Source organism: Myodes glareolus, chromosome 8, assembly GCF_982192425.1.
Source record: "Myodes glareolus chromosome 8, mMyoGla1.1, whole genome shotgun sequence".
Taxonomy (NCBI): domain Eukaryota; kingdom Metazoa; phylum Chordata; class Mammalia; order Rodentia; family Cricetidae; genus Myodes; species Myodes glareolus.
In genome coordinates this window covers 31,877,690-32,021,415 of record NC_142033.1, presented here as the reverse complement: position 1 = coordinate 32,021,415, position 143,726 = coordinate 31,877,690, and the positions used below count along the sequence as shown (strand labels likewise).

The window sequence follows — 143,726 nt, the reverse complement described above, 5'->3', positions numbered from 1 at the left end:
TTTAATGATTAATGATTAACATGGGAGGGCTCAGAGTATTGAGGGCAGTGCCACCCTTGGACTGGTAGTCCTGGGTGCTCTAAGGAAGCAGGTTGAGCAAACCACAGGGAGAAAACGAATGAGTAGGGACTCCTCCAGGGCTTCTGCATCAGTTTCTGCCTCCAGGCTCCTGCCTTGCCTTCCAGCGGTGGCTTTCTTTGATGATGAACCACAATGTGGAAGTGTAAGAAAAATAAACCCTTTATCTCCAAGTTTCTTATGGTCATGGAATTTTTATCACAACAACAGAAACCCTCCTGAAGACAGCAGTTGTGTTATATGGGCGTGGATATGTGCATGCCAGGACAGGTGCTCTCAGGAGGCCAGAGACATCAGAGCCCCCAGAGCTGGAGTTACAGGCAGTTGTGAGCCCCTTGACATGAAGGTTAGGAACTCACGGAGGATCTTCCGGAAGTGCAGCAAATGCTCTTCACTGCTGGGCCATCTCTGCAGCCTCTGACAACATCATTTAAAAGTATCGCATTGTGGGCTGGAGAGATGGCTCAGTGGTTAAGAGCATTGCCTGCTATTTCAAAGGTCCTGAGTTCAATTCCCGGCAACCACATGGTGGATCACAACCATCTGTAATGGGGTCTGGTGCCCTATTCCGGCCTGCAGACATACACACAGACAGAATATTGTATACATAATAAATAAATAAATAAATAAATAAATAAATAAATAAATATTTTTAAAAAAGTATCGCATTGTGGTTAATGTGGTGGCAGAGGAGGAGGCAGAGGCAGGCATTGATCTCTATGAGTTCAAGGCCAACATGGTCTACATACAGACACTTCTTTAAATAATAACAACAACAACAACAATAAAATAAAGTGGCATTACTGCGTGGCTCTCTACTCTTCACTCTTGACTCCCCAAAAGAAGCCACTTTCAACTTTTACTTCTTCAGCCTAGTGTGTGCTTCTGCCTTTCTTTTCTGTTTTGATTCCAAATTTGATTTTATATTTATTTACTTATTTGTGTGTGTGCACACACGTGCACGCAAACACACAGCACTTGTGTGAAGGTTAAAGGGCAACTTGTCAGGAGTCCGTTTCTCTCTTTCCATCCTGTTGGTTCAGGGCATCAAGCGGAGCTCATCAGCCTTGGCAGCTAATGCCTTTTATCCGCTGACCCATCTCAGTGGCTCCTTCCCCCCATGGTTTATAGTGCTAAATTATTTGTCATTTTTAGATAGTATCTGCTTCATTCCTCCCTTGGATTGTCCTGCACAGATGTCCGTGTGTCACTTGCATAATTAGTCATATAGCAATTTCTCCTCTTTCTTTCTGCTAAGGTCATGACACGGACAGTTTTTTGGTTCAGATTCTCATTCCCAGTTGGATTACTGTGACCTTGTAAGTGGTGTTCACTAATGAGTGCTTTTGCTTTGGGGAGCTGGCAGAGTCGTTTCATGGTTCTCACGTGCTGGAAGACCCCCAAGCCCCTCTCCAGCCACCTCACTTGCAATCTAGCCTCTCACTTTTTCTTGAATTCCATGCTTACAATTCCTTGTTCGAGGCTGCCAGCCTCGCTGAATTCTAGACAGGACTGGAGTCATCTACTGCTAATGTGACATTTGCATGTGGGTCTAGTAGGCACCACTTAACTTGTCCACACAGAACCCTTTTACCCTTCTCCCCTCAGGAAATAGCCTGCCCTTTCCTCCAATTGGTTAGACTGTCAACCTTGGAATGCACCCCACTCCCTGGCTCTTCCCCCCTCTACCTACTTAAAGTAGTTAGTGTTAATTGTCAGCTCTATAGAATATAGTCACCTGGGAGATGGATCTTTGGCTGCAGGGAGATCAACTTGATGCATGAAGACCTATCTTCACTGTGCGGGGGGACTATTCCCTGGGTAGGGGAGCCTGGAGTGTATAAAAATGGAGACGGGGAACTGAGCAGTAGCATAGGCTCATCTCTCTGTGTTCATAGTTGTGGATATGATACGACCAGGAGTTGCCGCCTGGACTTCACCACTATGATTAACTGTACCTTAGAGCGTGAACTAAAACTTGGGTCTGAGCGTTTGAGAGGAGCAACAGGAAAAGAGTCCAAGACCCTCATCTCCGTAAACCCACAGAACTTTCTGTACACTGTCATCAAATGTATCCCACGTTCACAGAATTGAGAAGGTTCTACACTATAAAAGAAACAGCTGTGTAAAGAGACAGCCTACAGAATGGGGAAAGACAGTTTTGATAGCCATACATCTGATAGAAGATTAATATTAGAATATACAAGGAACTAAAAAAAAAAAAAACCCAGAGTAACAATGCTGCCAGGCGTGAAGGTGCACACCATTAACCTCACACTTGGGAGGCAGAGGCAGGTAGATCTCTACGAGCTCAAGGCAAGCTTTGTCTACACAGCAAGGTACAGGGATTGCACAGCGAGACCTTCTCAGAAAAAAAAAAGAAAGAAAAAATATTCAGAAATAATGTGATGTGGTGATTTCAATGAGCCGTCCCTACACTCGGGCATTTGAAGACTTGGTGCACGGCTGGTGCCCTGTTTGGGAGAGGTTGGGTGCTGCAGCCTTGTTTGAGGAAGTACGTCACCAAGGACAGGCTGCTGAATTTTCAGAGCTGCTCACCATCCCCTATGCACATTCTCCCTGCTTTGTACTCACAGTTGAGAATGTGACCCTCGGCTTCCTGTCCTTGCCACCACGCTGTCCTTACGTCTCACTCAGCAGCGTGACAACAGACTCTGATTGCTCTGGAACCGTGAGGCCAGAAAAACTCTTTCTTCTTTAGGTTGTCTTGGCCCCGGGGTTTCACCACAGCGACAGACAAGTGAGTTCTATCATTAGTAATAACAACAATAAACCCTAAATCACAAGAAATCAATAAAGGGGCTAAGAAAACAACAAAATGTTTCCAAAAGATAAAATAAATAAACAAGAGAAACTGTTAACCTTGCTAGTCATCAGGGACATACACATTAAAACAATATTGAGATTCTTCTTCACCTCAGTCAGGATGACAGCCATAATGAATACAAACAACAGCAAATACTACAAGCAATGTGGAGGGTCGGGAACTGTCGGACTCTGAAGTAGAGGCATGAATCACACAGCCACTGTGGAAATCAGTATGGCGGTCCCACAGAAAGCCAAAACTAAATCTACCCTATGACCCAGCTGTTGTATCCCTCGCAGGACTCCACGCCCACATGTCACAGAGATGCTTGCACATCAGTGTGCTGTCAGACTGTGATTCAAGAGCTAATGGGACCAACCTAGATGGCCAAACAGGGAGGATACAGTCCACAAAGCCATCTTTCAGCCACAAAGAAGAATGAAGTTGTGCTGTCTGCAGGAAAATGGATGCCACTGGAGCTAATCGTGTTAAGTAAATTAAATCAGGCTTGGAAAGACAAATAGTGCGCGTTTTCACTCATCTCTGGTCCCTAGATTTTATACACAGTCATGAAGACATAAATGGACACATAATGCAAAAGTATAAATAAAACTGCCTAAGGACACCAAGGAGACTAACAGGAAGTGGGAGGGGCGGAAACGGAAGGATAGGGGAGTGGAATCAACACACCGTATATTCTGGTATGAAAGTGTCCTTATGTGACACAATTCATGTCCAAATAAATTCTTCTATGAGGTGCCTCAGCCAAGGGGTTTTGTCACAATGTATCAATAAAATAATATGCATTTAAAATTCAACCTAAAAGGAGTATATTTAACCATTTCTCATCCCCACCCCCCACCACACACCCTGCCATCCCAAGTCCAGGACAGGGTTGACTCTCCCTGACATCGAATGGTTTTCTGCCCACCCCCACACTTGCCCCTTCAACAGTTAATTCTCTACACAGCAGCCAGATCTCTCCTTTTAAAGGCCAGGCATATCCTGTCACTGCTTGTTCAAATCTCTCCAGCACTTTCCTGTTTCCCTAAGACTGCTGCTCTGTCTTTGGTCTAATTGGCCACTTTCTCCTTCCTGCTCTGATCTAGTAACAGTGAGTGACTTCCTGGCTGTACCTGGGACCCTACAAGTTCCTTCTTACTTCCGGGCTGACACACTTGCTCTAGTGTCTGTCCCCACCCCCACCCACTGCAACTCCTGCTTCCTTCCTACGACAAAGCAGCATGGCTTGCTCTTTGATTTTTCAAACGTCTCACCTGTTCAGATGTCACCTTATTGCAGAGACTGTCCCAGATTAGTCCTCACGAATGAATGAACACCCTCTTGTGACTCTCTGTATACCTCTTATCTCACTTGATCTCTCCTCCCAATATTTATCACTGCCTGACACATTACATATTTATTTTTTGTCTGCTTTCTTCCCCGGGAAGGCAGGGAATGTGTCTGTCATGTGTATCTCCCCTTATCCAGAACCTAGAGTGTGCCTGGAATACAGACAGGACTCAATAAATATTTGATGATGGAATGAACTAATAACAAGTGTCAATAAGTACATGCATTCACCCTCCAGGGCGAAGCTGGAAGCAGATTTTTATATTCCACATTGAGTTCACACTCTCTTCCTGTTGCTTTCCCCAGAAGGCAGGCTCTGTGTTTGGATCGCTTTCTCTTCTGAGACGGGAGCTCCTAGGTGTCTGGCACAGGGCCACGCTCCCTAAAGTATTTGCACGACTGCACACTTTAGGGATTTCAGGAACAAAGGAGTAGAAGGACGCCTGAAGGTCACACGTGCTCATGTCTGAGGTGTGTTGAGGGGTGAACCAGTTACACAGGAGTCAGGAGATTGCACAGCTTCATGCAGTCACCGTTCTGAGTGTTTGCTGCTCTGAGCGAGCATCGTCGAGCGTCTTGTCACCCACCTCTCTGACTCAACACTTTTCTCTCCTGATGTCCAGGCTACCATTCCACTCACCCCTTCCAATTGATATAAAATGTTCCTTGCTCTGACCTCGGTGGAGTTGGGCAATGGCTGGGTCCTGGCATCTGCCTATTCGCCCTTCATCCCTGGACAACTGTTAAGACATATCAGGATGCTCTTTGCTGATGTCTGTCAAATTTGAAATGGGAACTCTGGGTGTTCAAAGTGAAGAGGGTCTTCATCTTTGGAATAACGGCCTCCCTGTTTCCAGCCAAAGAGAAAGGTTGGTAATTAGTGGGGTCCAAGGGAACCTTTCTAGTCTTTCTTAGTGCTGGCGATGAGGCCGTAGACCCTGGGCACACCTTCCCAATTTGTCCTAACATGGGGAACCATCGTTCTTAGAAACCCTGTGTGATGGCCCAGTTAAAGAGGGACAATGGTCTATGCATGAACTTGAGTTCTATTGTGTTAGTGCTGAGCAATTTAAAAACACGGGAGCCGGGGGAGCCAGGTCGTGGTGGTGCACACCTTTAATCTCAGCACTCAGGAGGCAGAAGCAGGCAGATCTCTGTGAGTTCGAGGCCAGCCTGGTCTGCAAGAGCTAGTTCCAGGACAGGCACCAAAGCTATAGAGAAACCTGGGGGAGGGGGGGGGGGACCAAAATAAATAAATAAATAAATAGATAGATAGATAAATAAATAAATAAATAAATAAATATCACACTGTGAGAGAAATGAGGCCTCTCTGGGGGTGGGTGCTCCCTCTGGCCAAGGAGTTGGGAGGTTGGGCTGTTTCTTTACAAAGTCAAGGACTCCAGCATTTCCTCCTAAACCCCTTGCTTTCTTTGGAATGAAAAGGTAGACTTGCCACAGTCGCTGAACCTCAGCCTGCTGTGTTATGCAAACACATCTGTTTTATGAGAAAGTCCCCTGGGGCCTTTTGCAGGAGGCCCTGGGCTGAGGTTAGAGGCCAAGGATCTGGGAGGGCCTTTACCAATTGATACAGTTTTGCAACAATCACTCAAAAATAGTGTCCTTTTGGAAAGCTGAAAGCTTGCAGGTTAAATCCAAGCTTGGGTGCAACCTACAAGAGGTAAAAGGTTCATCTTTTCAAATGCTACATCACCGCCACTCCCTCCCCTAAACGTACCTCATTTGCCCGCTCTAGCCTGGTGGTCTATGGATGAGCAGGCTGCCCTGTTCCGTGCCAGAAGACTCTATTGACTCCTCGGGGTTGGCATCCGCGTGCCCTCAGCAATTCAGGTAACACTTGGCTCTCGCCGCCTTCTGTTTTTCTGACTCCGGAGCTGTTGTATTCAAAATGCCCCAGTCGTACATCTGCAGGTTGAGTGTTTATTAAGAAGGGGTTTTAGGCTCAATGCCTGGAAAAACAAGCAGGGTTCCATGCCTTAAAAGGAACTCCCTGTGGCTCCCCCATACCTGTACCTGAGCAGTGACCTACTCTACCCTCATGAGGGGGGTCGTTGCCCAGAGTCAGCTTGCTGGGCAGCTCCCCTGGAGTCAGTTCATGACCCGCGTGGGGTGGGGTGCGGTGGGGGGGGCTGACCTCTGTATCCCTCCTAGGTGAGAAAGAGCATCTTTCTTTTCCCTCCCAGACTCAGAATCTTGCTAGAGATTAACTCTCCAACTAGGTGATTGTCTCTGGGCAGGTGTGGACTCCGCCTTTCTTAAAGGGCCTTCATTGCCTTCTGGCTTTTTTACGACGTTTTCAGAAACTCTTGCTCAGTGTTTTCACAGCTTCTGAACTTACATTCTCCCGCCCCCTCCCCGCCCCCTCCTGCTAAGTCTCCCCTTACCAAGGATGGAAGGCAGCTGGGCAACTTCTGCCTGCTGCCCGGTACAATACTGCCCAGCCCAGCTGCCTTGAAACCAAATAAACAAGCACTGTTTGTTTTTGATGGTGGCCAAGCGCAGACAGTAAAGACCCAAAGCTCAGGGGCTGCTGCAAATTCCTTTTCTAAAGCCACCACCAACTCTGGTGTGACCTTGACTTTGTAATACTTATCTCAAGTACTCAAGAACTTCAGATAACTTCCCAGGGCTATTTTGAGTAATACACATTAATTGGTTTAATCTCACAGTGATTACAAAACACATTGTTAAGGCAAAGCTTGAGCCACTCCAAGCGAATCAGCCTGATTCGTAAACAAATGGGCTAAAGGAGAAATGCCCACCTTGTGTTCGGTATTTTCTCCCATTTTCCCTTTTATTAAACTGGAGCTAGCAGGTGTAGGTGTGTGCTCTAAACGCCTGGAGTTTGAGCTCCAGAACCCACATTAATGTGGTTGGAGAAGAGAAAATGGACTCCATAAAGGTGTTAATACACACACATACATACACACACACACACACACACACACACACACACACCCTACCCCATTTTAGCAACGGAGACAGTGAGGCACAGCACAGCTCAGTAAACTCCCAAGTCTTGAGGCCAGGAGTCAGGACCACGGTGAGGCCATATTCCTTCATTTTCAGGGTTGCCCTTCTCCTCTCTACCTTAATTGGTCACCTGTGTGTGTTTGGTAGTTTCTCAAACCACTGTGAGAAAGTTTGTAATTCTATTCCAATAGAATAGAATTGGGACGGTTGGGTGACATGCTTTCTAACTGACGTTTGTTCCCGTCAGGTACAGTAACACAGACTAGACCATTAAATCCTGGCCTCATTATTAGGGCTGCTATTTCCTCATCACAACTGAGGCACAGAGATGTTCAGAAATTTTCCCGAGGTCACACAGCTATCCAGGGGCAGTAGCCAGCTTTGCATAAACCAGAGCTCATGCTTTTAATAAACATGCCAGATTAATACATATTAATTATATGTATTATAATTATACATATATTAATGTAATATATATTACATTAATAATAATGTTCCTCAGTGGGGTTGTGGTTACGTCTCAATAAGCTGATATTATAATTAATAGAAAATCAAGGTCATAACTACTGAGCCTTCTTTGCTGGCTCAGACCTTACACGTCCTTTAAAAGCTTCTATATTGAAGGACTGGGCCCTGTTAGGATATAGACTTGTCCCTAAAAGGCAGGGGGTGTTTTTGAAGGGCCGGATTCCCAGAAGGCATGGAGAGGTCAGGGTATGAGTTCCTGCAGCCCTCTTGGGGACAGAGGCTGAGAAGCTGGCTGTAACCCGACAGTGCTCAATTGACAGTGCCTGGCTCCTCTGTGCCCTGTGCTATACACACTAAGTGAACCAAATCTGCAAACCTTCCTGCTCCCTTCCCCACAACGTATAAAAGTCAAACTTTCCCTTTGTGTTGGGGAGTGACCCGGGACTCCTGGAAGGTGGGGGGCTTGCCCCGGAAGAGTTCTGAAGGCTTCCTTCTGGAGAGAGTTCTCTGGTCTCCTCCAGCCAGCCCTCTCGTGGTGGCTATTCTCTCTCTCTCTCTCCCCTCCCACCTCATTCTTTTATTTTGTTTTGTTTTGTTTTTGTTTTATTTTGTGAGACAGACACGGTTTCTCTGTAACTTTGGAGCCTGTCCTAAAACTAGTTCTTGTAGACCAGGCTGGCCTCGAACTCACGGAGATCTGCCTGCCTCTGCCTCCCAAGTGCTGGGATTAAAGGCGTGAGCCACCACCGCCAGGCTATCTTTCCTCATTCTTAATGAAGCGCCTCTCCAGGCCTTTCCTTCCTTTTGAGATCCTGTCATATTTAAGTCACCAAATATTGCATTGTTTCTGTCTAAAGTTTTTCCCCCCACTTTGAGGTCTGACTGTGGAGGAAGAGATGCTAGGACCATGGCAGGAAGAGTACAGCCTCGCAGACAGCTTTGCCACCATGCTGTGACTTTGATCTGACGCCAGGAGGAGGCTAATCCAGTCCTACTGTTCTAGCTAAGTGTAGCAACAGCAGCTCACACTTACAATCTCAGCTTTCAGGAGGCCAAGAAAGGAAGATTTTGAGTTCAAGGCTAACCTGAACTACTTAGTGAGACTCAGTTCCCACCATTCCACCTCCTTAAAAACCCTAAACCCTAGTGGGTGAGAATATGCCCTTCATCCCAGCACCTGGGAGGCAGAGGCAGGTGGATCTCTGAATTAGAGGCCTACAGAGTGAGTTCCAGGACAGCCAGGGACACACAGTGAAACTCTGTCTCAAAAATAAAATAAAATAAGATAAAAGCCAAGTCTCCAAAGAGCATAGAAGGCTTTAACGGGGGACAGATTGGGTTTAAATGCCCCCTGTGGCACTCATTGCCTCTTTATCACATGTCAAGGCTGGTGCCTATGAGTTTTCATATTATTGTCAGCTCGACACAACTAGAGTTACCTGGGAAGAGAGAACCTCTGCTGAAACATTTCCCAGATCAGACTAGCTTGTGGCCACATCTGTGAGAGATTGTCTTCATTAATGACTGGTGTAACATGGCCCAGCCCACTGTGGGTGGCCCCATCCCTGCACAGAGGGGCTGGCTGTGTAAGAAAGCCAACTGAGTATGAACCAGAGAGCCAGCCAACAAGTTTCATTCCTCCATAGGTCACACTTCAAAGTCCTGCTTGAGTTTCTACCCTGACTTCGCTCAGTGGGGGGCCACACTGGCAGTGTGAGCCAAATAAACCCTTTCCTCCCTTTTGTTGCTTTTGGTCTGAGCATTTATCATAACAACAGAAAGAAAACTAGAACAAAGCTTTTGTGTTGGTAAAATACAAATCGTTGGGACACAAGAAGGTAATCCTAGCACTTAAAAGGGGGAGAGGCCAGAGGGTCATGAGTTCAAGGTCATCCTCTGTGACATCCTGAGTTCAAGGCTCTGCTGGGCCAGGCTGGCTTTAGTGGTGTGTCCTATCCTGTTGGGTGAAAAAATAAACAGCTCTCAGGCATGTCAAGTCAGAGCTAGACAGTTTTTTGGACTCATTTAAACGTTCTTCAGGACTAACCCTTCATTTGTTTATTTTGGGTTAAAGGTCACTGTAAAACATGTTTAAGTATAGTGTCAGGATTTTTTTCTTCTGTAAGAAAGCAAACGAGCAAATATACTGAGTATTTTGATAAGACATGTTCATCACTCTCAGAACTCAGAGAACTCTCGGTGACTGAAGCCCTTGGCATTGAGGGAGTCATTTAGACATATCACACCCTTCATCTCCAGCTCTGTGAGCTTATACGCAATGACAGTCAGTCCACAGAGGCTAATGTCCCCTCCCAGTCCCAACTTTCCTAGCAGGAGTTAGAGAAAGCTTTCAGCCGTATGATGTTTGTTTCCTAGAGAAAACTCCAGAATGAGCAGATAGAGTCATGGGACTTGAGGGGAACCCCAGAAGAATCAGGGGCTCTGCAACCTCCATCCTTCTACCGCCTCCAGTGCTATCACTCTGGGTCGTCAACCATCACGGTAGATTCTTCCTATAGTGGCTGCAGCTTGTTCCCCCTGCCTTGGTCAGGACTGACCGTCCTCATATGTGTGTTCTGTACACGCAGCAGTCAGGGTGATATGTGTAGATTAGATCCTGCCTCCCTAGAGTGACAGGCTTTAGTAACTTCCCTTAGGTTTGGGAAACAACCCCCAGGCTTACCACACAGTCCCTGCTTGTCCTTCCAGGCTCTTCCATTGTCCTAGAGTTATAGAGGTTTTATCCTGCGCCTTCACTGTGAGAAAACTATGAAAACCTTATTATATTCTGATCTGCTTAGAAATGCTCTCTTTCCCCATCCCTCGCTCCATTGTCTCTCCTCTCTCAACTTAAGCATGGCTTCCTTGTGGATCGTCTTCCCGGTCATCCTACTTAAATAAGACTTCTGTTTTGGAAGCACGCTTGTTCTGGAGCTCAGGATGGCCTTTAGCCTGACACTTCTCTGCTTTAGTCTCCTTGTGTTCTTCATGTTTCTTTGATGGACGGCCCCATGATGACCTCACTGCCTATGCAGTCAAAGATGGCTTGAACTCCAGCCCCTCTTCTTGCCCAGGGTGACCTTGAGCTCCTGATTCTCCTGTCTCCTCTTCCCAAGTCATGGGATCACAGCATGATGCCTGGATTTCACATATTAATTAATTCATCTTTAAAATGTTTATCCCGCGCGCGCGTGTGTGTGTGCGTGTGCGTGTGTGTATGTGTGTACACGCACGCGGACGCAAGAAAAAATCAACTACTTTCAAATTTATTTGCTTTTTTCCCCTTCATCCAATTTGTTGTATCCATGGGGGATGGGGAGTCAACTCCTCATACTTTGTTGCCTCATTCTTTATGAATTCCACGAACACAAATGCACACTTCATCTTATGTGTTCTGATGCTGCCGTCTCTTCAGCGTCCATACCACTGCTTGGCACATGGCAAGTGTCACCTGTGTATTAGCTGCCATAGCAAAACTTCCCAGGTAGACATTTCTAAACTGACTGAGTACTAGGCCTACAAACCCACAGTGTAATGGTTCCTATGGGATTTGCAAAGTCTCAGGCTGCCAGTTCCAAACGTCTCACAGAGGTGTATTATTTAAGACTGCATAACTTTAATCCCAACACTTGGGAGGCAGAGGCAGGAGGATCTCTGTGAGTTCGAGGCCAGCCTGGTCTACAAGAACTAGTTCCAGGGCAGGCTCCAAACTACAGAGAAATCCTGTCTAGAGAAACAAAAAACAAAACAAACAAACAAAAAAGACAGTATAGCTTGTCTTAACCCACTTTCCAGGATTTGAAGCTTAAAGGGTTCATATAAAAATCCCAGTGTCCATTTTTCTTGAGAAGTTGGGATACAGCTATGTCAAGGCCATGTTGCCATATGATCTGATGGTCTGGGCTCCAAACAAGTCCTCTCTATTGGTTTTTGCTTTTGCTTTCCTTCCTCCCTTCTCTTTCTCTTCTTCCCTCTCTCCCTTCTTTTCTGCTTCATTTCTTTAGGCTTATTTTGATGCTGATGATCAAACTCAAGACCTTGTTTATCCTAAATAAGTGCTCTACAACTGATCAAATTTGCTTCTACCACATAGTGTTGTGGAATAATACCATTCTTCTACAGCCATCCTGAAAATTTTAGTGGAAAAAAAAAGACATTTTTTTTTTTGAGACTGAGTCTCACTATGTAGTTCCTGGAACTCACTCTGTAGACCAGGCTGACCTCAAACTCACAGAGATCCACCTGCCTCTGTCTCCTGAGTGCTGGGATTAAAGGCTTGCAATACCATTCCCTGCTAGTGGGGGATTTTTAAAAGCTAGATAAGTAAAGAATTCTATCTAAAAGGATCTCACAAATGAAGAATGAACTCAGAAAATATCTGTACAAGACTGAGATGACTGCAGGTAAGTCCTTCAGAGACTTGTGGAAATGCTGTCTCAAGTAGTACCCTCAAGTAGTGACAGGAATGAAAACAGCTAACCTTGATGTCTTCTGTGTTGAAGTCTGGACATAGAGTAAGACTTAGTTGATTTCTTCTTCTCGGAACCAAGCTCACTCAGTTCATAATTATTCAACAACATCACACTGTTAACTTCCAAAGAAAAGTGTGACCAGTACAAAGGCAATGTTTAAATCTTACCCCGGACCTTATCCTTGAAAGTTAGCAAACAACTGGTGTCTGACGAGACACATCTGACAGCTGAGGAACGGTTCGGGTATCACAGTAGCCCAAGTGTCATTCCCAGCGTCATCTCAATCAAGACCATCAACCCCACAATCATCATGATCCCTGTCACATCCTTCATCATCCCAACCAAATCCATCGTCCCACTTCATCACCTGCACCATTCCCAATATCACCCTCCCCCCACAGAGTCACCCTATCTTCATCCTCCTTATCCCCAGCATCATCCCCCATCCTTCCCATCATATCAGAGTCAGAAATTCATCACCTCCATCATTATCCCAGTCAAGCTCATCCTCCTCACCAGTATCATCATTCCTGCCACACCCCTTCATCATCCCAATCAAGTCCATCATCCCCACCATCATCTGCATCATCCTCCCCACCAGCATCATCATTCCTGCCACACCCCTTCATCATCCCAATCAAGTCCGTCATCCCCACCATCATTGCATCATCCTCCCCCCCACCATCATCATTCCTGCCACACCCCTTCATCATCCCAATCAAGTCCTTCATCCCCACCATCATCGCATCATACTCCCCACCAGCATCATCATTCCTGCCACACCCCTTTATCATCCCAATCAAGTCTGTCATCCCCACCCTCATCTGCATCATCCTTACCATCCTCCTTCTCCGCCCCACCACTGTTCCTGCCGTTGTCTCAGTATCACCATCATCATCATGGAAATTTGAGTTTTTAATACAGATGTTTGAAAATACCTCCCCCCCAATATAAAAGCAAATTGTTTATGCTTGCTAGAGAAGGGTTAGAGTTATATTTTTATCAGAAAATACTCTGGCTATGTGAATAACAGGGTGAAACTCAGAAGAAATGAGTTTGCTCCCAAGCAAATCCGCATCAGTTTCAAAATGATAATTAAGTTTATTGTAAGCTCTTTGCTTTTTGCCTCTATTCACTGGTGTTGGTCACTGTGGGAAAAGACACAGACCTGATGAGGAGAGAAGCATCCAGCAGTACTGAGTGTGATTTAGCCTAGCAATTAGATACATTTTTATAAGTACTAATTGTCCCTTAAAATAAACTGGAATGCTGTGAAAATGGATGTCACAGTCTAAAATTACTCATCTATTTTGAAATCTAATTCATAGCTTCCACTTAAATGTTTACAAATTATAGTAAAAAATAAGAACTATCAAAATTATAAAATGTTTAAGTATAATTTATGACAAATTTGTTATTCATGATTTAATTAAGTAGTTCTTTGCAGCTGTTCAGGTTCATGCCTGAATAAAAATATCTAATTCTCAGTTCTACTGAAAACCAGAAGTTTTACTTCACTATTTTTTTATCTTCTATTTTTAATCTTCAATTTTTTTTTTATGTGTGTGTGTGTGAGAGAGAGAGAGAGAGAGAGAGCGCGTGCGTGTGCAGTAGGGTCAGAGGACAACCTGCAGGGATCCATGCTCCCCTTCCATCATCATCATCAGGCCGGTCCTGGGGATTGAACTCAGGTCATCAGGCTTGGCAGCCAATGCCTTTACCCATCCAACTGACCCATTTTTTCCTTTAAAAGTCTGAGAAACATGAATTTGGGAAATGGAAAAATTCCTTTTTTTTGTTTTTGTTTTTGTGTTTTTGTTTGTCTTTAAAGCTGGGTCTCACTACAGAGTTTTGGCTGCTAGAACTCAGTACATAGACCAGGTTGGCTTCAAATTTACAGAGCTCCAACTGCCTCTGCCTTCCAAGTGCTGAGATTAAAGGTGTACACCGAGTCTTGAGGATGTATGTATCCCAGGTTAGCCTTAAGTTTGTTATGTAGCCCAGGCTAACTTTGAACTGTTGATTTTTCCTGCTCCCACCTTCCAAGAGCTAGCATTACAGGCATGCATCACTACCAGGCTTATGTGGTCTTAAATGAAATCCAGAGCTTTCTGGGTATTTAGAAAGCCCTCTACCAACTGAACTACAACCCCAGTCCATGGGAAGTAATCACTTTCAGGGTCTCACTATGTAACTCTGACTGTCCTGGAACTTATTATGTAGATCATACTGGCCTTGAACACAGAGATCTGCCTCCCTCTGCCTCCCTCTGCCTCCCCAGTGTTGGGAGTTAAAGGCTTGTGCAACCACTGCTTAGAAAACCTAAGTGGTTTTTTTACTGGGACAGGAGTAAAACTTGGATGAGGGTTGATCTGGGGTTTCTACATTCTCTTCTTAGCCTGGAGTGGACAAGCTTCACCTTGTAGGAATTTGCCTGTCTAGTTATTTATTTAGATCTTGTATATTTCCTAAGCTGGTCCTGAACTGCTAGGCGGAAGCCACGCAGGGAGCTGGAACTACAGTATTACCACCAAGTCAGGCTGACAAGCGTCTGCTGAAACTACTGATGTCCTTCGTTCTTCTGATTACTTGCTTCTTATTTGGATTCTAGAGATCCACATATTGTAGGGCTCCTTGGGTATATCTGATCAGTAAAATTAGGAAATTAATTGTCTAATTCTTCAGAATTTTTGACACATGATAATCTACTCATAATAGATCTGTCATTTTGCTTTCACACTCAAGTGAGACTATAATCTATAAATACCCTGAAAAGAGCCTACCATCCCCAGGTTGATTTGGTCCTTCTATTCCAATCATCTCAGACTCTTTGCCTAATCTAGTGTGTATGATCTTAAGAGGGACCAGCTGGGCCAGGCAGTGGTGGCACATGCCTTTAATCCCAGCACTCGGGAAGCAGAGATAAGCAGATCTCTGTGCATTCAAAGCCAGCCAGATCAACAGAGCAAGTTGCAGGACAGGCTCCAAAGCTACAGAGAAATCCTGTCTGGGGTGGAAAGAAAAAGAAAAGAACGAAAGAGTAATTGGCTATTGTGGAATATTATATTAACTATGTAAAAATGCCGTACATTTGTTTATGCTGTGGAATATTACTTTAATGGTGTAAAGATATGTTACTTTTTTATGTTGCATTTGTTTAATTATGTAAAGATGTGTTGCATCTACCTTGCCTGCCTAAGGCATCTGATTGGTCTAATAAAGAGTTGAATAATCAATAGCTAGGAAGAGAAATGGATAGGCAGGGCTGGCAGGCAGAAAGAACAAATATGAGAAAAATGATGTGGGTTTCTCCTCTATATGCTGTGATTACCATAAATGAATAAAGAAATTGTTTTGGACCTATAGCAGGGCAAAACTTAGCTAGGCAGGAAAAGCTAAATTGAATGTTGGGAGGAAGAAGGCAGAGTCAAAGAGAAGTCATGGAACCACTGCTGGAGACAGATACACTGAAACTTTGCTGGTAAGCTACGACCTTGTAGTGATGCACATATTAGTGGAAATGGGTTAAATTAAGATGTAAAAGCTAGCCAATAAGTAGCTAGAGCTAATGGGTCAAGCAGTGATCTAAATAATATGGTTTCTGTGTGATTATTTCAGGGCTGAGCTGCCAGGCAACTGGGAAACAAACAAGTAGCCTTCTTACAACAAATTGGTGCCGACATGACCAACTAAAATCCACTTAAAACCGGAGAGAATTTGGGAAGGAATTCTAGGCAAACAAAATAAAACAAAACAAAACAGAGTTAAGCACAGCTTAATGCCTGTCGTGATGCCATGGCTCCTTTAAGAGAGGTTTTTCTGATTCAGCAGTAGCAGAAAAAAAAGCTGCAGTTTTGAAATGCCGGCCATCTGGGTCATGCTACCATTGCAACCTCTGGCTTTTTAGGAGGCCAAGCATTTAAATGGGGTTTGTAGGCAACGTGATACAAACTGCTTAATGGCTCTACATGGACCTACTGCTTGCTTGGAACTGGGGCTATGTGCGTGGCTCAGAGGCAGCAAATAGCTCAGCCATGCTGGGCTGGGTGGGGCAAGCAGGAAGTGCCATATTTGCTCTAACAATGCTGCAGCTTAAGTTTTTAAGAAGTGCTTAGCATTTTAAGAAGTGCTCCTGGACAGTAAAGAATTGCAGATACACAATAGAACAGATTCAGACATAAAAGACCTCTAAATTGGATTTATTGGATAAATAAATGTATTAGATAAATGTACATAGGCTTGAGAGAGAGAAGAAAAAGAATATAGAGAGTTGGAAAAGAAATAAATTGTTTTAAAAAACAAAGTCTTTAAAGAAACATAGTACAGACAGTCATAGATTAAAAGGAGTAAAAAAAATAAGCCACATAAAGATAGAAAATTTATATAGATTCTAGATTATGTATATTATTATGTTTTCTTTGAATTTTTTGACTGTGAAGGCTAAGCTAAACCAACATATTTATCCTTAAAATGTCTTGATTTCAAAATATGGATCTAAGGATAAGTTGCTTTGGAAAAGAGATTCTTCTTTTGTTTCCACAGAAGATGAGAACCTGTGGAACAATTCCAGACTAATATGGTTTGATGGACCATAATCCCCCAAGAGGTCACCATGAACACTGCCAAAAATTACTTTGCCCAGCAAAAAGCAGGAAGCAGTTTGGAGAAGAACTATGCCCATATTCCCAAATATTGTTTATAAATGTTTCTTTACATTTAAAGGGAGATATGCTATAGAGATTTGCATTGGTATGGATCTTGGTTTATTTACAAATTTAAGGTTGATTTTGTTATACTGTATATATGTATTTCTGATCTTGATTAAGGTATTATGTTTGTACAGCTCATTTAATAATGTAATGTATAATTGGGAAATATAGGTTAATAGATAATCATCTATAATAATCAAACTTATAGTCATATTAGGTTTTCTAGATGTTCAGAGATATATTTCAGTTAGATAGGTATTCTACAAATCTTTCAAAGACCTTCATAATATGGCATTTAAAATGTTTTAAGAACGTAGGACTTTTCATGACATTGAGACACATCTGCTCCTGGCAGCACCAATTACTTCAAGAGGAAGATGGGAATCAAAGAGGCTCCTTATGCAGTTTGCTAGCAATTTGGGCAAGAAAACTGCTCTTGCCTGGACTTCTTGATGATATGCTGTGTGAACTGGACATACAGGACCCACAGAGAAATGACCACTGAACTTGCATAAAGGTGAGACAATCCTTCGGGGTTCCTGTTTCATGAAAGAGTCTGCTAGGCATCCTGCAAGACACAGAAGAACTTGACTAACAAATTGCCAATATAGGCAGAACTATCTTTGAAATTTCCTGCTTCTTGGAAAAGTCTACTGGATACTATGGGTCTATAGGCTGAATATGGATGCCCCAATGGTACAGAAGAACTTTGGGTGACTGTCCAGGTAGTGAGAAGTCTCTGTCAATTCTGGAGTTTTGGAAGTTGCTTACAATGAACTTTTTGTTTATTTTAGGTAATATTATATCCTTCTGGAGTCTTTGATGGAGTTGAAAAATCGTTATAGTTTTCCTTAGATATGATAAAAGATAAAGTAGACATAAATATTATAACTGTAATTCTTGCTTAATATCTGTTTTATTATATGTAATTTGACTATGTTAAGTTAAAACCTTTTTTATTTAAACAGAAAAGGGGAGGTGATGTGTGATTCCCTCTGTATGCTGTGATTACTATTAATGAATAAAGAAACTTCTTTGGACCTATAGCAGGGCAGAACTTAACTAGGTGAGAAAAACTAAACTGAATGCTGGGAGGAAGAAGGTGGAGTCAAAGAGAGAAGCCATGGAGCCCCACTGGAGACAAACGCTGAACAGAACTTTACCTGGTAAGCCACAGCCACGTGGCAATACACAGATCAATAGAGATGGGTTAGTTTGATATGAGTTAGCCAGAAATACACTTAAGCTATTGGCCAAACAGTATTGCCAATAATATGGTTTCTGTGTGATTATTTCAGGTCTGAGCTGCCAAATGGCCTGGAAACAAACAAGCAACCTCTTACTACAGAAAAATCTAGTCTTAAGAAGAGAGAAAATAAGAAGAGAACAAGCAGAAAGAGGGGGACATAGCTGGGGCAAGAAGTCAGGCAGTCGCCAGGCAGTCAGACAGGAGATGCAGTGAATGTAAGATATACAGAAGGAAAGAAAAGTACTAAGCCCTGAGGCAGAGTAGATAAAGAGAAATAGTTTAAGTTAAACGAGCTAGCCAGAAATAAACCTAAGCTAGGCCAAGCATTCATAACTAAAAGGAAGCCTCCATGTCATGATTTGGGCTTTGGATGGTGGCCCAAAAGCAAACATCCAGTAATCAGAAGACCTGGGCTCCAGGTACCTTCTTGTAACTGGCTAAGTGAAATCAGTTTCATCGTTGTGCTGCATCCATAAAATGATGTTGATGAGACAAATAAAATTGCCCATACAAGGATTACAAACTTGTGACCCCAAGTCTCACCCAACATGCCAATTGATTTTATCTGGGTTTTTATGACGTTTGAGTGTGAATTACAGTTATGTTCAAAATTGGGATATTTCACTTTTGAAAAATTCAGCTGTTTCATCTGCTCTCAGAAAGTTGTAAATTCTTGCCAGCACTTGGCCTCCCATTCTTAGCAGTGGCTGCTGTTTGGGTAAAGCAGCATTCACTACTTTAAAAAGGACCAGGAGCAGGGTTCTTGTATCACAATGCCCACAAACCTGCCCGTAGAGCAATGTTTCCTGCTTGGTGTCTGAAGTTGTTGGAGCTGATGACTCTTGTTCCCAGAGCATTTGCATGGCTACATTTCTTGGTCGTCAGGGTTATGCAGAGGGCTGAGATCTTTTCAACCAATCTGGCATCAGCTAAGCATCCTCTGTGGCTTCAGTTTCTACTTACTCTTTGATCAGGAGAGCCAGTTCCGCTGGAGCAGACAGAAGAGATCTGGCATCATCATGCAGCTTTGGACAACAGGTTGCATGCAGTTCCAGCAAGAGTAACAACATAACTAAACTGCCAGGTTTGTACAAGTTATAATGAAAATTATGTAGCACCAAGTCTAACATCTTTATACCAATATAATAATTGCTGTGTGGCTAGGGTTATGAAAGTAGTGGCTTTTCAGGTAAGACAAAAAAAAAATAGGGAATCTTTCAGAAGCATCATAAGCCTGGGGTAAGGATGAGGGATTTTACTTTCGATGCCCTAGAACTGAGAAAGTTGTTGGTAAATGAATCCTACTTCACAGCTACCTGAGAGATCCTTAGTCCTAGTTCCATTCTGTAATAAAACACCATGACTTAAATCAACTTGGGGAGGAGAGGGTTTATTTGGCTTACGCTTGCAGGCCACAATCTGTCATTGAAGAAAGTCAGGATCAGGAATCAAGGCAGGAACGTGGAGGCAGGACACGTAGAGGGATTCTGCTCATTAACTTGCTTTCTGGCTCATTCACTGGCTCATGCTTTGCTAGTCTTCTTGAACAACTTAGGACCACCTACCATGGGATAGTGGCACCCACAGTGGGCTGGGTCTTCTTAAATTAATTAATAATCAAGATAATCTTTCTTAGATATGTCCACAGACTAACCTGATCTATATAATTCTTCAACTTCTCCTCTCAAATGACTCTTGACTATGTCTCATTAACCAGAACACTGACCAAATCAGAGTGGATTTATCATACCTCTTCAGTCTGAATTCCTTCAGCATATGCAACATGCCAGGAGTGACCGGTACAGACAGTACATTGAGCTTTCCAAGGTTAGTGTGTCAAAAGCATATTTGATGAACATTAAGTTAAACAAAGCTGTTTGTGGATCTACAATTATGGGTCTGATGCTTTGTTTTTGTTTGGTTTGGTTTTTTGAGACAGAGTTTCTCTGTGTAGCCCTGACTATCCTGGAAGTCACTTTGTAGACCAGGCTAGCCTTGAACTCAGATATCCATCAGCCTCTGCCTCCCAAGTGCTGAAATTAAAGGCAACCACTATCAGACTGAAGTTCCGTTTTCTTTAAAATTCATATTTTATTTTATGTGTGAGGGTATTTGCCTGCGTGTAGGTTTGTGTATCACTGTGTGCCTAGCGTTCATGAAGACCAGAGGAAGCACTGGATCCCCTGGAACTGGAGTTACAGATGCCATGTAGGTGCTAGGAATTAAACCCGGGTCTTTTGGAAGCCTATGTTAATCACAAGTTTATCTCTCCATCTTCTAATTTTTAAAAAGATTCATTTATATTTATGTGTGCTTGTGGATATGTTATGACATGCATGCTTGTCATATATACATATATGTGTATGGAAGCCTGAAGAGGGCATTGGATCCCCTGCAGCTGGAGTCACAGGAGGTTAGGAGCTGCCTGGAATGGGAGCTGCCATCCAAATTCTGTCTTCTGGGAGAATAGCAAATGTTCTTAACTGCAGCTCCATCTCTCCCACCCCATGATGCTGTGTTTGAAAAGAAAGATAAAATTTGAGCCTATAAAATAGCAGAAGATATTTAAATATCTCTGTGTGAGGAAAATAGGCACTGTAACACACACACACACACGTAGATGTAAGGAAGCATACCACACATGTGTGAAGTCAGAAGACAACTCTCTGGATGGTTCTCCCTTCCATGCCGAGGCACGGTCTCTCTTGTTTCTGCTGCTGTACTGTGTATTCCAGCCTAGCTGGCCCACGAGCTTCCGGATGAGTCTCTCCACCTCGACTATCTCTGTAGAAGCACTGGGATTACGGCTATGCGCCACTGTGTCCAGCTTTGTAAGGGTGAGGAGTCAAACTCGGGTAGTCAGGCTTGAGGAATTTGCACATTTACCCACTGAGCCGTCTCCTGGGCAGCATCTGGACGCTTTAAAGTAGACTATTGTTGAGAGGTCAGCAGTGTGCTGTGGATAACTGGGCATGGTAGCATTGTGATTGGGCCTGGAACGTTGATTTGGTTGAGGGGTGAAGAAGTAAAGAACATTTACGCAGAAGACTTTGGCAATCGGCAACACCCCATCCAGGTCTGCCGGGACTGGAGCTAAAGCTTCATGGGAGAGGGGAGAAGTTAAAAGAAGCAAGAACTGGCAAGAAACGAGGCTTTTAGACAAAGCAGAAAGGTCCCAAGTGTCAAGGGTCCCAAGGCACCTAGACATTATCTTTAGATAAGAGTGAATTTTTTGTCCCTGCTGTTAAGACTTCCTTGCTATGATGCAATGCCTCCCTCCCGTAACTGTTAGTCACAATAAAGCCTTCCTCCCTTAGAAAAAAAAAAAAAGAGTGAACTGTTTAAGGTTTTTGAGCAAGGCATCAAAATTATCACATTTTTATTTTAATCAGACAGCTGTCACCACGGTGTCCAGCATTCACTAGAGAGGTGAGGATGATTGGGATAGGGAGAGAGGGAAGAATCAGTTATTTTGAAGTTTCTAACCTGGGCTTGTCATTATCTTTGATCTTACAAAATGCAAAATATTGATTAATTTCTATTTTGTTTAATGGCATTCTTGAATGTGAACTTAAGGGTAGGCTTCAACAATACACCTCCCAGTAAAGTGATTTTTCTTTCTTCTTTAATTGAAGGGATAGATATGGGAGGGGCTGACTGTGTACACGTAGACTGAGCATGCTAGGTAATTCTTAGCCACTCTGCTCTAATCCTAATCCTCAAATCATTATTATTTTCCAATTGAATTTATAAGGTTGAGGCATAGCTCAGTTGGAGTAGACTTGCCTCTCCTCCATACATAGAAGGTAAGTGGAGGTAGATAAATATACAAAAAGAAAGAAAGAAAGGAAGAAAGGAAGGAAGGAAGGAAGAAAGAAAGAGAAAAGAAAAGAAAAGAGAAAAGCCAGGCAGTGGTGAAGCCTTTAATCCTAGCACACCAGAGACAGAGGCAGGTGGATCTCTGTTAGTTTGAGGTCAGCCTGGTCTACAGAGCAAGTTCCAGGACAGCTAGAGCTGTTATACAGAGAAACCCTGTCTTGAAAACCAAAAGAGAGAAAGAGAAGAAAATATACTTCTTTGATAAACCACATATCAAAAACTAACCACATTTGTTTAAGGATTGAATGAGACACGTGTGATGGAAAGTACTTTTCCTCCCTCCCTCCCTCCCTTCCCCCCCCCCCTTCTGCTTGTTTTTGAGACAAGGTTTCACTTGTCTCCCTAGCTGTCCTGGAAATGGCTGTGTACACCAGGCTGGCTTCGAACTCACAGAGATCCACCAGCCTCTGTCTCCCGAGTGCGGAATGGGAAACTCTTAAGCAATCTGTAGTAGCCAGTGAGCAATCCGACTGTGATCGGCTATGGGGAAGTAAATGAAGCAGGACTCCCTGCGGGTAACGACGGAGTGTGTTCACATCCTGCTCTTCTCTGTACTGCTGAAGCTGGTCATTATACATGGAACCTGTTTCAGCCGGACAGAAACAGGTGATCTGGGAGTAATGTCTAGCAATGACTGTCCTTTGAAGGAAAAAGAGAGCTCCTTAGTAGAAAATAAAATCAGAACTGTGTGTAGTGTCTTTTGGGGGTTAGAACTCTGCTCTGGTAGAGACATCCCTTAGATGTCCACTTCCTATGAATATGCAAAGTGACAGTTGGCAAGGGATATCGAACTGTTTTATGAATTTCACATAATGTGGGTCATTCTTTCACCAGTATGCACAGCTGGAGAAAGCAGTGAAATCTGGCATGCCCTGGAACTTTTTGAGTTGTCAGAAGGAAGGGGACATGGGGCAGAGATGTGGGTATTGAGTGAGTGGACCAGGCCCATGGACACTGCTCAACTTCCCACGAAACACAGGACAGCCACAAAACATCCACGGCAAAGGAAAGACTGAACTTGATATTTCATTATCTAGATAATACTTTTATTATTTTGGAGAACTACTCATGAACTCCTTTATGAATATTTTTATTAAACATTACTATTCCTAATTATAGATCAATATTATCTTAATAAAAATAAGCTAATGTCAGGATGTTTTAGTTGGGAAAGGTGGCACAGAGTTGACATTTTCGCTTTGAATCTAATTTCTATTTATTATTATTTATTTTTCACAGGGATGGGAAAATATATTTTGAGCAAAAGAAGGCAGAGTTGAAGTCATCTGCTGCCAAGTCCCTAGAAGGGGACGTTGGTGGACACGAGGAAGGTGTCGTGAAGAGGCATGTTATTTAATGTGAAAAGCAAAGACTTGGTCAGAGGTTGCCTGCTTGTGTCCACACACAGTCCATCCCTAGGGTGAGGGCTCTGGAGTCAGCCAGCTTTGGACGCAGGATACTCTGCTGGCATGAGGTTCAGAGTAAGTTTCTTACTGACCTTGTACCTCGGTTTTCATATCTGCAAATAAAAACAATAATCTTCAAGGTGTGTGTACATGTGTGTACGTGTGTGTACGTGTGTGTGTGTGTGTGTGTGAGAGAGAGAGAGAGAGAGAGAGAGAGAGAGAGAGGAGGAGGAGGAGGAGGAGGAGGAGGAGGAGGAGGAGGAGGAGGAAATTCGCTAACAGGAGACTTCATCACCTTTGAAACTGAAGGTGCTGGGGACAGACAGTTCTTTGCAATAGGTGACTGTCCTGTGCTTTGGGGGAAAGTTGAGCAGTGTCCCTGACTTATCCACTCAATGCCTGTATCCGCTCTCAGTTCCCCTCTGTCCTAGTCCTGGCGTTTCAAAATGCTCCAGATGGATTTTCCGAGTGTTCCCTGAGGGACCAAACAGCCCCCTTACCAAACCTCTGACTTTGGGCATTGATCTTGTGAGACAGGTAGGGGTAGTGCAAACCTTTCATGCCAGCACTCGGGGAAGCAGAGGCAGGTGGATCTCTGGGAGTTCAAGGCCAGCCTGGTCAATGAAGAGAAACCACGTCTCAAATAATCAGAAAGGAAGAAAAGAAGAAAGAAAGAAAAAGGGAAAGATTGATCTGGTACATAATAAATGGTCAAAGAAGGTTAGTTGTCACTGTCATCTTTGGTACTACTTTCAGGAGCAGCAATTTTGTCCTCACAACAACCTTTGCTCCTTTTGTTGGAACTCATAAGGCTGCGGCAAAAAAAAAAAAAAAAAAAAAAAAAAAAAAAAAAAAAAAAAAGTCAAATGCAAGAGGGAGAGAAAGAATGGCCTGAAAAGTGTAATCAGCTCCCAAACACTTTCTCTAAACACAGTGATTTTCTCTCCTTCTTTTGTGCGAAGATAGTGACCCTGTAACCCTGTCAGCCACCTTTTGGATGCTTCCCAACATTTCCCGAGTTTTACCAGGTCCTGCAGCTGCCTGAGTAAAGAGAACCTTGTCTCCGTCCCGAGCTCGCTGTGTGAGGACGGGACAGACAGCCTGGTTAAATCACTAGCGTGCTATTATCCAAGTTTCGCTCTGGTGAGCCAAGCTGTCCTCGAATGTAATTTCCGTGTATTTCTTCACCTCTCACCTTCCTCCACAGTTATTACTTAACCCACTGACCCAGATAGCTGCTTATTAACATTTAATACATGTCGAAGTGTTAGTGGGGCTTTGAACAAAACACGAAGAAGTTTCTGATTTGCTTTCAACTCGCTGCCCTTGAACCGTTACACGAGTACATCTGTAAAATTCTGCCCTGTCATGGCTCTAACCAGGGCGTATATTATGAAGAAGTATCAGGCCCTCCCCCACTCATGCAAGCTTTCATTCATTTAGCAGATAGTGATGAGCTTCTATTGTCATGGCCATGTGACAGAAAGGAGGTCACAGTGCAGACTCGCAATGCAGAACAGTTTATTCTGCTGTTGCTGGTAATGGGGGAGGGAGACCAAATGAGCCAAAGGCACAGCCATCCAAACAGATCCTAGGAACCCCTAATCCTATCTTCAGGGCTCGGCAATATAATTAAGCCTGTCTTTGGGCAGGCTGGTTTTGTGTCCACTTGACACAAACCTAGACGTATCTGGGAAGGAGGAAACTTGGCTAAGAAACTGCCTCCATCATATTGGCCTGTGGGCAAATTTGTGGGGGCATTTTTTGATTAATGACTAATGTAGGAGGGCCCAGCTCACAGTGGGTGGTGCCACCATCGGGCTTGTGATTCTGGGTGGTATTAGAAAACAGGCTGAACAAGCCATGGTAAGCACTGTTCCCCTATGGCCTCTGCTTCTGTTCTGTCCCTAGGTTCTGCCTTGAGTTCCTGTCCTGACTTTGCTCGAAGATAGACCACAATCTTTGAGGTTCAATAAACTCTTTCCTTCCCAAGTTGCTTATGAGTATGGTGGATGTCATAGCAATAGAAACCCCAAAGAAGACAGTTCCTTGCGTTTAAACATCAAATGAAAGATGAACGTGGTGATACACACCTGTGAACCTAGCACTCGGGAGGCTGAGGCAGGAGGATGGAGAGCTGAAGGCTAGCCTGGTAATTTACATAGTAAATTCAAGGCGAACTGAACTTCCCTTCCTGTTCTCCATCCCCCAGTTTCACCCTTTGAGCCAAAGAGGAAGAATGACGGTTTGGTGCATCTCCTTCCCGTGAGCCTGTAGGACAGAGTGATTCTTTTTACTCCTAGTCAAAGCCTGCTGACTTGTCCACAGTTCTGTGGCATCAGCTTAACTTAGCTTAGAGCCCATTTAGATCACCCTCCACATACTTACATAAACTCCTTTTTGCTTTTAACAACTCAGGCCATGAAACATACTTGCTCTTCTCGTAGACAAACACATCATTCTTATTTACCAGGCACAGACAATCTCTAAACATACTAATAAATGAATCTTGAGAGGATGAACGGCGAGCTACAAAGACAGAAAATTTGGTCCGTGATGGAGAGAGGGAGAAAATTACTTGCCACAAACTACATTAAAAAAAAAAAAGTGCCTGGTCACCTGAGGTTAGTATATTCAGAAGGTAGAGATTGTTTCAAGCAGCCAGAGTGCTGGGTTACAAAGCTTCTCAGTGTGCAAACAAAAGAGCACCCTAGTCGGCTTCCCTGAGCAGGGCTGGCTCTCGCTGGCTGGTGTAATTTACCTCCCAGTCACCCAGTGCTCTCCCATAGCTCTTGTGGGGCTCCAGGCTGTCTGGGAGAGAGGCCGGCTGGCTCCACAACCCTGGGGCTGCAGTCTGCGATGCCGACTAAGTTTTTGTGTTACTAACAAACATTAACTTATTTTTTGGTGTTGTTGAACTCTTCGGGGCTACCAGATCCTCCTAGATCACTGCCTCGCTTAACCTGTCAACCTTTACTGCTTTTCATAACAATGCCCTTAGAGGACAATTGGAGTGCAAACAAGGCTGGATTTAAGGTCAGAAACTGGCGTTTAAATGTCTGCATAGCTGTTTATTAAAACAGATAGACTTTGACCAAACAGCTTATCTTTCCGGAGCCACAGTTCGTTACCATATCTATTAAACGGAGCGAGGAAAAGATGTCTCTGCCATGAACTGGGTGCTCAGTATATGCTGGACACAGCCGGATCTCCGCACTTTGTAGAAATTATTTTACTCGTGTGACTGTCGTCATAGCCTTAGGAGGTGGTTAATGTCCTCTTCTCACCCCATTTTACAGACCAGAAGACTGAGAGGTAGTAAGGGCCCAAAGTTATGCTGCTGGCAGAACAAAGAGCTCAAAGGCATGCTCCAGGTGTGAAGAGGGATAGACGGAGGATGGTGTCCACGGCCCTTCTTTTTAAAAACCTCTTTCTTATGATAAACTCACACATAAAAACACCACACCGCTAAACTAAAGCAGCCACACAAACACACTCTTGCCCAACTCCAAACTCTAAACATCTCAGTGAACTTCTGTACAGTTAGAATGACCGCTCTGAAGGCAAGGAGGGTTCTACACTTTTACTACCAATTACATTTTTATAGACTTATTCAACATACACGGAAGGAAAGAAAGGAAGGGAGGGAGGGAGGGAGGGAAGGAAGAAGAAAGGAAGAAAAGAAGGAAGGAAAAAACAACCCACTAATGAACCCAGCTATTTTACTCCTGGGCACATACCCAGAAAAACTCCATATCTGAACAGAGATATTTGGACATCCATGTTTATTGTTGTTCTATTTATGACAATAAGGAAATGGACATCTATCAACAGATGAATGGATCGTGGAAATGTGGCACATATACAGAATGGAATATTATTCAGTGGAATAGAAAAATAAAGTCTGTAGAAAAATGGATGGATTTAAAGCGTGAGATTACTCGGAAATTTCTAAGAAAAAACATATTCTCTTCATATGTGGATCCTCCACTATAATGTATACATGTTTGTACACCAAAAGGATGAAGACATCGGTATATTGTAGCCTTTAAAAGAGACCAGTAAAGGGTAATATTAGATGGTGAGGAATTGCACAGTGTAAGCAGGTACGTGAGTCATGAAGGACGGCAAGAAATGAATTGTTTTCCTAGTTCCAAGCCTATCATAATTTTTTTCCTTTTATTTCTAAGCAGATAAAGGTTCACTCTATTTTAATGACTGGTCTATGTGATCTATTACCAAGGTCACTAAGTACAGACATGAGGGAGATAATTTAAACACATGGAAAACAGTAAATTTGCATGCCATCTTGCTCAGAGACCACGCTAACTTTCTCTGTACTGTTTCAGTTGTAGCAGAGATGCTGCTGAAGCGAGCATGGTCACTTCCCTTCCTTCCTTCCTTCCTCCCTCCCTCCCTCCCTCCCTCCCTCCCTGCCTGCCTGCCTGCCTTCCTTCCTTCCTTCTTCCCTTCCTTCCCTTCTTTCTTTCTGTATGGATAAACTTACAATTCCTCCTGAGATTGAGCTGGCCAGTGCAGAGGTGATTGGTCGACACTTCTTCTGTTTAATTTTCCCCTAGATGAGGACTGCTAACATTTTAGAGCTGAATGGAACCTCAGAGAGTGTCAAGGACAAACCTCTCAGTTTCAGGCAGGATGATTCTGGACCCAGAGCAGTCAGGGGGCTTGGGTGCAAGCAAAGATTTAGCTACCCACATCTGATTGTTCCCATGGCTTTCTCCGTTTGGTCAAAAACCACAATTTTAAAGATCCCACAACCATTTATTTTGGATAAAGGCAAACATCACAGTAATATATGTCCCCCAAGGCCTCCCACACAGCTTCAACTACCACTTGGCTAATCTTGCTCCATCCGCATTCCTCCCATTCTGTACCTCCTTCTCCCGTCTTCTTCTCACTAGAAAATTTTGGAGTGATTCTCGAGCATCAAAATACCTTGTCATAAGCACAGTATACATCTTTAAACTGTAAGGTCTCTGGTTTTAACGTCAGTACCATGCTATTATTATACAGGGATAGTTAATCTTGACTTTAAATTTGACAGGATTTAAAATAGCCTAGGAGACAAATCCCTGGGCAGGTATTTGAGGGTGTTTCCAGGGAGAATTAACTGATGTGGGCTGGGGTCCAGGCTGAATAAAAAAGGAGAAAGTAAACCAAGCAGCAGCCTTTATCTCTCTCTGCTTCTTCACCCATTGATGATAATGTGCGAGCAAACCTCCTCAAGTTCTTCTCTGCCTTGACATCTCTGCTAAGGCAAACTACCCCCTTCAAACTGTGAGCCAGCATCAATCCTCTCTCCCTTGTGTTGATTTTGTCCATGATGCAGCATCTAATAAAAAAATAAAACAACAACAACAAAGTTTTGGAGGTTGGAGCGATGGTTCAGGGGTTGTTAAGAGCACTTGTTGCTCTTGGAGAGGACCTGGTTTCAATTCCCAGGATGCATAGAGGGGGTCATACCCATCTGTAATTTTAATTCTGACTCCTTTGATATTGAGCACACATGTGGTATTTAGGTACACATTCAAGCAAAACATCCATACACATAAAATAATAATCCAAAACCAAAAATAAATCAAAGGAGCTGGGAGTTTGGTGGCTCATGCTTTTAACTTCAGTCCTGGAGGGAGGCAGAGACAGGTGGATCTCTGTGAGTTTGAGGTCAGCCTGGTCTATATAGTGAGTTTCAGGACATCCATAGCTATATAGGGAGACCCTGTCAGGAAACAAACAAGTAATATAGAACTTTGTTCAAAATCACCAACCATGATTTCAAATTGTTTCATTTGTCACAGATTAAAAAAAATCAGTTGTTTTATAGTAAGTGAATATGGAAATCTTTCTCCTCCAGCATTCGATGCTGTGGGGGATATAGGGGTGATGCTTCAAAGTGGTCCTGCCCGCTGGTTCTAAGCAGTTTCGTATGAAGCTGGAAACAAAACCATAGTGCACCATGGTGCAGAGTCAGGCAGCCCACAGAGAGGCTATTTAGGCTATCAGGGTCCCAAGACTGCTCTGCCATTTCCTAATCAGGTGACCTGTGAATGAGTGCCTTCCTTTCCTCTTTGGCTGTGGGGCTACTGACAGACCTGCCTGAAAGAACTGTGTTAAAGAGAAGTCTTGTAGTACGGGCGGTTGGATCCGTCCATGGAACTTCATAATTACTCAGGAAGCAGAAAGGTTATATCCATGACGGGTTATGACCTGTTAATCAGTCCTGTAGGTGATTGCAATAGGCAAGCCTCTCTGCGGGCTATGTCACAAAGAATAGCACATAACCTTTAATTCATGTCATTATTATAATAATGATGATTTGGAGCAGGAATTGCCTTTCGTTGTTGCTATCATTTTTTTGCAAACAGTCTTTCTATGAAGCCAGGCTGACCTGGTATTTTCTATGTATCCGAGGCTGGTTTTGAACATCCAACGATTCTCCTTCTGACAAAATAGCAGTGAGGCCCCTTAAGGGAAAATGGCTTCCTTCTGGTCCAGAGAATGAACTCTCTGGCCTGGGTGGTGACCCAGAATTCTAGTTGCCTAAAGCAGTGTATTCATCTTAAGCTAAGCTAAAGAGACGGGAGAAATAATTAGCCTGTTAAACGAGACAATGTTCTTTTCCTTCCCAGATTTTCCTTAGAGCCACAGCCGCACTGCTTTCTCTCTCTTTTCATTCTTTTCTTTTTAAAAATTTATTTATTTTTAGTTTATGTACATTGGTGTTTTTGTGTACAGGTTTATCTGTATGAGGGCATCAGGTCCCCTGGAACAGAAGTTAGAGACAACTATGAGCTGCCATGTGGGTGGTGGGAATTGAACCCAGGTTCTCTGGAAGAGCAGTCAGTGCCCCCCTTTCTCTTTTTCCTTTCTCTTCCCTTTCCTTTTTCTTTCTTTCTTTCTTTTTTTTTTTTTTTTGTGTTGAGACAGGGTTTCTCTGTAGCTTTGGAGTCTGTCCTGGAATTTGCTCTGTAGACCAGTCTGGCCTTGAACTCACAGAGATCTGCCTGTCTGCCTCTGCCTCACTACCCTTGTGCCATCACTACCCAGCCCCTGTTTTTTTGTTTTTTTTTGTTTTTTTTTTTCCTCTCTCTCTTTTCTAAGCATGCTTTCTTTAACACTTGGAATTTCACTTTCTCTGAGCTCCTCCCCACAGTGTGTGACTAACCGCCTTGCCTTCCTGACTCACATTCAGGCCCTTTTCTGTCTTCTCTCCATTTTCCTCTTCTACGAAACTGCTGGGTTTTCAGCTTGCCTACTCTGGGCTGTGTTTTTGTTTCTCAGCTCAAATAAGATTGTCCTCGACTTTCCATTTGAATTTGTCCTTAAATTCTTTTATTAATGAGACTCCTCCAAAGGGAACCCTGATTTCCTCAGTCACACTATCTCAGCCTCCCTGGTGCTGGGATTACAGCACCTCTACACTAAGCTTTGCTGGGAATTTTCCTCCCTCCCTCCCTCCCCTCCTCTCTTCCTCCCTTCCTTCTCTTTTTTTCTTTTGGACACAGTTTCCTGTACACCCCAGATGGCCTTGAACTTGTTAGCAAAGAACAACCTTGAACTTCCAATTCTCCTTTTCTCTTTACCCTCTGTCCATTGTTTAGGATTGCAAGTCTGTGCCTGCACACCTGTGGTCCATGCTGGGTTAATGCCATGTCAAACCCAGTGTTTAAACCAAGACAGTCAAGCCCTCTGCCGACTGAGCTAGCATTACCTTTATCAGTTTTTAACAGCTGTGTGCATATGTGTTTGTGAATAGCCTATGGGACCGGTCAAGGAGGTTGTGTAGGTCAAAGGACAACTTTCTCCAGTTGGTTCTTTCCTCCTACCTTTATACGAGTTCTGAGGATCAAACTCAAATTGCCAGGCTTTGGGGACAAATGTCTTTGACTGCTGAGTCATCTCTCAGGTGCTGAAAATGCTTTCCTTGTACAAGCCAATGCTACAGAGACTGAGTACAGCCAGCTCTAGGCAGAGATGGGAAGCTTTCAGCCTGTTTAGCCCCAGTTCCAAGATGTTTGTTCCCACAGAGGCTCAAACCTCAGAAGAGAGATCGTGATTGACACAGGAACTCCAGGTGGTATCTGCCTGCAATGCCAATTAAGACTCAGGAGGCTGAGGCAGGGGGACCTTGAGCTGTAACCAAGCCTGAGCTGGAAAGTGAGTTCCAGACTCTCCAAGTAAGATCCTGCCTCAAGATAAAAGAGAATAGATAAACAGTTCTCAAAGCAATGGAAAGCGGCAGAGGCATTGCTGTGACTCAGGACAAGGGGACTGCCACCAGAAATATCCCAGGATGGATGATAAATTATGCAACCACCCCACCCACAGCCAATGCAAAACATCTGGCTTGTTTGTAAAGATCACAGTTTACTCATTTCCCCCCCCCCATTCACTCCATTCTCTTGCCTCTCTTCCTAGGGCCATAAATAGCCCCACCCCAGCCACTTTAACCTCCGGAGCCTGGGGGCTGAAGCCTGGGGATGAGCCCTGAGCTGAGAGGCTGCATCTGGCAATGCTATGCTAGGCTCCAGCATCCAGCCTTTTCCTTGGTAGAAATAGTGTCTACCAATTAAAAATAAGAGGTAGACCCTAGCGTGAGTTAATCACTTGCAAGTTTTCGGAGCCGCTCAAAGTTTGCAGACAACTGTTCCTCCCTGTCTCCCACCAATCAGGAAACCTGGTTGATCTGGACTCTAGTTAAATACATATTTACTTCTTGTATTTACTCAACCATTTGAGACTTGCAGACTTAACGTGTTTCTAACTCCTGTAGCAGCAGCGTGACTTCTTTATTGGATGAGAAGGGGACTACAAAACGATGAAGAGGTTATGATATTTACTGTGCAATTAACCTAGATTTAGATTACATATAGTTATCAAAATAATAATGAGGGTGCTGACATTGGATTTTCTGGATACAAAGCAAACCCTGATGAAAATTTTAAAACTCAAAGAAAATGCACTAGGACACATTGTCAATAATTCAGTTTTGCAAACATGCGATGTCTATTAGGTGCGCAGGCTTTGTTTGGGTAAGCCTTCTTGTGAGACCCACAGTTGAATTACAGTGTAGTTTCCTCAAAGGGTTGTTACTTAGTGGAGAGAGTATGACAAGGTTACAGATAATTCTCATACAAGCAAAAAAAAAAATGTATGACCTAAGTGGCATCCCAACCAGCTGTGGAGGGGATTTATGAACTCTGAATGTCTCTCCTCTCTGCAGGAGACAAGGATTTAGATAACGGGCCCTACTCTTGCTTATTTCCTTTTCTCCGGAGCCTATGGGATCAAATCCAGGCCAAACACAGGGCAGGCAAGGGCTCTACCACTGAAAGAAATCTCCCGCCTCAGTTTTACTTCTAAAAAATATTTAAGACAGCATGTCACTAAATTGTTCAGGCTGTAACAAAGATCAGCCTTAAGTTTGTGGTCCTCCTGGCTCAGTGTCCTAAGTAGCTGGGATCATAGGCCTGTGCTACTAGGTATAGCTTTTTAAAGAAACACACAAAACCAACAGCAAAATCAAACCTGTTTGAGCAGTACTTGGGATGCAATGGTGTGCACCTTTAATCCCAGCACTAGCGGGGCAGAGGCAAGCAGATCTCGGTGAGTTTGAGGTTAGTGTAGTCTGCTTACAGAGTTCCAGTTCCAGGTCAGCCAGGTTCACGCAATAAGACTTCATCTCAAAAATAAATAAGTACATAACAGGAGATAAATATAGGAAGCTCCCAGGAATGAGCAATGTTCATCGTTGTGATGGAGCTCTCTCTCTCTCTCTCTCTCTCTCTCTCTCTCTCTCTCTCTCTCTGTGTGTGTGTGTGTGTGTGTGTGTGTGTGTGACTACAGGGTGGTTTGTATTTTCCAGAGACAGGGTCTTACTAAGAAGTGTAGGTTTGTCTAGAATTCACAATCCTCCTGCCTCTAATCTTTGGAGTGTGGGTGTGAAAGGCGTGTTCCCCTTAGCCTGGGTATGACTCTAGGCTTTCTGATATTGGACATCTGGTGGGCGGCAATGCTAGGGAGGGAACTTAGACCCTTGCTCATGCTCCAGCCTTGGGCCTCCCTTTTCATTTTTTCCCTATTGCTCAGTCCCTTGTGGTAGAAATTCTGTCTCCACACTCAGTGTAAAGTATGAGAGCACGTATGTATATTCACCTCAAACTTCCACATTGGGCTGGGGGTGTTAGTAGGTTGATAGTGGGCTTGTTAAGCATGCATGAAGTCCTGGGTTTGATACCAGCAGGGCATAAAACCGGGTACCATAGCATATACCGGGAAGCTGAGGCGGTAGGCTCAGAAGTTCTCAGTTTGTCCGGGGTTACAGCAAGGGAATGCAAGGTGATGAAGTCGGTCTCTCCAGGGGTCCAATTCTGCTTCAAATCTTCTGCAAGTCATTAGGTTACCTCGTGCCTCAGTTTCCTCATTGGCAACATCAGAAGAACAAGGGCACCTACATCTAAATGTTTCAATGAGTTTATCTGTAAAATGAACTTAGAGTTGTGTTAGGGATTGTTGAAGCTTGTCAGGTTTTCTGGTTTTGTCCTGTGTGGCCTTCCTAAGGGGTATGGCATGGCTGACAGACATCTTTCATGGAGGTCACCTTTCATTACAGCTCCTATGTCTTTCTGATCCTCTCCCACCTGCCAGGCCACTTTCTATCTGCCAAGGACAGAATTACAACAGTTTATTTAAAAGTTATTATTATTATCATTATTATTATTATCATCATTATTATTATTATTCTCTCTCTCTCTCTCTCTTTTTTTTTTTTTTTTTGAGAAAGGGTTTCTCTGTATAGACCTAGCTGTCCTGGAACTCACTCTGTAGACCAGGCTGACCTACCTTGAATTCAGAGGTCCGCCTCCCGAGTGCTGGGTTTAAAGGTATACACCATCGCCGCCTGACTTAAAAGTTATGTTTATTTTATTTTATTTTTTAATATTTATTTATAATTTACTTATTATGTATACAATATTCTGTCTGCAGACCAGAAGAGGGCATCAGACCTCATTACAGATGGTTGTGAGCCACCATGTGGTTGCCGGGAATTGAACTCAGGACCTTTGGAAGAACAGACAATGCTCTTAACCGCTGAGCCATCTCTCCAGCTCCGTTATGTTTATTTTAGACCGTTTGCGTGTGTGAGAGTGTATGATGTATGTGTGTATGGGGTGGAGGATTGCTTGTATACCGGCATGCGTAAGCCACAGTGTACACCTGGAGGTCAGAGGACAGTTGCAGGGGGTCAGTTTCCTCTGTCTGCATTTTTGAGGCAAGGATTCTCTGTCTCCGCTGTGACTTGCTTTCCAGGCCAGCTGGTCCATGAGCTTTGGGGGGCTCTCCTGTCTCTACCTTTGTCTCACTTTAGGAGTCCTGGGACTACAGATGCATGCCACATCTCCAGCTTCCTTCTGCGGCTGCTGTCAGGCTCCCACGGGAATGCTTTGCCTGTTTGGGCGTCTTGCTGGCCCTATTTTTATTTTTCGTTTTGTTTGGGGAGCAAATGCAGGTTTTGTGAGCATATGAAGGTTTTCAACGGCTTTCCTTTCAATGCTAGATTGGGGGCAACACAGAGGTTCATAAAAATCAAATAAGTGTTCCAAAGAGCTAAGACAAGGAGGTTTTGTTTTATGGACAGAAAAAGACTGACAAAAGCTAAAAATAAAAATCAGGATTGTCGTTCCAGTGTTACTGTCCCTCCAAGGTAAAGACAGGAAGTCAGAATGGTAGAAAGCGTGACTAGTGTAGATGGCTTCAGGTTATCTTTGTATGATGGGCGTAGAGGGGACTTCGTTAACGTGGCTGAAATGATCGTACAGAACTTAGATGGTCACCTAGTTGCACTTCCTAAGGGTCACACAAACAGCCTAGCTCAAGTCTGGTAATGTTGGAATTTAGCACGAGTGACTCCATTTTAACTTTTTAGTATTGTCTATTGGCAGAGTCTAGTCCAAAACAATGGCTTCCTGTAATTTTCATTCAATATGCCTGTCCTTTCCATGTGGGTAACTCCCTAAGGAGACAACATCTGCCTTTTGCCATCCTCGTCATACACTCAACGGAGTGAGCTCAGCCAGAGCCAGGCTGCAACTGCCTCTCTCTGGGGCTCCCGTGCTGAGCCCCAGGCCTGCATGTCTGGCTGGGTGCATTACGCTTCTCACTACTTCCTTCCAACTGAGTTGTCATCTTTTAACTCGTCCTTCCCTGAGCTTCCTCACTCCCGTGACAAGAGTTCCTTAGCGACTGTGTGTCCTCCAGGGAATGAAGGTCCTATTTTTTGACTTATGAAGACTCTTGTCTCCGTGTGGTCCACGGCCTCACCTATAGGTCCTCTTTCCCTCCTTGTGCTCTTCCTCCTGTTCTTCACCTCCCACAAGCTGTTTCTTGCCTCAAGCCCTTTGCAGGAGGGCTTCCCACTGTTTGCTCGCTAGGTCTCTCCCGCTCTTTGCCCTTGACCTCTTCCCAGTCCACAGGATCCAATGGCTGCCTCTTTGAGGTCTCTTGAAGTCACAGCACGCATGATTTAGGTGCTCCTTTGGCTTCAAATATCATCCAGTGGGTAACTATTAGAAGACATATCAACGTAGTTCTTGCCACGCCCACGCGGGTTCCTTCTTCCCCTGTCAGTTTCACGAGGTCAGCATCTGCGTTTCAACTAACTTTGCTTTCCATGCACCTGACGCCTAAAATTGTACATTTGGCACGCCAAAGTTGTTCATACACACTGCATCAGGGACCATCCTCACAAAACGTGAGGTAGGATCATTCCCAAGAAGGCAGAACCACCCCTAGGAAAGTGGGTTCTCCTTGAGCCATGCTAAGGAGATAGATGGAGTAATTATCCTTTTAGTAAGAGAATGTACTTTTCCTTAGCTGTCTGTACAGGGTCACGGACTGGAAGCATCGTAAGTCTACCGGAAAAGCATTGCTTTTTTTTCTTTTCTTATTTCTTCCTCTGTTCTAAGAACGCTTTCCCTAACACTTTGGGCTTCACTCTCTAGCCCCACTCCCTACCTTGCTGCCAAGTGCCTGGTCCCACACTGACTTAACTCAAGCAGCAAGGCTTTTATTTTCTTTCCCTTTCTCATCCTTGTCCCTGTGACAGCAGCCAGGATTTACAACTTGCCTCCCCAGGGGGTGGTGGGGTGGGGGTTCTTTTAAACCCTAATAAAAGTGTCCTCAAGCTTCTCTCTGAGTCTGTTCTTAAGTGTTTTTTTTTAAATTAATGAAACTAAGAACCCCTAGAAGGTACCCCAGATCCCCTGGTATCATCTGGTGTTCCCCCAAACTTCCTGGTAGCATAGCCTCTTCCCTTCTAGGATTCACCTATGAAAATACTCAGAGGCAGGCAAACTTTACCAGGATGCTCATCAGCAGAGTAATTCACAGCAGCTAAAAACACCAGGGAAAATGCAGAAATGAGGGCTGGAGAGACAGATGGCTTAGTGATCGAAAGCACTGGCTGTTCCTCAGAAGGCTGAGGGTTCCATTCCCAGCACAGACAGCAGTTCACACAGGTCTGTAACTTCAGTTCCAGAGGATCCAGTGCCTTCCCCTGGCTTCCCTCTGCGCTAGGCACACAAGCAACACACGGACATAGACAGGCAAAACACCCATACACACGAAATCAAATGTATTAAAAAAATACAGAAATAACTGAGTGTCTAGAATTGTGATGCAACCATACAATTGTACATTGTGCTGACATTTTCGGTTATGTTTCATAGAGTCCTAAGTGATATGAAACAACATTCATATCACTTCAAAGAAACATGGACTGAAAATTAACAAATGCAGTAAGATCTTAAATTACACAAAGGAAAAGCCACACGTTTGCAGAAGATGTTCGGGGGGGGGGGACATTAAAATGAACTGTTTGATGTTGACAACTTGATTTATTTTCGATTTGTTCTTTCTGATTGTTGGTATTTCCTAAATCATCTACGTTTAGAATCAGAACTTTTTATTAACAGCAAAAGGCACATGTCTACAATCCCAGCACCTGTGAGGCAGAGGCAGACAGATTAGTTCAAAGCTATGCTCAGCTACACATAGTGAAGTCTATTTAGACGTCTTGGTTCTGTGAGCTCTAGAGTAAACATTGTTTACTATAACTCCTATGTAGACCAGACTGGCCTCGAACTGACAGAGTGGACTGCCTCTGTCTTCAGTGTTCTGGGATTAAAGGCATGAGCTACCACGCTGGGCTCAAACATCTTATTTGTCCTTCCGATGAAAGACCTGCAGTTTTCTTTGGGCACATATCCTCTACTATTTTAGTCTATAGAATATGGGTGAAGTAGACTGCCAACCCCAGCTACATTGGGGAATGGGCATATGAAACAGAACCAGCCAATCATTGATTTCTTTTTCTTTTTCTTTTTTTTTCTTTTTTTGAGACAGGGTTTTGCTGCATCGCACTGGCTATCCGAAAACTTGCTGTGTAGACCAGTCTGGCTTCAAACTCGACAGGAATCTATCTGGTCCTGCCTCCTGAGTGCGGTCACCACGCCTGGGCCCAGGCTCTGTCTTCTATCCCTCTGCCTTCAGGGATGAGCAGGTGACTTAAGACTGGACAGTGAGACTCAGTCACTACTTTTATTTTTACTTCTGTGTTTATTTATTTGAGACAGGGTCTCACTATGTAGCTCTGGCTGTTCACTCTGTAGACCAGGCTGACCTCCAACTCAGAGATCTGCCTGCCTCTACCTCTCCCTAGTGCTGGTATTACAGGCATGTACCAGCACTGCCGCCCAGTCACTACTTTTATAGAAGAGGATGATGGGGCAGAAAAGCTGTGCCTCCATTGGCAGGAGGAAGCTGTGTGTGTGCCCAGCAGCACACACACACACACACACACACACACACACACACACACACACACACACTCACCACCACCTTTCAAATCCTGACAGCATTGAGTCCTTGGATGCAAGAAAGTCTAAAATGCAAGCACTCCTGAGCCTTTCAGGTTGTAAGCACCAATAAATTCCCTTTCTTTGTTTGCTTGCTTAAGTCAGTGTGAAATGCCTTCCCGCCAGCTGCAGTCAATAGTCCCTCACCAAAAAAAAAAAAAAAACGACAGACAGTGAAATATATATATATATATATATATATATATATATATATCACAATCATGATAGCGTCTATGGCTGTCACAAAATATAGCATAGAACTGACCCATCGATACTGTCTGAGCAATAAACAGTCCCATCTTTGAAATGTTCACTTAGACAGTGCTCATCTATAACACAGTTCATGCCCACAGGCCTGCACTAATAGCGCCTTACACGTGTCTTCGTGCAGTACAAAGCAGGCAGGGGGTGCTGCTGGAAATATCTAACAACCCTAAAAGCACAGATACTGGAGGCTTTCCGCTGTGCTCAGCATTCAACCTGTAATTGCTGGATCTAAGGAGATGTGAGGCGTCTCCAGAGTGGGTTGGAATAGGGGGGCACTTAGGATGTGTTTAGGGGCTGGCTTAAAAAAAAATCAGTACAGTAAGATTTCAATATTCTAGCAACCAGCCAATATGGCCTTGTTGGAGTGTACTGGCTCAACATGAGCTCCCTTCTCAGATATTATTGTTTCTTATTCGAGAGGCTGTTTTCCCTGTTGCACTGTGAATTCTTATAGGCAGGGATTTTTGTGTTATTAATTTGTGCATAGGTCTTGGTGCCTACAGGCAAGTCCCGGGCATTCAATAATGTTTGCTGAGTGATAAATTCGAATGACAATTGAAAATTCTGTAATTCTCCATTCTGATTTTATTTTTCCCTGATAGCGATTTCTTGCGTGGAATTAGATTGCAGTATGCTTTCTTTCCACCACACTCCCAAAGATGTTATCCTCTCTAATGTCAGCTGATTGAAGAAGAAAATCATCATTTTTCTCTCTCATGCAAAATGTTGATATTTCAACTCGAGTGGCTTTTTTTTTTCTTAACACAAAATGGATTTTAGAAATAAATCAAGATCCCAGAAATTTAGGATTTCTCTTTTGGGGTGGTATCACTTACCTCTGCTATCCTAAGAATAAAGTGTAGCTGGACGCCTCTCTGCAAATGTATGACTGGAACCATCCACTAGGACCGTGAGCATGGGCTCCCACCTTGATCCCTAAGAATTGTGATAATAAGGCCACGTCTACTAATAATGTGCCTAGCTCCTCCTTGCTGTCCAATAGGCATTTCAAAAACTGCTTTGAATGAAGGGACAAATAAAATGGTTTCAGGAGTGGCAGTTATATGCCTGGATCATTTGATCATCCTCTGGTACTGACAAGTTTTAAGTGGATAGCTTTAAAAAAGTATTTTCTTAAGCTAACGTAGGACCTGCCAATATCCAAAAGGACAGCTTCAAAATTAAATGAAGTCAGAGAACTGGGAAGTGATATATCATTCTTGATGATACTCAAAGAGGCCACATGTGTTTAAATTGTTTTTCTTGATGATTATCTCCCTTTTTTCCATTCTTAAAAAATGTTTACATATTACCTATCAGCTATCTATCTATCTATCTATCTATCTATCTATCTATCTATCTATCATCTGTCATTTGTGGGTGTGTGTCTGCCCCATTTCTCTCTCTTAAGCGCTCTGTAAGGGTGTTTTATCCATTTACCAGAATGCCGGTGAGACCACTCTGGGCACTTGTCACCAAGCTAGACAACTTGAGTTTGACTTCCAGGACCTACAGAGAAAAGAGAGAACACACTCTTGAAAGTTGTTCTCTGACTTGACATACACATGTGACAACTTCAATTAAATAAATTAGTAAACTAATTAAAATTAAGAAAGTAGTAAAGAATATGCAGGGAAAACACAGTTCCCAGAGGAAGGTCTTAGAATGAGGCCTCAAACTCCAAGTCTCCCCACTATTAGGTGTGTAATCTTGGGTCACTTTAAGAACTAAAGTAATAATCATTTATCCTCCCTACTTCACAGAGTTAATTGTAAGCCTGGATAATGGGGTACAGAACTATAAAAACCCACTACAGGGCGATTGTTACCATCCACCCACAGATAGCCACAGTGACCACAAAATGCTCCTAAGTAGACGCTGTGTTAACAGGATTACTTTAGGAGCTGGAGAGAGACGTCACTGGCTAAGAAAGAAAGAGTTCAGAGCAATTGGGCTCCCAGCACTCACAAGGTGAGTCACAACATCTGTAATTTCAGTTTCAGGGCATCTGATGCCTTCTTCTGACCTCCCTGGGCACTAGTCACACACGTGGTAAACACTCATACAAATTTTAAAAATTAGATAATTATTTTATTTTTTATTTCACTTCTATGGATGGCCAGAACAGAAGAGAGGTGTGGGGGTGGTGGTTGTGGGTGGCATGGGGATTGGGGTAGGGGGTTAGATTTAAAAAAAAAAAGAGAGAGAGAAAAGTCACCCAAATGCAAATGGGCCTTAAAACCAGTGTTTCCAAAGCTAACTACTTCGCGGGGAGCCTCTCCACACTCCACTGGCCCAGTTTCCACAAGTCTCAGCAGGAGCTTAGTTGGGCGGAGGTCCATGCTGGCCAATAGAAATCAGCTGTGTTCTTACAGGTTTCACAGCAGGTGGAGAAACTGAGCAAGAAAAATTACTTAAACGTGGGCTTAGCCTTTCATCGCGGTGCGGGGCGCCACAAATAAATGTGGCCCCTTTACTAGCAGGAACGGAGAACAATGTAGGGGACCCAATTTCCTAATCCTTTCGCCCGGTAGTCCAGACACTTCCACTGCCGGCGGAGTATAGCCTCTCCGCGCCGGACCGTGTTGGGGCGGAGGGGAGGGGGGACCCCTGCGGTTGTCCTTTATTGTCTAGGGAGCACCTGCCAGGTGGCTGGCCGGTGCCAAATGCGCGCGTGGCGCCAGGCTTCACAAAGCGCCGGCAGCACCTGCGTGACCAGCGAGCGGCCTGGGGCTGGTGGACCACTGGTGGAGGGAGAGTACCGGGAGGAAGAGGATCCAGGACGGAGGGGCTATGAGTGCTCCAGGTCTCCGAGGGCGCAGTGACCCGGGATCAGCAGATCCCGAGAGTCCGGGGCACCAGGCAGCGGGAGGGAGCGCGACCCGGGCTGGAGGAGGGAGGGGCGTGGCCGCGCGCTGGGGGAGGGCGCTGGAGGAGGGGCTGTCGCGCGCCGCTAGTGGCTCTGGGGGCTCGGCTTTGCCGCGCTCGGTGCACTTGGGCGAGAGCTGTAGCCGAGAGAGGATCACAGAGTCTAGCGCAGCCACCGCGATGAGAGGCGCTCGCGGCGCCTGGGATCTGCTCTGCGTCCTGTTTGTCCTGCTCCGTGGCCAGACAGGTGGGAGAGCGCGGCAGGCAAGAGGATTGCACCCTCCACCCCGTGGGTGCAATCCTGGGTCCGGAAGGGGTGCCACCAGCCGGGGTGCGTTCAGAGTGGTGACTGTTGGCTTTTCCTCCGCCTGTGCGTTACAGCCCGTGCGAAGGTGGCGGGCGGCTGCGGGACTCTGTTGGCCGCCTCGCTCACCTGCGCCAGGAGCCGGCAGCGGCGGGCGGTGGAGACCTGGAGCCGAGAGTCTTCCGGGAGTCGGGGCTGCCGGCGAGTTTGGCGATGCTTTTGTGCCGGTTGAGCCCGGGTGGCAGTGGCGGGCGGCCTCGGGCTTCGCACCGAGAGAGTCCTCTTTCAGTGCGAGGCGCGGTCACGGTTTCCTTTTGTTAAAAGTTGCGTGTGGGTGACCGGTGCCCGTGAGAATCAGCCCACGGGTCCCCGGACGCGCGCCGGGCAAAGTTGGAGAGCCGTTCTCTTTACACTGAGACCGCTGCCTTCCCACCGTGGGCGCTCTTTGTGCACTGGGTTGGGGACCCAGCCGCAGTCACTCTGGTCGTGCGCGGAGCCACCCGCGGAAATGAATCTCGGGCTCGCTTGTGAACCCCCCCCTTTTTTTTGCACGGGGAACACGCGGCGTGCGGCTCTGGGGCGGGACCCCGCGATCCTGTAGGTGGCGGCTACAGGGACAACTTGAGCCAGGCGTGTGGCGAGCAGCCGCTAGGTTGCAGACTTTTTCCTTTTGTAAATCTCGTGCTAAAGGCTCGCCCCTCTCTGCAGCCGCACGGTGTTCATTGCTGCCACGCGCCGGGGAGCTGCTGCAGCCTACGTTGGCCGCCAGCTTCTGGGAAGAAGAGTCCTCGTGCGGGGACGCAGCTGTTCTTGCCACCTTGTGCGCACAGTATGAGGAACGAGCCAGGCCGCCCCAGCTTTGGAAACCCCTGGTCTCAGTGTATGAGCCTTGTAATCGCAGGTGGCCGTTTTCTTTGGGAATCCCGAGATCTAGACACCCCCTCCCACGTGATAAAACCATCCTCTGGCCGCATGGGGTGGGGTGAGGGGTGAAAGGGTGAACTTCGTGCAAATCTCATTTGTTTCTTCAAGTTGTTAGGAAAACCAGGGTACCTCTGCACGGGAACTTGGGTCTCAAGGTGGAAGAGGATCTGCAGGCTCCTGGAGCTCCTTAGCCCTGCCCCTTTTTGCCAGGTGTCGCTGGTGCACTGCCTGTGCGGGTCGCCTGACTAGTCCCTGAATCCTTGGTTTCTGCCAGGTCGTTTTCAAAACAAAACCCAGAAACCTTTTGAGGTTACCCTGATGCTATAGGTTAGGGAGAATCTGCGCGCTGGGATGAAGCGCCCAACGGCCAGCAACGCTGTGACCTGTTTTGGAGCCTGCCGCTGGTTGCATTTTCCAGATCCCACTCCCCTGATGCTTTTGAAAGGCCCGGGAGGGCTTTCCTGTGGGGGAGACCTTGCCTCTGAACCCCTGTGCCAGAGGAGGGGTCTCCAGGAAACACAAATGAGTGTCTGGATTCCTAGACATATTTGACCGCTTAGCCGAAAACGCCCCCAGCGATCTTTACACGTTCCACCTTGCTCCGCTTTAGACAAGGTGGAACACCAGAAAGATAGTTCCCCTTTAAAAGCTGAAACGACTCAATGATTTACATCTTCCTTCTGATTAGTGTGTTCTGACCAGTAACTTTCTGGCAACAAACCCTTGCTCTGCCCCTCCAGTTTCAGGCTCCCTTTCCAAACCTTACAGCCTCCTTGGTTCTGCACTCTTGGGTGGGTCATTTGAATTCGGAGTGGGTGGGGGGCTTCGGTTTCCCTGAAGGTGCTAGGAGATATTACATCATGAAGGATCGTGGTCTAAGGGATGGTGTGTGTGTGTGTGTGTGTGTGTGTGTGTGTGTGTGACTGTTCTCCTGGCTTAGCAGGAAATCCTTTTGTGTTTTTGTTTATGTTGTGCCCTCCATTTGGAGGGCTAGCAAGTGCCTGCTCTGTAGTAACCCCTCCTCCTTCCTGGGCATTCACAGCTTTTGGAGCTCAACAGGATGGTCCTGAAACAGTGAATCAGACCTTTCCCCTTTCCTGCAGGTGCAAGACCCTAGGCATTTATGCACCTGGCATTCTGGCTTATGATCCTACTGGAAATAATCGGATAATTCTGGAATAGAGAGAGCCCAGATAATTCCACTTTCCCCACCCATCCACACATTCTTTCTTCTTATGACGTTTTAAATCATGCACAGCGTGCCTTTGCAACATGCTTTCTAACGTGCCTTAAATATCATATCATGAATGTGCTTTGTGCATCCGTGGGACTTTATAATCAGCAAATGTCTGCCAGGCCCCGCGCTGAGGGCTTTCTCTGCTGTTTCCCTATTTAGGGGGCCCAGGAGCTTGGGCCACTTCAGCCTCTACTATTTTCCTATTGGAGAACAAGTTACTTACCCAAAATAATCAGTGAAGGAGCCTGAGCTCAGCTCCATATGCCCACTGCGTATCCATTTAAACAGCTTGCCAGAATTTGCTGTAAAGTAAGACACATACAAAATTATTTAATGAGTGTTTACTATAAGCCCAGCCCTGTTCTGAGGGTTCGGGGACACAGGACTGCTGATTTTGGTAAGAGGGAGGGCTTCAAGCTACCTGTCTTAGAACATTTTGGTTAGTCTTTTCAATTTAGGTGAGTTAATTTGCCAGGAGGATTCCCTGTATAGCTTGGACAGGGGCATTTGAGTCTGTTGTATGAGGGGTTGGAGGAGGGGTTAGATGGTCCCATCTAGTTAGGGTTCCTCAGAAAGGAAGATAAGTTATCTCTAAAATGAAGTTGAAAACCATTCCCAGCCCCCCTCAAATAAAGATGATTATACTGTTATATATTTGTCCCTGATAACTGGCTTCTTAGCGGTCATTTACTCTGGCCCAGCACAGTGAAATACAATGACCATTTACTGCACTCCCAGAAGAAATTCTCCTCAGAAATGTGCCAAGTATTCCGTGGACTCCCTTGAGTGAGCTGAGGTTGCAGGAGTTGTTTTGGTGACGGATTTTGCCATGGTTGTTGACAGTCCTTAGAAGTTACTCCTAGGACTTTGACTCATTACTTCCAGCTGATTAGAGGACACGAGGAAATGAGCAAACCAGCCAGGGTGTCCAGAGACGATGTCTTAGCTGGATCTAGGGTAAGCCCTTAGAAGTGTGTGTGTGTGGGGGGGGGGGCACAGTCTCATCTCTCCAGGATGAATTCGGTTTAAGAGTTGGCGGGCGGGAGTGTGGGAACTGCTGTAGTCATGTGTGGTAACTTTTCCAAAAGTGGGATTAAAAGACATTTGTAGGGATCCAAATATGCAAAATTTCATATGCAGCTTCAGCAGTACCAGTCGCTATTTTCACGGCTGCAGTTCTGGGGTGAGCAGAGCTTGGAAGGGAGTCAGCGGTAGGGAAACGCTTGAATCGAGGACAAATCCAGCATGGATCTTGCTGAGCAGGAGAGACCTGGGAGCAAGCCTGGCCCCCTGACTTGGATTGCTGCCATCGCGAGGTGTGTGGTTCATCTCGGACTTCAGTCTCCGACAAATGAAGAGTTGTTTGAAGCCAGTAGCCAGCTCATAGGCATGCTTGTTTGGCTGACTGGATGCTTCTAGAAAACATGGAAGATGATTCCAACAAAATGCCCCAACCTGATCATTTCCCATCCCTCTTATGCATCAGCTTTCATTTTGGCCGTGACATGTGTTCCCATGCACACCTTGACAGAACGTAGCGTTTACGTTCAGTTATTTAGGGCAGATGGCATCAGAGTTCAGAGCTCCCTTGCTGGAATTGACATCCCGATCTGCCACTTACCCACTGTGTGATCAGATACCAGATGCTTCCCCTCTGTGGGGGGAGGGGCGGCGGGGTCAAGGCACAAAGGCTGGGGATTGATCACAGGAGGTTATGAAGGTGCTTAGCATGGAGCCCCTCTCAGGAAGTGGGTGGTCCCTGCAGGGCTGGGATTTTATAGCCCTCTCGGCTAAGGTCTCTGATGGGGAAAAATGCAATTGTGCAACTGGCGTCAAACCAGATGGCTTTGGTTGCTCTACCTTTTTGCATTTTTTTTTTATTAAGATGAAGCTTACTCATTGAATGACTAGGTCTTTAAAAACATCTGCCCATGGTGATGCGTGCTGCTTTTCCTGGCTCTGTAATTGACCGTACCTTGGTCCCTTGACTTTCCACCAAAGGGCATACAGAGTTTGGGATAAAAGTTTAGGGAGTGAGAATCCAGGTGAATAAGCTCCTCCTCTGGTCTCTGGAACCCTTTTCCTTACGTAAAGTGGCTGTGCAAATATAGAACCATAGGAATTTTCTGGAGGGGCTTTCCTGGAATATCTCCCCGGAAGTGCAGGGATCTTGTAAACTTGCTCTTGGCTAGGTTCCGACCCACAGCGGGCTGGAAACCATTGCTTTAACAGCTCTGCCAGTCACTGGACCACGCTTTGAACACAGGCAAGGCTAGAGAAGTCTGGATCAGTTTAACGAAGCTTATTTATCAATCCCTCACTGTGTCCTCACCGGGACAGTAGATAGGAGCTTGGGTGGGGGGGACGTGCTCAGAGTAACACGGTGTGTGTGTGTGTGTGTGTGTGTGTGTGTGTGTGTGTGTGTGTGTGCAGATGCGTGGTGGGTGGGCAGCGGTTTCAAAGAGAGGTGCCTCAAGTCTAGTTGGGCGGGTGTTATTAGCACTGACCAGGGGACTGTGGATCTCCACATAGGAGATCTTTCTTTGAGATAAGACTGAACCCCTCAGAAGGGGAGCAGAATATCTATAGTTGTAATAGTTGGAAGAATCGAGAGAAACGTGGAACAAGATGTTCGGATCTTGCTTGAGGATCACCCAATCTTTGGTCAGATGGCTGAGGGTAAGGAAACAGAGGGTATAAAGGTAGAAATGTGGGTCTCCTGATTAGATTAGCCCAAGGAACAGGATGTGGGGATGGGGAGGGGAAGGGAGTCTATTTAGTGTTGAGCTAGGTCCAGATTGTGAGGAAGGCCTTGAAGGCCAGGCCAAGGTGAGCTTGTCTGGGAACAAGGTCACCAGTCCAGGGCCACCTGCTTTGCCTTCTGTTCAGTTAAGCACAGCTTGGAAAACAGTGCCCTGTCCTGCCCCCAAACTTGGGATAGTCTTACTATAGGCAGTCAAGAAGAAGGGAGAGTCTTTTTAGTTATTATTTTTAAAGTAAAATTGTATGTCCTAAAATTGACCACGTTAACACTTTGGAATGCACAGTTCAGGGGTATTGAGTACATTCACATTGTTATGAAACCAGCCTTATCGTTCATCTTGCAAAACTGAAAGCCGGTACCTACTAGAGAGCTCCTCCCCACCCATCCCCCTGGCTATCACTGGCTCCGAACTGTGTTCTGTGTCCGGTACTGGTAAACCCCACAGTGTCTGCCTTCTGGTTGGCTTGTTTTAGTTACCATAATGTCCCCCAGGGGGTGGTCTTCTGTGTTGTGTAAGGCCAGAATTTCATGTTAATTGTTTGTATTTTTGAAACAGGTCTTTCCATGTTGACCAAACTGGCTTCTTAACTCCTGGCCACCTTGCCTCCATCTCTCTGGTGCTGGTGGCACATGGCACATGCCATCACCACACCTGACAGGGTTTCCTCCTCCTAAGGCTGACTAGTATTTATGCTATCATATGTATACTGTGCCTGCTGTTTCTCTATTCACAAGCTGATGGGCACTTGGATTGTGTCTACCTTCTGGAAATTGTGAATGATCCTTCCGTGGCGGCTTTGGAGGAGCTTTTATTTGTAAGGCTGCCTCACCTCAGAATGAGAGCCCTGTGTTAATGGAGAGCTGTAGAGACGAACAATTCATTTAGGTTCTTGGGTGGTATTGGGCAAAAGGGATGGGAAGCCCTGTGCGTTAGACATATTCTAGAAACAAGGAAGAGTGCCCAAGAGACTGAGATGGGTAAAGATGGCATCCAGTTGACACTACCTGCCAGCCACCAAGCCTTGGGAAGGATAGTTGGAGTTCGGCTGGTGTAACTGCCTGGGAGTAATGGTAGATGTGGGGGTCACAGGACAGGCCGGGAGTGGGCTCTTTATGGGGAAGAGCATGGTGACCAGCTTGTTCATTCATCACCTCTGGGTTACATTTATCGGAAACTCAATTTCACAGACACAAAGTTTGATATCAATGAAATTCTTTTTTTTTTTTTTCCTTTCCGGGCCAGGTCCATGTAAGAAAGAAAATGAAACCCCATAGTCTCAAACTCTGGCTCAACACTATTATGAAAGGATTTGGGGGATTATAAAGAATTCCGTGTTAAGTGTGCACCGGTCATATGATGAAAAGAAAGATGTCGTGAAAGGAACTGTCCTGTGGGAAGGTGAATAAAATGGATGCTTTGGGTGGAGATGCAGACAGAGCACTTTGGGAAACAAGGACTTTGAAGGCAGCTTAGAGAAATTGGATTTATTAAACCTGGCGACGATAAGGTGAGGGAGGTTTAGCGACTGTCACTCTCAGAGTATTTGTAGTCTGTGACAAGACTGTAACAAGCTGTCAGTGGGCATGCATTGCCCTGGAAGGAGACTGGGATTGTTTTCGGAAAAACAATTCTTTAATTGTGGGCTGAAAAAGACACCACAGCTGGCTAATGGATCTCCTCAGGAGATAGGAGGAAAGCCAAATGTCGTTTTGGTATGGTCCCATCCCGCCTAACTCAGCTGGCTCGATGTCCCTTTTATGGTCTGCAATCCTCGTTACGTAATTTGGAAACGAGAAAATAAACTGGCCTTGCTTGTTTCCTCACCCCGTTGGTGTGGGGTGGAGAATTTCTCCTATGTGTTGCGTGGACTCACAGCTTTTGGCTCTCTGGAAAACAGCCGGTGAGGAAGCCACAGCCTAAAAATAGGTTATTGATCTGTTGGGGTAGGTCACCTAACCACAGAGTAACTTGTGCCGTGGAGTGTCAAGATAAGGGACCTAAGGAAGCCTGAGGTCTAGAGAGATCCATCCCCACCTAAGGATGGTATGCTGTGGGGAGGTGGTCTGTGCTGTGGAATACCCTGCCCTGTGGCTGGACAGAAAGCTCAGCCGGGATGCTCAGTATCACCTTCCTTTCCCCTTGGTTACTCAGGGTGGGTTGCTCCTTCTGTGGCTTACCCACAACCCTTCTTTCCCATCTGCCCTTTCCCTTGGGTCATTTCCCAGTCGTGGTTCAAAGTCATACATTAGATCAACCCAGAATCTGGAGAAAGGTGGTAGGAGCCGCGGTGGGGCTCACCAGCTTTTTTTGGTCAGTAACATCATGTAAGAATGAATGATGGTGTGTTAGGTGGGATTCCTGGCTCTCCACGGGGAGTTCAGGGCTAGGGAGACCCCCCCTGGAATGTCATGTGTCAGGTTTAGTTGGCGGTCTGGTCATGTGCCTTACAATTGGGTTGGCGGAGAAGGCATTGCTCTTGAGTAGAATGGTGGGTCCAAAGGCATTTCAGGGACCTGAAGTAAATCTTGAAGAGGGCTGTGATTCTGTCAAGGTTTGAACAGCGAAAGTTAAGTGTTGAGTGAGCCAAAAGGCTCCCACAGGAAGAAGCTCTGGAGAGTGGCGTACAAGGTGATGTGGGCTCATCTTCAGGGCACCTGGATTTTTCAGAATGCTTCAGAAATTGAAGCATTTCCCACAATGCCATATGTGATGAGATTTTTGGAAATGAAATCTGGTCAAGTAATTGCCTATTCAGAGAAATAACTTTAAAAAATGGAAAAGTATGCATCTCGCTTTTGCATGTGATTATGTCTGTGTGTGTTTCATGCAAATCCAGTTCAGGTATGAACTGTAAGTTGTTTTTAAGTCCAAGGCTAATTGCACTCCACCTTTTCCCTCCCTGCCATCCTCTGCAAGGCACTGCCAGCTGTGGTTCCAAATATCTGAACATCTGACAGTGCCAGGAGGTGACTCCTGTTGTTCATTCGGTGACAACGTAAATCTTTAGGGAAATGAGAAAGAAGGTATTCAACAGGCTTCAAAGGCTTTTTTTTTTTTAAAAAAAAAAATGTGAATTCTTTTGAACTAGCAAAACCTGGGATGAGCAAGACCTTGGAAAGGTCTCTGCATGGGCCGAAACACATAGGTTCTTTCCAGATTCTGTGGCTACTGCTGCTGCATTAGAAGGCTCTTAGAGCCAGGCAGTGGTGGCGCACACCTTTAATCCCAGCACTCGGGAGGCAGAAGCAGGCAGATCTCTGTGAGTTCGAGGCCAGCCTGGTCTACAAGAGCCAGTTCCAGGATAGGCTCCAAAGCTACAGAGAAACCCTGTCTCGAACCCCCCACTCCCCAAAAGAAAAAGGAAAAATAGAAGCTCTTAGATCTACTGGTGGGCCCTCTCCCAAACAATATTGGAAAGAGGGCTAGGTCTCCTGCGGTCTGTATACCCAGGAATGAACACATTTCTGGGTATATGGACTGTATTTTGGAGTTCGGGAAACTATAGTTTCCTTAGGACCTGACAAAGAATGGTGGCTGTAGTGGGCACAGTACTGTCACATAAGGGAAGGTGTAGGCCTTTGACACTTGCCTGGGAATAATCCCTCACCTTGACCTAGTAGGGAAAAAATGAGTATAAGAATGAAAAAGAGGAGAAACTTGTCTCCTTTGTCCTTGTCTTTAAGTTGTGAGGCAAAATATCCAGCTTGCCTCAAGTGACTTGGAGTGTTTCAAAGGATTAGGAAATGGGGGAGGGGTCCTTCCAAATGTTCTGAAACTACCAGTAATTTGAAAATAATAGTCTACTCTTAAGCCGAGAGTTTTTTCTCTGTGTTGAGAACAAAGAACCAGTGGTCACAATGGATTTGCCAGTCACTGTGTCTATTTGGAGGAGCTAAGCACGGAATGGAGTCCAGTGCATCTATTCGATTCAGGGGGGAAACTGTACTGGGGGTATTAGAAGTGTTCAGGGTTGGTGGCATTGACTGTCATTCTACCAGGCCAGCGTATGCCTAAAAGTGGTACAGAACTGAGAAATTAGACAGGTATTTTAAAGGTGCTTATTGGGTCGTAGAATATTTTAAACGCATTTCTGTTTCCATCCTAATTGTCACAGTGTAGATTTCCTTCATAGTTTGACTCCACAGTGTCTCACTATGTAGATCAGGCTAGCCTCATAATTACTATGTTGCCCAGATGGACCTCAAACCCTCCATCTTCCTGCCTTGCCCCCCCACAAGTGCTGGCGGTATAGGGATGTATGTGCCACATTACCAGCTGTGGTTTTCTTAGTATGAAGGCATTAGAATAGCTAGTAATGAATTTGTCCTTGAATGTTCTTGTATTTATTTTTATATATTATGTGTGTTTAATGCAGGGAAGTAGTAGGTACATCTTGAGCTGGACCGGAACCAGAAAGTACCATTTTGATAGAAGAAGACCTCCCACCCCTCCACCCCTCCCTCCCCCGCCCCAGTTTTAAAATAAGCTAGCATATGTAGAAGGGGTTTTGAGTTTTTTTCTTCAGATCTGAATGTGTTGCCTAATTTACATTTCAGCATTTTCAAGGGACATTATTTTAAATGATCATCCAGTTTAGAACCCCTGTCTTCTAAAGGGGCTGGGCGAGTGAGGTGCCAGCAGGCGAGGGGCCCCTCCTGACACAGGGAGTGCATGACAGACAGCCACACAGCATAGTCCCGCTGACTGGCACAGCTTCATTCTGTTGTATTGTTCTTGTTTGTTTGTTTTGTTTTCTGAGACAAGATTTCTCCATATAACAGCCTTGGCTGTTCTGGAACTCACTCTGTAGACCAGGCTGACCAGGCTGGCCTTAAGTGAACCCACCACAGAGATCCGCCTGCCTCTGTCACGAGTGCTGGGATTAAAGGCGACCACCGCCCGGCTATTGTATTGTTCTTAAATTGAAGTGTTGGGTGGGGGATAGCGGTGAACATCCTTGACCTGGGGCCTCTATTCTAATGAATTCCTTTGCTCTCAAGAGCCCAGAAAAGCAGGGAGGGGAAAAGAGTAGAGAAAACCTTTGAAGGCCTGTTTTACAAAAATCCATTGAATTTAGACTTAATGACCAACAGGTTCTGGTCAATGACGGAACAAACAGAGAAAGGTCACAGAAGGTGACTGTGAAGGTAGGAAAAAGATGGCTGCTCAAAGATGAGTGGAGGGAACAACAGGCTTAGGGACCAAGTGGGCGGGGTTTTTTGGTTGATGGGACCATTACCTTGTCAGAAAGGACTGACTACCCACTGAGTTCTGTCCAGTAGTTTGCCATTCTTGATTCAGCTGGAACTCATTTGACAGAAGCAGAACTGAAACACTGGGCCAGCCCTCACCTTTAGGATTTGGGGGGCAGATGTACCAGCATTTCGTCCGTACTGCCAACCTGGCCGTCCTGATCCCGTTCAGAAAATGTGGGCTTTATGGGGGGCAGATACACCAGTGTTTCATCCGTACTGCCAACCTGGCCGTCCTGATCCCATTCAGAAAATGTGGGCTTTATGAGGAAAACTGTATGAGATGATCTGCTCTCTGTCAGGTGCGCCCTTCTAGAGAGCGCCAAAAAAAAAAAAAAAAAAAAAAGCAAAAAAAAGTCGACGCTGGTGGTGCACGCCTTTAGCCCCAGCATTCGGGAGGCAGAGGCAGGTGGACCTCTGAGTTGGAGGCCAGCCTGGTCTACAAAGTGAGTTCTAGGGCAGTCAGGGCTACACAGAGAAACCCTGTCTTGAATGCCACCCCCACCCCTAATTAAAAAAAAAGGAAAAAAGAAAGAAGAGAAAATCTGGGGCCCCAGTGAACTGGGTGTTGAGACTGTGGAACCAGGGCTAGAAGCTCCTCCCTGTCTGCCCCGATGGTGAAGATCTGGCCCTTGTGGAGGGACCTAGGGACAGATGATGGTCTCCCTCCGCTGGAACTGGGAAGGACGCCTCTGAGTTGAGGGTTTTAGGGAGGAAGCCTGAGGAGCTTGATGTGTGGCATCAAGCTATTGACTATTGAATAAAACCGCTGGCTTCGAACATGCACACATGGGTCCCAAAGTCAGTTGTCTGAATCGCCTGTTCAGAGTTTGAATCTTTTGTCATGGGATAGGACCTACTGTTTGGGGTGAGCATTTCAGGGTCTGTGTTTAACTAGACCTTCGTTCCTGCTGTTGTGGTTAAAAAATATAATGTTGCTGGCATGTTCCCCGGGCGGCTCGCAGAGCAGCCGCTAGTCCGACAAGGACGGCTGTGGGTCCCTGCAAGATCCCCAGGGTGGCAGGCTGGTCCCGCCAGGCGGCCCAGAGAGCAGGCGGGCGGGTGCGGCGGGTAAAAGACTTAGAGGACATAGTAAATAGACGTAAGGCTAAACATAAAGGTAAACATTTATTACTTAAAGAAGAGGGAGACAGAGAGACATGGAGACAGACATAGAGGAGACACAGAGAAGACACATGTGCACATGCCGAGAGAGGGGGACAGAAGAAGGGGTTAAGATGGCAACGACAAGGTCAGAAGTGGCTGGGAGTGGGCGTGGCTTGCCCTTAAAGGAACCAAACCAAAAGAATAACACCCGCTTTCTGTTGCAGTGATAGGATTATGACCAAAGCAACGGGGGTAGGGGGGGTGGGGGGGGGGGAGGAAGGGGTTTATTTTGCTTTCCTGGTTAACAGTCCAACATCCAGGGAAGTCAAGGCGGGAACCTGGAGACAGGAACTGAAGCAGAGAGGATGGAGGAGTGCTGCTTTCTTACACAGCTCAGACGCAGCTACCTAGGTATGGCCACACTCTCAGCAAGCTGGGGCTGCCGCCTCAATTGCCCATTAAAAGCCTTGCAGACAGATATCCGCAGGCCAGTCCGATCAAGACAATTGCTCTGCCTAGGTTTCCTCTCTCTAGGTGATCCTAGGTTGTGTCAAGTTGATAATAAAAACTAGCGAGTATAACCGTGTTTAAATTTATTGTCACTTGTCTGGGAAAGAGCAAACACATTTAAAACAGCAGCCGGAAGCCTCTGATTTGTATTGCTCCCTGGCCTCTTTGAAAACCTTTCCTTTCGGCAGCCATTTTTGTTTCAACACGGAGGGGCAGACATTAATTTTATGGTTGCATTGTTGCTGGCCTTTTAAGACATTGTTTTATGCAACCCAGGCTGGCTTCAAGGTAGCCAAGGATACCTCAAACTCTTGGTCTTCCTGCGCTCAGCTCTCAAATGTTGGGATTCCAGGTGTGTGTCACACCACATCTGGCTAACACGTTTTTTTGTTTTTGTTTTTGTTTTTATCAAAGTGACATTTGAAGGACAATGTTGAGTAGAGAGCTCTCAGATCCACAAGAGCAGCTGATCATTCGGCCTTGCCCCTTCCCAGTTCATCTGCTTGTCCCTGTGAAGCCAGATTTCATCTATAAATGTTTTCAGTACATAGCTCTAAAATACTGATTCCCTTTTGGGAACAATAATCGTATCATTTCTGATCATCTCATCCCATCCCAAGCCCTCGACATAGGGGAGGGACACTTTATTTGAACTGGAACACGAATCATGTCTCTACCCTGCGGTGGGGTATTCACTTTTCCCCTGTTGAAGTAAGTAACATGAAGTTTGTAAATGTTGGACTGAATTGAGAGCAGGCCTCTGTTGGGAGGTTTGCCCTGCCTTTGCTTCTTGGCGGGGTTCAGCCTTGCTCTCCCGTGGAAGGGGTTGTGTGTTTGCCCTGTCAACGTCAGTCACTGGGAATTATGCTGATTGCATTCCTGCCACAATTAGCACGTTTCAGTCCCCGCTTCTCCTGTAAATTGTTGATTGAGTGGTTCGAGCATGATCAGATTTTGTTTTTAAAGAGAACCCTGGGTAGACAGGGTGTTCGGTTTTTTTAGATGGCAATAATGTTCTTCTAATAGGCACCTTTAGGCAGATACCTTTGGTAGCGTTCTTGTCTGCTTTTTCTGAGAGCTGTTTTCTGTTCATCTCCTACCATGAGTGACATTTAAGTTAGCAGCTAGTCTGCTCCCCGTGCCTGTTGTGCCAGGAACTGGGGATTTGAAGGAGTAAGTACCTGTTTTGCCCTCAGCTGATATCTGTTTGCGGAACTTGCTCTCTTCTGTTTTCCAATCAACTCTTGTCTGACGCGAGCTCACCTCTTGCCCACCATCCCTTACTTTTGGCTCTGCAGGCCGGTGTGCACCTGGTGCTGCTGGCGGAGGTGTTCTGTGGAGCTCCTCTTTCTGAAGGGATGCGCTGGCGGCTGTCCCAGCGATAGGTTCTCTGTAGTCTTTATTCTAAAGGTCAGATGTCTGATAGAAAGCCACAGCCATCCTGTCTTTGCTCAACTGTCTTGAGTATTTTTGCTGTACTGTCTCTTTTGGTCATGAAGTGCTGTCAAAGTCAGGAACACTAATCTGGTTTTCCTTGCCTGTGAGTTGGCCACACATTTACCTTAGACACCAGCAGGAATGCGTTCTTTTACCCGTTGCAGGACAGTAGTTTTAAGTGTTGGCTGCTGGGGTTGACTTTCCCCGAGATGTGACTGCTCCCGTGATCTATAATCCCAAGCGTGGCTTTCATTTTTCCCTCCCTGAAGACTTGTCAAAGATCAGATGTGTTTGTTCTGTTCCCCAACGGCTCCAGAGCCACCAGCACGTATATGCTGGATCTTCTTTATCTTCTAGACCTACTGTTTGCTTGGGAATTCTTTTAGTTCCTTTATCATTTGTTTAGATTCAAATCATTCTGTTTGTCTGAGATACCCTGTCACCCCCCCACTCCTGCTGCTTTCTCAATCTTTAAAACACACACACACACACACACACACACACACACACACTGCCCCTACCCCCCACCACTGACCCTACCACTACTGTTGCTGCCACCACCACCACCAAAACAAAACAATCTAGGGTCTTTCTGTATGGTCGAGGATGGCCTCAAGTTCTGGATCTTCTGCCTCGGCCCTCCAAATTCTGGGACGACAGGAAGGGCCACACCGTATGTCCTCTGTGACACATCTGCTTGTATTTGTTCTTGTGTTCTGTATTTTATTTCTGGGTGGTTTTTTTTTTTTAGTTCTTTCATGTCCACTTTTTAAATCTTCATTTTTCTCAGCACCCTCCCAAGTTTTAAAATGATTTGCTTATGTGTGTGTGAAAGTATATGCACATGTACATGTATGCACACGCACATGTATACTTTTGTATTCGCCATGTGAATGAGATCAGAGAAGGGCACTGGGTGTTCTCTGCCTATTTACTCCTTTGAGCCAGGCTCTCTTCCTGAATCTATAGTTTAGGTTTTCTCAGCTAGACTGCAGTAGGTCTCAGGAATTCTTTTCTCTCCTTCTACCCTCTTTAGGCTGGGATTGCAGGTGTGTGCTGGGTACCAGCTGTCACTTCTCTAGAGGCTGTGGGACCTGGGAGAATGGAACTGATAAAAGAGGCGGACTTAATTCTCATGCCATAGCCAATTTGATTCAGAGAGTCTCAGGCATTTATAAGAAAGTCACATGGGTAAAATTATCATAAATTCAAGCTGTATCTATCAATCACAGGGACAAGATCTGGCTGTGTTTACCTCCTGAGTGCTAGGGTTAAAACCAAACTTCACTATGCTGGTCTTCCATATGTTTTTTTGTTGTTGTTGTTGTTGTTGTTGTTGTTGTTTTGTTTGTTTGTTTTCGAGACAGGGTTTCTCTGCAATTTTGGAACCTGTCCTGGAACTTGCTCTGTAGACCAGGAACTAACAAAGATCCGCCTGCCTCTGCCTCCTGAGTGCTGAGCCCTGAGTCCTGGGATTAAAGGTATCACCACTGCCCGCCTGTTTTTGTTTTTTTTTGTTTTTTTTTTAAGGTAGGCTCTCATGTATCCCTGGCTGGCCTCGAACTCACAATTTAGCTGTATCTGGCTTTGAACTCTCGATTCTTCTTCCCTCACCTCCCACATACTGGAATTACAGGTGTGTGCCAGCAGCTGAAAGATTTTGTTTTCTACACTGGAGATGCGTTTCCTCTTTTGAGTTTTTCTCTCTCCTACCTTTTGAAGAGGGCAGGTCCTAGCTATCTGCTCTTGTAACCAAATGGTCTTTTGTGCCTGTGCCCAGCCCCTCTGTCTAGGCCTTCCTTCCTTCTCCTTGTCCTCATTCTGTTCATCGATCCCCTCCCCACCACTGTCTTCTCTTGTTGGGCTTCACCTGGGGTTGTTAGTTGGTAGGGATCGAACCTCCGTCCCATCAGAACTCTGCAGCACATTGGACTTAGTACTTCCCCGCTTCCCCTACACTCATCTCTATTGGCTCTTCTCAGAGTAAATAGTGACGAGCCATGTCTACAGCTGGTCGCTTGTCCCCACTCTGGCACGCCACACACCAGCTCACACAGGGCTGTGACGTCATACTCTGGGTGCCCTGCCCACTGGGTCACACATGGCTGTGATGTCATCTAAATGGAGTATGGATTCTGCTCTTCTACCCAGTTTTGTGATTGAGATTCAGCAACTCGGTTACCACCCCTGAAGCCAAAACAGCTCCGGGACACCAGAGCCCCTTTTTACCGTATAGTTTGTTAATTTTTGGATTTGCCAAGCCTGGGTCAAAGTGAAATATTAAAAGCCTTGCTGCTGCCTTTGCAAATACAATCTTCTTTTAAAGTACAATTTAAAGACATTTGTCGTGAAGACGAGTTGCGTTTGTAAACTGTCTGGAAAGAGATTAGTGTGCAAACGTACTTCCTAGCCTCTGACATCGGCTGTCTAAGCGTATTGTTTACAATAAAACATAATGGTGGAGGCCACCAAGAACCAGGAAGCTCATTACTGAGCTGCTGTCTTTGAGGAACATTTGTAAGAAATAACTCGTTGTGCCATTGGTCCACCTGGGAATTCTGAAGGAGAGAGTCGGTTTGTAGTTTTCAAAGCATTAAAGCCACATCTATTCTTCTAATGCCATCTAGTAAAGATATCATTGCCACCTAATTTAGGGTGCCTTTTCCTCTCCCCCCAGTGGAAAGTGTTCGAGTATTTCTAATTGTAGTTATTTGAAAAAAAAATGCCAGCACTTGAAATATTAATTTAAATTTCCAAAAATTACCCAATTTTCTTCCTCCAGCGTGAGTTTCAGTTGATGAAATCAGTTGGTGATTGATTTCAATCCCCATATTAACAGGTTTCTAGCCAGGCGTAGGGGTGCATACACCCCTTGCACGCCTTTAACCCCAGCACTTGGGAAGCCGCGTCGGTCAGGAGGATCTCTGAGTTCGAGGCCAGCCTGGTCTACATAGGGAGTGGCAGGACTAAACAGAGTCTGTCTCAAACAAAAGGAGCTCCCCCACCCTCAGGGATGGCCTATTCTAAAGCTGTGTTGGAAACAAGGGACATACTGGAAGGGTTTGTTATTGTTTATTGTTGATTTTTCTCAGTTCTGGAAAACAGATCAGTTACAGGCATTTTCTCCTGTTTCCTACAGGCACTGAGATCATATTACACTAGGGGCCACTCATTAAGAATTCCTTGCAAAAGGGAAGTGGGCTTAATGTGTTGCTCCGAGAGAATATCACCCCAGAAAACTTGAGAAAAGTGAACACTCATTAAGCAAATTGACCAACAAGCATCCTGATGAGTGTTGGATCAAATTTGAATACCCCCAATTTTGTCCATTAGCGTGCTTTTAAAACCAATGCGATTGTTTGGGTCTGATTATTCTCTATTTTGTGCATTTGAATGGAGAATGGCTATAGAGTTAACTCTTGCAGGGCAAGTATCTCATTAGCAATGGAGGAGAAAATGGGGACTGGTATCTGAGTAACCAAGGAATGCTTGGTCTTGGTCCGTGATGGGAGTTCAGGCCCCGGTGTTAACAGACCAGCGGGATGGGGTTCTTCTGAAAAGTATTTTCCACACAGCAGCCAGGCTCCCTTAGAGTTCTCTGAGGAAAACACCCACGAAGGTTCTGTTTCTCCAGCAGGCAACAATTGCTCCTATTTGCGAGAGGTAATAGTCCTGTGCCAGCACAGCCTGTGGAAGCGACCCCTGTGCTCCTTGATACACCAGAATGGGCTAGGAGGCCCCCAGGGCGGGAGGCACAGGACTGGGTGCCAGGCCCTCTGACTCACTGAGCCAGATTGAGGTCTGATGAGCTGCAGAAGATGTCTTCGTCACCAGTGTCACTGTTCTGGAGTCCTGTAGCTGTGACTGGTGCATTCTGCAACATTTCCCACTTGAAAGCTTGGGGATTTGAGAAATCTGTGCGCGACTGGCTGCCAAGGCTTGTCAGGGGGACCCAGCGCGAGGCCGATTTCTAGGTGTAAAAGCCAGGCAGATTCGCTCACTCAAGAAAATCTGTTTCTGCAGGTTTGACTCGAGTTTCAAGATAGCGATCCTGGTGCCGTTTCTTGCAACGCTAATGTCCCGAGTCTGGGTTTCTTCTGCTCTCTGTCTGACTACTGTGTAGGGCAGGGGGTCTACCGGTTCCCCAGTTGTGGTCAGGATCAGCCACAACAGCAGCCCCTCACGCCAGGTAAAGATGCCAGCTCCCGCCTCGCCGAAACCTGCGGTGTTGGCTGGGTGGGAGCATGGCTTCCCAGTCCCTTTAACCAGCCCATCAGGGGAAGCTTTTGCAGGCTGAAGACTGAGAACCTCCGACTAGGGGTGTCGGAATTGTTGAGCCTCATCTCAGCACGAAGCTCAGGGCCTCTTGAGTCCCTTGGTGTTCAGACAGGGTGCAGTTCTCAGTTCTCCTTCTGTCAGCCTAAGAAAGATAGATAGGAGTTTCAGTTAGTCCAGACAGGAAGGCAGAAAGCTGCCGCACTGAGGAACTGCGCAGAGGGTTCCAGAAACACGCATGCGCGATGCAAGAGGAGACGCAAAGTCCTTTCTAGAGGTGATATCTTCAAAGGATAAATAAGATTGACACCTGCCTTGACTCTAAGCTTTCAGAGACTATACGCCCAGTGTTCCTCACCTACATGGGGGACTGCAGATATCCCCTTGGGGGGCCTGGTTCGCTACTGCCCTCACCTACATGGGGGACTGCAGATATCCCCTTGGGGTACCTGGTTCTCTACTGTCCTCACCTACATGGGGGACTGCAGATATCCCCTTGAGGGGCCTAGTTCTCTACTGCCCTCACCTACATGGGGGACTGCAGAGATCCCCTTGGGGGGCCTGGTTTGCTACTGCCCTCACCTACGTGGGGGCACTACAGATATCCTATTGGGGTGCCTGGTTCTCTACTGGTACACCTGCCTCCTCCTTTGCACTCCAAGCCCCTTGACTTCCATAAAGGCATGTGGCTTCCTGCCCTCTGCTCACTGCCTGGTGCACAGAGGAAACAGTGCTTCTTCCTGGCCTCCTGATGCACCTCAGTTTCCACCTCCTGCCTCTCCCCTTGTTCTTCCACCCCTGGGGTGGGTCAGGTCCGCTCGCTCATGCTGCCCGACTCTTCACACTTATCACAGAGTAATTATACAGATGTATAATTATTGGTCTATTACCTAACCAGGAGATAGTATAAACTGTCCCGTGGGGGCGGGGAGGGCTTGCGCACTGTTGCTCCAAGGGCCCAGCACATAGCAAGGCTTCAGTGTGATATTTTTGGATGAATGAATGATGGGAATGGAGGCGAAGTTCAATCCTCACCATTATTTTAAGGACGCCCGGATTTAAGACTACATAACTGTCTGATTTTGCTGAATTTTAGGAAGGCTGGCCCAGCTTAATTGGCAGTTGGCCCTGTTGCAGTAGCATCTTCTTGCTTGGTTTTCAACTGAGTTCTGGCTGTGTGGGGTACCCAAGAGAGCAGGTTCTTAAGTGTTGTCCTTCAGGGACATGACAGAAGGACAAGCTCCCCTTGGGGATGACATGGTCCAGGATCAGAGGCCAGCAGTCTGCACTGGGCAGGTGTGCTGGGAAGACTTTCATTGAGACTAGTGCTGTCTTGTCTCCCCCAGGGCTTCTGAGCACCGCTTCTTTCTTTCTACACAGAAGGGGTGTCTTATGCGTACCACACAGTAATAGAAGAGAGACATGCAGGGGCTGGAGAGATGGCTCAACGGTTAAAAGTGCTTTTTGTTTTTCTAGAGGAATCAGTTGAGCCCCAGCAACCAGCTCTGATGCTTACTACCACCTTAGCTTCAGGGGAGAACCACTGCCTTCTTCTGGCTCCTGAGGGTGTCTGCACACAGACAGACAGACAGACACACATATATCCCAGAGACAGACAGACACATACACAAACAGACATAGACATACATAGACACAAAGACACATGCAAATAAAAATGAAGAAAGATACAATTCCTGGCATTACTTTGTTTTGCCCTGGCTCAAACCTTGCATTCCATTCCCTTCCTAGAAGGTGACAGCTTGTGAGCCCAGCCACGCAGAGGCTTGGGATGGGGCCTTTGTCTAAGATAAGAGAGCCAGCTCCGTTGGTCTTTATGTGAAGAGTTACAGTAACATTCATGCACACCATTCACAAAGACAGCATCCTCTTACGCCTGGGCTTTGAGGATAGTATTTCAAGATGTATAGAGTAGAAGTGCCCATAGGCTCATGGCAGTCTTGCTTTGGGTAGAGAAACTAGTGACCTGTTGACTATTTGAAAATTGTCGGGGTGTGTGTATGCATTTGCACTGATGGCCCTACACGCTCTGTTTATGCAATGCTAAGGATCGAACCAAAGGCCTTTTGTGTGCTAGCCAAACACTCTGACACTGAGCTACACATAGTAGTCCCCTCAACATACTTTATAACCTGTTGTAAATTCTGCTTGATTTGAGTAAATTTAGGGCCAGAAACTCAAGCTTTTAAGAATCGTGTGACAATAACTATTGTACATAGCTGGCTGGGGGCAGTGTTACCCTCAGAGGCATGTGGTTTTGGTTCCTGTGTCCTTTGTTTCAATGGTTCCATCAGGTACCACTCCCCCCCTAATCTCAGCACCTTCTGGACCGCCTTTCCCCCACCCGGTCTTCCTACTTGTCCTGGGCTCAGGGAGTGTTTTCTTCCAAGTGCCGTCAGGTCCTTATCCTCTGGCTGCCACATCAGTGATGGCAGCAGCGTCGCAGCAAGAAATTTTGTCAAGCATAGGTTCTTAAAGGATTATGTGCATGGCTTCCAGACATCGCCACTGAGGCCTGGAGAGGCCAGTGGGCTTCCCCAAAGCTTCATTGCCTTGGCTTGGGGTCCCTGTGCCTGGCTCTAAGACCCTACTACCTGTGTCACACCGTATTCCTGGGGTGTCAGCTGCTATCCCAAGCTTACTGCACCACCAGCCACTTACACCCTTTGGTCTAGACTTTAAAAAGTGCTGTATGAAGTCACCCAGTTGGACCCCCCACCCCCGGCCTGTTAAGGTTTTTCCTTATCTGGGTAGGGTGAGGTGGATAATTGCAAAGGCCCAGAGACGCTGCAAGGTAGGTGCAGAGAACTCCGGGCTACAGCTGCTAGCTTTTGATACTTGCTTTTTTTTTTCTCTGAAGCTCTGAAAAGCATCTCATATGCTGGTTTCCTGAGCACATGCAGGCCACCCAGGCTGCCTCTGCCCTTGACTAGAGGGCTGTTCTCCTTCCTTCTGGGAAGGACCAAGAAGGGCGCTTCAGGTTCCTTAGGGAGCCCCTTAAATCCTGTACCTTCTGCGCAGGCTCCCTGTCTTCCTAGAAATCTCTCTAGCACCAGCAAAACAGATTCTCTTCTTTGGCGAGATAACAGGAAGGAGAGAGGAGATGGGCTCCCCAGTTGGTTCCCCGGGGATTCGACCTGGCCTGTGGTACACTGTTGCCTCTCCAGGAATTGAAGTCTAGTGACAAAACAGTTGCCACTGCCGCTGCCCCCTTTCTCCAGCAACTGCCTCAGATAAAACTTCTTGTCGGAAACAGTACTGCTTTCATCCCCGCTTCTGTGAGATGACATCTTGACAGTAGAAATAGAAGGAAAATTTCCTGTTTGCTCTAGTGTGTAGGAACAGGGAAGGTACAACTTTCCTTATTTGACAGGTCCCTGAGAAGTAGATTTTAGAGTATATTTATGAGTAAAATGTATTGACTTACCCATTATGAAGAAAATTAGCATATGCATCTAGTTAAGTCAAGTATAATTAATTCCTAGCATCTTTCAAAGCTAGAAAACCAGAGAGGCGTTTCCAGAGTGTTGATCATAGTTGAAAATGCCTCAGGGAAACCATCCAAATGTCAGGATGAGCGCAGAAGAAAGTGTGGTGCGTGCTCGCAGTGGAACATTATTCAGCCTTGAACAGGGGTGTTGTCCCGACGTGCGACGGTGTACGTGGGTCTCTGTGGCATGACGAGGGAAGCGTGCAAGTCACAGGGGGACAAATAGCGCCTGAGGAATCTTACTCAAGGTACCTAGACCGCCACATTCGGGGAGTGGGAAACTAGGCTCATGAATGTGACAGAGATAGGTATTGAGAGTTACTGGCTAGTGGGCAGCGTTTCTGACTGAGAAGATGAAAATTTTTAAAAACGAATGACAATAACTGCCTAACAATGCAAATGTACTTAATGCCACCACTTACAAATGGTTAAAATGGTAATTAAATATTATGCATATTTTAGCTAATAAGTTTCTGAAACGCCCCAGTTACCATATGCATGTACATATGTATGTGTATGTGCGCACACACACACACACACGAACGTGTGAAAATGTTAATCGTTTCTTACCTAATGTCTCATTTGACACCGTTCGAACTTGATGCTGTAGGATTGGAACTAGAGCCTAGGGTCGCTGATGCTTTATTTGCCGAAGTTTGTTAGTCACCCCTTACTTTCCCTCCTGGGCCTGCAGAATTCTGGGACTCCTGAGAGAACTTAGCATGCTGGGAGGATGCAAGCGCTACCGTATCTGTGTGTACAGGCCGCTCCAGCCACAGTGAATACAGAGCACTCCTGACCTGGATCTATGCAGGCGCCTACATAGATAGATGCCTGCAGGCGTGGCCGTGCTGAGCTGTCTGGGGTGTGGCCGACCCTTGCCTCTCTTCCTGACCCATCTCCTGCCTTGTTCTCTGCTGTTCTTTAAGGAAGTTGGTGTTGAAAGAAGGGGCTATCCTCGAACACCATCCCCAGCCCTGGCTGAACAGATGGCCGGGCCCCTTTCTCTGGTGTTTATTAGAGGCCGCTCCTAGCACTTCTTATCTGGTTCACATTTCAATAAACACTTTCCAGAAATCCAAACACGGAAACCTACACATTTCCAGCAGGGGCTGTGCTGGGTGGTAGGTTTCCCAGTGAAAATGGGAACGCGCCTTCTCTTCCCTCTGTGATGCAGCCACGTTTGTTGACCTTGTCAAACCCGGGGCTTATCTAACTCCCCAAAGGCCAAGTCCATGACTAAGGAGCCTTTCCGCCACCCCCCCCCCCCCAGTCTTTGAGTGACTCTGAGATGGAGTTGGGGGTGGAGGGTAGGAGCCCTGCTTCCTCAGACGCTCAGCTGGATTTTTCTTAGGATGAGTGAGCGGGGATTGTTTCAAAGGAAAATATTTTCCTGGGAAACCCTGTACTTCTGGTAACTGTGTGTTTGGAAGAAGTTCTCAAAAACAAGAATCTTTGCTGGAGTGTGGGTGTGAACAGGAATTGCTGATTTGTGGCCTTTAGTTGTGCCACAGGCATCCGAGGACCGTCTGTGTCCAGCCCCTAAGTCTGTAAGGAGAGTTCTTTAACTCTCTACCCTTTTGGTTCTAAGTATTTCATTATAGGTCTTGGGCTTAAAAATAAAACTTTATATCTATCTTTAATTTTATTATTTTATTTTAAAAAAATACTTGATTTTTTTTTTTGTATACAGTATTCTGCCCGCGTGTATGTTTGCAATCGAGATTGCTCTATAGTGAGATTGTGCAAAACAGATGGTTGCCACCATGGGGTTGCTGGGAACTGAACTCCGGACCTCTGGAAGAGCAGCCAGTGCTCTTAACCTCTGAGCCCTCTCTCCAGCCCCTTGATTTTTATTTATTTACTTTGTGTGTGTGTGAGTGTGTGTGTGTGTGTGTGTGAAGGCATGTGTACGCCACAGCACGTATGTATGGAGGTCAGGAGAGAATTTCCAGAGTCCATTCCTTCTTTCTAGCCTGTGGATCCCAGGATTGAATTCAGCTCATCGGGCTTCCGGCAAAAGTTCCTGCTGGCTGAGTTGAGCTGTCTTGCTAGCCCCCTGGAATTTTAGGCAGACACCTTAACAGCAGCGATCTAACTTTCCTGTAGTGGTGGGGGCTTTGAGACAAGGTCTCCACAAGCCCAAGGTGGGCCAGGAGCTGGTTGAGGTCAGGGATGACCTTGAACTCCTGACTCTCCTCAGCCTTCAGGCCTGTGTGCCCGCTCCAGCATAAGAAGTCCTCAGGAATCGAACCCAGGACCTTTGGTGTATTAGGCAGGCTTTACCCACTGATCTACTTCCCCAGCCGACCCCAGACTCTTAGTGCCCTTGAGACTTTTGAACTTTAATTCTTGGGTCCGGAGACTTGGGTCAGTACAATTCAGAACATCTGGGGGTCTCCACCTGGGGCATTCCTCTTTATCCTCCACTAGCTGCTTAAAAATAAACAGAAGCGATTAGGTGTTTTATTTACATGTACAAATATTAAATCACGTCGAAAGCAAACATTTCCCATTTTTTGCTCGTGTCCTTCATTCGGTGCAGAGCTGTTCTGAATACCACAGCGTCTTTGTCAGTTTCTTAGCAGCAGCTGAACACGTGACATCTCTTTGATCTCGGGTGTGCTTCTCACGAGGCACAGGCAGCCTGAGGGCATCTTCTTTGCCACCGGAGAGCTTACTTGGGATTTTGGGGTGGGACACGTCCCACTAAGATGAATTCAGTACACAGCGGAGTGGGAGGTCCGCTGGGGGTGTATTCGCCAGGAGGCGGGCACAGCGGTGCCCTCCTCTAGTTCCTACTGCTTAAGAGTAACAGAGATGAGGAACTTGGGGGGGGGTGTCACCTCAACTCTAGCATTGAAGACCAGCCTGAGCCACATAGCGAGATTTCATCTCAAAAGATTGAAACAACAACCAAAACAAAGCCCCAGACTCCCAAAACCAGATAAGCAAGGATACACGGACATTACAGGAAAGGCAGTCTATGAGCCCTGGGCTTGTCTATGTGGTGAAGGCAGAAACTGGGGGAGCTGCTGAAGCCAACTTCAGTTCAGTTCCTGCTCTCAGCAGCAGAGGCAGGAAGGGACCAAGCTGCAGGTGGATCCCCATGGCCCAACTTCCCCTGTAGCAGAGCAAGCAGGTTTAAGGGAGGATGGAGGGGGTGGGCAGCCTCTTAGCCCTGCCTCCCCAGACCAAGGGCACTCCTGTTTATCAGGGATTTCCTTCTCTAGTGCTGGAGAACTATGCTTCTTCCAAGATCCTTGAGATTCCCCCCCCCCCCATCTCAGCCTCTTAAACAATGGAACTGCAGGCAGGATTGCCCCACTGTGCCCAGCTCCCTGCTATTTTATGAAATCTGGGCAAATCAGCCAGGTCTCATTGTCTGCTGTTATTTCTCCACTTGGACTTCTCTGTAGGATGCAACCGGGAGGCCCATCTCCCTTATACCGCAGATATTTTCCTGAGAAGACTGGGTCCAAACATAGTGCCTTACCCTGACGTTCGGCCATCATGGGCTCCAGTGTCGCCCAGCCTCCTGCAGCAGAGCCTGGGAGCCACCCTCTCCCAGCTGTCCCTGGTGTGTGTCCTCCATTTGCACTATCCGCATGAAATGCCCTGGGTTGGCACTCTCCTCCCTCCTTCAGTGGGAGTCCTGTCCTTGATATTTTGGCCTTTGTAACCCACCCCTTACCCTAATGATTTCACAGATAGCCCTAGTTACTATTTGGGCTAGTAAGAATAAGTGTGTCGCTGACCCTCGCCACTAATCCCGAAAGCTTAGCCACACATCGGTTCAAATGTCCCTGAGTCTGTTTTTCTTCTAGTCACTTGACACTGCCATCGTCCCATCACAGAGGCCTAAAACACGTCTTGTTTCTTCACTGCCAGGGCCAGCCCACCTGGAGTCCCCTCAAGCACCTAGATATACCCTTCTCACCTGACTGTCCTATAGACGGCTCATTCTCAGGCTGCTGGCTTAGGCGCTTCCCTTTTTCTCAGCTGGCTTTGTTCTAGTCCTGTTCCTCAAATGGCCATCCGGGCAGGCTCCTCACCCCTCCTGTGGAGAAGCAGGCTCGGAGCACTCGGGCTCCTTGTTGCCTCTCTTCCCACCCTCAGCCTAGCCGGGAACTCGGAACTCTAAGGAACGCCTTTCTGATTGTTGTTGCCGCTCCATTTCTCAGACCATTTCACTTCAGTGTAAACATCCCTCAAGTTACAACAGTATCAGCACTAATAAAATCATGAGACGTTTTCAATGTATTTAATGAATATGCTCAACCTCTCAGACATCTAGCTTAGCCTATCCTGTCTGAGACTAAGAACTGCTGGTAGCCCACCCTTGGGCAAAATAATCTAGTACAAAGCCTGTTTGATTTTCAGTAACAGTAACAAAGAATGGTTGTTTATCTCAGTTGGCAGAGTCCTTGTAAAAAGTACCTTGCTAATATCCGAAGCCCAGTTTCCTCTGAGGATCACCTCTGAGCCCTCCTAAGGTGAAAAGCCAACCCTGGCTAGCACTGCTGCCAATACAGACTTCATTGTATGGTAACGACCTCTGGCTGTGAGCCTGCCTCCTGCCCGTTGAGGTGCCCATGGTGTTTCCTTGACCCTCGGCATTCCCCTATTAAATGGAGGGGCTGAGTTACTGTTGGTCTGTGGAGACCAACCACAGCTCACACCTGTTGTGTTCATTTCTGGCACGCCCACTTTAGTGTGTCTTTCTCAGCTCTCTTCTGCAGACAGGCTCATCTTTAGGCCAACCTTGACATACACTGCCGAAGGAGCTGCTTTTAAAAATACCCTGCCAAGATGCCTTGTTATTTCGTGGGCTCCGAACTGACTTGCAAGCGGCTGCATTTCTATTGCTTGAAACATCACAAATTTGGCTCGTAAATCTGACAGACTTTGTACAACCTCTAAATATCCTACATCTAAAAGCTAAACAAATTTACGTTAAACCAAGGGGTTGTTTTCAAGGCCCGGACCTAGCAGCTGGTGTCAAAGTTCATTTACAGTATTGTTGGAACCTGTGTGACCTTAATGATGAAGTCTACCAGTACTGTTATCTTTGTGTTACTGGGTTAAATGTTACTCAGAAAGTCCTTTGGGGAATCTCAGAGTGGGGTGTGTGTGTGTGTGTGCGCGCGCGCATGTGTGCACATGCTCAAACTTGACCAGGAAGATAACTTTGAGAGGTAGGTAATCCTTAGTAGTTTGGGCATAAAGTAGTTTGTTTTATTTCAAAGTGTGCGCAGCCCCCTCAAGTACATTGTATTTAATTTTTTATTATGCAATATGTAAAACAGTATAAACAGGTAAGATTAATTTGCCACACATTGGAGCTGACCTTAATGAAACACGAGAGCAAACACACTCACCGTGATGTGGTCATGGATGGTGCTTTCAGTTAGCAGCCCCTCTCCTAGATGCGCCTTCTCATTCCCTGCCCTCCTCGCGTTTACTGAGCACCTTCTGTGTCCCAGGTCTCTAAGAAACTCTCCAGGCCCCAGAGACAGACAGCTGCAGGCTGTACTGGAGGCTGAGAGCTAACTGCTGAGGTCCTGCACATTCCGTCCCTCCCTCATAGGCGTAGCTGATCCTGAATCCCTGCTTTGAGAAGTTGCTCTCTGCCTGAGGCACACATGCCTGATTCCCCAAACTCAGGTGTCATGGCCGCTTCCCCTGGAGACGTCTTTGGTCTATGGGGCAGCGTACCAGTCTTCATTCAGTCTGTAACCTGTAGCTCTCTCACCTCACACTGTCTGTTCTTTTCATATCCTCTGTCTCCTACACAAGGCTCTGGGGACCCCACCAGCAATGAGTTTTAGTTATGTAACAGATTTGGGCTTAAGGAGTTGACCTCTGCGTAGTGGCGTGCAGATTGTTCTAGACCCTGCATGGCCTGTGTTTCCCTAGCGTGTAGGTGACCCAGAGTCACCCTACTCTGGGAGTGGTTCAAAGGCCTGTATGACATTCACTGAGCCCCTCCTCACTGCCCCCAGTGGCATTCTATTCCCAATATCATCTTTGTGAGGTCTCCAGGGTGTTGTGGGTAATTACTAGGCTCCTTCCATCACGGTTCTTAGCCGCTATATTCCTATGGGGCTGCCAAAGTATGTCAGAAACAATATGACACACGCATCATTAGCTTTTGTTTTTATTATAGATTGTAACTAAACAGTACAGTACAGAAACTGAGGAGTAGCTGAACTACAAGGTGGAGGCTCTGTCTTCTCCTAGCCTACTTCCCCAAAACCAGGCTAGGCCCCTCTGCATGGGTTTCCTTCCCAACCATCATTTTACCTGGTTCCTTATATCCACCCCCAAAGACAGAAAGACTACGAAATGACTTCTCCACTTTTAACCCCAGCTAGAAATCCAGGTGTTGCCAAGATGGTCCTTTGTCCAAAAATATGGCTCTAGAAGTCAAGGTTAGTAAGAGCCAAGTACTACCGCAGGGACCAGCAGACCCCAGTAGTCTATAAGGATGGTTTTGTTCATTGACATATTGTAACAAATGCCTTAGACTTTTTTTTTCCCTTAAAAAAGAGGGAAAGTTGGCATATGGCCTGCTTACTATATCTTCAGTTGGAGGACCGAATGCTTTTGAGCTGAGTTTTCAGGAGCACGCTGAGTAGCCATCCTTGCTGTACCCCAAATGCAAGCTCTGTGGATTCTAGCCTAGTTCCCTCCCAAGTCCTCCTCCGACATGCTGAATGTGGCCTGCAAGCTGGAGGCCCTCTCTAATCTCAATCTAATCTAAACGTTTCACCCACGTTAAATCCAACAGTGGGTCCGCCAGCAGAGGTACCTCCTACAGTTTCCGTTAATCACGAGCCTTCAGCTGTTTCCCCCCTTACACGCATAAACACATTTTGTGTGTGTGTGTTTTCATAACACGTATTTCATGCACGTAGTAGATACATCCTAAGCAGGCACATCCTAAGCAGGCAGGGATAAGACCTGTGGTTCAGGCAGTGGGAGTGGCCGTTGGCTACACTGGGGCACACATGCTTTGGGCTCCAGCCTGTTATGGGGTCAGCATGAGCTACTGGGTCTCTATCTCAGAGTGAAAAGAACCTCTGATCCACATTGGCTGCTTCCTGGAAGGGGCAGTGTGAGCATAACTGGGTGGAACAACGGCCAAGGAGGAATTCAATGTGTTTTGCTTTTGTCCGATTTAAGCCACACTGTGGGGGCCTCAGCAGGCTCCGCAGGAGCTAGAAGTATTATTGAGGAAAGATAGTCCTTGTTGAGAGTTTTTGCTTGTCTCGTTTTATTTTGATTTTGTGTTCTGGTTTGCTTGTTTTTTGAGGCAGGGTTTCTCTGTGTAGCCCTGGCTGCCCTGAAACCGACTGTAGACCAGGCTACCCTCAAACCCAGAGATCCGCCTGACTCTGCTTTCCAAGGGCTGGGACTGAAGGTGTGCGCTCCCACTGCCTGGCTTAATTTCAGGTTCGACATACGTGACATAGAGTGCGTTACCTTAAATTATCTAGTTCAGCTCTGAGGAAAGCGAGTACACGGTGTGGGTCGCTCCCTTTTCCTTCTCATTCCAGGGCCTCTTCACCCTCCCAGACAGGGCAGCAGAGCTGCAGTCTCGGCCTCTTCATTTCTCCCCCATCTCCAGCCCCTAGCAACCTCCATGCTACTTTCTGTCTGAGTTGCCCTGCTCCGTGTGCTTCATGTAAGGAGGCCCCCGCGTCCATCTGTGTCCTCCCGTGCTGTAGTCTGTGCCAATGCTTTGTCCTTCTTTACAGCTTACTAATATTTCATTGCACAACCACCCCACGTTTCGTTTTGTCTTCTGGCAGACAGTTGTGTTCTTTCTGCCTTTCGGCTCCCCTGAGTGACGTTCTGGGTGTTGCCATCCGGTGTGCTCGAGCCCCTGTCTTTAGCTGCCTTGACTTTGGACAGATTTTACCCAGCTGATAGGGAAGACCTGCAAGTGCGTTAAGTCTGCGAGCAGAGGCTGCGCTGACATTTCTTTCGCACTGGAGTCTTTTCTTTGCTGTCTATTTATGGGTGCCCCCTCCCCCGCCCCCCGCTGGTCCCTAGGGTGGAGAGGCTCATCATACGTCATTTTCTTTTGGTTCATTAACACGCTCAGGGACAAGAGAATAACTCTCACCGCTCTCCACAGCCACATAACATTAAGGAAGTATCACACTTGGTGACACGAAAGTCCCGCATAGACAAAAGATGGCCAAATCGACAAATTGTTGGAGGCTTGCTGAACAGCAGGTATACATTTCAGAATGCATATCTCAGAGTGGTTTCGCAGCTCAGCTCAAGTTGTGTGTGTGCGTGCATGCGCGTGTGTGTGAGTGTGTGAGTGAGTGTGTATAATGGGTTACCCCCCACCCCCACCCCGTGCACAGAGGTCGGAGAAGGACCTCAGGTGCTGTTTTTGCTGTTTATTACCCACACGCCTGAGACAGGGTCTCTCACTGACCTGGGGCTGCTGTCTGGGCTGGGCCGATCAGAGAGTGAGCTCCTGGGTTCTCTCTGCCTGCCAGTCTGGAATTACAGGGACACTCTTTCATGCCTGGCTTTTTATGTTGTGCTGAAGATCCAGACTCGGGCTCCTGGGCTTGTTCTGCAAGCCCTCCTACTCGAGCATCCCTATAACCCTGGAGTAGCTTTCTGAGGGGTGCTACTTCGCTGTGGATCTCTAGCTTTCTGAACCTGAATCTCTGTTACTTTTATTTATTATTATTATTTTTAGAGAGGTCGTGATGACAACATTGAAGATAGTTTGGAAACAAGGCAATAAACATTACCTTCACTTGAGCCATAATAAAACTATTTTTATTTTATATTGTTTATGAAGGCTGAACTTACAAGTCATTTTTTGAAAATAAAACCCTGAATACTCCTAGTGGCAGTTATTTTTAAATTTTCACGAAGTGATATAAGGCATCAACTAAATTTTTGGATTAAATTTGCTGTCAGCGTCCGAAGCATGCATTTTCCATTCACTGGAACTAGTTCCTCCCTCCCTCCCTCCCTCCCTCCCTCCCTCCCTCCCTCCCTCCCTCCCTCCCACTTTCCCCTCCCTCTCTCCCTTCCTCCCTCCCTCCCACTTTTACACGGGAGGCTACATATTGGAATATAAGGAACTGCAACAGTAGCCTCTTCATTTGTTGCTACCTCCTCTTTTCTTCTAGAATGTTCCCTAGGCCTCCGGAAACAGTCCTCACTGCTCCATGTCCTTAAGCAGGCTGCACCGTTGGGGTGTGAGGCCTGATGGCCCAGGTAGGCTCTGTCACCCCTCTCTGGTTGCTGGTGCTTAGTAGCATTTGATGGCTAAAATCCCTGTTATTGTTATCCTGGGCAGAGCCTTTTGCTCTGGGGTGACCCTTTGCGTGACACAACGGGACCACAGTTGCGCCCTTGGTCTGGATTTAGATAGGGATCGAAACTGATGATGCACACGTAAGCCCGGAGAGCATAATTTGAGCCTTTCTCTCCGGCGCCTGCCTTCTGTCCCCTTCTCCAGAATCTCCGCCTTCTGTCTGCACATGTGCGTAACTCCCCTGCGTTCCGTACTTTGCAGACATCTTTGCCTGTGCGTTTATTTTTTTCTCTGTCTCCTGCCATAAGGAGATCTCCACACTTGAAGCCGCCTGCCCTGGAACAGGCAGAAGTTCCACTCCATTGTGCCCTTGAATTCCAGGAGTCTCTTAGGTTGTGTGTGTGTGTGTGGTATCTTGTTGGTTTGTTTTGTTTTTCGAAACAGGGTCCTACTGTGTAGACCAGGCCTCAAATTTATAGACATGAGACTATCCCTGCCTCCCTTGTGCTGGGATTAAAGGTGTGTACCTGGCTAGCTCCCTGGAGTTGCTTTGTCACAAGACTTACAGGACTTGTTTCTGGTCTATGCCCTCACCACTTGGTATCTACCTCAACCCCACTTTTTTTTTTCCTGGCACTTTCTACAGCACAGTCTTGCCTTGGCCTCCCTTCACTCCCATACTTCCCTTCCCTCCCTTCTCCCTCCCTCCTTTCACCTCCCCCCATCACTGGTGATTTAGCAACAGTTACCACAAAACCAGTCTTTTCATGGCTTTCCCACCTGCTTTTGTCTGGTAGGACCCTTGTTTTTATGGGTTCCGTCCTGAAGCCATTCCTGTCCAATGTTAATCCTGCAGGTTGAACCAGGCTTGCACCAAGGTGTGGGGGCTCTAGGTGGTCTTCCAAGCAGCCCCACAAGGACTCTGGGCACCTCATACATGGGCTTTCTGGAGGCCCTTTTCCCTCACTGCCTAGTCTTCTGCAGTCTTGGCTTCCACTTTATCTGATAGGGCCAAGGTCTGGCCCACCTCTTTTTCTTCAATCTAAACTTACAGCTGTATTTCACTTACTCTTGTACTTGAAGAGAGTCCTTTCAAAACATTTTTATTTATTACTACTGCGTGTGTACACTTATGTACTTTCAGAGGTCAGAGGTCAGCTTTTGGAGGGGGGATTCTATCCCTCCACGTTTAGTTCCGATGGTCAGGTTTCCCTGACAGTGCTTTTCACCCTGGCTTCTGGAGCAGAGAGCTTTTTCCTTAACTCTGAAATGTGTGTCAAACCATATGCCGTGCCGATGTGGACTTTTTGGGCATTTGGTTGATCGGATTGGAAGCCAACATATGTGGTCTAATCTGGAAGGTGCGGTCATCATTATTACCTCGACATTTGGAGCTAGGTAGATATTTATTTCTGTGAGCATTGTCGTGTAAGAAGTATTGTGTGAAAATAGGTGAATTCCAAAGCTTGAAGAAAAATGGAAGGATGTCTTCCTGTCATGTACACTCTTATTTTTGACTGACTTTTTCACAGTTATATACACACACATTATATATGTGTATATATGCGTATGTGTATTGATCATACCTGCCTGCTGCTATATATACATATTTATCATACCTGCCTACGGCTGTCCTGTCTCCCTCTCTCCCTTTCCTCTCAGCCTCCTCATCCCTAGCCACCTTCTCCTTACACAAAGTCTTACTTGTTTTGCCTTTGTGAAAACTTTAATGTGAGCTTTAATGTGAGCCGCGCTTGTGGCTCATCTCCTTAAGTCAGGGCAACTTACCAGTGGCTACCCCACTGAGGAATAAGTCATGTCCGTGCTTCCCCAGAAGGGTGAACAGGGGATCATTGTTGTTTCTGGTTTCCATGGCTGTGGTTTTTAGGGTGAACATGAGTGTTGTAGCGCCATGAGGGTCAGACCTTCATCAGCGCAAGCCCTGTGCGCGACTGACCTGCAGAAAGGCGCGCGTCCAGCCCGGCAGCTTGCATACCAAATGTGACCCATAGGACTAATTGAAGGCTGCAGAAAATAACTTCATAGATGAATTTAAACTTTAGACAGAATTCCCTTTTCAGCCACAAATAGCAGGGCTATTTTTATTGTAGAGTACACAGAAGATGGAACTCAATATTAGAAGAAATGCTTTATTTCGCCAAGACAGCTCACACTCAACACAGTCCTTGTTTTTCTTGGCAGGAACTTCCCAGCCATCTGTGAGTCCAGGGGAGTTGTCTCCGCCATCCATCCAGCCAGCGCAACCGGAATTAATCGTCGAAGCTGGTGACACAGTCAAGCTGATGTGTGTCGACCCTGCCTTCGTCAGATGGACTTTCGAGACTGTCAATCAGATGAGTGAAAAGAAGCACAATGAGTGGGTTCAGGAACAAGCCCAGGCCACGCACACGGGCAAATACACGTGCATCAACAGTGCTGGCCTCAGCAGCTCTATTTACGTGTTTGTTAGAGGTAAATGCTGGCCTTTCTCTGTTGCCATGGCATAGAGTGTCTAGTACTCTGTTCTTACTTTCAGGTGACAGGTAGGGTGACCAAACCACAGACAGATTTTTCCCGGCTGGTCCTAGAAGACCTAACATCAATGTTTGCCTTTGCTGGCCTCCCTCATCTTTTGTTGCGCAGTGGCTTTGAGTGTGGCCCTGGCTGGGGGTCTCCAATGCCATAGCTGGATTTCAATCTGGTTAGCCCATTTGTCCTGGTTCTTGGAGTCAACCCTCAGAAAAAGTTAAGCCCTTTGGGAAAATTGCATTTTAATGCCTTGAGATACTAAATATTCCCACTTAGTAAAAACACTTCAGGGAACCAAAGGCCTCCAAAGGCCTAAACAGACTAGCACTTCAAAAGACTTGGCCCACTCTTCAGGGAGTAAATTCCAGAGAAACATCTCAGACAGCTAAGCATCCCTTATCAGCCGTATGTTATTTTGGAGTTGGCTCTTTTTAACAGTTACAACCTCTTCCAAACAAAAGACGAAGAGATGAGACTTCTGTTCCCGTACCTTGCTTTCTAGACAAATCCAGCAATCTCTATGTGAGCTTTTGCTGTGATGTCAGAGCCCAAAGGGCTGTGTCCTTTGGGTGACGTTAAAAACAAAGCTAACGACAGTTTAAGAGACAAGACGGCAGGGAATGAAAGCCTGGTCCTAGCACTGGTGGCCTTGGTACCGGGCCTGTCGTTTAGAACGTGCTTGCGGTTCTGAGCAAGGAGATGTCTTTCTTGTGCCTGGGAGATGTGCTGCCTAGCCTGGCGCCTCCGTTTCTCACTGTGGTCTTTAGATAAGATGAGCAGTCTCCCTTAGGGGATTGTTAGGGAAGACACAATTATATAAATCTTAGCATGCTCAAACAGGGGTTAATAAAGCTGCCTCGGAAGATTGCCACGGAATTGAGTGTGCCTCTGCCTGCTTTATCAGTTGCCCTTCCTTAAGTGGGCAGCTGAGGAGACCTGCTTACCTGATAAGCCACGGTTTAGCTTCAGGGTTCGGCTCCGAATTGTTCAGCCCACCCCCAGCTGCTGGTGACATTGGATGGAGAAGAAGGTGTTCTGTAATTTCCAGGCGGTAATGACAGGACCATTAGGCCTGACGGACGGGCTGCATAGACAAGCGCCTGTCTGAGGAAGCGGCCAAGTTAGCTGGAGCAGAGCTCACACTGGTTCTTCACGCTTAGACCCTTAACCGGTCTGTGACACGGTGAGGAAAGTACATGGCCCTTGTTGGAGACGACACCCTGGTGACAGAGAAAGTCTAGGGAGAAAACCAGCTGTGGCTTCTGATCATAGTCTGGTCATGAAGGTTTGATTATTTTTTTTCCCCTTAATTAAATGATAAAACGAGTGTATTTCGGTGGCAACAGATTCCGTTTCTGTGTTTGTAGCATTTGATTTCCAGGTGGAGAGGATAATTTTAAGACAGAGCTTCAGGGGGTGGGATGCTTGCTTAGTGCAATGAGTGCTCGCTACCCAAGCTTGAGGACCTGCGTTGGATCCCTGGTGCTCCCACAAAAGGCCAGTGTGTTGGAGGCTGGAGAGGCAGCACCGCCTTGAGGGGCACACGCCGGTTTTACTGGGGACCCAGTTTGGTTCCCAGCACCCACACTGGGCAGCTCACAACCATGTATTAACTCCAACTCTAGGAGATCTGACACCCCTTTGAGTCATCAGTCTGCATGCACATACTTGTAAATTCAGATTTAGAAAAATGGAAAGCCATTATGTTATGCAAGCTTGTAATGCTTTAAGCCTTAAAAATGTTTTCATGTGGTGGTGTACGCCTTTAATCCCAGCTGAGGCAGGTGGATCTCTTTTGAGTTCAAAGCCATCCTTGCCTATATTTGCATTTCAGGCCAGTATTCAGGTCTTACTAGACCCTGTCTAAACAAACAGAAACAGTGTCCACGTCCAGTCACGCAGCCGGCTGACTTTTTGTTCTGCTTCACAGATCCTGCCGTGCTGTTCCTGGTCAACCCTTCCTTGTATGGGAAAGAAGACAATGACACCCTGGTCCGCTGCCCTCTGACAGACCCGCAGGTGTCCAATTACTCCCTCAGGGGGTGTGATGGGAAAACTCTCCCCAAGGACCTGACATTCGTCCCAAACCCCAAGGCTGGCATCACCATCAAAAACGTGAAGCGCACCTACCACCGGCTTTGTCTCCGCTGTGCTGCCCAGCGGGGAGGCAAATGGGTGTTGTCGGACAAGTTCACCCTGAAAGTGAGAGCAGGTATGGTTGTCTCTTACATCTTGTGGGAGATGGAGACCCTGCTGCTGCCGCAGGCCTCTCTCTGCCCTCTTAGCCTAGGGCATCAGGACAAGCTACAATAGTAAGATTACCAGCTTCCAAAGTAATGCCATTTGTGAGTTCCTCCAGGGCGGCAGGCCCATGGCTGCTGCTGGCTGAGAAGGACACTAAACTTGCTGGTTTAGGGTATCTCAGAGTGACAGCCTCCTTGTGACAAGTGTTCCCGCTCAATGGAAAGATTTAATTTGAGAAGATTAGTCAACAAGGGGTTTATTCTTTAATTTGCTGTGGACAAGTGGCTTGTTTTTTCTTTAGCTGATTGGTTCTGATGCATTCCCAAGCCATTCAAGCTTGAGAAAGAAAGTGCCCACGGCCTGTGGACCTTAGCTACTGCGGGGTCACACCGAGCCTCTCAGTAGCCGAAAGATGAGCAAGGCTTTATATTTGAAGTTATCTAAATCAGTATCGCTTTGGGATTCAGCTGATGAGGAGAGTTTTTTTAACCCACTTTTGAAAAGCTGTATTCATTAAAATGAAGGAAATTTTAATTATTTAAAGCCTGAAGTTTTTAGAAATAAGCAAGGTGTGATGGTATAATACATGGGAAAGGTACCCATTGGCTAAGAGCGTATTTTTAGCTGTAGGCGAGGTCCTCAAGAAATCATCCAGTGTGTCCCAGGTAGAGTTTAACTCTGCTTCACTATGCTAACGTCTTCCACGTGGCTGGAAAAGCCAGCAGTATTTAAGATCTAGTGGCCATTCCTGTCTTTTTGATTCAACATGAATGGATATATGTGTGGGATAAATGACTTAATTGGTAGTGTATTTAGATGTGCGAGCAATGTACATAGGTTAGCATGTATTGTATTGTGTTTTATATTTTATTTAATGATATAATGCAAGCTATCTACAGTCAAGGAAAAGCAAATTTGGGCCTAGAGAGGTGGCTCAGGAATGAAAAGTGTTTGCTACTTCTCCAAAAGATTCCAAATCTTGAGCGGCTTACATCTGCTCCAGCTCCAGGGTACTCTACACCCTCCTTTGGGCTTTCTCAGACACCCACAAATGGCATATACTTACACACAAACACACACACACACACAAACAAATAACGAAAATAATTTTTTTTTAGAAAAGAAAAGGGCCGTTAAACTAAGAGAAGTTAAAATTCATGCTGTGTTGGAACCACTGACTTCAGGCAGATATTTTTTCTGATTCTAGCCATCAAAGCCATCCCAATTGTATCTGTGCCCGAAACAAGCCATCTCCTTAGGGAAGGGGACAGATTTTCAGTGACCTGCACCATCAGGGATGTGTCTAGTTCCGTGGGCTCCATGTGGATAAAGGGAAACACTCAGGTAAGGAACTTTGCTTATTCCTAGTGGCTTGTGGCTGTCCCTGTGTGGGAGATTGTACAGATTCTCTAGAAAACGGGCTCGCAGATGACTCTACTGGCGGACACGACATGGCTGTTAGCAACTCCCCTTTGCTGCTGTTTGCCTGTATATATTACAACATATGCATTTTTATTATTAATTCTCACTATTTTGAGAAAAGAGCGGACACTAGCCTCAGGTTATTACTTAATCCTTTCCTTTCTTTCAAGGAAATTCAGAAACAAGTCAAATGAATAACTGTATACCTGCTTAGGCCAGATGATAGCAAGCGCTTCCAAGAACCCTCTCTCCTTCTTGTGGCGAATAAATGGTGTGATGTGTGGCCCACAAGGCTCTTCTGAGCCCCGAAGAGTGGCCAGGGATGGGGTTCTCCCTTCCCGCAGCACGGGCTCGCTCTTTCTTGGAGCCTGGTTACCTGAGATTAAGTTGCTAATGGCCTTCTGTTTGTTTTAGTTGCTATTAATAAAACGGTTGTCGTTAATGTGAACCGTTTGGACGCGCTTATGTTCTCATTCAGTTGACAAATTCATGTTGAATGCCTACTGCATGTCAGATTCGCTGTGTTGGGTAAATCTGTTTATCTTAAACAAATTCTAGCCAGATACTCCACCCGCCCATCTCTCTTTCCTTCAGTGCTAAGACTTGAACCCAAAGGCATTATTATGCCTGCTAGGAAGGCAAGGGCACTGTCATTACAATTTTAGACAGTTTTATTTGGATATTTCTTTTTTTTCCTGAAATAACTCAATAATAAGCCTTTTAAAGCGCTTAATTTTCCCAACATTTTGCATTAAAATTCCCATTGACTGAGTTTCCTATTTTTAAGTAATTTTCGTAGATGATTCCCTAGCCCATTCACATATGGGAATGTGAAATGAAAAAAAAATACATTTCATTCCTCCTCTTCCTCCTCCTCTTGGCCAGTGTTCAACATTGACAATTTCATGCCTGCATAAAGAGTTTTGTGCTAAACGCATAACCATGGTGATCCGCATAATGACGGTATTTGTTCAGTCCTTGATGGATGATATCTTGCTTCGTCTATGAAGCCTGCCACTGGCCTGGAGAATGGATTGTACTGGAGACCCATTCTTTTAAACTAAGGACTCAGAGAAGCAAGTTTTAGTTTTTAGACCATCTAATGTAATAAAAATAATAGCTTCTGTATGGATTTTGGGCTAACCTTACAGAGCACAATCCCATATTAATTGGCTTTCTATAATTCTTGATTTCAGATGAGAGAACAGTTTAGGCTGTGTGTGTGTCTATTTGGAAATTAGCCCTGTTAAGATGAGAAATTCAATTGCCCCAGGTGGTTTTGCTCTGAACCACGTTTCCCAGGAGCCCTGCATGCCATTCCCAATTAACCCGCTGGCGATGCTAGCTGATTCTTTAGTGTTAGGAACTCTTTGGGGAGATCCCAGTGTGTGCCTCCAAGGGTTAAAGCAAACCAAATCATGTGCAGACAGCATGTAATGTGTGACTTGCAGATGGGGCTCTTGGCTCTCGGCCAGGGTTCACCAGGAATCTTTTATTGATCCTTTGGCATAATTTGGAATGCTGTTACCACTATCAGATTATTTTAAAAATCCATAATATTTGCTCCTGACCATTTAGAGGAAGTTTCACTCATGAGAAATGGAAGCTACAATGCAATCATAAGATTAGCTGTGATTATTTGCTCAAGTGTATGTCTTGGGGTCTCTGTGGTGGCTGTTGATCGGCTGGCTTTCCAAATGCTAACGTTTCTATTCGCTCTTACTTCTGAGCTTGGTGGTTGCTAAGTTGTGGTCTTTGACCTGAGGTGTTGCTAGGACGCCATTTTTGATCAAGCTGTTTCGTTCTGCCCTGACCATCTCAGAGTTTGTGCTGAGCGCCCTTTTGGGGACTCTCTGGCCCTAGTAGGGAGTGGTGTCCCATCTGCTCCTTGTTGTCACTGGCTTTGGAGAGAATTCAGAAAGAGTGGCCTTAAGGCCATCATGAGGGTGGCTCATTTTGTTTTGATAGTGATCCTATGTGGGAAAATGACAGCTTCCCCCCCTCACTTTTATAAACACCTAGAAGGAATGGCCTGGAATCCACAGCTGTCGTATGGGAACAGCGTTTAAAGCACTATTGTTAGCTCACACCTTTTAGAAGCAGAGGCCGAGGCCAGCTGTGTCTTTGACTTGATCAAGAGCTCACAGCCAATTAATGGCCACATAGATTCTCTTTTATTAATCCTTGGGCCATCAACTTTTATGTATGCTTATTTTAATGTCATAGGATTCCAAACCTCGTGGGCTGGGCGTCAGCTCCGTAGCAGAGCTTTGCCTGTGTAAGGCCTTCAGTCTCCATGCCTGAATAACAGTTCTTAAACTATGATTATACGAGGAAGAAGAAAGGCATTGTCTGTGTTTGTAGTTAGCAATGCTGTATATATAATGGAAATGTAATGTGACCTTCACAGGCCATTTAAAATTTCCCAGGAGACAAATTCCAAAAGCAAGTGATTTTAATGTCATATTTGACTCAGAAATAAGAAATACTATCATTTCTTACTAAAATTACCATAAAGGTTATTAATGTATTCTGCATCTTAGATAACTCTAAGTAGCCAGAATCTAGCATATCTTATATGTGGACTCCCAGCTGCCACATTTGGAGTGTCCTGTGGTCACAAGTGGCCAGGTAGCCTGTGTGTTTTCCATGTTTGTTTCTCTTGTCTTTTCCCCATGTGCGGGCCTTTTCACTTGGTTGCAGTTTTAAGATTAGTGCTTGTTCGTGATAGCTTCTCACTACTGTAGCCCAAGCTGGCCTTGACCCTGTAACTGTTGGCCTGTCTCAGCTGCTAAATGTTGGCTCTACACAGGTGAGCTACCCTGCCCCCTCCTGTGCCAAGTAATAAAAAAAAAATTCTCTCATTTCCTAAGCAGTCATAGTCTTCACTGTGACATCCAGATTATGGATATTCATGTCGTTTCAAGTGTAATGCGGTCACATCCTGGAACTTTTGCCGTGTTATGTCCCTTAGACACGGATGATCTGAGGACCTGTGGGTCCTGCCAGGCTCCTTTCCAACATTGTTCCCATTACGAGCACTGGCCGCCGGGCTGGCCGCTGGGGCAGTGTAGCTGGCCATCGCCCTTGCCCTCGTTGCCGGTAGCAGCCCCTGCTTGCTCGTGTTCTTTAGTGGCTGTTTCCCCATTGTAACAGCGACACGCACTGTGCGCATGGCAGCAAATGTGACCTAGCGCTGGCTGCCTGTGGTACTTCTCATGCAAACATCTCTCCTTGTGTGGTCTGCAGCCAGATCACAAGGGCAGAAGCCATGGTCCTTCCTGGTCAGCCTGCTCAAATGCTTTGTGATGTGGTCTTGTATGTGTCATGTGCCCCGTCTCTTCCGTAGTTCAGAAAATGTGACTGGGCTGATTAACTGTGGTGAACCTCCAAGTCAGCTGTACGTGTTGTGATTCTCATTTCAGTTTTGAAGAGACTAGATGTTAATACAGAGGTTATGTTTCCTTTCAGTCCCTAGATGAACACATGAAAAGGTAACAGGAAGGATCGGAGATGGAGCTCGGCCGAGCCTGCTTGCCTCGCACGCATGCGTGTGAAGTCCTGGGCTCAGTGCATAGCACAGCATATACTGTGCCTGATAGTAGCATAGGCCAGTGATCCCAGCACTCAGGCGGAGTCGGCCAGTGATCCCAGCACTCAGGAGGAGTAGGCCAGTGATCCCAGCACTCAGGCAGAGGTTCTAGGTCATTCTTGGCCACATAGGGAGTTAGAAGTTACCCTGGGCTATCTTGGGCAACATGGAGATCCTGCCTCCAAAGGGGCAGGGTCGGAATTGTTACTATGACGTAAGTGTGCTGACTCATTATGAAACATCAGTATTCTGTAATAATTCTTCCATGGGGACGACTAAAATCTAATACTGCAGAGAACTTGGAATGATTTTTTTTCTCATTTTTTCCCCAATCATTCATAATGACTATCTTTCAATATAATCCTGTGATATGAAGGGTTCTAGTGACAGGCTTGTCACGATGCCTTATTATTCCTCCTCAGTAGTGTATAATGAATGCTAATATGGAGAAGTTAATTGCTGCTATTTTTAATTTAGGAAAGATCTTGAATATAAATTATATGGTAATCTTTGATTTTTTTTTCCCCGCCCTTTCTGAAAACCGCAGGCTAAAGCGCAGGTGAAACAGAGTAGCTGGCATCGGGGTGACTTCGATTATGAGCGCCTGGAGACACTGACTATCAGCTCCGCAAGAGTTAATGATTCTGGAGTGTTCGTGTGTTATGCCAATAATACTTTTGGATCAGCAAATGTCACAACAACCTTGAAAGTAGTAGGTAAATATCTCTATGGGAATGTATAAATTACCGGCAATAGTGAGAGGAGAAATTGCTAGATAGTTTCCTTTTTATGCAAATGGGATTCTAAGAACTGATTCGTAGAATTTATTATCACCGAATGAATGAATGAATGAATATTATCCCTGGAGCCTCTTGCCAGGAGAACGCCAAACCAAATCCTACCAGTTTGCCCCAAAAGTCAGTGGAGAAAGGTCTCTGAAGTTCAGACCTGTCACCCTGTGCTCCCACCTTCCCCTCCCCCAACAAGCAAAGCACACGCTGACTTTGCCCCCACACTGTAGCCCTTGCTGAGGGATATGAGCCTGGAAATGAGCATAGATGTTCTTTGTCAGGCATCAAAGATGCATAGAGCCTGGAAGAGTTCTCTGTCTTCCCGTACTTTGTTTTCGTTGGTTGTCGGCTTTAGTCCCTCTGTGGTCTGACTGAATTGGGCTTCTCCAGCCTCTTTTGCTCTTCTCCCTCCCTGCTCACTGTAGCTTGAAATTCATCATTGAGGCCTTCAGGAAGGCGGGATTGGTACTGGTGAGCATTTCTTAGAGCAGGTCCTCTCTCTGCCCCCAGATGCTCAGCACAGTAGGGTTAGCGTTGGTCTTCCCAAGGCTAGAAACTCCACAAGTGTTTATTTCCCAGGTAGCTGCTCTCAAAGAGAGGCAGCACATAGTGGGTTCCTTGTTATTTTTTGTTTTACCCAGACCAGTAATAATTATCTCAAAATTATTTTATTCATAGGTTTCTTCTTTCTTTTTTTCTTTCTTTGGTTCCTATGTGTTTTTTAATTGTCCATCTTTAATGTAATTGAATTGTAAAATTATACACACACACACCTTTTTCATGGAACCATTTTCTTGCTACTTGCTTTGGATAGCCCACATGTAGCGCAGTGAGCTCATCTTTGTAAGCAGTAATAAAGCGAAGCACTGTTTGTTTTCGTCTCTCTTCTTTCCCCACCCCAGATTTCAGTAATTTACGGAACAGAGCTCTGTGTTTTTTTTTAACCCCCCCTTAGTTATGTCATAAAAATTTGGTGTTTCTGCCCAAGTTCTAATGGAAAGTCTCTCAACAGACGAACACAGAGAAGATTCTCCGCTTATAATTATAGAGCCGTCGCACAGAAAGTGTGCTCCTCTGTCCCCAAATGTGATCGTGAGCCATTTATTAATTTGAATAGAGGGCTATGCTTTTAAAATATTAAACTCCATAAGCACTAATTTGCTAAGTTGATTAGGGAGCATGTTGATATATCCTCTTCAGCTCCAGAAAGCAATTAGGAAGGATGTTTTGAGCATATTGTAGTATGTAATCGGATTTTAAAAATCCATTCATCAGTTTCCAAGAATTAGAAATGTGTGACTGGAAAGCCAGCCCCCGTGGCTGTGAAATCCGAGTCTGGTTTTACCGTGGGTTAGGAGTGGGTCATAGTGGGACAGGAACAGGAAAGGACAGGGGGTAATGCTGTAGGGACTAGGAGTGGGGTTCGGATCCAACCTGCGATGGGCATCAGAGTAAGACTGTGGGATCCTGCTGACTTTTGTTTTTATTCTTTAATATTTAGAATCGTGTACAGTGAAGGCCCACAACTCATGTTGCAGGGCTGCATCCAGATCGTAAAAAGCTTATGATCACGAAGCAAATGAGCACACCTACCATCTCCCACAGTACCTTTTGGTCATTTTTTTGTGGCAAGAGCAGATGGAATCGGGCCTGGGTTTGGGTTAGGGGCTCTGCCACTTGCTGTCTAATGACCTCCAGTTTTTCTCGGCAACCTCCAGCTCCCACAGCATTGGAGATGAGGAGAGGCAGATTTTCATGGGAGTGTCTGACACAGCGTTTGAACCTGATTGGAAGTTAATGTGCTGCCAATTTGTTAATAAAGGGGTACCTGAAAAAAGACTGAATGAAACAGTTTGCTTAGAGTCCCTTTTTATGTTATAGTACCTAAGGTAGAGTCTTAATAATTCTTACGTTATAGAAATGTAAAGCTTCATACTACCACACAACATCATCCTATTGTGTTAAATCAGCCATTGTTAGTATAGCGAAAAACCCCAACCCAAGCAGTTCAAAGGAGGGAAGATTCTATTGCTCGCGGTTCCTTCTGGAGACTTGAGGCAAGTCTGGAGCATCATGGTGGGAGCAGGAGGTGGAAGAGAGGCAGAGAGATGCTCACGAAGGACCAGGCACAAGACAGACGCTTCAGAGACATAACCATAATGACCCGTTTCCTTCAAACAGACCCTTCCCCGTTCCATTCTGCAGAAGAGTTACCAATGGGTACCCATTGATGAATTTAGACCCCTCATGATCCAGTCACTTCCAACAAGCCTATTTGCTAGCAACTAAGCCTTTAACATATGGGCCTTTGGGAGGAATATCCTTTATAGTCAAATCATAACGCCAATATTGAACAAAGTAGACTATAGAAAACCCAGGACCACTTACATATTTGCTTCATGGTAACTATGATATTTTTTTCATTGTGCAGTATCTGGTTATATGGCCCTGTGATACAACGTTTATTCTTTTAACATAGCAAGAGCTAACAATAAAAAAACCCTGCTTCGTCTTAAAGAGTGACAGAGTTCATGCTGCTTGTGATTCTGATGTTAGGACAGAACCAGTTCCAACTCCAGTTTGTTTTTTTTTAAGATTTTTTTTCATTTCACCCTGAAAATAATCCCTTTTGAATTGGTTCAGTAGCTAGAGGACACTGGAACAAGCCAGGTTTTGACTCTGAACCTAGAGGCAACCAGAGAGCATTAAAAACTGCAATGACTCTCAAAAAGCCAAAAATAAATAAATAAAAAAATAAAAAAGGGAAAAAAACCCAACTGCAGTGGCAGTCTCTTGTGTATATGCAGATGATTGCAAAGTTAGTGAAAGTTTACAATTAATTTTAAGCATTTGAAAATGAAATAGAATAAAATTTTAACTTTAACTCGATGTAGCTGATTTTAAGGATTTGAGTATTTTGCTTATTTTTGTATCTGGGTTTTCATTATTCATTATACATACAGTTTTATTCATGTTCTCATTCTCTCTCACTTAACATGTATAGAGACTCTAAAAAAAGAGGCCATTCTTGGCTTCCCCTAGACCTGTGTTCGAAGTTAGACTTCGCTTTATGTTTTCGGATCCAAATCTAAATCATCAATTTCATCTCTAAATTAGAGATAACAAGCATTACCTATAAATTAGAGTTATCTCTCCATCTCTAACCTGGAGCTGGGGAGATGACTGAGTGGATAAGAACACTTGTTTTGCAAACCTCAGGAAGTGGAATTCAAATCCTCAGCACCTACATAAAAACAACCAAGCACAGCTGTGCACGGCTGTAGCCCCATAGTGGGGGACAGAGATGGGCAGTTTCGCTGAAACAGTGGGTCTCTGAGGGAGTGGGAGACCTTGTCTCCAGGCACCAGGTTGGCCGGTGGGGAGGGAGGCACCTGAAGTGTTGGTCTAGCCTGACGGGCGTCTTTAGTGTTCATGTGCATGTACCATACCCCCAGACACCAAACATGACATACATACATGCAGAGAAAACCTATAACCTGCTTTTTATCTATAAATTAGAGGTTGCAGCTCTGTGTTCCAGAATGACATAATGTCGTAATTATTAAATAAAATGTGTGCTAAAGTGCCCGGGGCAGTTCTTGGCCCATAGTGAGCAGCCCCTAAATGGTGGCTATAAAAATAAAACGGGGCAATTAGTTTATTGCTCTTTTTCAGGCTGGCTCTTGGATTGTTACATGGCCATTTCTAAGGCTGCATTATTTACTTCACCGATGTTCTGTCATTTCAAGAGTTATCGTCACCTGTACAAATAGCACTCTGTGCATCTCTAACCCATTTTAAGAAGAGTCCTCAAATGGAAATTATAGGATTTAGACTTAAAAATAGATAATTTAAAAAAAGAAAATCTCGATCGCTAACGGGTTCTGAGAAGAAGCGTGCCAGTTTGTCGTGTGTGGGTCTCTGCGCTTCTTTGAACACACTTGAGATTCTTGGGTTTATTTTAAATTAGTTTTGCTATTTTTAATAAATGGAAAGTGCTCTCCATATTTTAATTACCGGTTTAGCTAAACCTTCTTCCTCCCATAGCTGTAGTTTAATGACCTCTTTCCCATTTCCTTAATTCAAGTTTGCCCTTCACGATATTCTCCCTTAAAGTTGCTTACTTCTTATGCTATCCCCCCATAAGAAGTAAGAGTCCGGTTTTCATGTTAAAATGCTGTCTTGACTGATGGGCAAATCCTTCTCTTCAGATACACAATGATGTTTTCTGCATCATTTTCATCATACATTAGAGCTCACACTAGCCTTGACTCGGTGGTGGTACTTTCTTGCTACGTTTGTAATTGTTCTGGGTCTAGGTGGGGGATATTTTAGTAAAACACCCTAGGCCTTGAACCTCATAAGTGTGGAGACAGTGACTGAAGAGGACCTTTTAGGGAATTGCTAGTGATGCATTATACAAGGCAGGGACTTGGGTGTGTGCCTCTTCTCATCCAAGGATGTAGTGAAGAGCAGGAGGAAGGCAGTGGCGGGCGCACATCTTCCTCCCTGGTTGCTCCGCAATGCTGGGAGTGATCGTATTTGTAATCTTAAAGTGACATGTGCTCCTTGTCAGTTGTGAATATTGATGGCTGTCTTATTCTGTCACAATCAGCTAAAGGATTCATCAACATCTTCCCCGTGAAGAACACTACGGTATATGTAAACGATGGAGAAAATGTAGATTTGGTGGTTGAATATGAGGCCTACCCCAAACCTGAACATCAGCGATGGATATATATGAACAAGACCTCCCCGAACAAATGGGAAGATTATCTCAAATCTGACAATAAAAGCAACATCAGGTAAGAAAGGGACTCGGTCCTTCTCTCCCAGCTACCTTCCCAGGTCCTGTTTTGGTGAACACACATGGAAAGATGTCAGATTAGAGCCACCTGTGTCCTCAGCCGAGGATTCCATTTTGTCGTGGGTTACGATGTTCACTGCACACAGGTGTATGTATGCCAACTCAGTTTCTCATTTGGAAAATGGGGGTTACTCTTCTATTAGTTTCTAAGGGTAACCCAAAACAATGGCTATCACATCTTCAGGACACACTAATTCTCCTTAGGAAGAAAGGGATGTTAGTATTGTTACTACTTTATTAAAACTCTGAGGGTAACTGGATTATTAAGTTTGGGCCAGGCGATCAATGACTTTTCTTTGCTATCAGATCTCTTATTAGATCTTTGACATATTATAGTTCCAATAGTGGCAGTAATGATGCGTTGTGTGCTTTCATTTGATTCTATCATTTTTGCCTGACCTGTCTCAGCATAAATCTTAGAGGGAACACTTAATTTATTTTTAAATGGAGTTTGTTATTGTGTGGCTGTGTAATGATGCAGCGAGTGGCCCCATGCATCCCTAGCGTGTCCCAAAGCACGCGTGAAGGTCAGAGACCCTTCGGAGTCAGTTCTCGCCTTCTGCCTTTTCCATGCGTTCCCGGGATCAAACTCCGGTGCTCATATTGGAAGCATCTTCACCTACTCTTCTCACTGGCTCTGGAGCACTCTTAATGTCCCCCATTTTCGTGCATGAGGAAACCAAAGCCCAGAAGGGTGACCTGAGGTGACCAAGGTCAAATGACTAAGAAGAGGCTGGTAACTGGGTGGGGTTTGTTATTTGTTATTTCACTCAGGAGCTGTTGCCTGGTGGGTGAATGCAAGTGAGAATGGGTAGGGCTAGCCTGGACTCTTGATGGTTGGGCTGAAGAGGGTGGAGTTGGGGAGCATCTAGTAGGAGGGGAGGGGCTGAGATGAGGAATACCAAGTAGGAGAGGAGTGGCCAAGTTGGGGGAGGAGTGGCCGAGTTGGTAGCTACCCAGTAGGAGAGGCCTGGTTGAGGTGAGGTGTGCTTACATTGTAATCTTGCATGCATTTGTTTAGAAAGGAATTGCCACAGGCTCAGTTCCCGAGAAGCTGGGCCTGAGACAGGAGTCAGTGGCGTGGGATTTCTGCCGAGAGAAAACTGAGGGAACAGGAAAGCTGCTGAGTAAGGACCTTAGGGAACTCTGAACTCAGCTGCTGTACCTGGCCATTCAAGGGGACCCTTGGGTGAAGGTTACAGATGTGAGGTGTGCTGAACTGCATCCCACAATGGATCCGTGGGCGCATGGAAATAGGCCCGGATAGAGGCACAGGGCAGAGAGAGGCACCTCCACACGAGGTTGAGATTAGGAAGTTTGATCTAGTGGCAGTTTGTCTACTAAGTGGTGGGAAGAGAGAGCAGGGGCACCGAGCAGGGGACGCTGGTCATGGTCTTGCACGGCTGATCCGTCCATCTAGAGCTCACACTAGCTCAGGGGTTATACGGTGTCCCACCTTCACAGCCATCTTGTAGGTCCCTGAGTAGAGCAGATACTTGAATAACAAATATTTCCAGGGACCCTGGGAGTCAAAGGAACACAGCATTATTGACAGAAGCAAGGCAGGGTGACAAAGGGTGGAGGAGGTTGTCATTATGTGGATCCCAGGGCCTAAGGAACTGACGTGAAAATAGAGGGTGTGTGCAGGCTATTGAGCTAGCGTGTCCCAGGACAGAGTTCAATCTACGGAGTGGGCAGAATAGGAAGTGGTCACGAGGGTAGCCTGAGACAGGTAGGAAAAGGCTAGCCTACTGCTGTGTCTTCATATGCAGGCTTTTGTCTCCAATGCAGTGATGTGCATGTCTGTGTCAATTCAATGATTCATTGATACTTTCCCCCTAATAGGCATCTCTTTCCAAGTAGAAACAGCGCCAGAGACTTGCACTGTAGGACAGACTGCCCGCAGGGGGCTGATTTATTGTCCTTCCTTGGCAGGTACGTGAACGAACTTCATCTGACCAGATTAAAAGGCACCGAAGGAGGCACTTACACCTTTCTGGTGTCCAACTCTGATGTCAGCGCCTCCGTGACATTTAACGTTTATGTGAACAGTAAGTAAATTGCAGGACTCCTTATCTTTTTATTTGGGGCGATTGCACGCAGCAGCTCGTGTGTATAACAGCTGCCGAGCTGCGTGTCTTGTGTGCTGTGTAAATAATGTTTCATGATAATTTTGACCTTAACAAAGACCTAGTGGTTTGGTGGTTGGAAGAGAAACCGATTCCCTGTCCTACGTCTCACTGGCTGCACGACCTTGCAGGAGTGGTGTGAATTTCCGAAGGCCGCCTCTGAAGTAAACAGAGGAGCCCGGCGAGGCTGACATTAGGAGTTAAGAGAAAGTGTATGATTATTGATTGTGGAGCTGGAAAGCCAGATGTTGAATGGGAGCTGGGATTTGCTGTTGGGTGGGGGAGAGGTGCTCTTAAGCCCTGACATGAATTTTTTCTTCCCAGAGCGTTCTCTCTTCGGGCTGTGATATACCATTTATGTTTAGATTGTCCGCCCACTAAGATCAATGCGATATTGACCCAGCTCAATGGGTCATCCCTGAGTACTTCAGGAGTACCGAGGGAGCAGACCGCAAGTGGTTTGGTGGGGGGCAATTGCCTGTCGCCATGGGAACTCAACACCAAAGTCCTGCACTACTGTGGTTCTTAGAGAATATCTAAGCAGAGGTGGAGGCCAAGTTGACAGGAGCTTGCAGCTTCTGCCAAGTGAAGGGTTTCTTCTTGGCTCTGTTCTGGGTCCAGCCTGCACGGACAAGGAAGAATTATACCTACCAGAGTGTTCCAGAAGGTGGCCCAGTAAACATGTGACTGGGGGGGATGTTCCCATGTTAGTTACTTATTACAAGAGAATGGAGAACAAGCAGCTTGAGGGAAGGGGTTTTGGGGTTCATGCTTGTGGGGAATGTGCCCATCTTGGCAGGGAGGGCATGGCTCTGGGGTTAGGTCTGTGGGCAGTAGGAGCTTGCAGATTAACTTGTTCACCTTATGACTAATCAGGAAGTAGAGAACTGAGGCCGGAAGCCAGTCAACAACCTTCAGTGGTTGTAGATGGTAGTGGGAGTGGGAGGGTAGGGTAGGATGAAGGGGCACGTCAAGGGTGAAGCACGATTAATAAAAATTCAGAGGGAGAAATTGGGGCTCAACATGAAGGTCAGAAAAGCAAAACAGCCAGCCACTGGCTCTTACCTCTACCTCAGTCTGAAATGGTGCCACCTCCAAGAATCTCAGAATGAGATGGATTGAGAGCTGTCTCCCCATTTTAAAATCCTCTCTAGGGCTGGGATTAAAGGCGCGCACCATTGCTGTCCGGTTGCTATGGCATGCTGGTGTGGCAACTGGGATTAAAGGTGTATGTTACTGCCGCCTGGTCTATAAGGCTGACCAGTGTGGCTGTTTTACTTTTCTGATCCTCAGGCAAGTTTATTTATTTATTAAAATACAAGTGAAATGCCACTGCACGAGGGGAGCTTCTTCCCGCCCCTGGAACAGGTTACCTGCTATGTTTCACATATATTTATTCCTTTTGTCCCCGCCTTTCTTGATAGCAGGTTGGGTGGGGTCAGATCCATTTGTTATTGAAGAAGGGAGGCGACTAGCAAAGTTCTACTCTGGACTGCTTTTTCTTGCGATCTAGAGTTGCGTGTTTGTGTCACCGTTTCTAGAATTGTGTTTCCCGATTAAGATGTCGTATCAGTCAGGCTGGCTGTTCTAAAGGAACAGGTCTGCTAGACCACACACACACACACACACACACACACACACACACACGCATGCTTGCACACATGCACACACACACACGGAATTATTAGGCTGTCTAACCCAATGTCGTTTGTGTAGTCCAACAATGGCTGTCTTGCTCAGTCTACCAGGCTGAGTGGCTCAGCAGTCCCGATCTGGTACAGAGGGCCAGGAGGATTCCTGGAGAGCCCTGATCTTCAGTCCTCATTGCCGTCCTGAAAGACCCAGACTTAGGGTGAATCTTCCTGCTAAGTCATCTGGTCAGGAAATCCCTCTCAGGAACGCCCAGCAGCTTGGGTTTTAGTGGATTCCTGAAGCAGTCAGGGTGACAACCAAGATGGGCTCCACAGGCATCAGTACTCATTTGAGCTAAGCTACATGGTGCCTGCCTTTGATCACAGCGTTCTGGGAGGTGGAGGCTGGTAGATCTCTGCGAATTCCAGGCTAGTCCGGTTTAGGCAGCGAGACCTGTCTCTAGCAAGGAAAGTGTCACATGCCAATGACTAAGTACTTTTATGTTGCTGACCTTCCCAGAATCCCTGTTGATTTATGCTCTACCTCCTTGAAAAGGGATGGTGTGTGGGATGGGGTGACTGATCCCAAACTCTGGACCCCAGAACTCCACCTTTCCAAAGGAAATGTTAATTAATATTTCTGTTCCTCAGAACAGTTTTGATTATTTGGTATCTCATTGGCCCTCAATTCAAATATTTCTAGATTAATTCAGATGTTAATCAAGAGAGCTTAATATATTACACATGGGCAAAATTACCTACTTCTGGAAACCTTAATATTCAACTAATTTAAGAGCCGACAGTAGGCAAATCAGTATCTTTGCAAGCATAATGTGGAAATTGTTCATGCAGACCTTGATTCTGGGTGTAGTAGGCGCCTCTCACCTACCTGCTCCAAGTCCTGCAATCCATTGCTGATCAATACTTCAGAAAATACAGTAAGAGCTAGTTAATAGAGAAACAAAATAAAGAAACAGGTGGACGGCGCATAAGGCTTCGCCAAGCTTCACAGGTATGAGAAACATTGTGCCAGGTTGCTCCTTTCAAATTACCGCTTGTGTATTCCTGTGCTTTCCCGCTGTGGACCGGGGGCAGCAGATCATAGGGGAGCTTGCTCCATGGAACCCATCGAGAAGCTCATCCCGTTATCTTTTTGCCTGGGCCTCTCGACCAGAGGGGCATTTAGATAGATGACTCTTTCCCAGAGTATCATCTGCCACTTGGGCATGAGACACTGACCCAGCACGTTTCTGACTTTCTCTCTCTGGTGGCAGAATTGCTGTCCTTTGATTTATGACGGTGCCTGGTCCCACCAGGCAGGGTCATTTACAGTCAGGTCTGCTGGGGAACACCACTGACTTCCAACATGATCCGCCCCCTGTCAGGAGAGCTCTGGTCTAGGGCTGGGCTCTCCAGCAAGCACCTTGCCACTGGCGGAACGCCCGCCTGTTTCATCCCGCCTGTTTCATTACTCCGGGTGTGTGGAGCTCCGTGCCAGGGGCTCTGCTCTCTCAGGTTAAACTCCTCAGGAAGCCTTGTCATTCAGTTCTTGCAAATGCTAAGTTGACAGAAGCCATTCATTTCACTCACAAGGCACATTGGATTTACAAATGGCTTTGACGGTGAACAGAGCTGTTCAAACTGTCCACCTCTTGTGAGGCCTGTCGCGATTGCTGTTATACTTGACAGTATTATGGGTTAGGTTTCTTTCTTTTTTAGTTCTTTGCAGTGGACTTAAAATCAAAAGCTAAAATCAAGAGCTGGGGATGCTGTTCAGTTGGTAAAATACTTCCCTATTGTGCTTCAGTTCTTAGTATTGCATAAAACCAAGCCTAAGCACAAGGCGGGAGGGTCAAAAGTTCAAGGTCATTCTGAGCTCTGCAGTGAGTTGAGGCCAGCTTGAGCTGTGTTTGAAACCAACCAACAACCAAACAAAGCTGTTTTAAAATCGGAACCCTGTGAATCACTGGTGTCCATTTTGACATCCTAGGGTAACGATGACAGTTATGGCTAATGCTATGCATGGTTTCTTCTGTAAATAAGCTTAGCCTCCAGGGGGAAAGGAATTATGTACTGCAAAAATTAGAATTAATAAAAGTCAAGATAATAAATGTGCCGGGTTAGTACAGGAATTCAGGCTACTTAGTGACACTGGCGCATAATTGCTTACAAGATTCGGTGCTAAGAAATGCTAATGTAAGTCCTTGAATTGTCGTGGTCGAAATTCTTGAAGAGTCCATTTATTTGTTCTGAGATTTTCTCATGTCGATTTCAGTATAGTTAGTGTGGGGGGCAGGGGACTAATGCCGTATATATGAGACTTGGAGTTATCATAAACACAAAATAAAGTCACACTCTCCCCCCCCATTGAATTTCATTATTATAAATCCTCTTGGGAGTGCTTACCCAAGGTGTATGTAAAAGTCAAATTCTTAATTCTGAAAAGTTTGATGCCCTTTGGGGAAAATGGTGATGTGTTTCCCTTACAAATGAAAACTGGGGGAAGCATATCCTTGTAAGACCCTCAAACTTTACTCCAAAGCGCTACTCTGTTAGAGGCTACCCTTTCCCAGAATTCTCTCAATACTGGGGAAAATTTTGTTGGCCAGGTGTGTGGGTAGCCTGCATGGCTTGCTTCTCTGGAGCCTCTGGCAATGGTTACCACACAGGTCAGATACTTAGGTGTTGGTCAGGTGAAGGAAATGAAAGACCAGATGCAGACATTCAGTTGAACGCATTCGCTAGACTCTTGGGATTTGTTTCTCTCATTCCAAGTCTGTACTTTTTGAATAAAGGACAGACTTTCTAGTGGATTTCAAAAGGCAATCAGCAAAACAAATCTTTTTATAAATTTATTTTGACTTTTAATCTCAAGTATCCCTGTGAGTCTTGGAGTTATTTATATAGTTATTGGAGAAAACGATGCTTGCTATAATGTTATTGTTCAGACCTGTGAACATCATCTGATAGCCAAATATGTGGTCTAAAAGGGTCATGGATAGCTCTTTCTCCAGTCTTAGGAGTTTCCTTCAGTGACAAACTTCAGCCATGGAGGAGGGCTACTGAGGTCCACAGGCAAGGGGCCAGCAAGGGCTCACCTCCCTCAGGGCACTCAACAGAGCCGACTGGTGGTAAGCTAGACTGGAGCCCACAGGGATGGCTGGACTACACCACATGGACACTCTGCACCACCAGCAACTTCACTCCATTCGTGGAAGGGTGCTAACAGGGCGCCAGAAGCAATTTAAGAAAATGCTCAATAATGGATTATTTCTAAATCACTGCATCAAATAATTAACATCTTGCTTGGTGCTCACGTGATTATTTATAGATGCTGAAGTATGCCCAAATCAGCCAAAGTAATAAATCACCCGAAATGAAGCTCCTTGATGAGGAAGTTACCCTTTGACCGCATTTGCGAAGCCCAGTCTGCTTTTGATGTGTTTTGGGTTATCAATAGATAGATCCGGTTACAGATGGCGAGAGCCTCGCCTCGGTAGAAGCAAGCCCATTTGCCAACAGCGTAGGTGGACCTGTCAAGCCAGCCATGGAGATGGCTTCAGACCGCCTGCCAGCCATCTGGGTTGTCCACCTGGCTGGAATCTCAGGGTCTTTGTACCAGTGTGAAAACAGGAGTGGCTTCCTGGCTTCAAGGGACTGTGCAATTTGGGGGCTTGGCGTGAGTCTGCCCTTGAAGAAGGCTCCTCATGGAGCAATGAGAGCAAAGCTAAAACTCTTTCCAGAACTGGAGATCGCCTCCCACCCCTTAGCCACGTAGAGTCTATCTCTGCCTTCCTTCTCTTCATTGATAGATTTTGGATACTGGAATCGAAGCCTAATGCTTCTGCAAGAAGGACTCTTGCCTCTGAGTCGCATTTCCAGCACCCCTTTTTTCTATTAAAAAGGGTGTAAGATTTTCCAGACAAGTAGGTGTCTAAACCAACATGCATTTCTCTGGGGTTTTGTTTCAAAGGGCTTTTGCCTTTTAGAGCTGCTATGAGGGTTGCTCTTGCAGTCAGTAGCTGGGATTCTGAAACAGTAACTACAGCGGTCCTTCATGGAAGTCCTGACTATTTACTTGCTTCTCAGAAGCTGTGACCTTCCAAGGTGACTGGAATGTAGTTGGGGCTTGTAACTTTGCTGTCTTGTTCCAAGAGGAACTTTCAAGGGCAGAATCCAAGCTTCCAAACTGAGCCGTCCCTGAGGGCAGGGACTTCCTGTTTTCTCACTGGTAAAGGACCCTGAGATTCCAGCCAGGTGGGCGACCCAGATGGCTGGCAGTTGGTCTGAAGACATCTCCATGGCTGGCTTGTCAGGTCCACCTTCGCTGTTGGCAGGTGGGCTTGCCCTGTGGTTTATATGCAGGCTGTTTCACAATGTAGCTGAATGTATCTGCTTATATGTTTTTAAATTCAAGCTTTTCTTACCTCAGAAGTTACACTTGGTAAGCCCAGGAAATGTATCAAGAAGTAAAAATGAAAAACAAATTTTATGCTTACCATTTAAGAGGTTTTTTTTTCCCAAAACAGTTTTCCCTGTTTCTCGTTATTAATATTCCTTATTTATTATCTTCTTCTAGACTGTGCATGTGTGTGGATGTGGGTATGTCTGTCTCTCTGCCTGTCCGTCCATCCGTCTATCTCTCTGCCTCTGTCTGTCCATCCGTCCTTCTGTCTGTCTCTTTGTCCGTCTGTATGCGGCTGTCAGCTGGATACCCTTGCAGAGCATACAGATTTGGTTCCCAGCACTCACATGGCGGCTCACAACTGTCCATGACTCAAGTTCCAGGGGATCAGTTGCCCTCTTCTGACCCTGTACAGACACACACTTGGTACACATATGTGGTACACATATGTACATGTAGGCACAATAGTCATACATGAAATAAAATAAATAAATCTTAACAGAAATGAGGTTATGCTAGCTCATATCCTGGCTTTTCAATGCTAAGCACAGATGTACTGAGAATGTCTTTCCCAGCCCTGCGATACTCTTGCACAGACTCCCTTGGTATCTCCACGGGCCTTTCATAACTCCTTTGAGCCCACGTCTGATACCGTTTTGAGACATTATACAGTACGACGGCTCTAAAATGATGAGACTGGGTTTTGAAAGAAGCCTGTCTGGAGTTTCTAATCATCTTGTTTAATCTTGAATGAGTGACCTTGCCCAAGTGCCTGGAAGTTATGAAATCGCCATCTGTCATCAGGCTTCATGTTCTTCGGTCTTCCACACGCTGTCAGATCCCAGGACCGTGCGGAATTAAGGAATCGCTCTCAGGTTGTCTTTCGAATGGTAGTCAATCCATCTAAAAATAGTTGCCGGTCTTTTCACATTAATCTATTCATAGACCTCATACATTTATGTGAGATCTGGCAGTACTTGAATATGTTTTTATTGTCTCTTAAACCCAGACTGAGTAATGTTTTGATGTCACTTTTAAACAGTTGTTTTAAAAAGCTATGTAAAAAAATTAATTTTAATAATTTAAATGTTTATTTAAATTCTTTTTTTTTTGTTTTTAAACATTGTGCCCCAGCGCTCACACACATTCATCCATCCATGCCATGGCGTGAATAGAAAAGTCAGAGGACAGTTTTAGGGAGTCAGTTCTCTCCTTCCCCATGTGGGTCCTAGGGCTTGAACTCAGGGTGTCAGGCATGGAGACCAGTGCCTTTATTTACTCACTGAGCCATCTTACTGGCCCCCTGTGTGGCATTATAAAATCTCTTCAGAGAAAGAGAATCTCTTAGGTACCAGAAGGGCTATAGATGTTGAACTAGAAGGGAAACAGATACAGAAGCGAGCCATTAACATAGAGTTTGAATCTCTTTTCTTCTGAATGAAAGGCAGCAGTAGAAGTACTTCTAAACATCTTTCTCCAGTCCTAAGCTGCCACCATTCCTTTCCTTCATATATCTCTGGAGATAATCGGACCAATGGGAGTGTCTGTGAATGCCAAACCCCTGAGAGAATGCAGTCACCTTCCTAAGCCCCTGGGCCCTTTATTGCCTATGTGGCTCCTGTGGTCCAACCGCTTCTTCCTAATTAAATGGTGGGAAAGCCAAGAAATGGATTCAGTGTGTGACTGTAAACCTCGGTGCCGATGCCCCCTGGCTCTTCCTGACAGCTGCGTGAGTGGTCCTTTTATAGTGTGGACCTTCTGCTGTGTGGAAATTTCCTTTTCATATGAGCCAGGTGTGTTTTTACATCAAATTAGCCTTGTTCGTTTATAAATGTATGCAGGGTCGCCTCTAATTCAGTGGGAATTTAAATTAATCCAAGAATAGGTACATAATTTTGCTGTGGGCATTATGTCAATATCCTCTGAATTATGTGGCAAAATGAATTACCTACTTTGCAGAGTAGAAAAATGACATTTCAACCCGTGCCTGTGCGTCTTGGCAGCCTGCATAGCTTCGTGATGGGTGTTTGGGTCCCCTGCTCACATCTGGACCACACAGCACTGAGGAGCCATGAATTGAGCTCATTGAGCCTGGCTGAAGAAGGCTTTTTCCAAGTAGAGACATTATTTGGGGCTTCCATATTGAAACCAGGAGGGGTTTTATGTTTGTTTGTTTGAATTGTGTATGCGGCACCATGCATGTGCGTTTGCATGTTCCCATGTGTTTGCACATCCAGGTGGACAGGTGTGAGAGGCCAGAGGTTAAACATTTATTTATTAAAGCAAGGTCTCTCCCTTGAACCTTGAGCTTGCTGATTCAGCTAGCCTAGGTAGCCAGCAAGCCCTGTCTTGGCCTCCAAGTACTGAGGTTACTGGTGGGCTGCGCAGTAGGTGCTGGGGCTGCGCTGTAGGTGCTGGGGCTGCCCAGTAGGTGCTGGGCTCCCAACCTCAATGATCCTTTCTTAGCTCTTGTCCAGCAAGCGCTTTACCATTGAGCCATTTCCCCAGCTTCTAGGGTCTCGTTCTGGTGGCTTTTCAGAGCAGGGATTCAGAAAACTGGGCTCCCATGTGGCCACTAGGTTTGAGCAGCCAGCGATCCAGAAAAAAAAAAAAAAAATTAAGTAGTTCGAAAGGTCAGAAGAGTTTTGAATAAAATAAAGAATAAAACTCATCTAGTTGGGGATACCACTTCATTAGGGTGGTGTTTTGTACTTAAAATGGGTTCTGTGTTTTAAATAGATGGGTATAGGAGACCATAGTTGAAGGTTTTATTTTTGTTTGTCCATCGAACCGATCTCTGTTTGAAAATGCCTATTTTGGGGTTGGTGGTGTACGTAGATCAGTTTGTAGAGCTTGCTTATCATGCACGGAGGTGCCCTGGGTTTGATCCCCAATGTAAATAAGTGTGGGGTTGGACTCCTGTAGTTTCAGCACTCTGAAGGTGGAGACAGGAAGATTAGAAGTTCAAGGTCATCCTTGGCTACCTAGGAAATTTGAAGTTAGGCTGGGCTAGATGAGACACAGCCAGAATACCCATTTGATACCTTTAGATATCCCTAAGAAGGGACAAAAGATATTTCCAAAGTATCTATTCTGAGGATCTCTGTAACACGTGTCTACACTATTTCCTTTAACTTGTTTTTAAAAGGTCAGCTGCAGGTATTTTGCTACTACTTGAGCTGGTCTCCATTCTCTCCCATGATAACAATACTGTGGCAGAACTATAGCTTCTATCCAGAGCCAACTAGAATGGCCACTGCATCACCATTCTGCCCCAGCAAGCCCAGTTATAAAAACAGAAATCCATCCTTCTGACCACTCCCCATTTGGTCTTTTATTATTTGGAGACCCAAGTCTGTCCCCTCTCAGGATGATTGTAGAGTATGGACAAACTATTCTGCGTGGGAGCTGGTTGAGGTGGGCGGAGCCAGAGAAGACCTCCGCTCAGAGCCACTTCCTTGCAGGAGCCGAATGGAAGGCGAGTCTCCCAGCTTTCTTCTGTGTGCCTGCAGCCTCCCAGTGCTGGCTGCCAGCTCTTGTTATATGTACCACATTCTTAAAATTAATTTTGTTCTTGCTTTCCACATGGACCTGATGGTAGTGAGAAGAATATTTTTCAAAATCACCAATCTGCAGGGTAAATCAGTATTTAGGATTTTAATTGCATGAGCAGCAAATTCTCACATTTCATTAACAAATGATTGCCTACAGGCTGATCATTGTTGTTGGGGGCGCCGGATGGCTTAAGTCTACGATGCTGTTCAAAGGCTAGTTTAAAAAACCTGCACAGAGAACGTGTAACTTAGACACTTCTTAGGCTTATCAAAAACCCCAACTTGGGAGGAATTAGGGAATGTGTCATTTGGTATCCTACTTATTTCAGCATGTCTCAGAAACTGCAGCTCTGACTTAACTGGAGAATTGCACGAGTTATGTATCTTTAGCAGTGAAATGCATATTTAATGCCATACATGGTGCATTGAGCCACTTAGAAAATGCAGATAAGTTCAGATTTTCATTTTAGGAATCAGGTCTATCTAGCTCATTCTTTATGCATTAAACATTCTCCTAATACAACCTGCCATGGACAGCCCACGCTGGACCAGTGTGACTTAGCCTTTTCAGAACGAGATGTCACACCATTGAGGACAGGGCTGGGACTAAGATTAAGTAAGGGAACAAAATTGTAGGAGGAACTCACTCACAGGTCCCCACGTGCACCTTAAGGGTAGTGATTCTGGACTGTCCCATGTGGGCCGCTGCTCTGGCCCCTTCTAGTCCTGGCCTTCGTTGGGAGCCCTTTAAGGTGCTTTATTTAAAAAGCAAAACAACAATGGCAACAAACGCACACAAAGTGCTGACTCAGATCTTTAGCTTACAGAAGAAACTGGGGGTTGGAGCAGGAATCTTCATTTAGCTTCTTTCAAAAAGTCTAAAGTACATCTAAGGTTTAGGACCTGCTGAGACCCAACAGGGCAAAAGCCATTCAACTAGCCTCAGGCAATGACCCACCCGGGAGAGGATCTTTAAAAAACAACACAACACCACCTCCTACTCAGTTAACCAACCCAGACCACAGCTTCGCTTGGCCAGCCATTACGTAACCGCTACCAGGTGCTGCGCTTGAAGGCTTGGATCCTAGAGAAGGCTTGTCACTAAAGCAAAGGATAATTGATGGTTCGTGTTTGCGCTGTTCCAATTTTTTAATGAAAAATTTTTATACGGTCATTTTCAGCTCCATGTTCACTGTATGATAAAAAAAGGTAGGGAGAATAAAGTAGAAACGATCCATATGCCTTTAGACAGTGTCAACACTATTAATGTCGTAAGGTACCTTTTAGCCTGTAGGGATTCTTTCTTCTATTGCGCTAACCCGAGAAACCCCTGGCTTAGGACATGATGACCTAAGCGAGGACCAGTGACAAAATAAGTAGATCCCTAATGAACCTGAGATGTTTGGGTCCTGCCATCTTTGCCCCCTTTGTGTTCTTCCCTACTTATTGTCAATGTCGGTATTTTTTAAACTCCATGTGTCTATGCGTACCTGTAGATCTCCTGTCTTTTGCTCCCCTGTCTTGAGAGTAAGGGGATAGGTCTCCTGGTCAGGAAAGCCACAGTAAGACTTTTCTCCCAGTTTCCTCCGTGTGACATCAATCACTTGTTCCCTTGGGTGGTCTCATATTCATTCACCAGCTCTTGCTGCCACCAGACCTCCGCCGTTAGTCTGCTATGTGACTCTGGCCATTGAGAGTCTGATGGAGGAGGCAAGCATGAATGAGCTTGAATAACAAAATCGGGTACTCCTCAGGGCCCCAGGAACGGGGATAGAGACCAGCTCACTTGGCTTGAGAGAAGTGTGGGGTCCCCTGAGAAAAGGGAGATGACTCTTGAGTCTGGAGAGACCCACCGTACGGTTCCTGCAGTCTCCAGCAAAATAGCCTTCTCCTAAGAGTCCACTGTTCTTTTGTGTCCTACTTTTCAGCCTGATCCCACAGTTGCCCGTGATAATTAAATGAAACTTGCCAGATGGATGCTTTCGCAAGACGATAGCTTGTCTTCTTGCTCTATTTGCGAAAGCTGGCATTAGATCCAAATTCTCAAGGATGCTCCTACCTTGAGGATGGCTTTGGAGAGTAGTGGCTCTTTTGTGGTGTTTGCCAAATGGCCCGCCATCAGCAGGACCAGGTTGAGTGACAGGTGGGTGTGTCATGCATGTGGAGGCCGATCCCTGCCAACCCTTCTTGCCTTCGAGGAGGTGGGGTGCTGAGTGGTGGCTCTCAGAGATGTCATTTATCATGGTTGCTTCCTTTGGGGAAATGAAGTCCTTAAGCTCTCGACCCATCAGTCTTTCTGTCTCTGATCTCGTGACTAGTTCATGTGTAGTTGATGTTGAAATCCCAGTGCTTCAGGTTAAAACACACTGTCACGCTGTCTTAAGCAATTTACAGAGCATTAAAGGGAGATTGAAGGGTGTTAAATATTGTCCACCTAGTCTGTAGTCAACTTGCTTAATTGGGAAGCATAGCATTCCAAGAGAAAACAACCAAATCAGTAATAGTAATAATAAAAATAATAAATGCATCATTATACATCTGTGAGTCAGAGTCATTCTTGGTTCCATTCTTGGTTCTTTTAAAAAGTGTTTATTATATTTACTTATTTGTGTGTGTTTGGGGGCAGTGTGCGCCATGTGCCACAGCATGTTTGTGAAACTAAGAGTGTACAAATACCACCATGTGCTAGTGGGACTTGATTCTCTCCTTCCACCATGTGGGCCCCAGGAATCATACCTACCTCCTGGGACATCGCAACATCTCAACATTCTTAGGTTTTTGCATGCTCTGTCACACTTACTCATCACCCTGCAAGGTAGTCACCATGGTTCCCTTTCTATGAATGAAGAAAGAGTTAGGAGAGGGATTCGGAAGCTTCATCAGTAGGGATTGTCCACTACACCCTGCCTTGCCGTTACTGTAGCCTGGGCTCGCCTCCCAGGATGCCGGCGGCCATCTACCTGCATACTGTTGACTGTCTACTGCATTCATCCTCCAAGGACTAGCACTGAGAATATCGCCCTCAGAACCATGCAGTAGAAGTTCATCTTTTCACTTGAGAAGTAATTTCAAGAATTTGAATTTGTTGAATATCAATTGATTATTGTAGTTCCACAGGACTGTCAAATTAGAGTCTTCCTGCTGGTACAATTTATGTTTTTGCTGATTGTACTCGGGCTGTAGATACATGTGTGAACAAAACTCGGGGGCTGGTTTCCTCTTCTATTTTTTGTCTGTGTTTTGTGTGAAATAAAGGTTTAGATGCTCACACTGCCCTTCACTTTCGCGATTTAGCTTTACCATAAGTACAGTAATCCCATTCTTTTACCAGCGCTGCTTCTTGCACTTCTTAAAAGGAGAGCATAGCTTCTATTTTCCCACAACACCTCCTAATTTCACCCGATCCAGTGTCCAGAATTTGACATGAAGTCCCTGGGCAGGTGGAGTGGCTTGGCTTGAACTCCTTTTGACAGGGAGTCTAAGTTGAGGATGCTGACTGTTGACCTGAAGAAGACGCCAGTCAGATTGGTCTTGGCAGCCTCTTGCTATAGAGAGTTCCTCAGGATCCTTGTGCCTTCAGGTGGACAGGCAGGGTCCATGCAGGCCTGGACAATGTGCCCTCTGAACCCTCGTGCCACCTCTGGGTGTCTCCTAGCCCTGGTTTGGGAGAGCAGCAAGTCAGGTTCCTCAACTGCCTCTGAAGGACCTAGGGATGGGATAAAGAAGGATGGAGAAAACCACCCGGGGTTGTTTAGCAGACTGACACATGGCTATTTCTCTCCCTACAGCAAAACCAGAAATCCTGACGTCTGACAGGCTCCAGAATGGCATGCTCCAGTGCGTGGCAGTGGGATTCCCAGAGCCCACAATAGATTGGTATTTTTGTACGGGAACAGAGCAAAGGTGAGAGGATTATTTTTGGCACTGCTTAAAATTCAGAAGGGAAGGGCTATAATCCAGTTGCATTTCAAATGTGTTTTCAGACTTACTATTTTTTTTTTTTTGGAATAAAAAGCTGCTCCTTGATTACTTCTTTTTCTCCTATATCTTTGTGGCTTTTTAAAGAAGGGATAATGGCTATATTTTTCCTGGCCGACATTAATTTTGTTTGCTGAAAAATGATTACTGAATGCCTTCTCTATTTTGGTGGTTATCTTTTTTGGGTTTATCATGCAATTTCTAGCCTGCAGGTAGATAAAGCAATTTCCCTGGACAGAGTAATTAGATTTCCATTCTATACACAGGAGGTAATGTGTGTGGGAAATGTGGCTGCGGTTATCATGAAAAAAATTACCTCAGAAGTTAATTGCCAAGTAACCAAAAAGTAATGATCGCACAATTACAACATACATATGGCGTTTGTGAGCAGTGGGTTTGAAAAAGTGTTTCTCCTTGATTAGGCGCCCAGCCCCCGAAACAAGGAACATCTGCCATTGTGTGGCTTTCCCTCCCTGTCCACACTTAAGCCTTAAATTGTCCTCTCGTATTACCTGAAGATGAAAATGGGGTCAATGTGCCATTTTTACACATCAAATACCGTGTTATACTCCAGCTTCAAAAGCTTAGTTTGGCCTCATGAATAGTCAGAATGGCAGTAGAAATTTAATTTTTCAAGGAAGACATTTTCTGACAACGCGTCAGGATTGATCATGCTGGATCATTGTTTTGGTGTGGGTTTTAGCAGAATGTTTTGTTTGTGGGTGCATAAAAGCTCTGAATGTCGTGCCTTCCATGGCGTGGCCTGAGTGAGTAGGTTTCTTGTGCTCAGCAAAATGTTTACATGGAAGCGAGCCATGTGCCCAACACTGCCCTAGTGTACACCATGCTCGGCTGCTCTGCCTTGGGGAATCTGAATTCTGATGGGTGGAGAGAGGGAGCAACCAAGATGAGCGACCGGTGTGTGCAGGCAACGGAAAAGGGGCCTTCGGGGACTGTCTCCCAAAGAGAAGATCCTTGCAGCCAGAGTGGTCATTGCACACGTGGGATGTGCCTCCATCTCTGAACCTGAGGCTCCTCCCTCCTGCACTTTTTGAACCTTTCTTGTTTTCATTCTTGTTGATTTCCTCCTCTACCCTTTTTATCTTTAATCATCGCGCACCCTTTCAAATTCGTTTCCTTCTAAGAGTCTGTGGTATGGCAGAATCTGGTGCTGGCGGCCGCTTCTTTCAGCCCACCTTGAGACAGTGTGCACTTGGAGTGAGGACACAGGTCCGTGTCCCATCTCCAAACCATCGCTCCCTCTTTCTGCTCTCCGACAGTACTCAGAGGGCCAGCGTGCCAGCTGAAGGGGTCGCGTGCTTTTGCTTAGCTTCCCAGTCTAAGCCCACACTGTCGTTCTCTTGTAGGTGTGCCGTTCCCGTCCCACCAGCGGATGTACAGATCCAGAACGTGTCTGTGTCACCGTTTGGAAGACTGGCGGTCCAGAGTTCCATAGACCCCAGCATCCTCCGGCACAATGGCACGGTGGAATGTAAGGCCTACAACGATGTGGGCAAGAGTTCCGCCTTCTTTAACTTTGCATTTAAAGGTAACAACAAAGGTATATTTCCTTTTAATCCAATTTAAGGGGATATGTAGGCTCTGTGTACCATACCATGATCTTAACTCCATCTCATTATTGGCCATATCATTTCTGGTAATGCCTACCTCACACCACGCTGTCATCAAACTCTTCATTCTATGTTAGTCTGCTGACGATGTTTGTGCTTTTACCAATGTAATCTTGGCCACTCTGCTTTACTGGTTCTCTTTGTGCCCGTATGAGCTTCTCGACAAGTTATATATGTGCGGTTAAGTTGAGTACGGGGACATTCCTGCCTTATGCAGATGCATAATTAGGACACTTTAAAAAAGTTTAAATTCACAGGATGTGATGGCACACACCTTTAAGCCCAGCACCTGGGAGGCAGAGGCAGGTGGCTCTCCTCTGTGAGTTCATGACCAGCCTGGGCTACAGAGCCAAGTTCCAGGACAGCCAGAGCTACACAGTTTCTCAAGAGACAGAAACAAACAAAGTGATAAATAAATTCAATTTAGAATTTTAGTTATTTAAGATGAGTTACATTTTGTTAAATATCTGTATCAAAATATTAAGTGTCCTTTATGTGGTCTTGTCAGCAAATGAGTTTCCCCTCACTTTCATGTGTGTGTGTTTGTACATGCTTGCCCATCTGCACTGTGAGAGTCTTACAGAACTCTGTGCATGCTGTGTATGTGGCCTTCTGTGGGCTACAATCCTTGTCCAGCCAGTTCTTTCTTTAAGCTGTGCTTCCTGAGTGGCTAGCAGGCCCAATGACCCTTGAAGGCACTGATGAATGGGCACATATGAGACCGGGAAACTGGGCTGCGGGTTTTTGTTTTGTTTTGTGCCCAGTCCCTGTGGTAGTTAGCATTGGCCGTAGGGCTCATGCCAAAAAGCTGCATGCCCTCAGCTTTTGGATATAAGGAGGGACAGAATCATAACACTGCTCTCTGTATTGTCACTTTTCCCAGGCAGAGCAATGAAAGGGTGCTTCAGAAATGCCTTTCTTCTCTGTAAAAGACATTTATGTTCGGTGTAGAACACTTAGAAAACATAAGAGCACAGAAAGAAGGAAACGCAAACCACCCAGAAAGAAAACCCATGCAGACGTTGCTTTTCATTGAAAGTAACATAACATTATGGTGTGCCAAAGAAAGTTCGTTTTCTTTGTCTTCTGGTCCCCACTTACATCTTTAAATATGCTCATGCATCCAGGGAGGTGGGTGTGGCTCTGTGTCAGAGCTCCATCCCTAGCACATGATAATATAATAATGACAATAAAGTATTAACCTAAAAAAAGAAAGAGAGGGAGGGGTGATGTCTTTGAGTATCGAGAGTAAGATGTGTCCCCTGCATGCGCCATGGGAGCAGTGGTCCAGCTGGGGACAGGTGGTGGTAGCCAGGCTGTTGTCCTGCCAACAGCTCACCATCACAATTCTCTTCCCTTGCAGAGCAAATCCAGGCCCACACCCTGTTCACCCCGCTGCTGATTGGCTTTGTCATCACGGCTGGCTTGATGGGCATCATCGTGATGGTTCTCGCCTACAAATACCTGCAGGTGAACATTGACTGTGCTCTCCTCCCCCGGATGCTGCAGGGACCGAGGCGCAGGTTGTTCAATGGTGACATGGCTTTCCCTTTCTCTTCCAGAAACCCATGTATGAAGTACAATGGAAGGTTGTCGAGGAGATAAATGGAAACAATTATGTTTACATAGACCCGACCCAACTTCCTTACGATCACAAATGGGAGTTTCCCAGAAACAGGCTGAGTTTTGGTCAGTATGAAGCAGGGGCTTTCCACGCCGCCCTTTCTGTGTACTCATAACAGTGGTTTTAAGGAACCTGCATAGCTTCCTTTGTCTTGTTTCACCTGAAACAAGAAGTGCTTTCTGCCAAACCGTACAGAAGTTGGCTGGGTTGGCACAAGGAACAGGACAATGAAGTGTCTCCAGACACACGCGCCCTCAGTGGCCTTGTTGATTTTGGAACCTCAGTTTGTCCGTCGGGTCCTCCCGCTGACCTTGTCTTCCTCTCTAAAGGGAAGACGCTGGGTGCTGGTGCCTTCGGGAAGGTTGTTGAGGCCACTGCATATGGCTTAATTAAGTCGGATGCTGCCATGACGGTCGCCGTGAAGATGCTTAAGCGTAAGTGACTGCAGGGCCCGGGCATTCACTGCCTGGTACCCACCACCAGTTTGCCTCATGGGTTTGTTTTTCTTTGTTTTGCTAAAATACAGTGTTTTCCATTTTAGCAAGTGCCCATTTAACAGAAAGGGAGGCCCTCATGTCAGAACTGAAGGTCCTGAGCTACCTGGGCAATCACATGAACATCGTGAATCTCCTTGGAGCGTGCACTGTGGGAGGTGAGTCCTGTCACCACGGCACCTGCTGCTGTCTGTTGGGCGATCAAAATATGATTTGGATAGTGCTTAATTATAAGTTGTTTGGGAGGGTTTTTTTTTTCTTTAACCCAAGCGTTTTGTTCTGTTTTGATAGGTTTTGTTTCCCTTCGCACTCCAAAGAATAAAGATTTTTTTTTTTAAAATCATTTCTATGTGTTGGGAGCCTTCAGGTTCCTGTCCTCTTGTTATTTTGAGATGTTGGCTACAGCTTTCATGCTGGGTTATAGAGCACTGGGGTGACATCCCACAACTGTTCTGCTGCCTCTCATTCGTCTCCTCCCCCGACAGTCTTATGGACTGTCTGTATCCAGCTCTCTGCAGATCAACATTTTAACTCCCACAAGTGTGGGAGAACACACAGGATTTTTCTTTGTGTGGAGATGCGCACACCCTCTTTTGCCCATTATACTTTGCATGCATGTATTGAATTATAATGCCCTCCCCCTTAAACAGGTCCAGGGATATAGCTTTTGGTTGTATCATCCCAAGTGGGAGGTGGAGGAATATCCAGGATCTATCTCTACAACTCACTCTCACTGATGCTTATATCAGCATGGGCTCTTTGCTGGCTCGACTCACCCAGAAGGCTTTTCTGGTCTTAAAACTTATATATTGCTGGGTCATAATTAGTCACTCAGGAGTTAATGTTCATTTGCCTGCTATAACTGAAAGTAGCCCTGAGCCTCCCACTTCTCAAATGCACACCAAACAGAGCAAGCTTTTCACTTCTGATTAAAAAATAAAAAAGAAGAAGAAGCTTCCAATTTTAACCCCTTAGTCAATGTTTCCGTCGAGGATGTCTTGACATTAGCAGAAGGCCTTTTGTTCTGAAGGAACAAGGTATGTAGAGTGAGCTGTTGCTGTCTATCCAGAGTCACGGGGCAGTAGACAGGTTTGAACAGTGTCTCAAGGCAGCCCCCGTAATTGGTGCTTCATCACCCTGTGAATTGTTCACAAGGTAGTTTCTAGGCACAGTAATTAGTCGCCTGTTAACTTTGGAGCTGCGCTTTTAAACATGCAGAGCACCAACTCTTTTCAGCTAGTAATGCTCGGCGAAACGGGTGGCTTCAGATTCTTCGCCCACTTTCCAGTCTGGGCTTAGCTGCCTGTTCCATGTGGTTACTTCCCTACCAGGCTACAGCTCGGGTCCTTCGTTTTCATAATAACATTCCAGCAAGGACACAGAAACCTGTCGTACACGGAAGTGAATCAAAGGGTCCCCGCAGAGGAAGCTTGATCACGGTAGAGCCTTTGAAAGCAGTCTCTTGTGGCTGCAAAGCCAGCAGTGACGCCTGGCCTCTAACGTTCATGTCACTTAGACATCCAGGTAGAAAGGGAAAAAATCGCTTGTTTTATTTCACTCAGCACAATGCTGCTTTTTTGATAAGTGATGTTAATAGATAGAATTATGTTGGGACTAAGAAGGCTTAGCACTGAAGCTGAATGCTAATAGCCACGGTCACCCTTGGGTATTTCTACAGGAGGCAGGATTATCTAGAGTGTATCTTGCGTCTTCCTAACGTTTTATTATATCCTCATAGGGCCCACCCTGGTCATTACAGAATATTGTTGCTATGGTGATCTTTTGAATTTTTTGAGACGAAAACGTGATTCATTTATTTTCTCAAAGCAAGAAGATCAGGCAGAAGCGGCACTTTATAAGAACCTTCTGCATTCAAAGGAGACTTCCTGGTAAGGCTGATTTGCATAAATAGTCAGCCGTTGACAGACAGTTCAAGGGGTCATAAGGGTTTGCAATCAAGGCTGATTCTTTTTTTAAAAAAAATGAACTGAGGTACTCTGAGGTATGAAATCAGAATTATTAAATTATTTAAATGTGATTCGCTATTTCAGAACTTCAGATAGTACCCTTGAAGATTCAAATTGAGATTGTTACTGATTTCTCCTAATGCATGTTTCTGTTCTTTCCTGAGCCTTGGTTCTATGGAACCGAATGTGTTTTCTACATGTTTCTTTTTACTGTGGCTCCATTTTCTGCTTCCATTTGCGTTCCTGAGCTTGGGTCTGCAGGCATCTTCATAGTGGGATTGTTTATAGGGGAGAGGGAAAGGCTGTTGTGCAGTCAGGGTAAGTCTGGGGACTGAGCAGACTGGCCAGGAGCAGTGACCATATTTCCATATGTAGGCTTCTTGTCGTCACAGTGTTTTTTGTGTCCCTGCCACGCCCCTCACATCATTGTTACAAAGTCATCGCTATTAAAGAGCATTATTTGACCTTTGGGCCTCTCTGAGATTGGCCTGAAGGATGAGGATGCAAAGGATGAGGTGGTTATAAAGGATGGAGTATGTGCAGCTTCAAGGTCCTTGGAGCAAAGCTAGTTTGCAGTGCAGCATAGAAATAAGAATTATGGGCTAATGTAAGTTATAAGAATTAGTTAATAAGAAGTCTGAGCTAATGGGCAATCAGTTTATAACTAAAAAAAGAAAAGAAAAGAAAAGAAAGAAATCTCTGCCATGGCTCTTGTTTCCTCCTCTCAAATGTGGTTGAGATACACCATGGAAGAAGCCTTCCGAGATCCGCCAAACTCGATGGAACTCCTATCCACGCCCTAGACCGTGTACTTTACACCGCTGCAATTGTGTGGTGGATCTTGCTTACCTCTCCTCGTCTTTACTCTATGCCCTGGGTTCAAATCTTGGCACTAGAAACTAATGAAATTCCATAGGAATTGGACTCTGTTTTAGATGGCAGGATTTTGTCTTCTGAAGTCTCAATTCTAGACTTTTAATGAGACCTCAGTAAACGCGGAGGGACAATTACCTTGTAAAGCTTTCCCCACTACTAACGCTTAAAGTACCAAGGGAAGCTTTGTGTTTTCATTCTAGCCCTGTAAGCGTGGGTCATTTAGTGGGGTAGTAGTGAAATGCCACAAAACCCACCTTTTGTTAGTTTTTCTTGAACACAGACTCTTCAGAAAGAGGCAGGAACCACTTTGCCTTGAGTCTGGAGCCTGGGCCCTGTGTGTGTGTTTTTTTTCACTTTCTGAAATAATGGCCTGAATTGTTCTGTCCTATGTGGTGTTCTTTGCGCTTTGGGATCCCATATGGATTTGGAGCCACCAGCACGCTCTGAAGGAGGTTGTTGTCATGGTGTTTCTATGCTAATCAGTGGCAGGAAGTACTAGAAATCTTGAAGAGTCTCCAGCCAAATGTTGCAGATTCAAGAGGTCCAGATGGTCTAGAAAATCATCCAAATTATTGGTGTTTATCTGAACCAAACTTGGTTTTTCAAACCCTTCTTCCCTCAGTCTCTGTGTGCTTAACCATCTCCCCACGCACATGTCTTGGAAGTGCCTTGTTAGCGTCCGGCTTGTCTGAGTAGGGGCTCATTCAGAGACCGGAGTAGTGTGAGGTGACAGGTTTTGGCTCTTTTACCCCATTAAATCCACTGTAACTGGAGTTGGTACTCCTCCAACCTGATCCCCACAGAAAAAGACATTCCTGGGGACTGGACCTGAGTAGTAAATGGTAGATCCTCATCTCTCACAGAACCGTTTCGAAACTCTTCATTCAGTGGTGGCATTACCCATCTTGACATAAAATCAGTCTGCTGTATGGCGTAGCAGCTGAGAGCGGTAGCCTAACCTGTCCTTCTCGGGGCCGTGTCCCCTCTCCGGTTCTGTTTCCTCCTGACTTGGGTGTTTCCTCTCTCCAGCAGCAGCGACAGTACCAATGAGTACATGGACATGAAACCTGGAGTCTCCTATGTTGTACCAACCAAGACAGACAAACGGAGATCCGCAAGAATAGGTACGTCCTTGCCAAGCGGAAAACCAACCCAGCTTGGTTTTTTGATCACTGGGACTGTGATCGAACCATGTTCTTTATTTTTCATCTTGTCTCAGGGAGATGGGCTGGGGGTCAGGTGCTGGGTTTGTAGAAATGTGGGATGAAGGTTTTGCCTCTTTCCCACTCTCGGGAATGGCTGTGTCGTTCCCAGGAGGAACCTACTGTGGTCAAGCAAGTGGTTGTTCGGGCTCACAAGTAGATGTATCAGACAAAAGCAGGTTTTTGTATCTAATATCTTACCACTATAGACGTGAGATTTTGAAGTGCACCCACCATTGCCCTAAGGATTCCGAAACCCTCTCAGGGGTTATTGGCTAGCTCTGTTGGCTCAGTGCCCACCTTTCCTCCTTCCTGAGGAGGTGATTGGCCAAAGAGTTCACTCTGTTCATTCATTGCTAACCTCTGGTACTGTGACTGCTTCTGTCCTCTCCTCACCTCTAAGGTTTTTATTGCTAAGAAACCCCTGTCTTCCTAATAGACTCGTATATAGAAAGAGACGTGACTCCCGCCATCATGGAAGATGATGAGCTGGCTCTAGACCTGGAAGATTTGCTGAGTTTCTCCTACCAGGTGGCCAAGGGCATGGCGTTCCTCGCCTCCAAGAACGTGAGTGGCAAGGGAGTCTTGCAAGAGGCACAGAGTGTCTTTTTTTTTTTTTAAACGAGTGTTTCATCATAGTCCTAGTTAGAATGCAGAGTGTCATTTTGAAGTGTGGTAACCAAAAGCAGAGGAAATTTCATTTCTTCATGTTCCAACTGCTGTCTCTTTGGAATTCCTGCTTTAATTTCTGAGCTCGAAAGTGCAGACCTGTCTAAATGAGCTTCCACAAGTATTCCTTCCTATGCGGCGAATTCATTTAGAACTTTGGCTGTAAGATGTGGGATACGCGTCTAGAAAATAGACGGATAATGGTTTTATCATCAAAGGCGGGAGTCAGGAGCGTGCCTCATTGCTACTATGACACGTAACTGGGCTCCTGCAGGGCGAGCCCCGTTGATTGTATGTGCGGAGTGTCAGACAGTAAGAGATCAGAGAAAGAAATGAACAATTAAGAAAAGGATGGCCAAGGGTGGGGGGGTGGGGGCAGGGATTATGGATTCTGGAAGGGGCAGAAGTGTCCCTCAGGAGAAAGGAATCATCCCAGAGTAAGGTCCCAGCGGCTACTCTAGTGATATTTCCAGGCAGCTTCCACACTAAGAGACGCGCTAAAATGAAGCTTCCTTCCTTGTGTCCTTAGGAGAGATCAAGTTGAAGCTGTAAGATGTTTTTTTAGGAGAAGACATTCGAAGAGATGCATACAAAATAAACTTTCAGTTTAGAAAAGCAATTTGACTATTTATAATACATCTTCCTATGAATGAAAGCAGTCGAAGGGGGAGAAAGACGTTTATTAGGACTGAGTTGGAAAGCAATTACAGCAATTAGAGTCCTGATCGTGTGAAACACAAAATGTGAATATCATTTGCAGCATAGTTTTTATTTTTGGGCTGCTAAATACTTCTTTAAAACAAAAGTTTTTTTAAAAAAAAATGTAAACAGTATTGTAGTATTAAAAATAGTCTTCTCTTTGAGTGCTGAGATGAATGGTTGTCGCCTTCTCTTCTGCCCCAACAGTGTATTCACAGAGACTTGGCGGCCAGGAACATCCTCCTCACTCATGGTCGGATCACAAAGATTTGTGATTTTGGTCTTGCCAGAGATATCAGGAATGATTCGAATTATGTGGTTAAAGGAAACGTGAGTACCTCTCCGTGCCCAACTGATCTACACAAAGCATTTTGGAATCCTAGTTTCTATTATTGTCATAATCCAATCCCTACCTTGTAATGCCAAGTATTTTAGCAAAATTTGCACGGAATGCTGAACGCTTCTACTACTAACATTTGATAATAGAATTCTTAGTTATAATTTATAATTAGAGGGCATGTGAAGGAAGGAGAAACAGCCTTAATTTTCATTATTGCCTGAGAATAGCAATGAATTTGATTTTGCTCAACTGTAACAAATGTAGACCTGAAGGTCTATTTTTTTTTTTTTGAGGTTGAAATTCTCTGTGAAATGACTACAGTCTAAGATGGTGTCAGAGTTAGCTGTATGGAATGCTGGGTCTTGTAGTCAATATGGCATTGGCTATTAGGTAGACTCATAAATAATGGTTGGTTTGTGGAACATAGCAAATTTTTCCAAGTGCTATATTTCACTATCAGCCTTTTCTGTAACCTCAAGACAAACCCGTGCCTTAGAAAACATTGTCTTCCAATTTTTATAGCGGGAGAAACTGAGGTGCAGTATATTTCAGTGATTTATATCTGAGATAGCATAGTCAGCAGGGGCAATGGGTATGGAAGACCGTAACCTCTTAGATATATATTCTTAGGTACCCGTTTTTCCCAGGCCCATTTGAGCAGTCCATATTTATTCCTGGAGGTCAATTTTTATGTCTGTCATGATGATGCATGCATGCCTTCTCTCTCATCGCCGTGGCTCCTCTGTTGGTAGGCTGTGCACAGCTTGGCTTTGTAAAGGTATTGCTGGCTTTGTATCCTGGCTCAGTCAGACGTTTCTGAAAAGGTTCTGTCAAGGTTAGATTTTTTTTCCCAGGAGATTTGATGAAACCAACTTCTTGCCATTCTGGTTTAATGCATAAAGGAAGTTGGAAAATGCTTTACTATTCCCACTGCTAAATGAATATATATATTCATATATATACATATATATATATAAATAAAAAACATTATACATATTAGCATAATTTATGTTGATTATATAATATATATCAATGGAGCAAGATAGAGGAAGTGAATTGTCTAGGTCCAGCCTGGTTGAGTTAGGCTCTGGTCCCATTCAGCGGGTGTGTAACTGATGAGAGATAGTTACTCTGTATTCATAGGAGTTAATCATACTTGACAGAGTTCTCAGAACACAGCCAGGCCCATTCCTCTTCTGCTTTGTGGTTTGGAAATTCAAGCCATCAGGATAGAGCATCTCCCTAGCTAGTTCTGCAGTTAACAGGTCAAGTCAGCTGAACTAAGCGATTATTTGAGAGTTTAAAGCAAGGAGTTGTACATGACATGGTGCTGCATAGACATTCAAGTGTAGTCACTGTAAAGTCCCTTTGTTCTCTGAAAATTCTCTCAGTTCTTGTGAATTCTTAACTATTTTTCCACCTTGGGCCTGTGGGCCCCTTGTCAGAATACCATTTTAAATGAATGGACGACTTAGATTCACTTAGAAGTCAATGTTTTTAGATACCCAGCCCTCTTGAATTCAAGACAGCCATCGATCCCTGGTATAAAATCTGGGGATAAGTAGTAGATGCTTTTATAGTTTGTATGTGTATCATTCCCTGCCCCACCCCCACACTAAAATAACCTAACCCAAGAAGAGGCTCTCTCCCCGGTGTGCAGTCCTCAACAGACTTAGAGGATTGATTTAGCTTCATGTGGCAGATTAGTATCCAGAAATCCTGATAGACTGACTCTAAGAGGCATAGTCATGGTGAGTTCAGTTTACCAAGTAAAAGGGTCCTGAATGTCTGCTGGTGTAAGCACCAGTTCTTCCGCTTCCCCACCTCAGAGCAGCCTCTGCCCTTATCAGCGCGTGTTAGGTCAGGTGGATGGGCGTGAGCTGGACCCTGCCGGGCATTTCACCTGCATTACCTCGTTTATCACCCCGCAAAACAACTCCTGCTGCTCGAAATGTTATTTTTGTTTTGCAAGATGATTCTGAGGCTGGCTTATCTGTATTTCGGTATCTTCTCCAGTGGGCAAGTGAGGGGTAGTACGGATTGCAGGCGTCAGAAGTTCAAGAGTAAATGAAAGGAGTTGGCGGAGGCCAAGGCTGGCAGAAAGCTCAGCACCAAATCCTCCTGCCTTTCTGGGTTTTGTCCTTTCTGTGCATAGCCCTCCTCATCCTGGTCAAAGATGACCAGAGATGCAGCTAGCAATCTTGTTGTCTGTGAGTCAGATACATGAAGGGGTGGCACAGGAAAGAGGATTCGGGTACATAAACTACAGTATTTTAAGGTGTTTTTTTTGCTTGTTTGTTTTGTTTTCTCATGCCACGGCATAAAACTAGAATCTTAGCAGCTAAAACTAAGTGGTCGGGCTATAGCTAGCTGCAGAGGAGGCTGGGAAATGTAGTTCTAGTTCGGAGAGGCCATAAATTTTGTCGGCAGAGAGGAAGAGTGAAACACTAAGGCTCTTCGTTGTTCGAGGCCATTATTGGAAGGGAGGTTAGGACCCATGAACATGTATGCTCTTCATTTACTATACTGACTCAGCACCCCCATTTTTGAAAGGGAGTTATTAGAACCACAAGTTGAAAGTAGGAAGTGGCTGGGGTTATGAAGGTTCAAGGTCTTGTTGGGTGGTACTCATCTCTACGTTCCAGCCAGCTCAGCGCCCGGACAGTTTTCCGTTTTATCATTTGAGCCTCTTCATTAACTGGCTGAATCTCCTGCGTTTCCTTCTAGGCCCGACTGCCCGTGAAGTGGATGGCCCCGGAGAGCATCTTCAACTGTGTGTACACGTTTGAAAGTGACGTCTGGTCCTATGGCATTTTCCTGTGGGAGCTGTTCTCGTTAGGTAAGGTGTTCCCTGCCAGAGACTACCTCGTTGCCCAACAGTTTCCAGAGGTTTCCTTTACATCCCCCTCACTCATGATTAACCCTGGTTTGCCCCCTCTCTGTGCTCCAGGAAGTAGCCCCTACCCAGGGATGCCAGTCGATTCGAAGTTTTACAAGATGATCAAGGAAGGCTTCCGGATGCTGAGTCCCGAGCACGCGCCTGCAGAAATGTGAGGACCCCCTCAGGCTTTCCCTTCAGATGCTTTCCTTTTCAAAGGCAGAAACCCCAGATGTTGACGGTTTTTGCTAGCGCAGTTTGAAATGTCACTGGGTTCCTTTGGTGGCTCAAATGTCACGGCTGTGGTTCTTTTCATAATCTCTTGTCACCAATATACAGAAACTTTTGACAGGATCTCACGCATACAGGGTTTTATTCTGTATATCTGTCACTTCACACGGCCTGGTGCGTAGCCCAGATTTGTGACTGAGGTTGTCCTGTGGTGGGCAGCAGACAGCGGGTTAAGGGCGCGGGGGAGTGATAGACATCCACCCCCCGTTTTGCAGATACGACGTAATGAAGGCTTGCTGGGACGCTGATCCCCTAAAAAGGCCGACGTTCAAGCAGGTTGTGCAGCTGATCGAGAAGCAGATCTCAGAGAGCACCAAGCATGTGAGTAACCGCCAGGCCTGGAACCCTCTTCCTCCCTGTTCCAGGGTCGTGTTCCCCAGGCTTCCAGGACAAGGACCAATCTCCCCCATCTCCCTGGCTTGGATTATAAACAGGCCTTCTTCAGAGGGTGGACCTAAAACAATGGAAGCCCATTCTTTCTGCTCCCACCCTCCCCGACTTCCACTTCCCTTCTAATCCAGGGAGATGTGATCTGGAGGAAGGGAGCCTTGGGTTCAGACCTGTGGAATTAGATGTTGTCATAAGGCCAGGCCATGCTTCCTCCCTGTCCTGGAATGTCGATCATGAGACTGTCTGGTCTCCTTCTCACATGGCAGGACCATTTCTCCTGGGTGGGCTGGGGTGAACTAGAACGAAAGCGTGGAAGAAGACAGCCTGTCACCACAGGAAAGCGCGCTGTAGACAGTGAGAACCAGCTAGTCGCAGCGGCTGTGATGGCACAGTCATGTAGAAGGGTTGTTTGAAGTTAGGACATGGCTCCTAGTGATTCAAGGAGTGCGGGATGAAATAAATCCATTGTCTTCTGTTTGGCTTTTATGGAAGAATTAGCAGTCTTTACTAAGACTAGACGTCAGTGTTGCCTGCTTTCCCTCTCCCCTGAGCCATCTGCCAGGGAACTATCTTTTCTAATAGCGCACCACTGATCCTTTTGGGTTAATGCTTGCTCTGTGGGGCATCAAAACAGATTTCAAACGAAACATCCATCTCCACCCAAGAGCTTTGACTCCTGACGAGTGACTTCTGGCTGGAAGAGTCCTGTAAATTAATCCAGCAGTTGGGTTGCAGTCAGCTCTAGGAATCCGGAAGCCCTCTTCTTTGGCTGGCCAGTGCTTGCTTTCAGATGAATTCCACAAGGAGAGAAGCACTCCACACATTGTATACTTAGTCCCTAGTGTAAAAGTAGTTCCTTGTTGGTGGGGATCTGAGGTGTAAACCCGATCTGGGTTTTGGCCACTGCTTCCTGCCAAACCCTTGTCTTCCTCATTCTGCAGCCATGACTGCCCCTGCCTGTTGGGTTTTTAGAGGCGGTGCTGTGTTTGACTGTGGCCTCTTTCTCTACAGATTTACTCCAACTTAGCAAACTGCAATCCCAACCCAGAGAACCCTGTGGTGGTGGACCATTCTGTGAGGGTGAATTCTGTCGGCAGCAGTGCATCTTCTACCCAGCCTTTGCTCGTACACGAAGATGCCTGAGCAGAAATCATGGCCACCAGGCTTCCCTGCTGTATCCCTCCCCATCCTTTTGGCTTCCGTGATGGTTGTTTTGTTTTCCTTTGACTTGTACCCTACTTCGGGGTAGCTGGTCCCCCGTCCCTACCCCACTGTGATCCTGTCTTTATGAGCACACTTTAGTGGCTGATGACCTTTCTGTGTTGCCATCAGCCACCGTCCCACTGCGAAGGTCCGAACTGTATGTATATATTTTCCCAATAGCAAAGTAGCTCCTACTGTAAACAGAGCTCCTGCTTTAGAGGAGGGAGGGTGGGGTGAAACTAGGTGCCCAGGCTTCTTTGCAATGCTCCTCTGAGTCTGTCTGAAAAGTGTGGCCAGCAGTTCATTTGAAGAATAGAAGTAGTCCCATTTGGCCTAGCGAGCCCTCCAAGATGATGGGGAAGACTAGAAAGTGAAACCCAAGCCCTTTGTGTGGAAAGTAGACCATTATCAGAACAGAGGACACGTGAAAACATCTGGGCTTAAGAAATCTAGTAGTTCATGCTGAGACGGAGACTAAGGCTGTGAAAGAAAGTACCCGGAAGCGCGAACAAAGATTCTTTGCTGTGGGCTGCCGCACAGGCTTTTGTACAACTGACCTGGTTTTTAAATAGAGTTCGCTGTTAGGGAGTAGAATTGGAGACCAGGCCTCTTTAGCCAGCATTTGTATATACTCATCTATATGTTGTATGTGCCCATACGTTGGAGGGGGGAGCCCCACAAGCTTTAGTTTCTGTGTACAACGCTGGCATTAGGTCTGCTGTGTGTAAGAATAGATTAAGAGCCATACAAATTTGAAGGAAACAGTTAATGCCCCCCCCCTCCCATTTTTTTTTGGAAGGAAAAATGTTAACTGCTAAGCACAATTTTTATAAAACCTCTTAGCCAATGTTCTTGCTCTGTAGATTGCCGAGAACAAGCCTCTCAGCTTCAGAGGGGCATTGTAGCCAAGGGAACCTATGCCCTTCTGAAAAGATTACCATTTTACCCCGAGATTCCCACAGGAGTGAGAAAACAGTGCGGTCGGTCCTGGTTTGGATTCTCACATAGCAGGAAGCGAAAGTTAGATTCCGCCTTTTTTATAGGCACATCCTGGACATCGGGCCAGTATCTATATGTGTGTGTGTGTGTGTGTGTGTGTGTGTGTGTGTGTGTGTGTGTGTCTGTGCGCGCATGCATGCACACATGTGCGTGTGGGTGAGATATCTTGGGGACCTTGTTGCCCTGAATCCTGGAGGTCCTCCAGTACCCAAGAAGTAACAGCTTTTTATTTTCACCTCTCCTGTCTCTCTCCTGTTTCCCTGCATATCGCCCACCAGCCAGAAGAGATTACCCATAGCCACCAGCGGCTTAGCAGAGTGGAGTGCTTAAGGATCTATTTATTTGAAATCCACCTGCGCTTATGACACTCTAATCTATACTCAACATACTGTACCCATTCCTTAGACCTTGTATAATGTGATCATTCCAGGAAAGCGTCAACTGGAAGCCTGGATGTTACTGTGTAGTTGCCCCCCCCCACATCATCACTGTTCAGTATAAGTGATAAGTGTGTCCCTGGCAAGATTGACGTGTTGTCTTGCAGGGATCAGGTATGTTGCCTTCACGGTTTCCCCCAACTCTTGACCCCTTAGACTACATTTAGAGACATGTGGCCATTGAGCTGGAAGTGACCGCTTACACTGGAGTTCTATACTGTCGCACCTTTCCAAAGTTAACTGGTGTGGCGGCTGTGTTGTCACGGACGAGATTGTCACTGTTTGCCATACTGTGTCCGAAACATTCCTTTGCATTCCTGTCGACTTCGGTTATAATAAGGAAAGTAGCTGTTAAATATGGATGTCTAGGTACTTCAGGGGCGCACCATTGAGAATTTGTCTTGGATATTCTTGAAAGTTTATATTTTTATAATTTTTTTTTACATCGAATGTCAGATGTTTCTTTCAGTTGCTTGATGTTTGGAATTATTATTTGTGGCTTTTTTGTAAATATTGAAATGTAGCAATAATGTCTTTTGAATATTCCCAAGCCCCATGAGTCCCTGAAAATATTTTTTATATATACAGTAACTTTATGTGTAAATATATAAGCTGTGCAAGTTTGAACATGTTATGGTTCATGTGTGTGTTTTTTTCTGATATGTTGTCCAATTGTTGACAGTTCTGAAGAATTCTAATAAAAATGTAAATATATAAATCAAGTAAGTTTTTCTGGTTTTTTAAAGTACATTCACCCAGACAGAAAGTTCTGTGCATCATTTGTATAAAACACATGTAGGACTCTTCATCACTAGGATTTGTATGTGGGAAAATTCAGTAGACTTTTATTAGTAATTTTAGTGTGTAACCCGGGGTCTCTATTTAACTTGAGAAATGTAGAAAACATTTGGAGAGTTTTTCCGCATAGCTATGATTAACATTAGGTTGATTCACGGGGAGTGACTATTTGTTGGCAAAATAACAGTAAACAACAGCAATTTCATGTGGTCCAAGCTAATTCACACAGCATGTTTTCTCCTAAAACAGATGGACTAAAAGTTGGTTTCCGTAGTAGTGTGTAAGGTTATATCAGAGATCTGAAGAAAGCAGCTCATGTGTATAGTGTCGGGTTTGAGGTGAGGCGGCCTCCTCATGAGACGAGGTCGATGCTCTTGGCCTCTAATGACGAGTTCAGGACCCTCACTTGGAGCACGGAGGCTGTTCTGTGGCAGGATCATCCTGTGATGTACCAGCAAACACCAACCAGAGCACTGGAACCAACTGAGACAAAGATCTTTCCTGTCCCATACAGCCTATTAGAAATGGGTTATGGGGTGGGGCTCAAGGCTCTGTCAGTAAAAGCATGTGTTGTACCTGAGTTCCATCCCCAGAACTCATTTTTAAAAAGGAAAAGTCTTGATGGGCTAGCACACACTTATAGATTTGAGACACACTTATAATCTCCGTGATGGAGAAGTGGCTATGGGGCTCCTAGCCAGTGAGAGAAGTTATCTCAAAAAAAATCTTTTTTTAAAAAAAAAAAAAACCAAGCAAACCATGAACAGTACTTAATGAATGAAACCTGAGGTTCTCTGACCTCCACATACGTGTACCTGTACACTCAACACACATGAACCTACATACACACTGGAATGGATCATATGCCTGAACACCATCACTCTTGCTGTATAGATATGTCACATAGACCTGCCCAAGTGTGTCCCAGGCAGGAAAGATGAACTGGAATGAAGACAAATTCTTCCAAGTCAGAAGAAACTTTTGTGGCTAGGAAGGCATCAGCATCAATAATCGACATTTCAGTCCGGCGATGCCGCTGTCATATTACAAACAGGAATGCATGCTAATTGACCACAGAACAAAGAGGCCTTTTTCCAAATGCTTTCGCTGTCATTTAGCCTTTTTGTGTTTAAAATCCTGAATTGGAAGCAATTGAGGAGCTCGTGCTGTATAAGTCTATATTCTTACCCCCAACTGGCCCAGGCCCTTGTCATATCGTCCAAGCTCAAATTGAGTGCAAATCTTAGTTTAGTCCTGCCTTTGTTACTTACTACTGTGTGAATTTGAACTGACTGACTCTTGAAATGCAGGTTTCATAATCTAGTAAGTACTGTAATGCTCGAATAGGAAACCGTTTAAGAGTACCTACCTTGTATGCCTAAACATATGCAGTGCTCAAAAAAAAAAATGACAATGTTCATCTTGGTAAATTGGGCTTAGTAAGTAGAAGGAAGTGCTGTACTCTGGTGATGGCATACGTCACAGAGATTTCAATAATCACTTCCAGCATATTACCTCCTTCCTAGATGCAAATGACGTCCTAGTGCGAGACAATTTTGCAGTTGGGATTTCCACACTTTCATCAAAATTCCACCATCTTAGCAATTCAAGACTACCTCACCTTCTGGGCTCCACATTCATGTTCACCTGCCCTCACATGTGCCCCACCCTCCTTTTCAGCTTCCAATCTCACACCTCATGTCTTCCGTCTCCTAACAAGCCCCCGTCTTTTAAGGCCAACAAAAATCATCTTGGAAGTCGCCTCTCAATTTCCATACTATTTCATGTTTCTGGGGGCTCTTAGCTTTAGTTCTGCCTTGAATTAGAGTTATTCCGGCTCTCCCGCTCACCTTTATCTAGTCTTAATTAGCAGAATACTCATATGCTCACTAGTATATACCTGCCTAATATTGGATCACGCAGTCATTTGGAGATGTTCTAGTATGATGGTTTTCTATTGCCATGGCAAAATACCACAGCCAGAAACAACTTGGGGAGGGAAGAGTTTATTTAAGTTTACAGTTATCGGTCGTGAAGGGAAGTCTAGGCAGGAACCTGGAAGCAGGAACTGAGTCAGAGACCATGAAGGAAGGAACAACGCTTAGTATCTTGCTCTCCCTGGCTTGCTCAGTTGCTTTCTTACACCCTCCAGGCTCACCTGCCCAGAGGTGGTACTGACCACAGTGGGTTGGTGTCAACCATCAACGAGGAAAATGCCCCACAGACTTGCCTACAGACTAATCTGATTGGGGCATTTTCTCACCTGAGGTTCCCTTCTCTGATGACTCTCACTCATGTCATATTGACACACACACACAAAAGACTCTAATAAATACAGAGATTGAAATTGTCTAAAAGGTAATGAGTTCCAGAAGACTTCTCCCTTGGTAGGTCATGGAACTATAATCTGCATCCAGATCTTCACTTCAGTCACGGCAAATGCCCAGTCTTCCTGTGCTGACACTTCCCACTTCCGTGCCTTTGGAAGACGTCACTCATCCACCCCAGCCCTTCTCTGGTCCAGCCAAGGTGCCCTGGGAACTCCAGCCTTAACCAGGTGTACTGTGCTTTGTCCTGAGGGAGACTGGGCTGCCTCTCCCTGCTCCCCCATCCTCCTTGAAATGGTCAACAAGTTCCTATGTTCTTGAGGCAGCATGTTCCTGAAGTACAAGTGTCGGTGTCCCCCTGACAGACCCCAAAGCGGTAGGTACAGTGCTCCACAAGTGGTTAATTAATAGTTCTTGTGTAAGTAATTAAACACTCCATCATTTGGGAATGAAGGGGTGCCATCTGGGAGAAATGGTCCCAGGAAAGCCAAGACAAAACTGGCGAGAGCGTAGACCTGAAGAAGCAATCTCTGTGCCGTGGGCAAGGAGGAAGAAATGCTGAGAACTCCTCTGGGCTGCCTTACTAAGGCCTGGTCAGCTGCTCCACCAAGGGGAGGGAAGGCTTATGGGAATGGTAAGGATAGAAAGAGACGGAGTGTAGCGTGGATGAGGGAAAGGAAGAGGGCACAGATTCTCTTCCTCTTCAGGAGAGGAGGTAAGCAGACAAACATTATGGAGGCAGTAACGTTCAGGACCAGGGTGTAGCAAGAGCTGAGTTTGTTCGACTATCTGTTATCTTCTGGGAGATGACTGGAGATTCTTGGCTTCTGTGTCTCTTCCTCTCTCACCCCCAACCCGTGCGTGCGTGCATGTGTGCGTATTTGTGTCCCAAACCCTCCCCTTTATTTAAGGACTCTATTTTTTACTATTTCGCTGCCATCTCAGATCATCTTTCTCAGTTATTTTATTTATTGTTTATCTGAAATTCACATTGAACTTGGTGCCCTTTCGTTTGTGTGCTAAATCTCCTTGCCCTTGTCTGGGTGTTGAATGGCTACCTTTTGATTTGGGTACTGTAAGCAGTTAGCCATAGTCAATAGTCAAGATTCAGCTCATGGGAGAAACAGTTTCAGTTATTTATATTAAATATGGAGGACTGATTATTTTATTTCATTTATTGAAGGCCTGAGGGTGGCAAAGCTTCTTGGTCTAGGTTACTTCCCCTTCGGCTTGACAGTCTCACTGATACTGAACTCAAGGTTAGTGACTGGACTTTACAGCACATTTGCTTCCAGCTTCTGGTTGTTGTCGCTACTATTGGGAAGTCAGCTCGTGGGGCTGGGAAGATTGAAGGAAGAAGTGTTTGCAGCATAAGCATGAGGACCTGCGTTCAATCCCCAAAACCTGTCTAAAAGCCAGGTGAAGCATCCTGGGCTTGTAATCTCAACACTGAGGGGGCGGGAACGGGAGGGTCTCTGGGGCTTAATGGCTAGCTGATTTGGCTGAATTGGTGTGCTCCAGGTCAGTGACACTAAAAATTAGAGATTGGCAGACACCGACATCAACCTTGGGCCATTTTGCCATTTTATTTCACCTTTAAAAATATATTTAAAAATAGTTTAAAAAAAAATCAGAACGGCTGCTTTGCTGTCTACTGCTAACGCGTCTAAGATAATGGTGAGAATGCGGTTGACCGTGAGTACTCACATGAGGGAGGTCCCAGGGCTATCTCTTTATACATCATTCTTTCATGTGTCTCATGAGCGTCTCATGCCCTACAGGAACCCCTCTTCCTCTGGGTTTCAAAGAACTGCCTTGTTCATTTGAGCCTCATGAGAAAATGCATGTGCTGGATTCCTCGAGGGGTGTGGGACTGACAGAGAGGACGAGGCAGGAACCCCGGCTTCCAGGCTTGGTGTGAAAGCATCTCTTTCCCCTGAAAGCAGCAGTTGGTTCTGTCGTTACAGATCAACAAGCTGCCCTCCATATGTCTCCTCCACTGCTGATTAGACCCTTGTTGGTTGAATGCAGCTTTTCTGATGTGGGTTTTTTCTCTGAAGGGTTTGACCTCCCAAGGCCTGGGTCCTCGGCAGAGACACTCCTGGACGAAGTGAGTGTTCTTGAGTGGTGGCTCGTCGGCGTGTCTCCCTCCATGGCTGGCTTTGAAGTGTGCGTGCTTTTCTGAGCGCTTCAGCGGGACCGTGATGTGTTTTTATGAGAATGACCTTTTTCTTTGTGGTCTGTGGCTTCACGGTTGCTCTTGTTCTGTAGCAGCTGAAGAATGAGAACGGGCAAAGGACTTTCCTCGTGGCTGCTTGTTTCCGTGTGAATAGGCATTCCGGGGCAGCTGAAAACCCTATGTCTACACAACAGGATGCCTGGTGGGAGTGCCAAACTTGCCTTTAAGGCAGTGCTGCTTCTGATCAAGCTGTATGTTAGTCCTACAGAGTGTTTGGTATAGAAAACTGGAATGACGGAAATGCCTTTCTCTGTTACTTCAGCAAGATTTTCTAGTGGACCCAATGTGATAGAAAAATCGTTTCCATTTGGTGAGCCAATCAATTAGCAACTCCATAAAGTAGCCTATTAAGAGCAGAGATTTCAAACAAGTTCTGGGGAAGAAATGCTGTAGATGGCTGGTTCTGTCTGTCTAGAATTGGGGTGGGAATTGCATTAAGGGTGCTAACTTTTGGCCAGCACCCCTTTCACACTCTAAATGTTTCAATATGTCAATTGATCCATTCTTTTCAACAACCAAATGCAATAGTTAGTATTTCATAGACAAGGAAAGTGTGATGGCTATTCTTGGTTGTCAACTTGACTACAATTGGAATTAACTAAAACTCATGTTCTCCTACAAATGTCCTAATGTCTTACAAAATGAGATGGCTTTTTCCTCAGCAATAGAAAGGGAATTTTTCTTAACTAAATCATTTAAAATGGGAAGACCTATTTTTAATCCAGATCTTTTGAGGTGGGAAGATCTACCTTTAATCTGGGCCACACCTTCTGCTGGCAGCCTATATAACGATGTGGAGGAAGAAGACTTTCTCTCTTTGCCTGTTTGCTCCTGCTGGCAAGTCCATTCCGTCACTGGTATCGAAGCCTACTTCTTTGAGATTCTAGAGTATACTGAAGACCAACTAAGACATCTAGGCTTGGGTACTGAACAACTTCTAGATTTTTGAAGTGTCCACTGGCAGACAGCCATTGTTGGACTAGCTGGACCCAGCCTGTGGGTCTAATAACTTCCTATCTATCTATCTATCTATCTATCTATCTATCTATTGATATAGATATATTCAATCAGTAATGTTCCTCTAGAGAACCCTGACTAATGCACAGAGGTCCAGGTAACTCACCCAGGCCCACATAATAGTACATGGAAGAGGTAGAATTTGAATCCAAAGAGACCAGCTACAGAGATTGTTCTGAGCCATGATACCAAACTGTCTCTGTGCATTTTTGTCCATTGCAATGGATGGCAACAGGGGAAAGAAACTGGCTAGGTACCTTCAGGATAAAAGATAAAACAGCTGTAAACCTTGCCAAAATCCGGAAATGTCCTTAGGCCTATTGGCAGTCTTGTGTTTGTTGTAAGCCAGAGATGCCAGACATGTTGAAGTCAAAATAGTTTTGATTCTGCCCTGTAGTAGGAAGGCTGCTTGGTTGTCCTGGCCGTTCAGCAGCTCAGACCCAAAATAACCATAAAGAAACCGTATTAACTAAATCACTGCTTGGCCTATTAGCTCTAGCTTCTTATTGGCTAGTTCTTACATATTAATTTAACCTATCTGTGTATCGCCACATGGTTGTGGCTTACCAGGTAAAGTTCCGTCCAGTGTCTGTCTCCAGCGGGGCTACAGGGCTTCTCTCTGACTCCGTCCTGTTTCTCCCAGCATTCAGCCTAGCTTTCCCTGCCTAACTAACCTTGCTATAGGCCAAGCCAGTTTCTTTATTCATTAATTAATAAAATCAACACATAGACAGAAGGACCTCCCACAATACTGCCCTGACCTCAGGTCAGGGATATCAGAATGGGGGGTCTGGTTCTCCCTTTTTTCATGTCCCCTGTAGGAGTACCTTTGTTGTACCATCCTGGGGATGTGACTGAAACCATGAGGCACCTAGACACCTGGAATGCAAGTGGACTGACTGGCTCATCCTCTGCTCTATTCCTCCATCTAGCAAAGCCTTATTGACCCCAAGGGGTGACTCTCAATCTTAACTCAGTTCTAGATGTCCCTCACCTCTGTACAGAAATGCTTCCTTCTTTCTTTCTCTTAAACTTCCTATGTGATTTGAATGAGAATGCCACCAAAATGGGCTCATATATTGGTATGTTCAATCCCCTGTTGATGAACTATTCAGAAAGGATTAGGAAATATGGTCATTTTGGAGGTGTGTCACTGGGAGTGGGCTTTGCCCAGCCCCCACCCCTGCCTGTGGGTCATGGTGTAAAGCTCTCAGCTGCAGCTACAGCAACATGCCTGTTTGCAGTCCATCATGATGGTGATGGACTAATCCTCTGAAACTGTAAGCAAGCCCCCACCCAGTGAAATGCTTTCTTTTATAAGAGTTACCGTGGTCATGGTGTCTCTTCACAGCAATAGAACAATGACTAAGACATTGCCTCTCATAAGATATTTCTCTCTAAAACTTACCTGCTGTGGGCCATAAATTTCAACATTCAAATTCACAAGACAAAAACATAGAAGTTACTGGCTCAGGGTAGCTTTTGTGGCCCTCAAGTTTCTGGGACTCTAGGTTCCTGAACCAAAGATCCTAGAAAGGCTCTGTTGCTCACAGAAACACCCCAGAATTCCCATATCTCTGTTGCTCACAGAGACACCCCAGAATTCCCATGTCTCTGTTGCTCACAAAGACACCCCAGTATTCCCATATCTCAGTCAAAGCAGACGAACAATGCTAGCCTGGTTCAAAGGACTTTTGCCTCACACTTTTTCATGAGGTAAGATACAAGAAAGAAGATTTCCACCATGTTGCTTTACCTGACATGAGCTTCATGGAACTCTATTGGGCTTTCTTCCGCCAAGGTCAGCATGGATTTGATCCTAATCACACAAAATGAGATGACTTTTTCAAGCAGAGAAAGATGAGTAAATGAATGAATGAATGAATGAATGGGCATGCTGGGGACATAGTCGGGAGAGTAGAACTGAGGTCTCTGTCCTGAATGCTCAAACCTACACCGGACATCTTTTTCAACCCCTACCACCACCATCATCAAGACTCAAGAACTAGAGCCTGATGATGGGGAGGGAGGGCTATGTGATACAGAATTCTAGACTTGGCATGGCCATATCACTCATAAACTCGCACCGCTGTGGTTTCCTATACAAGATCAACACAGCCCAAATTCTGGCATAGACGATGGAAAGGCTCTCTTGCTCCTGCCCTCTATTGGTAGTTAATAGCTTCTGATGGGAGATGACACTTTAGATTTCTCCTGCTCCGGTGGCTGGCCATACACTCACATACATATGAACAGCTCTAATTGGACTTAGTTGGTTATCAACCAATCAAAAAAGAGAGAGCGTGAAGTTGGGAGGGGACCATATTGGGAGTATTTGGCGGGGGTGGGGGGGGTGGGGGTGGAGTAGAGGAGTGGTTATAGCCATATTTCATTGTATACATGTATGACAGTCTCAAGAACAAAGAAAAATTGATATAAAATCCCCTCGGGCCTGGCGGTGGTAGCGCACACCTTTAATCCCAGCACACGGGAGGCAGAGGCAGGTGAATCCCTGTGAGTTCGAGGCCAGCCTGGTCTACAAGAGCTAGTTCCAGAACAGCTAGAATTGTTACACAGGGAACCCTGTCTCGAACAACAACAACAACAAACAAACAAACAAAAAAATCTCCTTGGGTCTCTGATTTGCATTTCAGGGAAGTTTAAAGACAGTGGGGTAGCCAGGGACTTCTGAGCCCGCCATCTTGTTTCTTGTCACTACTTCCCTTGAAGGCAGCTCTTCAGATCCCTTTCTTAAAGGATTATTTATAAGCCTTTAGAGCACGTTTTGATCTTACATGTCACGAAATCCTAGGAGACAGGAATTGTGTGCCCTACAAAGGTGAGGAAACTAAGGTTAAGCGTGTTTTACCAGACTTCCAAGTCCATTTCAGTAGAATCAGAAAATGAGCTTCAAGTTGTTTCTATGACCGATGAATCCCATGCTGCTGTCCCTTCCCACAGTGGCCCCCAGATCCTGGTCTTTTGTAGACAACCTTTGTGAAGCCGATGCAGTCCCTTGTAGTTTAACATCCCATCCTCCCCCTGCGTGCTTGGCTGTGAGTGACTAACCTCTCCTGTTATTGTAAGACTTCCTGTCCTTGGGATGTTTTGGGGGATAGTCCCTAGCGTTTAAGTCCTAGCTACTTAAATGCAGACTGCCGAACTGACTCAGACAGGAAGATGTGGAAGGCTGTCATCTGTATCACCGGTTTTTCAGGCATCTCTAGCACAAAGGTGCTTATCTCCAAATTGCTATTTAACTTTTTATTAAATATAGCTTGTTTCTTCATGATTGCGGGGAGTTGATTCTATGACCCCCTGCAGGAAGGAAAATATGAGGATGCTCAAGCCCCTTATTTAAAATGGGTTATTTGCATATAACACATGCCCATCCTCCTATTTACTTTAAATCATTTCTAGGTTACTTATAATACCTAATATAATGTAAATGCTATGCAAATGGTTGATATGCTGCATTGTTTAGGGAATGACATGGAGAAAAGTTTGTACAACCTCAGTACAGGGACAGTGTGTGTGTGTGTACTGCATGCATTCTCACAAACTTGTATTTATATATGCAGGTCTGTGTGCAGCAATGTGTGTCCTTGTGTGCACATGTGGAGCCCAGAGGTGGACATAATGCTTTCTACCTTATTTTTTTGAGAAAGAATCACTCACTGAACCCTGGGCTTCCTGGTTGGCTTGACTTGCTCTCCGGCAATCTCAGCAAATTCTCCTGTCTCCTCCTCTCTGTAATCTCTTTTCCCTATATTACACCGTGACTGACTGTTTTTATGTGGAACCTGGGAACCCAAAGTCAGCTTTTCATGCTTATTCAGCAAACACTCTATGCCCGGAGCCATCTTCACAGAGTGAGAGGTACAATTTAAAATCTTCTCTATCCTTGTTGGTTGGAACTATATACATGGAACCTACAAACTTCAAGATCTGCAGTATTTGCCCAACTCACTCTCAAGGTATCAATGATAGCTTTGATATGTTTCTCCCGTCTTTTTTTCTATGTGTGTATTACTTAAAAGAAATTAAATCATCAACTTACATTTTTTAAAATTTATTTTTATTTTGTGTGCGTTGGTGTTTTGCCTACATGTGTATGAGTGCCGATCTCCTGGAACTGGAATTAAAGACAGTTATGAGGTGCCCTGTGGGCTCTGGGAATTGAATCAGGGTCCTGTGGAAGAGTAGCCAGTGCTCTCAATATCTGAACCATCTCTCCAGCCCCTCAACTTATATTTTTAACTTATAATGGCTTGTAGTAATTGCTCCATATTATCATAAATCTCTGTAATTGTCCATACTATGCGCACACAGAAAAATCCAATATTTTCAGGCAGGAACTTGCTAATTGGCTATGCGAAATCTGAGATCTGCTTTTTCGTCCACGTCTACCCAATACAGAGGCTGTCACATATCTGGGTTATGTGTTACATATCTGGGTTATATCAGGAGATGTAAGTAAAACCTGCCTTTAGTTGGTTTATTAACTAAAGGTGATCCACAGGAGAGAGCCTAGCGCTGTGCTGGGAGAAGTGTGTGTGCTCATTAAAGTTAATTAAATCTGAAACTATAATCTGCTTTAGGAAGTAAAAATGTCCTGAGAAAGTAGTCTGGATACTGGTGTTCCTGGGTTGGTTTTTATTGAATGTATTTTAAAAAGAAAACTACTAGCCCTTCTTGGGGTATCTAAAGGAAACTGGCAGAAAAGGGGTCGTTTTTAATCACACACTTACTTCTACAGGTGAGCTGACTGTGATTAAAATACAGGCATACCACCAAGGAAGGAGCAAAAGACAGATCTCCTGATAGAAACTGGAGGAAGGGGAGTAGGAAAAAATGTACAGCTCAGTTAAAAACAATAAATAAATAAAAAATGAACAAAAGATAGAGGCGGACCACATAGGTTAGCATTAGGTACTCACCCTTCTGATAACAACACAGCAGTCTATCACTTTTCTTTGAATTGCTCTCCAACGCACTCCCCCACCCATGTCAATCAACCTGTCCTTGCTTGCTCCTATTTGGACTGATAGGGAAAGTTTTAGCCTACTCTTGATGGACAATGAAAATAGCTGCCCTATGGGTTCTTGTCAGGCCAAGAAACCACTAACTCCCTGGTATTTAGAGCCCTTCAAATGCTTCCTTGATAAAAAAAAAAAAAAAAAAAAAAACAAAAACAATGCTTGCATATCGTTGTCTGACCACCTTCTATCTGAGGTCTGTCCATGAACATAATACGCTGCATATGTGACTAAATTGTGCGATCCTATCATAGCAGAAGGGCTTCACCAGATTATATTTGGAGTAGTCCATCAGCTTCCACTTTAGATTAAGGAAACAATGGTAAGAGAGGAATTAGTGTGATCAAGGTTCAGTCTCCAGTTCTCACTTGGCTCTGCTGCGGGGACTTGAGGGGAGTTTCACATAGTTTCTGAGCCCAGGTCATTTCCTGCTCAGAGGCCGACTGTAGAATTCACGGAGATACCACGTTAAGGATGGGCAGTTCAGTTCTTAGTAGATGCCGCCTTCCCGGGGCCGCCGTCAGTTTAATCATTGCCTTCTCGTTCTCCTGCCTATCCTAAAGACTCACATTCAAACTCATGGGATGTTCTGGGTTGACTTACTCTCTAGTTTGCCCGCCCACTTGATCACACCAGCAAAACTGTATGCTTACCAGAGTCTGTGGTGTTTTCAGACATATCTACTTCAATTGAAATTGTTATTGTCATAATATATGATTTACATTAAAGTATTTCAAAAATAAGATTGACTTTCTGATTTCAATAAATTCAAGGGGGATATTTGGAAAGACGATGTAGGTGAGCATGCAGGGCGTGTAGGCGTTGATGTGACGAGAACAGCTGTACTGTATGTGCTGTGTAGATGTGGCTATAGCAGTTACAACAAGAAAAGGATTATTTTTAAAAATTCTAGGAAAAAAACGCACCCGCAGTTCTTCATGAGTTGTCAGATTTTGTGTCCCAATTTATACAAACTGAAAGCTCCAAATCACAGATGATGTATTGTAGATATGATTTATATAGGAAAGATGGCACCGTAATTCAAATCAGAGGACTCTTAATCAGAGAGAGAGGGAGAGAGCTTTACCCTGCTCTGAGAGACTGGGGGATTGATGCATATTCATGGGATTAATTGAAATAGAAGTTGTCAGGTATGCCTGTATGGCAATGGTGTTTGTAAATGCCCCACTTTTCCCAGGGTTCTGCTCTTGTTTCTCATTAAAAACAAACATTAACAACCCAGATCACTCCTACTGACTTAGCACAAACAGTACATTCTAGATTCATAAGGGAATCTTTTCCTCATCCCTGAACAAATAGTACTTGTCCATGGAGCAAATGTTTCTGCTTCTGGTTTTCACAATTGCATCTTCTCTTTGTAAAAGCCGTACTTGGAAAGCTTACGGACAGTCTAGCTTCCCCTCCTTGCAAAAGGGGAAAAATGATAGCATGCTTTTTGTCTAATCTTGTGCTTATTTTCTGCTCATTTCATTTTCCTTTCATTGTTGTTTAAGGTTTATAATGTTTTGTGTAAGTCTATGTATCATTCAGTGAACACACGCAAAGTCCAATGACCTTACTGACTCTTTCAGGCAGAGAGGGGTTTAACCAGGAAACTGCATGCATAATTGAAGGAGCTGGATGGACCAGCATGGGCTACCTCCTCATCACCGAGACAAAAGCGGCTTAAGGACTAAATGGGTTATTTTGGCTCAGACATCATAGCGGAGGGTGCGGAGGGTGGATGCTCACATTCAGGATGAATCTTCCTTGCTCAGCTACAGCTCTCTAGAAACATCCTCCAGACACTCATAGAGGTGGTCTCCCAGGTTGTTTCTAAATGCAGTCGAGTTGACAATCTAGACTAATCATCCATCACGGGTGGGTTCTAGACTGGTACCCAAGAATCTGTTCTGAGAAACACTGCCAAACAGACCCCAAGGGACAACCAGGAAGTGAAAGCCAAGAGGAGCCCAACGAAGCTGACTTCTCAAGCTCACCTCAGAGCTGCAGCCTGAAAGGAGGAAGCTGCTCTCCTGAGGTTTTGATCTCACTGTTGTTCTGTTCCCTTGAAACTAGGCCTGGCGGTGCAGGGCGAAGCACACATCCCCCCCCCCCCCCCCCCCCCCCCCCCCCCCCCCCCCGTCCACAGGTGCTGACAGCAGCTGAAGCAGGAGGGAAAAGATGGCCTCCCTCACGGGCATCACGGAAGCTCTCCTGATCCATAGACTCAAATAGACAAGAAGCTAGTTGCTTCCCAAGTGCCCAGGGAACGCTTCCCAGGCAAGCACTATGCACTGCTGCACTCAAAGCAGAGGTTGCAATGGACACTAAGGGTCACTTAAACCGCCTGCGAGTTCATGAGTTGCCATAAATTCTTTCTCTTCCGAGGCATGAAGCCTTAGATTAGCACCGCCCCCCCTCCCCCAGATCGTTTACTCTAAAAATGCTCTGGGGTGACAGCTCAGTCAGTACGTTCAAGGTTTCCGTTTGGTCCTAACAAGCATAGCATCTGGGCTGGAGGCCTCCGAGATTGCCCTGAAATTAGGCACACTGGAGAAGAATCGACAGCACTATGCTAATCGCCGCGATTAGCAGGCGTGTTTATGGCAAAGGAAGCAGAGGGGCTTCTGGAGGCAAACCTCCGTTAGATCTGTCTCGCGACATCAATACGCTGAGCTAAGCAGCCCGTGACTGTGCAGGGTGTGGAAGCTCCGAGGGGCTGGAGGCACCTTTGAAATGAGGTAGTTGGGGCACGCTGATGGTTCCCAGTACACTCAGTGGGCTTGAGGACGGAGGTGGATGAGACCGCAGTTCTCCGATTTAGTTTGAACCATTAAAGCCAATAAAGGCACCAACAAAGGTGCTTCATGTAGCTTGTGAATCTAGTTAAAAGGAAGGAGTTCTGCTACTTAAATGAAGAAAAAAGGGGCTGAAAACTTCTGACCTGGTGTATCCATAGGGTCTGAGATGCATGTCTGCAGCTGAGTCTGCTGAGAAGGGGTGGTGGCCTCTTTCTAGCATGTTGTCCCACGAGAGCTTCCCTCTTAGAAGCAACCAAAAGGTGCCATGAGGGGTTGTGGTTATTAGACCATAACCCAGAAATGAAGCAGCAGAAAGAATTCCCCTGGACTGGGAAACCAGAGTCAAGGGCACCAGGGTCTCCTGTCCGTTTAGCCTTCTCCCTGGCTTCTAAAAATGTTTATAACACCCCCACGGCTGTCTGATCTTGCCTGGAGCTATATAAGTTTGAGGTGGATGAATTAGAATCCTAACTGGCAATCTCACAATCTTTCTGCCAGCTGCCTTCACTGCTGCTTGGGTTCAGGCACTGTCTGCATTAGTCAAGTGGAGCCCACAGGCCCTAGAAGCCGAGACATTGTCTCTGAAGTCAGAGCAGATGGTAGGAAATAATCACTGAATCCCTACAGTCTTCCATCCCACACGTCTCTGAGCACCTGCTCGGTATGAAGCACACAGCTAGGTGCCAGGCACGGTGACAAATAAGGCATACATAGACAGTGTCCTTAAGGAGCATATGGGCTCATGGGACAGACGGATCATGAATATACAACTTATTTTGATGGAATCTGGTGTACATGCCATGCCTTGGGAGCACAGAGAGGAGTCCAACTGGCTTTGATATAAAGAGATTTCAAGATGCCTGGGACACAGAAGCTATTCAATAAAGTGACAATCGAGATGAAGGACTCTAGGGATAGGCTCTACAGAACTGAATCTAGCTTCCATTCTATCAAATAGGTGACTGGGAGCAAAAACCTTCTGTCTCAGATAGCTTTTCTATCTGAAAATGGGGCTGCCTGTTCTGACCTTCCCTCCGCGGTGAGGATTAAGGATTGATAGAGGTACGATGCTTATCACAGAGTCTGAGGTATAGAAAAAGCTCCCTGTGGCCTACTGATGACTGCGAGCAATGAATAGGATCTGCAGGGTGGAGGAGAGACAGGACAGGGCTTTAAATACAGCTAAGAAACAAGAGGAAAGTTCCAGAAGTACTGGAGGAATGTGCTCTGATGGGAGTGTGTGTACTACATAAACAGCGGGGAGCGATGGCTAAAAACACAGTTGCAGAGCTGGGGTGTCATCCCCTTTCACCCTCGCACCCCGAGCTCCTTACATTCAGAAACGGGCAGGAAGGAGAAGCCACAGCAGAAGGCCGCCGAGAAATCTGGCTTGCTGTCTCAAGAGGGGCCTCGGTTCTTCCATTCCACAGACGATGCCCACCCCTGCCCTTCCTCAGAACGGAGGTAGAGAGCTGTGGCACTTACTATTCGAGCCTGGTCCCAGATCTAAGATAGCGTCCAAGGGGAAGGTGGACCATAAGCGAGTGAGTCTGCGAACAGGACGCTTTGTTTTCCTGTGAGGAAAATAAAACAGTTGGTAATGAAGACATCTGTGCAGGGAGGCAGCTGGCTTTAAGACGCATGGTCGGCAAAGTCTACCTATGGAGCCGCACTTTGAGCAGGTCCTCAATAAAGAGGAGCAGTAGCCACAGAGAGACCTGGGCAGTGCACCTCACATCAATGCCAAAGTTCGAACAGGGGGTTAGGGAGCAAAGACTCCAGAAGTGGATTGTAGCATCCTCAGATGGAAGGTGGTGGACCACGGAGTTGGGAACGTGACAGTGACCGCGATGTGTATGGTCTTTGTAAGCTGTGTCTCTAGATCTGTGTTGGCAGTGACAGAGATGGGATGGAGGGGTCTATCAGCAAAGAAATTCATTCAGGGACTCTCAGGACCGAGGGACTGTGAGTGACAGATGTGGAAAAGGGAACACGTAGCCACAGCTGCCTTAGCTGGTGCTCCTGCCGCCATCTCTACAAGCACTGGCCCCAGAGCACCAGCCATCAGCCCCACCCCTGCTTCTGCTCCACATGAACAAGTGACATCGCCTCTGGCCCCAAGTCAAAGCTTGATTCAATGGCAGAAACATTAGACAGGGATGTCCAGAGATTTATTATGAGGAACTGTCTTTGTCTGTAGAGAACGAGAATCCCCAAGGATCTTCCTCTAGGCAGCTGAAGTCCCTGGGACAAGGATAGTATAAGTCTAGCCAAAACCTTAAACTCCAGGTCTAAAGGCAAGAGAAAACTGATGTCCTGGCTTGAGGTTAAGTACGCAGACAGTGGATTCTTTTCTTCTACGACTTTTGCTCTTATCCCAGACTTTCAACTATTTGAATGAGACCCACACTGAGATTTAATCTTCTTTACTCATTCTGTCCATTCAAGTGTTAAATTCACTCCAAAACACCTTCACAGACACACCTAAGACAATGTTTAACCAAATATCTAGACATCCACCACTCAGTGGCACTGACACACAGCATGAGCTACCACAGTGGGTGAGTATAGATGATTAGCTAAGAGTCATGCGTCTACTTTCTAGGGATGATGATGCTCAGAGAAGAGAGAACGTGGAATGTTCTAGAAAGGGTAGCTGTCATCCTCCCATCAAAACTCCAAAGGCAAGTTGGAGCTTGTAGAAACTGAGTTAGGATTCTGGGTAACCGAGAAAATGACAAATGTCCTCTGTATCATGGCAAACGTTACCTCTTCTTTTAAGTACAGTGGGAAGTCACTGGAGAACTTTGAACAGAAAGTGATAGGAACTAATTTATTGCTTTACTTATTTGTGGTGGTGCTGGGGATTGAGCCGAGGGCCTCATGCATGCTGGGCAAATAGTATCACTGAGCTATAACCCCAGCACCAATTCATAGTCTTAAATGGTCACCCTGGGAGAGATGGCTCACCTGGTAAAGTGCATAGCACACAAACGTGATGACCTGATTCTGATTCCTGGAACCCACATGAAGGTGGAAGGGGAGAAGTGACTCTTCAAAGTTGTCCTCTGATCTTCACACATGTACTGTGGCATTTGTATGTCCTCCCAGGCACATCATATACACACAATAATAATAGATTTAAGAAAGCAAACGTCTATGTTTGCAGGAAATGAGTGCCGGGGCAAAGACTGAGAGAGAACATGGTATGATCACCATGGCTACAATGAGGGCTTTGAGAGATGATAATGAGGCAAGTATTTTGCAAAGATTGCTTACCAAGCTGAGATACCTACCTGTGTCAGTCTACACATGCCTGCATCAATCTACACCTGCCTGCACCAATCGACACCTACCTACATCAATCTACACTTTCTTGCATTAATCTACACATGCCTGCACTGATCTACACATGTCTGCACCAACTTATACCTACCTGCATCAATCTACACCTGCCTGCATCAATCTACACCCGTCTGCATCAATCTACACCCGTCTGCATCAATCTACACACATCTGCATCAATTTACAACTGCCTGCATCAATCTACACACACCTGCATCAATCTACACCTGCCTTCATCAATCTACACACACCTGCATCAATCTACACCTGCCTGAATCAATCTACACACACCTGCATCAATCTACACACACCTGCATCAATCTACACATACACTTCTCTCCAAACAAAGCAACTGATCACTCCTCCCCAGCACCCACTTTTGTGACCAAACACATCTTTGGGAACAGAGGTAGTGTGTCCATCCAGTCTGAACTGGTTTTAGGTGCCTGTACAACAAGGCAAACTGTGTCCTATGTGCGAACATTTCAGGGAAAGGCTCCATAGTATGGTTATACATGGTTAGATGTGCATATGATTAAAATAGGTGCATCGTGGGGAAGGAGATGCACGGCTGACAAAGGTGTATATAGTTCAAGCCTGTCAGTCAAAACAGAAAATCACCCATAAACCCCTAGCAGCCAACCTCAACACCATCTGCATAAGGAAGTCCCAGGCAGTTACCAGGTTCTTGAGATCAAACCTCCCTCAGAGCCTGCTGCCGTTCTGCAGTCTGTCCAGTTTGTACTTTCCCTCTGCCTTTGGATGACACCTTTTGCTACTTTGCTATTGGCTAGTACCTTCCGTTCTTTTGAATAAACCTCCAGCAACCTGGCAAACCCTCTGGTTCAGAGGGCTAGCACAGCAACAGTCAGGATTAATTTGGAGGTGGCCCTAGAGGGATTTGCTGATGGATTAAGCTAGTTTAGGGGATGGGGGTTATGTATGACTTCTAATATTTTCAATTGAAATTTTTGGTGGGTATTGATACATGTTACAGGGATGGGACAGGAACTCTGGGGGAAAGAAAGAACACTCGACTGTTGGTTTTTGACATGTGAATTTCAACATGCATGAAATGCCTATTAGTGATCCAAGGAACAACATACAGGAAACCTTTAGTTGTAGGTGTGACTCAGGAGAAAGGGCAGGGTGAGAAAATGGGCTATGGACCAGGTAGCTTTGCTGTGCCCTTGGGTTCTGAGGACTTCTGGGTTTGTTTGTTTGTTTGTTTGTTTGTTTTTGTTTGTTGTGTTTTTTGAGACAGCCTGGGCTAGGACTATATAGACTAGGCTGGCTTCAATTCACAGAGATCTGTCAGCCCCTGCCTCCCGAGGGTGAGAATTAAAGGCGAGCATCACCATACTCTGTGGTTCCCAAGGTTGGAGGCCAAAACCAAGGTTTCTCCAAGGTCAGGATTGCGCTGTAGCCTTTCTCCAGATTCTAGAAACTGCTGGCAATGACTAGCTTTCAGCAGCTTGAAGCTCTAGTCTCTGCCATCCCTGGATTTCCACACCTTTCTTTCTTCTTCTTCTTCTGGAACAGGGTGAGCCTTTTTTTTTTTTTTTTTTTTTTTTTTTTTAGTTTCTTTGATCCACACTGACCAAAAAAATAATAATAATAATAATTGGGCAATGTTTTCATGGCTCCTCTTTGGTTTTCCTTTGTTCTCTTCTCTGTGCTGTTATTTGTTTGTTTTGCTTTTTCTTCCTTTTCAGAGTCTCACTCTGTAACCCCGTCTCTCTTTCATGCTGGGTTCACAAGGGTGCGCCACCATGTGTGTATCAGACACTGCCATTCTTGAAGACATGATGTTCCTTTCCCATTTTCAGGAGATAGTTCCTCTACTGAGGTTAGAGTGGTGGTTTACCCATGATCAAACGCAGAGTTTTCACTGGGCTCTGGAAGGAGGTGCTATCCAGAAACAATGTGTGCGCCTCTTGTGCTACACTGTGTATGCCAGTCGTCTGTCCCACCCTGGCACAGTGGAGTTTTTTATTATGAATTTTCATTAAAGTACGGTATATATATATCTATATATATCTATATATATTTGCACAGATGACACTTGGGCAGCTGTGTTAGTCACCACAATGTTTTGCCCACATATTGTCACCACTCACATCTGCACAGAATGTCAGCTTGCCCTCAGTCTCCCCTTGCAGCTGTCCTTGACTCCTGTCTTCCCAAGGACAAGTAGTCTGACAGCCAACATCAGAGGATAATGCTATCTTAAAACTTTACGTCACAGAGGCTGGGTTCTCTGTGGGACTCACTGATAAGAATGCTAACATAACATTCAACCTCACTACTATATAATATTCCCTTTTAAGTTATCACTATTATTAGCTGGGTGTGTTGGTTCATGCCTTTAATCCCAGCACTTAGGAGGCAGAAGCAAATGGATCTTTGTGAGTTCAAGGACAGCCTAGTCTACAGAACAAGTCCCAGGACAGCTAGGGCTACACAGAGAAATCCTGTCTCAAAACACTAATAATAATAATAACCATATAGCTCAAGCTATCCTGGAATCCACTCCCTTTCTGTCTCACCTCCCAAATCTAGGGATTATAGATATATGGAAACCAGCTCAGTTTTTTTTTAAGATTACCACAGTTTTTTCATTTTATAATCAGTTGACGTTATAGTGGATGGTTTAGAGCCACTAAGAATACTTGTTCTGGACTACATAATAATTCTCCTGTGTTCGTATGTTGAAACCTCATCCCCTTGTGGCTGGTATTAGGTATTCGGTATTAGACTTTGAAGAAGGTTATGAGGGTGGTGCTCCTTTGAGATTAGTTTCTTGGCTATAACAGATGCATTAGGAGGGAAAGCCTTTCTGCTCACTTGGGGGTAGGCAGTGGGATTGGCAGTCTGGTCTCACTTCCTGTTCACACTCATCCCGATTGCTGGCATAATGTGTTCAGCTGGCTTTCTGTTCCCATACCTTTCCTGTCTTGGTGGAATCTGTCCCCTCAGACCGTGAACAGTAAATCCTTCTTCCTGGAAGTAAGCAAGCAAAGAAAGAATAGGAGGAGGAGCCTGTCACTCCTGCCCCTTCATGTGATGATGTACCATAAAAAAGTGCCCTTCCTGGGATCCAAGGGTTAAGAACGAAACTTCACAATGATGGTGATCCACCTGAAATGTCCACCTGCGGTGTCAGCCTGGAATGAACAGTTCTTCCCTGTGAACGTCTTCAACTGGCGGGGCTCTACAGCATTTCAAAGTCTAGTTTCCTCCGGTGCTCTCCTCTGCCCCTTAGATAGGTGTGACATCATCAAGCAGTTTACTGTCACTAATTGTAGGTGTGGTTTCACTCTGGGCTTTTCAGTGGTGTTTCTTTAGGTTATGCTCTTGCCTATGCAAGGGTAGTGTTTTTATTGCCGGGGTAGCTATCGGGCAACACGGCTTTCTAAGTTGGATTGTATAATTTTTTGGGGAGAGGGAGTTATTGTTGAATCTTTGTGTTTTGCATAAAAGTCTACAATTGTCTTGTTGGGTTTTAAAACAAAATATTTGCGGAGATCTTAATTACCACTACATTAGACCTATAGATCAATTTGAGGATTGACATCCTCATCCTAGTGATGATTGGTTCATGAAAACTGGCTTATCTGTGACTTTGCTTAAGGTTTCTTCACTCTCTCTGCCTGGCATTTTATGCTCTCCCTTCTTTAGCTATTGAAGAACTTTTATTAAATGTAGTCTTAGGTGCTTGATTGAGACTACTGTAAATGATCTATTTTATTTTGATGTTTCTGCTAGCTGTACGCCTGGCAGGTAAAGATACAGATGACCTTTGTTCATCTTTCATTTTGCTATCTTATTATTTATAAATTTACAAAGTTGCTGTCTTGTAATTTATAAATTAACTCATTACTTATAAAACATGGAGATTTCTTGGGTGTGTGCACAATCATGCCACCTGTAAATAATGACAACTTCATTTCAGGCTTCCCAGTTCTGTCACCTTTATTCCTTTTGAGTACTTTGTTGCATCAACCTTATCCGAGGGCCAGGACCTCAGGCATGTTCTCGACTGCAAGAGTGAAAGAATTCTCACTGCCCTGTGCCAGATCACAGGGTCATTGCTCTGCAGGATTTCTGTCAGTACTCTTTAGCAGATAGAGAGTGTTCCCTTCCTAGGTCCCTAAGAACTTTTACCAGTGTGGATGTGAAATTTCTTGAAGTGCTCCCCCCTCCCCATTCTGTAATTTTTTCCCTCTTTGTTCTGTTAGCATGCTAAATCACACCTATTGATTCTCAAATGTTAAATCAACCTTGAATCTTTGAATGTGGATGGATCTCTGTGAGTTTGAGGCCAGACAAAGCCAGCCTGGTCTAGGAATCAGTTCTAGGACAGCCAGGGCTGAGCTGTTGTCACACAAAGAAATCCTGTTTTGAGAAACAAAACAACAATAACAACAAAAAGAATTCAGTTTCATTTCTGTTGGTCAAACAAAAATAACACCACCATAAAACAGTTGCGAAGTGTTTTTCCTTTTTCTTTCTTTAAGAAGAATTGATAGCTTTTTTTTTTTTTCTTTTTCATTGTCCTGAAATAGCTGAGATATGCAGGAAGGAAGAAAAGTCCCTGATGGTGCCGTTTATGTCTGAGTTTCTCTGCCAGGAGGGTAGAACAGATTCCCATGCTGTGGCAGATACAGGGCTCTTAGGATGCTATGCTTACTTTGTGGGTATTGTTGGGAGGTTTCTTTTCTACCTATTTTCCCAAGTGATGAGAGAGAGAGAGAGAGAGAGAGAGAGAGAGAGAGAGAGAGAGAGAGAGAGAGAGAGAGAGGGTAGTGGGGAGTCAAGTATGGTGGTGCACACTTTTAATCCCGGCACCCAACTCAGAACTCAGGATGCGGAGGCAGGTGGATGAGCCTACTCTACACAGTGAGTTCCAGGTCAACCAAGGCTACAGAGTGAGACACTGACTCAAAACAAAACAATAACAAATTACTACTTTTTTCCCAGACAGGGTCTGGCTATGTAACTGAGGCTGCATTTGAATTTACAATCTTCCTGGTATAGCCTCCGGACTAACAGGTTACCCTATGCCTGGTTTCCATTCATCTCAACTACTAACTTCAATTGGCAAGAATAATAGTCCTGACATCTTTAATTATATCTTCAATGCCTGTAATATTCACAGGGGGAGAAACATTCTCACTACCCCTAAGATTTTTTTCTTCTTTTAACTTTCTGGGTTAGCATAAAGAGTAATGGTGTTATGTCATGGTAATCACAATCAACCAATCATCAAACAAATAAATAAATAGCGGTCAGTTTGTATCCATTTATATTAATATTTCCAGCTACTTATAAATTGTTATAAATTTATAAGTTGTTGACTTATCAGTAATATTCAAGTTTTTTATATCTACATTCATATTTTTGTCTGGTTGTTTTATCAAAACTTAGAGAAAGAAATACGTTAAATTCTATGTATCTGTGTAGTATTTTTGCTTTCCTCCTTTAGGTGGGAGGATATTAATTTTTATTCTGAATTTATTGATATTTTGCTTTTTCTTCCCCAGGACATTTGAATGACATTAATCAGCTCAATCTACTGAGTGGTTTCAGTGCTGACTCTTCATGAGAACTGTTCTATCTCCATGTATTTGTTTTGGGGTAGCCACCAGAAAGACTGCTTAAACATGGATTTAAACTAATAGAAAGTCTTTATTAGCCACTGGTGACCACACTGGATATTTAGGACCCCAGTGTAGCCCCAAGCATTTCTCAGGGTGAGCTTTTCAGCACAAAAACCATATCCTGTGTTGATGTACTTCAGTTAACAAGAACAGTCAGCCAGAAGCAGAGCTATAGAAGCCAAAAAGCAAGGTTAGTACATTTAGAGACTTCCCTAGAACCATAGATTTTGATGAATTAGGTCTTTGTTTTCATTTTTTCAGGTGGTACTGTCTATATGCTGAGTTTTATTACTTGAAAGGTACTTCCATCATGGAGTCAGTTGTGTTAAGGTCTGGAGCCCCGTTATAGCATCCTCCATGTTACTCTTGTGAAATATTTGAAGTTGCTCACATATTAGTTCATTTGACAGCATGTCTTGCCGGCCTGATGTGTGCTGGTCACAGAATTGGTGGTGAGCCTTGAGTAGTCTTCAAAGCACTGTGGAAGCAGTGCAGTGTCTTTAAGAGGGATGAACAGTACCAAGGTGGATGTTTGTTAGTCCCCACGTGTTCAGGGCTGTCCTCTCTGACCCATCTCCTATTCCGTTGTCAGATGGATTTCTGCAAAGCATTTCTCTGTCTCATTTCTCAAATTCTTGTTTTTGCTTTGCAGTTTCTAATGAGTAGAACAGAATTTTTCTGTTTTGTGCATTTTTAACTAGTAGCAGCATCCTGGTTTGACCATTCTTGACTAACATTGCACATTTTTTTTTTTACTTTTTAACAGCGGAGAGTGCAAACGCAGTCCCCCACTACCACAAATTATGCAGTTGAGTTTCCCGCGTTTGGGGAAATCGCAGGGGTCAGCGCATCCGGAGTGCAATGGATAAGCCTCGCCCTGGGGAAACCACCCTCGGGATCATGGTATCTCCTCTTCCAGGTAAGAATACATTGCACAATTTAAGAAACTTTTTGAAACTTAAAATTTTGTTTGGGGCCTTTCCCCCACCCTGTGTGTGTGTGTGTGTGTGTGTGTGTGTGTGTGTGTGTAAGTACATATTCATGCTTATGTGTGTACACAGGCATGTGTGGAGACCTGATGTCAACATCAGGTGTTTCCCCAGTCTCTTACTGAACTGGTAGCTCATCGATTCAGCAAGACTCATATATCGATTTAGCTAGACTGACATATCGATTCCGCTAGACTGACAGGCCAGAGAGCTCCAGGGAGCCTCTGATCCTTGTCTCCCCAGGACTGAAATCACAAGCCCAGGTCAGTCCGTTCAGGTCATCATGCCCAGCTTTTTAACTGAGCTCTGGGGCACAGAACACACATCTTCGTGCTTACAAGGCAAGCACTTTGCTGTCTGAGCCATTGCCCAAAGCCTCGTTTTAGGATCTGTATCTTTCCTTTAAATTCCTGCTTAAAAACGAAACCATTATTTCTTTAGTAAATCGCTTTATATCACAGAAAGTAACACAGAGGCAGGGAACCCTGACTGCTCTTAGGACTAGAGAGGGACGGGGAGGTGAGGAAAGGGAGGGAAAAG

The 143,726-nt window shown here is 45.3% G+C and overlaps 1 protein-coding gene and 2 non-coding genes across 7 annotated transcripts; 1 reads left to right on the top strand and 2 right to left on the bottom strand.

The window, feature by feature from the left end:
* Nucleotides 1-27,707: 27,707 nt before the first annotated feature.
* Nucleotides 27,708-27,811, bottom strand: LOC125387660 (U6 spliceosomal RNA). The gene has a single exon (XR_007227943.1). It is a non-coding gene; the product is annotated as a U6 spliceosomal RNA (small nuclear RNA).
* Nucleotides 27,812-41,413: 13,602 nt separating this feature from the next.
* On the top strand, nucleotides 41,414-119,687 carry Kit (KIT proto-oncogene, receptor tyrosine kinase). 5 transcript variants are annotated; one of them, XM_085691767.2, is made up of 21 exons: nucleotides 41,414-41,441; nucleotides 74,326-74,595; nucleotides 76,583-76,864; nucleotides 78,104-78,240; nucleotides 82,458-82,626; nucleotides 87,317-87,506; nucleotides 89,504-89,619; nucleotides 103,076-103,190; nucleotides 104,633-104,826; nucleotides 106,260-106,366; nucleotides 106,459-106,585; nucleotides 106,850-106,954; nucleotides 107,062-107,172; nucleotides 108,753-108,903; nucleotides 110,887-110,981; nucleotides 111,499-111,626; nucleotides 112,635-112,757; nucleotides 115,495-115,606; nucleotides 115,718-115,817; nucleotides 116,152-116,257; nucleotides 117,338-119,687. In XM_085691767.2, the coding sequence occupies exons 1-21, from the start codon at nucleotides 41,429-41,431 to the stop codon at nucleotides 117,467-117,469; spliced, it is 2,883 nt and encodes a 960-aa protein (XP_085547893.2). In that variant the 5' UTR covers nucleotides 41,414-41,428; the 3' UTR covers nucleotides 117,470-119,687. The 5 variants fall into 5 exon arrangements, with proteins under 5 accessions (XP_085547893.2, XP_048270847.3, XP_048270846.3 ...); XM_048414890.3 differs by lacking the exon at nucleotides 41,414-41,441 and adding an exon at nucleotides 41,592-41,750 and having other exon boundaries at nucleotides 104,633-104,814; nucleotides 110,890-110,981; XM_048414889.3 differs by lacking the exon at nucleotides 41,414-41,441 and adding an exon at nucleotides 41,592-41,750 and having other exon boundaries at nucleotides 104,633-104,814.
* A 23,275-nt stretch (nucleotides 119,688-142,962) lies between these two features.
* On the bottom strand, nucleotides 142,963-143,124 carry LOC148121146 (U1 spliceosomal RNA). The gene has a single exon (XR_015738663.1). It is a non-coding gene; the product is annotated as a U1 spliceosomal RNA (small nuclear RNA).
* Between the last annotated feature and the right edge of the window lie 602 nt (nucleotides 143,125-143,726).

Coding starts and splice junctions, on each gene's coding strand:
- Kit (XM_048414887.3), top strand. CDS start 41,684: ATGAGAGGCGCTCGCGGCGCCTGGGATCTGCTCTGCGTCCTGTTTGTC. Junction 106,367..106,458: donor TCGCCTACAAATACCTGCAG/GTGAACATTGAC, acceptor TTTCTCTTCCAG/AAACCCATGTATGAAGTACA. Junction 107,173..108,752: donor TGGAGCGTGCACTGTGGGAG/GTGAGTCCTGTC, acceptor ATATCCTCATAG/GGCCCACCCTGGTCATTACA.